Source organism: Dysidea avara, chromosome 5 (assembly GCF_963678975.1).
Source record: "Dysidea avara chromosome 5, odDysAvar1.4, whole genome shotgun sequence".
NCBI lineage: Eukaryota > Metazoa > Porifera > Demospongiae > Dictyoceratida > Dysideidae > Dysidea > Dysidea avara.
In genome coordinates this window covers 38998505-39141283 of record NC_089276.1, presented here as the reverse complement: position 1 = coordinate 39141283, position 142779 = coordinate 38998505, and the positions used below count along the sequence as shown (strand labels likewise).

Genomic DNA, 142779 nt, shown 5'->3' with positions numbered 1-142779 from the left:
TGTGACAAAAGCAAAACAGATAGTAGCAGAGAGTCTAAAATTCCAGAGGAGTCTGAGCTTAATGCCCAGGAGTGCAAAGAAGTTGTCAGCAGCTTGGACTTAATGGAAAAGAAAAAAGTTATTGATGATGGACTGAAACAGAAGATAACTTATTTGTGCCGAAAAGAATCTGATAGGAATGAGGAAAGCACTATTCCAGTGTATAATGTTGTTAATCAAGATAATGTGGTATCTACAGATAAAAAACATAAGCAAGCAAAGAAGGATAACAGGTTTCTTGAAGTTTTTTACAATGGTGAGGTTATTTACATCAGAAAGTCAACATTAGTTTGGATTTTACAAGAAGGTGAACGTGTATCTGGTGATCGCCTCTTCAGGGTGAGAGTTAAGCAGCCTTACAGTTCCACAAAACAGCTTATACCTTCTAAGCTGGCAGAGTCTACAACCCAACAAGTTCAGGAGTGTGTTAACATTGGTGATTTCTGTGTTTTCCTAGACAGTTTAGTTAATAAATGGAACATTGGTCGTGTTGACCAGTTTTCAAAATACAAAGAGAAACTCAAGCAGTTTAAAGACAGCAAGGCACCAATTTTGAATTCATCAAACATTGGAGCACTATGTACTTGGTTTACTTGCTCCACAGATCGCCGTAGCACATTTGTGTACTCAAATACTAAAGCCATAGATTACATACCAATTTCCAAGTCGTATGTTTGCACTCTACCAGCTGGCTGCTTTAGTCAAGTTAGTAGTGAAGGGTCTGCAATTGTAAGACATAGTATGATTGGCTCACAGTTGTCAGCTAAGCTGCACACTGCAAGCACTTTGACAGTTAATGATGATGCTATTTCATTTATAAATAAATGCATAATTTCAGACAAAAAAGAGAATGAAGTAATCAATTTATGTGACAATGATGATGAAACAAAGAAGACAGAGTTAAAGAAGTACCAGTGTGGGTTACAAATACAAGAAGCAAATTAACAATAAAGGAAAAAAACATCTTGGAAAATGGAAAGCAATTAACTGATCTTATAATCAACTATTCCTGTAGTATTTTGAAGAAACAGTTTTCAGAGTTTGGTGGGTTTCAGTCTACACTACTGCAGAATTCACTACTTCATTCTGCACTTCCAAATCAGAATAACATAGTCCAAGTCATACACATGGAGAAAGAGAAACACGGGCTGTTATTTCAACTGACTGCAACAGCAACATCAACTTTTATGATTCTGTGTTCAACAGAGTCTCCATGTCCACAGAACAAGCCATTGTATCACTGTTGAAGCCAAGCAGTACAATCAGGATTTATGTTAAGAACGTGGCCAAACAACGTGGCAGCAGTGACTGCGGAATTTATGCAATAGCTTATTGTACTCTTTTAGTTAACAACATTAATCCTTGTTCTGTTGTACTTCAACAAATTGAAATGAGACACCATCTGAAGATGTGCCTTGAAAGAGGATATTTTACCACATTTCCACTTGTTAACAAGAATCGGCGATTGACTTCACAAGATAGCTTGGTTCATATTATTGAAATACGTCCAGTTTGCCACCTTTCTGATGATGGAAACTTGATGGTTTCATGCGACACATATAAGAGGTGGTTTCACCAGGACTGTCTTCATCTACCAATCTTTAATGAAGATGATGACTGGAAATGTGTTGATTGTGTCGCTGCTTAAATAAATTAGTAAATTTGCTTTTTGGGTCCAACAGATGATAAATAGATGTAGCTATATACTTTGTAAATCCATGTACTGTATAGTATTATTACAAAATAGATAAAGTAGTTGCACAAAACTGGTGAGGTTGATTATAAATAAATATCATACAATAAATACAACATAGCTACATAGTTTAAGTAGGTACCAGATGCACATCAAAATGATATACACTAATACATGTACAATACATATTGCTACGTATCTCCAAATCAGGGTCTGGCCAACAAGCAGATTGCAGACGGACTCCCAGTAGCATGAGTTCATTTAGCCAACTCTCGAGACTGGACACTGCACTCCTATGTGAAGACTCTTGTATACAGCAACACAGCTGATTATATCCAGGAGGGACGGGTAAACCTTCAGAAAGTAAAAGGGTTAATTACAACAAATCAAAGTTAAGAATGTAATTATCTAAAGTTTCTGCTTCAATCTCGGCTTCAATATAATCATAGATTGTAGAGGCGCTTACGCGCCTCTACAATCTATGATATAATATAGTCTAGTTTGGAGGTTATTCCACTGCTTGATGGTTCACGGAAAATAGTTGTAGCTCTGTTGGTAAGCAGTTGTTTTGGCTGGAGGGGTTATACTTACATTCGTCTTGGCCAGCTCAGTTACTGATTGAGTCTATATAAAATGGCCCGCTCCTCGCTGGCTCCATTGCAACATGCCGGCTAACCATCCTCAGCGTAATCGTCCCAACTGTGTGAAAAGCACTTTATTTGATATGAACCAGTAGCCTAGATAAATAATACATGGATGGAACGTAGAGCAATATTGAGGAATCCAATTGAAATATGGAATATGCAAGAATATCGCGAATATTTGAAATATAATCTGAAATATGCAGGAATATGGAATATCATGGAATACAATGCCCATATGGGTCCAACATATGAGGCTGGAGCTTATCATATTCAAATGTTGTGTACAAAGTTGGCAAGGAACAACACTTTTTAAGACAAAGAGATGTGGACCACAAATATAGACAGAATTTTGATGCTGTTTTACACATCATGAAGGCAGCTCATTTGTTGATCCAAATCAGTGGTTCTGCTACTACTAAATACTATGTGGAGATGATTCAGAGCATTACTGATAGTTATCTGGATAAGACACTTGATTCACTAGACAGAGTGGAGAAGATATGGTATGCCAATTTCTTTGTTTGCTATTGGTAACAGTGGGTACTCCTTCACCCTCAGTATACACTTAAATGTAACTTTATAACCCACAATTGCTACATGTGCTTGGAGTTGAATGCTCACGTAATAGTCACTTACATGTATATCATTAGAGATCAGTGGAATGGTGACTACAACTATTTTGTACCTTGGCTTCTAGGATCGCAGACATGCGAGAAGACATTTAGAACTGTAAGAAGCCAAGGACTGTTTTTTCTACTGTGCTGAACTTCAGTATATTAGGATTTCTATGGAGGTTACACAGGATTGATATACAGCTAGAACTGCAAGGCAAGTAGTGAGGTAGTGGTGATAGATGATACTACAGATGAGCAGGAAAAGTTTGTAGAAATTTGTTCAAATTCCTGGAATGGATACGCATTGGAAGTTATAAACTTACTTTGGCTGAGAAGGAAATGCTAACCAACAACCACTGTTTGAATGACCTACACCTAAGTGCATTGCAGCATTTAATTAAAATCTCACATTGGAGGCTTAAGAAACACTCTTGTACTGCAGTCAGCTAATGTAGTTCCTATGCTCACTACAAGTGGTGCATTTAAAAATAACAACCACTGTACTGTGGCTTCAACTTTAGAGAGTGACGGCAAGCTGATATTATTGTGTATGATTCACTTAATTCACGAATAACCACTACAATGCAAGTGATTTTTTTGGTAAATTGTTAAACAGCAAGAATGATTATTTCACAATTGAAGCTAGACAAGTGAACACTCAATCATGAACAACGGACTGTGGCTTATTTTCTGCTGCATATTGTACCAGCTTAGCAAATGGACAAGATCCTTCCACTATTTGTTATGATCAAGTGAAAATGAGGGATCACCTATTAAGATGTTTGGATGCTAAACAAATGACTCTCTTTCCCATACTGAGAAATAAGAGACCAAGTTCAAAGTTTATAACTGTTAACATTTTTTGTACATGTCACTGCCCAGATACAGGTGATAAAATGATCTGTTGTGATCAATGTGAGACTTGGTACCACATGGCTTGCATTGAACAATAGACAAATTTCATAATAACAAAAAAATCAACCATTGCCCCTAGCAACCTAAATTTTACATTATTTTGTAGGTGTCAATGTATTAAGTCACCTCTTCAAGTTTCAAAAGGATAGCATATTTAAGTCATGAGATATGACAATTTGAAGTTGCAATTTTCCATACATTGTCATTGAGAGGGGAAACAGTAGCCCCTTCTCGGTAATCATACAAATCATGGGATTTAAAGAATGTCATATCTTATGACCTATATACGCTATCCATTTATAACTTGGAGAGATTATTGTTGACATTCACACCTACAAATTATGTAAAATTGAGATATATGCACATTTGAATTTTTGGATTTTGCATACGTTGAAATACCTCATTTTTGTGATTGCCCAGAAGGGGCAACTGTAGCCCCCTTACATAGATATGTATGGGAAAATCACAAATTTCAAAATGTCATATCTTATGACATATATGTGACTGGGCCTGCAAAAATAGGGCATGTGGGCACATGATTTTTACCTACTTTTACAAACTTCAATCACTTGTAACTTTTTGTACCATTATGCTATAGCAATGTAATTTTCAACTCTTAGTAAGTATTTAATTGGCATTATGATAAAAGTTACAGAATTCAATTATTCTGTTTCAGTACTGACATATGACCTGTATAATGATGGGGTGTAGTTTGTGTCTACATGCCCTATTTTTGCAGGCCCAGTCACATATATGCTATCCTTTCAAAATTTGGAGAAGTTACTTTAGACATTATCACCTAAAAATAATGGGAAATTCAGGTTGCTAGGGGCAACAGTTATTAATATACACTATAAAGCCTTATTATGGAATTTGTCCATTGCAAGCAAGTTTGGATTCAAGACAGTGGCACTGTGATGTGTGTGTAGCTACATCATGATGTGATGTTTCAAAATTCATGCTTTATGTACATATCAAAACATATGTATGGGATTTGTCATATCAAGCATTTTTAGGTGGTCAACGTTAAAAGTTGTAAAAACACTGGATTAAACCTTTAAAAATTAAGAATTATACATTAAATAAATCTAATATCTGTTTAATATCTTTTTTGAAACCTCAACTTGGTAAAACAGGCTGATCATAAAATCTCATCATTCCTTGTCCTTCGTTGTCCAATGCAAAATACATAAAGACACACAGTAGTGTGTCTTGCAGCCCAAGAAGCCAGCGTGCCACACCGTGAGTATTACTACAGGAAGAAAGAAAACGTGATTTTCACACCTTTGTAGCTCCGTGATCCTTCATCCGATTGGAACTAGTTTTGCTGCAGAGGTGCCCACCAGGTAGGCCACCCCACATACCAAATTTGAAGAAAATTGCTTTAGCCATTTCTGAGATATGAGTGCCCAAAAGTTCATTTTTTTTCTTCTTTTTCTTCGTCTTTTCGCACACTATGAAAAATTGCTATAAAACACAAATGCGTACTCCGATCGCCTTGAAAGTTGGCACACATAAAGGGAGTCCAAAGAAGAATCCTAGTATCAAATTTGGTGCAAATGCGGTGAATGGTTCAGGAGTTATGATCGATTATGCGCATAAAACAAGATCGATTTTTGTCATGCCTACAGGGTAAACCGCTTCATGGAATGAGTTGAAAATCAGTTTGTGGATAGATCAACCATTGTAGGAGCGCCTTGCGGTGATTTGAAAACAATCAAAATTAAGATCATGGAGATATGACATGAAACCGAAGGTGTGTAACAATTGCACAATCAAGATTCGTGAATAAAAATACTAATAATTTTCACGCCTACCAGGCAAACTGCTTAAAGCAGTGAGCTGAAAATTGGTATGTAGCTGGAATAGTCATCGTAGAAAGTCTTTGCAGTAGTACAGAACAGGGGTGGATCCAGACTTATAGAAAGGGGGGGTCAAAAATGAACTGAGGCACTACATTGTCTCTGGTGTGATAAGGTGAGACCAAAAAAAAAAGTCACAGCCAGCTGACAATAGCTGCCCACTTCACCAACCACACATTTATAGCTGATAAAATACATAAAAATCCTTAAATAGTTCATTACACACTGTTCTACTACTGTGACTGCTTTATTAGAGTGACTGCTCTATTAGAGTATCTCGGTCATGGTATACTAAAATTTTTTGGAAGGGGGTTCAAGAGCCCCCTTTGACCCCCCCCTGTATCTGCCCCTGGTACAGAACAATCGGTGTACAAACCACTAAGTTATGATTCCAAAGCCAACTCCGTGTAGCAAATACGAGATCGAGATACTCTAATAGAACAGTCACCTTAATAGAGTATTCACCTAGTTCATGATTTATTCCATTATAAATTTCTACAAGTTATGCTGTAGGGAGTTCAGCAGCAACCAGTTAATATTTTAGACAGTTCAGCTACAAGCAGTCACCTTGCAGAGAGTTCAGCTACAAAGAAACCATCCCGTAGAGAGTTCAGCTACAAACAATTAATAAATCACCCTGTAGAGAGTTCAGCTACAAGCAAATCACCCTGCAGAGAGTTTGGCTGCAGAGAGTTTGGCTACAAAGAAACCATCATGTAGAGAGTTCAGCTGCAAACATATCACCCTGTAGAGAGTTCAGCTACGAAAAAATCACCCTGTAGAGAGTTCAGTGAGATGAAGTCATCTTGTAGAGAGTTCAGCTACAAAGAAACCACCATGTAGAGGGATCAGCTAGAAGACGTTACCTTGTAGAGAGTTCAGGTACAAAGAAACCATCATGTAGAGAGTTCAGCTACAAAGAAACCACCATGTAGAGAGTTCAGCTGCAAACAAATCACCTGTAGAGATATCATGCAGCTAGAAACAAATCACCCTATAGAGAGATCAGCTAGAAGAGGTCACTTTGTACAGAGTTCAGCTACAAAGAAACCATCTTGTAGAGAGTTCAGCTACGAAACGATCACCCTGTAGAGAGTTCAGCTAGAAGAAGTCACCTTGTAGAAAGTTCAGCTACAAAGAAACCATCATGTAGAGAGTTCAGTTGCAAACAAATCACTCTGTAGACAGTTCAGCTAGAAGACGTCACCTTATAGAGAGTTCAGCTACAAAGAAACCGCCATGTAGAAAGTTCAGCCTCAAACAAATCACCCTGTAGAGAATTCAGCTACAAACAAATTGCCCTGTAGAGTAATCAGCTAGAAGAAGCTACCTTGTAGAGAGTTCAGCTACAAAGAAACCATCATGTAGAGAGTTTAGCTGCAAACAAATCACCCTGTAGAGAGTTTAGCAACAAAAAGTTCACCCTGTAGAGAGTTCAGCAATGAAAAGTTCACACTGTAGAGAGTTCAGCTACAAAGAAACCATCATGTAGAGAGTTCAGCTACAAAGAAATCACCCTGTAGAGAGTTCAGCTACAAAAAGTTCACACTGTAGAGAGTTCAGCTAGAAGAAGTCACCTTGTAGAGTGTTCAGCTACAAAGAAACCAACATGTAGAGAGTTCTGTAAATATATACATGTATTATATATATAATTTGTTGTACATTTACTGATATAATCAGAAATATTTAAAGCATTTAACATCTGCTTCATCTTTTCTTTTTCCTGTGGTAAAGAAAAAAAGATAGGTTATACAAATACAAAAAAGAAGTAAAATCTAATCCAAAACAGCCAAGCTGTAAAAAAAGAGTGCGGCCCTCAAAAAGGCTATGGTGAAAAAAGATGTGAAATCCAAGGTGGCAGCCAAGAAATGGCTGTGATGGTAGGTTAATGGTAAAAATTTTAATAACGACAATTCAGGTAAATTTGGTGCCAAGACCAAGCGGCACAAAATTCACCTGAATGTTGTTATTAAAATTTTTACCATTAACCTACCATCACAACCATTTCTTGGCCGCCACCTTGGATTTCACATCTTTTTTCACCATAGCCTTTCTGAGGGCCGCACTCTTTTTTTTTACAGCTTGGCTGTTTTGGATTAGATGTATTTTACACTACACACAAAAACACTAATTTACACCTTTAACTCACAAACTCTCTACAGCACATCATACAATAAAAGAAAGTCCTTGAATTTCTCTATCCAATTCTGACTGTACAAATGGGAAAATGTTGCCATAGTGACAGTTATTTACTGCTGATGATGACATAACACGTGATCCATACATTAAACTATTGGAAAATTTAATTATCTCGGTGGGAAAATCCTAATTTACAAGATGTTATCCTCAACCAAATGCACTAAATTTGGTATCATTCTACACAGCAAAGGATGGTTAATAAGACTGTGACCATACAAATTATTAAACTGGTTAGTTTACAGAAATATGTTTAAAACACATGTTTTTACGGGCATTCTGAACACATAAATTTCGTGGTGCAACGCTCCTTTTTAGCTTCCCCTTCGTTACTACACAAAGAACTTACACATGAATCAAATCACCTTTCAACAAGGAATCTGATAAACCAAACTTCATGTCTGTCAACCAAAGTATGTGAAAGTTATGGTGCCTGGTTTAGAAGACGGTGTTATTTTATATAAAACGGGCATAACCCATTCGGAAATCTGGAATATCTTACACAAGTTTTGATATGAAAATATTTTACTGTATTTATAGATTTGAAATACAATTACAATATGTTAAATATGAAAATACTAGCTAAAATCTAGTAAAATGCCAAATCTTCACTGTGGGATCGGATCTAGGCTATGTGTGGTGGGCCACCCGGCTGAACCCGACCTTAACCCTAATGCTAAAACTACTTTTCTCGTTCCCTAAAGTTGAATGTTTGGGGCAACCTACTAGACACAGACCTACCAAGTCACATGCATTAGGCGTGTGAAACATGCATTTTAGGCAAATCCCAGTTCACACGCATGCTCACCTAAGTCTCCAGCATTTCCAGTTGCCTGATAAGTCAAACTCACAATCGAATCTTGTAGCATATAAATGTACACGTCATAGATTTTGCAAGAGTGTAAACAACCCATACGAGTGCCTATTTGCACAAGGTAAGCCATATAAACAGTGGTATGTTAACCACTTGGCACACCTTTTCCATAAAAGGCATAAAGTTGGTAGGCAGTTGATCACACACTACACAGTTTATTTGAACTATGTCCTCCAGCGGTAGAACGCATGTGATGATAGGTCAAATAGAACAATGTGAATTGTTCCCAAAATTGTTACAGTGGACGTAGAAGATAGTGTACGTGGTAGGCCGATCACCTATATGGAGTGAAGTAACTAGTTACTAAACTAGAGTGTGAATCTCAGCGCAGTTGAAAGCAAAGTTGTTGTGGTCACAAGTAGCCAAGATTATGCCATATGTTATGTAGCCAACTACAGTGAATGAGAAGAGTATTATATTGAAGTGTCTGCATACATTTTGAAGGGTCCCTGATAAGTTAGTTTTCTGACTGGTGAAGTGGATCACAAGACTAAGGCAAATGAATATAATTAGCTAGCTACATCACACTACATAGCTAGCATAGCATAAAACTGCATAAACGGCAGTGTACGTAGAGACTAGCTAACTAGTTTATAGGGGTCCACGCTTGCACTTTAAAATTCAAGTACTGTATGCATAGGCGGCGGAAAGGGGGGGGGCTAGGGGGCTAAAGCCCCCCCTCAGAATGATATCACCGAAATCATCTTTCTTGGAGTGGGGCTGAAAACCGTGATAAAGATCGAGATACTCTAATAGAGCAGTCACTCTAATAAAGTAGTCAGTGTGTAGCGAGCTATGTAAGGATTTTTATGTAGTTTATCAGCTAGAAATGGTAGCTGGTGAGGTGGAAAGCTCTTGTCAGTTGGTTGTGACTTTTTTTTTTTTTTTTTTGGTCTCACCTTACCAAACTATAGAAATAAGTCTGGGTCAGCTCAGCGGAGCCCCCCATCATATCAACTACTTCCTCCGCCGCTGACTGTATGTATGGTGGCCCAAATACATTTCAAGCCCTCATGAATGTGGGCTCACCGCTGTGCGTTTTAGCAGTGAAGTATAGGCTTGATGGCCCAGAAGAGTTGGACCTCTAGCATTTTGATCCTCTCCACTTGGAAGTTCTGTAGACGCGTGCGGTAAAGTCGAATGCTCGGGCCCTAGCTCGCCTAGATACAACTGGTGTGTTTGATTAAATCATGGACTTGTGCCGTTAAAATAGCCGTTCACGTTCATAACCGGTGCCGGTACTAGCTATATCCACTTCGTTTGCCATAACTGTAGCTACATCACCCGGCATACTTTCGTATTTCATACAATATGACCATACTTACCCTCGATTGCTTACTCTTGTTAATCTTTGTAGGGGGAAAACCTGAAAACCTCTGAGTGAAACGTGAAGCCGAGGGGTCCGACACTCTTGAAATCTCGTACGCTTCGTCAGAAATCACATCTGAAATCATGAAATCACACTTTGTGAAAACGAAAATCGTAAAACTCCGTATAGTTCCGTAAAGTACGGACGTATTGAATGACGCGATATTATTAATTGGAACATAACAGAAGTGATTTAAGGCCCGAATCACTTGACTGGTCTGGCACTGGTTCGGCTGAGTTAGGGTCCGCAATCCGAAAAATCAACTTCTACAATCAATCCCCCTATCATTGTGGGATGTTCATTGTAGTTGATCAACCATGAAACCGGAGGCACGATTGTTGTCTTCACAGAAACATTGTTTTCAGTATATCGCAAGATGCAAAATGTATTTTTTAAATTTCATGCTCCACACCAAGGACCGGATGAAACTTGCTACTTAGCCAAATTGTATCCAGAGTTGTTGTAGTTGAAAAGTACGCACAGAGTTTCGAATTCAAACTGTCCTATCACCCAGGGCAAGAGAAGCCAACTCTTACTCATAGTGTTTCGATACGGTTGGGTGCATCATAAGTAGTCTGTCTATGCTGTTAGTTCGAGCTTGTGTTGGTTTGGAAAAGATCTGAGACTTCTCACCATCTGGGTGACGAGCGTCAAAATTTTCTGCAGCATCAAATAATTGTGACTTGCTTTGTGATCAACTGTCTCCACAATTGCGACGTGCCTTTGAAGCTGCATCAGAGCGAGGCGCATCGTGTTGGTTAACAACGCTACCTATTGCTGAGCATGGATTTGCCTTAAGCAAGGGGGAGTTTCATGATGCCCTGTGTTTAAGATTTGGATGGCAACCTGTTAACTTGCCTCAGACATGTGTTTATGGTAAACCCTTTTGTGTGGAGCATGCCTTTAGGCCACTCCAAATAAGACTGTAGTTTCCCGTCCTGAGGTTTTCGTTTTTCGGTGCGGGCGGGAGGCTTATTATCATTATTCATTATTAAAGATTCGACTGCTCTATTAGAGTATCTCGGTCTTGAGAGGATTTTAAGGTCATGAAAATGGCTTTTTTTGCAAGCTAGCAACCATTAGAACCATTCATTTTAGGTTTCATTGTGCTTTTAGCAATGCAAAATAAAACGCTTCATGAGAAGTTTCCAGAAAGCAGCACAGGAAGTGGTTTTGGAAAAATAATGACAATAATGACCATTTAATGCGGGTGCCCAGACGTGATGCGGGCGGAGGACGGGAAACTACACTCTCATTTGGAGTGGCCTTACTTGTCCCTGTGGCGGGTTTCCATCTATCCGCCACAAGATTTAACTGCAAGTCTGTTGAGTGAAGTGTGCTGTGATGTTGGTGTTGAACCTGCTCTCCAGCCTCTTGATGGTGAGCCATTGCAATTTGCTACTGCCAATAGTGAAGATGGTGCCCGTCTTGATGTTGTTGCCAGGGATTTTTGGGGTCGAAATAGGCAGCGTGCGTTTTTCGATGTCATGGTTTTCAACCCTTTTGCGCGCTCATATTTTCGCTCCCAATTGTCCAGATGTTACCAGCTTCATGAATGTGAAAAAATACGGGCATATGATGAGCGTGTTAGAGAGCTTGAGAACTTGCTTTTCACCGTTGGTACCGGTGTTTGCAGCTACTGGTGGCATGGGGCCCACTGCTACAACAGTTTTTAGGAAGTTTGCTTCAATGTTGACTGAGAAGTGCAGCATTAATTACAGCAAATGCTTATTCTGGCTGCGATGTAGGTTTTGCTTTTCATTGTTAAGATCTGCAGTGATGTGTTTGAGGGGTCATTGCTCTTCAGTTGGCCTGTAACGATATATTCGGACCCCCCAAAAAGTGGACCCCCTGATCCACTTTTACTTGAAATATTTGGACCCCTCTGAAATATTTTATCCCCCCTACGAAATTTATCATTAACGCCATTTGCATACATTCAAAGGGGGTCCAGATATTTCAGCTGAAATAATCGATCTCCCATCCCCAAGTCTATATTATCTTTGCCCTTACCTGTTGCATTCAGCCAACCACCCCAGTTTCTGGAAACTGAGTGACAAGTGTAAAGTGTCTAACTAGCTACTGTATGCCTATACTATCATTTTCTCTTACGGGCTTCCTCTGCCGACACTTACTGTCAGTTTTCAACATTGATTTATTTATTTATTTGTTTATTACTGCATGTGTAGGACTCCATGCATCAAGGAGTATAACACACAGATACAAAACAAAATCAAAGTAAATTCAGATGGTTTAACAAAACGTCCTTAAAACAGTTTATAGATGGCTGATTGACCACATCTTCTGGCAAAGTGTTCCATTGATCCCTGCAATGTGATGTAAAGTAGCTACGTATTGTGTAATTCCACCTGCCTTACTACAGCAAATGTTTTAAATGATCGTCCACCATCTCTTAAAGTCACACTTACCATCACAATAAGGTGCTGCATGTTAAGTTTTAGTATTATGCAGACCTACAAAACTATATACTGAGCTAGCCATAGCTATACTGAAGCGCCTTATAAATTAGACTATAAGCAGCAATTCCAATATCCATATATACTAACAACAGTGTTGGGAGTAACGCGTTACATAAGTAACGCGCTACGTAATATTATTACTTTTGTGGTAACAAAGTAATATAACGAAATACGCTATGAAAACAGGTAATATAACTCAAGTTACTTCACTTACAAATGTAACGCGTTACCTAAGTAATATAGTTACTGTAACAAGTCTAATATTACGTAATATTATTACTACAAGTAACGAAGTTATTAATCTCGTTAGTTATCCTCTGAGTAACGCCTAGCCACAACGAAGTAACGAAGCCTACTAAATGAAGCTTATTCACCAGCTTCTTACTTATAACCAAGATTTGCACATTGTCCAACAACGCAATCATGTCACGTGATAAAGTGGTAGTTTCACACGTGACAGCTTAAGGCTGTGGACACAAAGTAATATAATATGCAATATTATTATAGTTACTTTATTTTATGGGTAATATGTAATGTAACTAAATAGTTCAGTTGCAAGTAATATGTAACTAGTTACTTTTACAAAGTAACTTGCCCAACACTGACTAACAACATGCTATCGCCCAGATATTATTTAGTTCACTACTATGAAAATGTGATTTTAGAATTGACTTACCCTAGCTCTGGACTTTGTACATGAACATCATATAAAATCAGCCCTTTCCAGAAACAATCCAAAGTAGAGTACCTTTCAATTGCTGCAGAGATTTAAAAGTAGGTCTAGTTATATTAAGTTACTATGAGACACGTACAATCAAGACTCACGGTAGTGAGTCGCGCGGCCAGCAGAAACGCGCGCCGCAGACTATAAATGACGCGACCACTACGTGAGGATTTTACAAGAACGAACGTTGTCAAATTCGGCCTTCCTGTAATCCACCAGTCACTTATGCTATCCCTCTGAAACTCTGGAGTTGAACTCATCGTGTCACTAGTAACTACCACACAAGCAGTGAAGCAAATCCATGCCGATTGTTTCGTGATCGAGGTTGCCGACATCAAAGGGGAAGTGGCCTTTTACGGAGTGTCTATGTCCACCGGTATACCGGTTATTCTTAGAGCCACGTACATCTTATCTCCACCGGTGCCTCATATAATCATCTGCTGATGGGCCTGCGCCTGTCACGTGATTAAACCATGCTGGTCGCAGACTCACCACGTGTCGATTTTCACGTATCATGGCGCCCAATTTGACACTTTTCAGCGGTGCTCCACACGTGTCATGGTGGTTGGCGCCCAATCGGACACTTTTTAGAGCTGTACTGAGAACTTGTAATGGAAGTTGGCACCCAATTCGACACTTTTGGACAGTTTCATACGGCATTGGACGATTTAAAGCGAAATGGTTACCATCGCACTTTTGCTATGAACTGCAAGACAAAGATAACTGTATCTTATGACAGGTAAGCACTACATTAATTCGCACACAATGCTGTCATTTATGTAATCATTACTGCAGTCTTTATAAAAAGTTGTGCGTACGTCATTGTCACCTTGAGCATACTCATCAAGTGGGTCCTGCAATATTTGCACATTATCCAGTCAATAGAAGGTTGACTGCAGCAGAAGAAGCCACAATTTCTGAGATGCCGACTGTGAAACCCAATACCAAACGAGTGAAATAATTAGTTGAGAAGAAGTTTGGAAAATGTGTGACCCTCAAAGACATCAGTAACCTAAAGACAAAGGTAAAAGCAAACCCGGAAAGGTCTTGAGGAACCACAACTGCTACTCAGTACACTCCAAAATATTACCACTACCCAGGATGCCCAAGCAGGAATTGTGGTAAATGAGAACAGGGGTGGTGGAGAAGGGGGGGGCAAGGGGGGCTGCAGCCCCTGTGAAAAAAATTTGGAGGGGCTCAGCCCCCCTAAAATTATTCAATAGCATTATTCAAGATACTCTAATAGAGCAGTCACAGTATTCTTTGAGGAGCAGTGTAGTAAGCTGCAAATAATGACTTTTTTTGGTCTTCAATATACAACGAGGCAATGGCATCATCATGCTAGACCCCCAGCCCCTCCTAAATATAGGTGTCTCCGCCGCCTCTGAATGAGAATAATATCCTTGAAATTTTCAGACAAATCACATGACTAAACTGTTTGATAGGTTCCCGGAAATCATGTTCATCGATGGCACCTACAATGTAAATGTGACTGAATTTGACAAAACAAGGCTTCGACGCACAAAGCTTTGTTAGGAGATATGGCGATTTTAAGGAATCATTGTGTAATAACTTCCCAGTGCCTACAGCTGTGCTAACAAAATTTGCACCAATTGTTCATCTGTTCACTAGCTATCACTGAGTGGGTGTATACATTTCTGATACCCAAAATTCGCCCTGTTTTGAGCAGCTTTTTTCGAGCGGGTAATAATATCACAGGCGGTAGTAATAGGGTGGGAGGGTGGGGGTGGATGGTGGTCTTAATATACGGGTATAAAATGAAGTAAGAAGACGATTGGAATCCAGAGGCCAAGTTTGGGCTCTCCATGGCCCTCCATGGCCCTCAAATTACTCCGAATTGACTGAGAACACTATTGGCAAGCTCTCTGTGAAGTCCCAGCTCACTACACACCATTATCACCAAGCCATGGCCATTTAATGGTGCCAATCTCACACTCGTGGCTTTGACAGGGTCGGAAGAAAGCTGCTACAGAAACCAGACTTGCCAGTGCTGAAGGAAGTACAGTGTGAAATATGATAGTGTATTAGACCAGCAATCCATTTCTGGTAAAATCGTAAGTTTGATTTTGTGTGTGTGGAAGCCTTGTTATATGAAATCCGGTCACAAATGGTCATGGAATGCCATTGTACTGCCTGGTAATGTTATATAACAGAACTTGATCATTATAAATTGTCCCTTACAGGAATGAACCAAGCTCTTGTCCTGCATTTAGTGGTGACATCACTACACTGGAATGTGTTAGTACAGCTAATGGACCTAGGTATGGTAATGTTAACAGAACTTCATCATTATAAATTGTCCCTTACAGGAATGAACCAAGCTCTCGTCCTGCATTTAGTGGTGACATCACTACACTGGAATGTGTTAGTACAGCTAATGGACCTAGGTATGGTAATGTTAACAGAACTTCATCATTATAAATAGTCCCTTATAGGAATGAACCAAGCTCTCGTCCTGCATTTAGTAGTGACATCACTACACTGGAATGTGTTAGTATAGCTAATGGACCTAGGTATGGTAATGTTAACAGAACTTGATCATTATAAATTGTCCCTTATAGGAATGAACGAAGCTCTCGTCCTGCATTTAGTGGTGACACCACTACACTGGAATGTGTTAGTATACCTAATGTACCTAGGTATTGTAATGTTAACAGAACTTGATCATTATAAATTGTCCCTTATAGGAATGAACCAAGCTCTCGTCCTGCATTTAGTGGTGACATCACTACACTGGAATGTGTTAGTACAGCTAATGTACCTAGGTATTGTAATGTTAACAGAACTTCATCATTATAAATTGTTCCTTACAGGAATGAACCAAGCTCTCGTCCTGCATTTAGTGGTGACACCACTACACTGGAATGTGTTAGTATAGCTAATGGACCTAGGTATTGTAATGTTAACAGAACTTGATCATTATAAATTGACCCTTACAGGAATGAACCAAGCTCTCGTCCTGCATTTAGTGGTGACATCACTACACTGAAATGTGTTAGTACAGCTAATGGACCTAGGTATGGTAATGTTAACAGAACTTGATCATTATAAATTGTCCCTTATAGGAATGAACCAAGCTCTCATCCTGCATTTAGCAGTGACACCACTACACTGGAATGTGTTAGTACAGCTAATGGACCTAGGTATGGTAATGTTAACAGAACTTGATCATTATAAATTGTCCCTCATAGGAATGAACCAAGCTCTCATCCTGCATTTAGTAGTGACACCACTACACTGGAATGTGTTAGTACAGCTAATGGACCTAGGTATGGTAATGTTAACAGAACTTGATCATTATAAATTGACCCTTATAGGAATGAACTAAGCTCTCATCCTACATGCAACAACCATAGCAGTGCTAATACATGCCAAAGTACTAATGTAAGTCAGTTAGTGTAGCACACCCTCAGTTCTCAGTATACATTGAATGCACACCAGAGGAAGTTGGATGCGTTCATGTGAGCTGTACATTTTCATTGGAAAACCTTTGTTTCAAGACAATTTGTATTAAAACTATAGTGCAATAGAAAGTTTATGTATTCCTAAATCTAACAGCATGGTGAACCCCAGTGAACCCCGCTGATTTGGCCGGTAACAAAGCCAAAGTTTGAAGCGCCAATATAAAGAATTGCGCAAAATCTGTTTTTATGAGCAGGGTAATGCAGTGACCTCAGTGTAATGCAGCGAAGGGTCATTGTTTTATTATAGAAAAACGTACGTGACAAGTCTGGTGAAAATTGTATGGATTAAATTGCAATTTATTAATTTCACCCAAAATCTTGAGTGCTTTATGAAAACAAAGTACATAGCCTTGAAGCCTAATTGAAGGATGATCTGATTATCTAATGAACCCCATCGTTTTTCAGTTTAGTATTGTGACTATTGAGGATCACGTGAAATACTAGTGCAAAGAATGCAATTAAGAGCAATATATTTAAGTAGCGCTTAATGCGCGTCCAACTTCCTTTGAATGCACACATGGATTTTTTCCATATGAAAATTGTAGACACCAGTCTGGTCATAAGGTGCGTGTAGTTATCATTTTCAGAGGAGCTTTTTGTATGTTTAATACGTTCTTATGCATTACCTTGCCCAGAGTTTCTGTTAGTAGAGCAGTATTTGCATCCACATTGTTCTGCTAGCTTTTTGAATAGCCGACTTATTCTAATAGTCTGTCTTGATAACTAAAAGGTGATGGCAGTGAGTTAGGTGGTAGACAACGTGTCACGTGTACTTGGATGTTTTTAGTTTGTTTTGCTGCTCCCAAATATCTTAACATTTACTTCATCACATGCACTTAACAAACAGTTGTCTACCACAAGTATATGCATCATGTGTGCTCAATAAGCATATGAACCTAAAAAAACCAGTACCACAATGCTATACTTTAGACACTCCTATTATTTCAATTTCAACATGGACTGTCTTTATCAATGCTGGCAACATCGATGAAGGTAAAGCCATGTATTAAGACGTGCGGGAGACCAAAATGCAGTGGTACAGTTTGGTGTAAGAAGAGGAAAGTTATAAATTCTGAAAATATCCCACCTATAAAAAGGGTGAAATCCAGCACAGAAGACGTAAGTGTTAATTATATTTATTAACAGCATGTGCTCTCAGTTGCTGTAATTATTTTGGGAGTATTTAAGTGTGTACACACCCAACCAAGTTAGCCAAATGTTTTAATAGTAAAAGCAGCAAGAGTAAGTACTCCCTCCATAAACTCTAGAGTAAACTTAGCAGTCAGGTGAAGGGTTGGTATAAACAGTGGACCTGGGGACCGAGTACCTGGGACCAGGGGACCCGCAGGAACCCAACTTTTCATGGAATTTTTATACTTTACAATGTTTATACACTCTATATTTGTACTAGATATCTTTGCATATCTCAACATGTAGTCTTGCACAGCCAATCCACTTTTTCTTCATCACACTGAGTACCTAATGTGACAGAAATTATAAGCACCACTGAAAAAGAGTCTATTACATCAAGTTTAGAAACTGTGAGCAAGCAAAACATCTTCAAGCGATCGCGGCAAGTTACCAGCAGCTCAACAAGCACTGAGATTTCATGTGTCATGTACTGCTTGCATAGACCACTTCTTCACACCCGGGGTATTAATCGAGGGCTTTAAATTCTTACAAGGCTTTGATTTTGTGCATCACATGACACATGAACTCTCAGTGCTTATTGAGTTGCTGGTGACTTACAGTGATCGCTAGATGCTGTTTTGCTTGCTCACAGTTTCTAAACTTGATGTAATAGACTCTTTTTCAGAGGAGCTTATAATTTCTATCGTGTTAGGCACTCGGTGTGACGAAGAAAAGTGGATTGGCAGTGCAATACTACATGCTGAGTCTCAGCAAGTCTCAGCATGTAATGTTCGCGAAAAGTTGGGTCCCTGCGGGTCCCCGGGTCCACTGTTTATACCAACCCAGTATTGCTTGGAAGCATCTGTTTTGTGTCAACAATGGTAAAACTGGTCTGTAGAAATGTAACCAGCTGAGCAAAGAAACCAGACCCGTTTGCACGTTCCTCAAACTCCATGTTATAGAATCCCTGTTATCCATTGTAATTATGAAAGAGTGGAATCCAAATGTTTCTTCGGTCTTGTGTGATGAATAATTTAGGAGTGCACTTATGAAAAAGCTAGAAATTTGATTTTCACAGCAACAATATGGGAAATAATTTACAAGCGCTCACTTAATCATAACTCACAGACAACCACAGCATTTTAGGTGCCTTGAGACTAAATAGACGAGACGCATCTCTAATCGCTATAGACGGCTTGAAGACAAGCTAGACGAGATAATTGCTTGAGACGATCACGTATTAAGTGAGAATCCTTGCAAGCACATTATATTCACTGAAGACTGAAGCGTCTAGAACAATGAAACCCTACGAGGCTATCTACCCTTGCCCATAAATTGTCTGCTATGACCACATGATGCTCCAATAAGGCTTCTAATCCGTTATACGCATGGATACCTTTCGGATAGGCTGATCATGTCCGACTACGCCAGTCCACAATGCATAAACATGCCCGCTGCAGCAACATCAATTTTCACATTCATAACTACTAAAACTACGCATTTTCAGCAATAGCTAATTTAAGACTGAACAAATGTTTATCTTATGAGCATAGCTTCTATACGTACCAGCATTGAAACCGGGTTACTGACCGCTGACCTGGATTAATTAAAATTGATGGCTACGCTTTGAGTGGTCAACTAGTGCGTTACGCGTACGCATGTACGAGAGTAGAAATATAAAAACTAAGCAGATATCCAGAATGGTTCCACGTAAGTTTCCAGATGGCAAAACACGTTTCCTGCAAGTTGTGGCTTTAGCATACCTATAGCACACCTTTATAACGAATTCCTAAAGAGTGGACGTGGCTCACGAAAAAGCTGGCCTGATGCAAAGCTAGACCATGTCTCATACGACGATTAGTAGGCGTGGCTTAGTAGATTCTTCCATACCTATACAGACAAATGGGCGTGATTTAACGTATGGCTGCAGTCATCTGATTAGTGGACGTAGCTCACGAAAGAAGCTGGGTTGCATCTTCGCTTGACTATGACGCGTTTATACACTTCTGCATCGTCCCAACCAATTAATTTGCTTCGCACGTGATCCAATCCAGGTCAGACCCGGGAAAAATGTGAACCGGTTTCAACGCTGATACGTACCCTACGCTCTATTAAGGAGTGTCGACCTATTTTCAAGAAATTAAGCTCATTGTTTAATAATTATACCCACCGATTATGACGGCATAGAACTCTGCTTCAGTGTTATGCCGGCACATTTGAACCCATGCAAGCCTAAGCTTCTGCATACCATGCATAGTGACTGTGGAGTTGCTGGTATGCTTCAGTGCATCTCAGTAGCTCTCAAAATCTCCACTGACATCCCTGAGGCTGAAAGAATGCATGTGAGCAGCCTAAAATCTTTAGAAAAAAGGCGAAATAACACAAGAGGAAAGAAACATCACAGATATGGTTTATCCATCCAAACATCTCCAACCAACTCGATCTGCAAAGAAAGAAAAATGTAGTAACATAATGTACATATTATTGTAGCAATAACAAATCAGTGCATGCTATAAATGTATAAATGCCAAAAATCTTTGCCCGTAAGTTACCATTATCATGATAGCTGTAGCTTATAGAATATTTCTTACTAAGCTTATAGCCATTCACAGGTTCAAAGACAACAATGGTCCAATCCCGTTCTAGCAACTACGCTTAGTAATTAATTTGGAAGTACAGTATTAGAAAGTGTATATGCGACCGAATTTGACAACACAAGGCTTCCACACACATCCAATTTTCTGTTTTAACCAACTGTAACTTGACTACTGACCTAAACTTTCACACAATTCTTCCATAGGATTGTAAAATAACAGGTCAAAATTTGAAACTAATGGCATACTCCTACATTGAGGTATGGTGCTTCAAAGTCATAAAAGTGGATGTGTGTGGAAGCCTTGTTTTGTCAAATTCAGTCACATATAATCGTACAAAAACTTTAAACTGATAAAAACATGGTAGAACATACCTTATTACAAGTGCACCGCATAGAAATATCTAAAACCTACTAAGGATGATCTGTGGAGAAAGAAAGAGTGTAGTAATACTGCATGTGCATGTAGTTATATACCAGATTGATACCACTTGCATAATTATATCTAAAGTCTTTGTATACCACCTGTATTTTACAACAAAATGTGGTGATAAGTTACCATCATTGTGGTAGCTGTAATTTAGAATATTTCTTACTAAGCATATAGCCATTCACAGGTTCAAAGACAGCAATGGTCCAAACCCATTCTAGCAACTACGTTTAGTAAGTAATTTGGAAGTACTGCAGTATTAAAAACTGGTACAAAAACTTTAAACTGATAAAACATGGTAGAACATACCTTATTAAAAGTACGCCCCATAGAAACATCTAAAACTTACTAAGGACGATCTGTGGAGAAAGAAAGAGTGTAGTAATACTGCATGTACATGTAGTTATATACCAGATTGATACTACTTGCATAATTATATTAAAGTCTTTGTATACCACCTGTATTTTACAACAAAATGTGGTGATACGTTACCATCATTGTGGTAGCTGTAATTTAGAATATTTCTTACTAAGCATATAGCCATTCACAGGTTCAAAGACAGCAATGGTCCAAACCCGTTCTAGCAACTACGTTTAGTAAGTAATTTGGAAGTACAGTAGTATAATGGTACAAAGACTTTAAACTGATAAAACATGGTAGAACATACTTTACTAAAAGTACGCCTCATAGAAACATCTAAAACCTACTAAGGATGATCTGTGGAGAAAGAAAGAGTGTAGTAATACTGCATGTGCATGTAGTTATATACCAGTGCATAATTATATCTAAGGTCTTTGTATACCACCTGTATTTTACACCAAAATGGGGTGATATGTAAGTTACCATCATTATGGTAGCTCTAGTTTGAAATATATCTTACTAAGCATATAGCCATTCACACTCAGGTTCAAAGACAGCAACGGTCCAAACCCATTCTAGCAACTACCCTTAGTAAGTAATTTCAGAGTATGCTATAATCAATTGAAGAAAATAAAAGTGGTATAAATACTTTAAACCAATATAAACATGGTTAGAATGTTCGTACCTCAAAGTACATCGATCACTTTGCCTCAATCTTCAATCAACTAGGGATGATCTGTGGAGAAGTAAATGTATTATAAGACACATGTAGTCTCACAAACATTAAGATGCTTAAGTAAACTTTATAGTTTACAGAAGATTTAGCTGACCATAAGACTGATGACTAATGTTGATATGTAATTCACTTGCTTGTCAGCATAATAAATTATTGTTAGTTGTTAATAAACAAGATCATTAAGCACAAATACATGAAGGTTTTCATGTGCTACGGCAATTCTATATATGGCAATAAAAATTTTCATTTTATTAACAGAAGAGAGGTGAATATAGTTTAGGTTAAAAATGATAAAGGAATTACATTCAGTATTAATTCTTCATAGAAGTTGCAGACCTGTGCGTGGATCTCATTAGTAACAGAAAATCCCTCCTATATAAAAGTACTGGTGACATTCCTATGTACGCAATATATTTACTATAGCTATTCAGCTGTGTTTAGGCCTAATACCAGCCAGGCCAACATTACTGGATTAAAGTTCATTCAAGCACCTGACATCGATCATCCCTTACCACTGCAATAACTAGGTCCTTAGATAATTGAAACAACACTAGCCTAAAGCTATGCGCACCTTGCAACAATAGCAATAGCTAGCAACTCTACACATAAAGGGTCTCATTCTGTCCTCAGGCTACATGTGAAAATAAAATTAATGTTGTAACAGAGATATACTTACCACAATGATCTTTAAATTCTGAATTAGAATTGCTCATCAACTATCCATCTATCCTTTCTTGTTCTGGCTGCCATAGTTTACAAACACCTCACAACTATATATTATTCTGTTTAACCATACCATTGTTGCTGGATGCTGTTGAATGTAACCCAGAATACATCCTCTGTCACTTTACTTGAACTAACATTCCCTCTAGACTCAGTAAACTTCCAATCTCATTCTGTCAGATCTAGATAACAAGACAAGACTGAGTATCATCAATATTACTTACAGAATTTTACTACAATCTGTCAATTTCCAACAATTCATGAAATAATTGTAAATAGCGTGCTGATTCAAAACATCAAATTTTTACTTTGTACTAGTGATGCACTGATTAATCGGTAAATAATCGGGAATTGGTTTATTGGCCACATTTCAGCAATATCAGTATCAGTAATTATTAGTAAATTATTTAGCTGATTAATTTTACTGACCCTGATGGTATTGTTTTCATAAAAGTAACACAAAAATGAAGTTTAAAAATGGCAATTTTACAAAATAATATTATGTGTGAAATTTTGGTAAACATAAACATTCGATCAGTTATCGGTATTGGCCATTATATGATTTTCAATATCGGCTAATCAGATAATCAGCAAAATCTCTTATCGGTACATCACTACTTTGTACAACTGTTTATAGCTAGCATTCAGACATACACACAGCTTGTCCGTGTATGACATGCTCGCAAAATATTTTCATGGTTCAGAACTGTAGTGAATGGTCAACAACTTAACTGTGTTCACTTTTTTTTATTCGGCTGTACACGTACACGTACACACAAACACACACCTTTCTGTAGCCTCTTATACTATGATGATCTGACTGTGGTTGCAAGAGACCTAGGTCTCAAAACACAGCAAAAATAGTGCTCCAATACAACCTATATGAACTCTGTCTTTAATCAGCATTAAAACAACTAATTCAAAAAGTCCCTGCATTGAGAGAAAATGGACCTGTGACAAACCTATTTCCAATGCTCAGTATCGAGTCTTGTGCATGGTCTCATTTCAGTTGTCTGTGCATAGGTAAAGACCAAAATATAGACGGCATAAATACAGGCAGTATGAATTACGCATTGTAATATATTACTAGTATTAGTATTTGTCTTACAGGTAAAGAAGGCTCAAGGAGCCTGTAAAGCCTGATCTGTACAAAAAGAATTACGCTGCATGGACTTATCTCATTTATTCTTTCTCTCCTCAATATTGAAACTAGCCTCGAAACTAGCACACCTAGCCTACACGAGATGCCGGAAAGGATGGTGGTGAAATCAGCAAACCTGTGTTAGTATGTATAGGTAATCACCAAGCATAGCAGTAAAGTCAAGTTACCTTCCTCGATTCATTCCCGCCACGTAGCTTGTTCTCCTGGTGGACTAGTGAAGATGTGGTCACCGAATACGCCCGGATTGTATAGTAAACGCACGTGATCACGAGATAGCAGCGGAAGATTTTGAAAGCCGCATGAACATGAGGCTCGACGTAAGCTCTACATGTGTCAATTGCTTTCTAAGGTATCGAAACCATGACACAGTGGAAGAGTTGCTGTGTAGTTGCGTAGTAGTTACGCCAGATATACAAAACGAGATACTCCACGCCGGGCAGTCGCTGGTCAGTGTGATGACAGAACACCGTAACTGTCGTGCATTGGCATGAGCCAGCGTGGATCAGTTGTTGTACGTTACATATTACTTAAGTAAAAATAGACGTAAATTTATGAGTTGAAATATTTCCTAGCAAAGAAGGGTTTACATTGGCATCCAATCATGACGCAGATGAAATAAACAGTTGACTGCAATCTTGAATGTCTTCCTACAGGTAAATGTGTTCTATGATGTTGGTTCCACAAAGGGACGATTTTAGACTGCTGTACTTAAAGTTGTGCCTACACATGCAGCGTTGATCATCTTCAAGGAATTTTGTGTGTAGCTACTGAAAAATCTTGGATTAGGTATGTACAAAAAAAATTTGGAGTGTTATGTGTTGTTTTTCATATAAAGCAGGTGTAAATCAATTTCATTTCCACCTGTAGTGTGCTTATGAGATTATCGTATTGGTCATCCACTTGTCCTCTGTTAACATCAAATGTCGAGCTGGCCTACTCTAAGCATTACCAAAAATTGATGGTCATCGTTAAAAAAATTTTTAACGCGCATTACTATTGAGGAAAAGTACTGATAACGCGAAAAAGCAACCTGCTTTGCAGAAGCTGGTCAGTTTAAAAACTTCGTATAGGTACAATATGTTTTGTTGCACTATTTTGAGCTTTACTAAGTCTAAGTCAAGACGATTAGAAGCTGTTTACACTTGGTTTTCGAAATTAGAAAAAACGCCAATGGTTTATACATAGGCATTAACACGCACAAGCAATATTGTAACTAAAATGTTAGTTATAGGTGTAACTATGGTATAAATATCACAAACAGTATATGTGACCGGATTTGCGAAAAGGTACCTTTTCCACACATTTGACATACCAGCAAACAAAATGATGTAACACTCGACTCCTTGTACTGATTAACTTGCTCTTAGTATCAAATTGTAGCCAGATACTGTAGCTACATACAGTGAAAATTGCAAGCATGTATATGCCATGATCAAAAAGTTATGAAGCTTTAAAGTTCACAAAATGGGTCAAATTTTGTGTGTGAAAAAGGTACCTTTTCGCAAATCCAGTCACATATATTCATACTTTGAGACTTCTGTGTCCTAGTTTTCGGTTGGTTTTTAATCGTTAAAGAACTGAACGCAACTTTTGAACACACGCTAACCGAGAAAAAAAGATAAAATATTCGAAAGTCTGTCAAAAATAAACACGAATATCGGCAATTGCTACATAAATTATTCATGACCACCAGTTCAGTATGGATACAATTGTTTGACAAGGACGAAGAGAAGGAAAGGGAGGTTTGTTATACTTATACATGTAGACTAGTTTACGGTCACACTTGCCATTTTTACTTAGCTTGAAGCACGTCACACTGCGTGTTTGCTTAGTCTCGTGCTTAGACCAGTCACAGTCTTTTCCCCTTGGGAAGGATAAAAACTTTTCCCTATCCAAATAAAAAGGGGGGAAAGCGGTCTGGGCACGAGACTACCATGACTTTTATAGGGACCGATTTTGCACCAACGTTAATCTATAATGCTAGTCACGGCAGTGGGTGTACCTTGGGGTCACAGTGTACATCGCCTTTGTACTCCCTCTTACAGGGTTTAAGTGGCAAAGCTATAGATGGGTTGTCTTTAGGGGTTGTACCTTGTGAAACTCGAGCAAACTAGTAGTTTCCGTTTTACGTATGACTACAATGTTTGTCAAGAAGTTAACAAAAAACCCATTTTAAACAAACATTTTTGATTCTGCAAAGGCACAAGGTGAGTTACAATCATCCAGTCTGTTATTCTTAGTAGCAAAGTCTTACAAAGAATGTTTTCAGCGAGTTTATCGCTTTCCAAAAACTCGAGAGATTGAAGGAAAATTACCTCCTTGTTCGGCCTTAACCTTACACAGTGGACATGTTATATCTCGAACCTTGCTAAAATTAACCGAAATGTTCATTTTCTCCATTAGCCGTAATACATTTTTTTACTTAGCGAGCTCAGAAAGTATGTGGAAAATTTATGGTAAAACGGCCACGCCTTAAAGAGGCAACTCATCTGTAATACAACCTTATATGGTAGGCATTTCAATATCCGAGACATTTAAGTAAAATTTCTCCCTGGCTCTGTCACCAAGCTCTTATAATACTTGGTATTGGGTTTTGTCCACATGCTGGCCAGGTTATTGTGGAATCTTAGTTTCATCGTGTGCATTACTTAAGTAATTTTTCAAAGATTTGTAGTTTATTCAGGATACTATGAACAATGTATTATTGTCAGGCAGAAGGCATTCACCAATGGTTACTTTTAGGTGTGTAGTTTCATTGCTGGGGTTAGCGATTTTAAGCTACACAACAATTGTTTTCTTATGTCTAAGGGTGACAGCAAAATAATAGGCTTTCATATTGTTCTTCGTCTGTAGCTGTGCAATGGGCTGAATATAGTAGAAAATGAAGCATAAAAGTACTTCGCTTATCGTAATAATTGATAGTTGGGGCACACGCCCAGATGTATTGTCTGTCCTTTTCCCTTAATGCAGTATGCATGGGTTCACCACCCATACACGTGAACTGATCTCTCATTAAAGCCTTTCTCCAGACCAAGCAGTCCCATCCTATGATCTTTTGTTCGGCTGATGAGAGTATCAAATATATTAAATCGAATCAGAAATCCTAGTATCGCCCAGCCCTAACTACAACAGGTGCTAAGAGCTAATATGATGTATGGCAGAACTTTCTTGCAAAGTATTGAAACGACGTTGGCTCTAAACCTACTGGAATAGAAGTCAACGCATCTTTTTTTTTGCTAACAGTGCTTTGATCAAGTGTAAAAGTGCTATCTAAAGAGGTTCAAATAGCAGTTACTTTCCATTTACAATGAAATCTTACTAATTCATCGTGTGAGCTACCTGTATCAGTATTAACCCTTTTGGCATTGAGTATCGATACTCACTGTATCGCATTGGTGATATCAATACTTTTGGTATCGTATTGCCAGTAGTCCCCACTTGAAAAGTAGTATTTTCAGTATTCTCGGTATGTCTGTAGATGGGGCCCTATAAATTTAGGTAAAACCATTTTTCTTCTTGGCCCCATGTAGCTCGATTTTATTTATTTTGTCTGTATTTTGCAAATGATTGTATTTCTAAAATTTAATGACATTTTATAAAAGTCATTACGAATGTTCAAAGTATAATGGGTCTTGTATCCGATTGTGCAGGTAATAGCTCCTCACTTGTGATTGATATTGTCATCTTCAACAATGAGTGTAAGCGTTATCTGTAATACATCACAACATCTCTACTGTTCTTTCATTGTACTTAACTTATCTTGGAAGACTATCAATAATCGACCCTCTCTGTTTGCATAGTTCACTGTATCTCATTGTCATCGCTGATAGAAGTGGAAACAAATTTTTGTGGTTATCATGTGCAAAACTTGATACATTTTGCCCAAATTTGGACATTCTATGGCAAAGATAGCGTCGTGAATGGTGACAGAAAAATGGATGACGCCGACTGATAAAGATTTCTTTAAAAGTTAGAACTGTTCATGGTGAGTTTTTATGCTAAGTTTCAGATGCCTAGGAACTTATGTGTTGGAAGTCAGAGCACCATAAGGCCACCCCAAGAAAATTCATTGTTTCCCATTTCCCACCTGCATGCAGATCTCTTCCCTCGTGGTCATTCATTATTGCTGCCAACTAAACATTTTATTCATTATTTATTCTGTGATTGCATAGTAGTAACTAGTTTAGCATTCAGAAAGCCCATTTAGCTAGTAGTTTAAACATTTCTACTGTGTTCTTACCTGTAAGTTAGTTATGAATTTCAAAAATAAGTGGAAATATCTAATGGACAATGGACCACCCGCCTGCATGTATTTCTGAGGTCAATGAGAAACAAGGAACTTTCTTGGAGTGGCCTAAATACACCCACTCTAAACAAAAGCCACCACAAAAATAACTTGTGTAATACGCGTTTATGGCAATGTATTGGCGTTTGAGTAATAAAGGGTAATAATCTCTGGTTGAGTCTCAGTGGTATTGGTTTGCAAATATTTCAGGACCAATGCAATGGCGCAACATGGTCTTGCTATAGTAGTACGTAGTGCATTTGTATTGCACGTTTGATCACATAATGCGTACCTACTGTAAGAGGAATATTTAAAGTGGAGTATCCATTCACCAAATTTTACCAATTTTTCAATGATGGGTTTTCACCTTTTTTAATACCACCAATTTTTTGTTATTATACTATAAGGTATAAGCTTTCCAGTACCATTCATCCTATACCGCAAATCTGGAAAATTTCATGATCAACGTTGTTGGCTGTATCAACAAAAATTAAGACAACGAACTATTTTTAACTTGATAAATTAGCTATTAAACCTAAGCCTATAATTAGGTACCCCATCTTTTTTGTCAATTATGACAGGACGAAAATATTTAGCGTAGAATTTTTAATGACGAACATTTCCTGATTTACGGTAGGATATTTGATATCCCTACACAGTGGTTGTCCACATAATTTTTCGATGCAGTAACTATACAACTGCACACTGTTAAAAGTGGGGAGTAACAGCAACTATGGATAGTAAATTATTTTACTCTGAAAGGGGAGTTCAGATCACTAGGAGAGTAACAGTAGCCCAAATGGTAAAGAGAACTCCCAAGTAAGCAAGGCACTAAATTGAAGAGTTCCCGTTACCAGCTAGCTAGTAAGTTGAACTACTGTGCTGATCTAAAGTAGCTAGCTAGCCACACTGTGCCACACTGTCACACTGTGATTTTGTTATTAGCTATTATCTACCTTACCAGTTGGGAACTGGAGGGTGAACACAGAAGGCAAAGCCTATTCGAGGTGTGCTCTTAACCTCTGTATAGTTACTGAGCTTGTTGCTTTTCATGTTCATACCTTATACCATTTTCACATGGGCACTCAAAAGTGAGTTCAACCCAGGTAACTATAGAGTAATCCATATAGTCTACCCACTACTTTCTGTTCACAAGAGAAATCATCAGGTGATTGCATTCACTAAGTGATAATTGTCTTCTAAACACTTTATGTATTCACCTAAAACCGCAACCTATTTTTGAAGCCATAAACTGAGTTAACCCGAGTTCAACCCTACTACTTTGTAGGGTTGAACTTGGTTATGACTTCAGGGTTCAACCCCAGTCCAACTTGCAGCTGGTTATGGTGGTCATATGAATGCGTTAACCTGGTAGGTTTAAAGTGTGCATATGAAAAGGGTGATGGTAACTTTGTAGCTCTACCAGAGAATGTAGGAGGGATGGTGGCTCTGTTAGGCAACATTTTCACAATTGCATAAGTGTCCATTTGGATATGATGCATGCATGTGTATACATGAATATTGGAAAAGTTTAATAAAATTTGACACAGTAAAACTAACTAATGAAGGTCACTAGTTAGTTTTTATTCTGGCAAACTTTTACTAATGTCTGCCACAATACTCACTATTTTTTCACTTCTATGTAGTGAGGGTCACTACAAAAGAGTAGTGAACATCACTAAGTGGTGAATGTCACTACACAAAAATAGTTAGTGTTGTGGCAGAAATTAGTAGTGGCCTTCACTAGTTTGTTTTACTGTGAATGGTTGTATGGTGGTTGTATGGTGAATGATGAAATACCTAAAATATATTCACCTATTCATAAGATTACCAATAATTTGAGGTGGCATATCTGTCACATTCACACCTAACTTAGGTCACTTTTTATAGCATGATCAACAAAAACCACTTTGTCCGCCACATTAATGAATGCAGAGCACTTGGCTGGCTATACAAGTGAAGTCACAGCCAACAGAAGTCTATCAATATCAAGATGTCACCTGTTACAAATGAATATTTTGCCCTCTATTCTGTTGTACACAGGATTAAGACTTCAACCCTCCACATAGAATAATGATTGCTGTTGTATTGCAACACTGCGTATAGTTCAAAATATCACCTCATACAGATTTTGTCTTCTATGTTAGCCCTCCAGTGTCTAACTGGACAATCATTACAGACATAAAAGAGACATAACTATAGCTAATCAAACATGCAGTCACAGTTAATGAAATCATTGTTTTCAGTCACAGTAGTCTAGCGTTCAAAGTCAATGAAATCATTACCATCATTCTCCTCTTCATTACACCTCCTCAACCAATTGTAACATGTACCAATAATTTTACATAAATTAATAGTTAGTATCAACATAAGTATTCCACAAAGAATGATCAACAGTAGTAGTTCTGCAGTATTCCTATATGAACAAACAAAATAAGAGCAGTTTAACTTGACAACTCACATTTGAGCACAGCTAGCTGATGTTCAATTTATTCAATAAGAGTGTGGGGTGATGTTTGCTCTGCTATACTATATGCTTGCAGGCCCAGCCTTTTACATACACTACAAAGTTATTTCAAGAAGACTGCCTACCACCAGCCTACACTCACCACAATCATTGCAAATGAATTGTTAATTGAATTGTTAAAACAGATGGCTTATTCTTGAATAAACCTAGAGTGAAGTGCATGTATACTTTTTGTCCAGAAGTTTCAATGTGATGTTACTATCTATGTATGTGATTACTGACATTTGTATAGGTTGTGCCTTTTATGTTTCCCTGCTCATATGAGCTTCTGAACTGATGGACAGGCATATACAGTAGCAACATGATCATAACAGATTAGCTTTACTTGTGCAATATGGCTAAAAATTGTAAGAGACAAAAGATGTGATCCATGCAACCTGTGAATTACAGGTGTGGACTAGAATTTCCACTATACCATTACCATAGGAGATCATTTGATGAATACAATTAAATGTTGCATCAACTTATCACTAGCTAATTAATGTTTCTGGTGTACCATGACTTCACACAGCAGACAAGTGACAAGTCTCATGGGTTGATTAGAATGACAGGTTGTTGAAACAGGCACACAAGTCAACTCATAGATCATATCTGGAACTATCTTTGAAGGTTTTATAAGGGTGATCCCACAATATCACAGACTTATGAAATTACTTTATAATTTACTTGTCATATCACTATACGTACGTAGCTATACATAACAGTTATATGTATGCAGACCGCTTATAAGCAAGAACAAGTTAGAGTAAAATAACCGCACTCTTTCACTCCAATAAACCGTACCATGACCAGTAGGTCCATGTGAGGTTATGGCTACCCAAAACAATAACAGTGTGGTGGACCGACAATTAGCAAATAGCTACATGAGTAAAGAAAATCTATACAAACTAATGCCAAATCACTGTCTTTCCGCTGCTATACATGTGACCAGTATTTGCAAACTCAATGTATTGAAGATTGCCTGTACTACCATGTACAGAACTTTTCATTACTCCCTTTTTAAAGATTACAATTTTATAGGTGTTAAGTAATGTTGCATTTAATTATCACCTACCAAAATACTGAAAATGGATCCATATAACTCTGATCTTGATATGAGAAATGCAAGGTAGATTTGGGCTGAATAATAATTATAGTAAACACTATCTATAAAAGCATTTTCTTCTACTTCAACCAACGATCCTGCTGTAGATGCATATAGTACCTGTGTCTAAATGTGACCTGTAATTTGCTCAGTACGGATTTTATAAGGACATCAGGTGTGCAGTTTTACTGTACAGTATGTCTGACTTTGACCGTCGGGTGTGAAGTTTTGTGTCTGACTTTGACCATGTCTTGTGCGGGCCTTACTGTCAGGTGTGCAGTTTTGTGTCTGACTTTGACCATGCCTTGTGCGGGTCTTACTGTCAGGTGTGCAGTTTTGTGTCTGACTTTGACCATGCCTTGTGTGGGTCTTACTGTCAGGTGTGAAGTTTTGTGTCTGACTTTGACCATGCCTTGTGCGGGTCTTACTGTCAGGTGTGAAGTTTTGTGTCTGACTTTTACCATGCCTTGTGCGGGTCTTACTGTCAGGTGTGAAGTTTTGTGTCTGACTTTGACCATGCCTTGTGCGGGTCTTACTGTCAGGTGTGAAGTTTTGTGTCTGACTTTGACCATGCCTTGTGCGGGTCTTACTGTCAGGTGTGAAGTTTTGTGTCTGACTTTGACCATGCCTTGTGCGGGTCTTACTGTCAGGTGTGAAGTTTTGTGTCTGACTTTGACCATGCCTTGTGTGGGTCTTACTGTCAGGTGTACAGTTTTGTGTCTGACTTTGACCATGCCTTGTGTGGGTCTTATACTCTCAGGTGTGAAGTTTTGTTCTGAATTTGACCATGCTTGTGTAGGTCTTACTGTCAGGTGTGCAGTTTTGTGTCTGACTTTGACCATGCCTTGTGCATATCTTATTGTCAAGTGTGCAGTCTTGTGTCTGACTTTCACCATGCCTTGTGCAGATCTCACTGTCAGGAGTGCAGCTGTGTGTCTGACTTTGACCAGCCTTGTTTTATAAGTAATGAGGTGTGTCTGTGTAAGGCAATAGCTATCTAGTATATTATGAATTGTAAATTTCAAAATAAAGTATAGAGATCCAAAAAGTAATGAAATGAAGAAGCATTGCAGCATAGCTCTGTGAGAAAATCTCTACATTGACATTGAAGCGTTTCACAGAGCTATGCTGTAATACCATCATTCATCTGTTGTATATGAACTTTTTATTCTTTGGATCCCTACTTCATTTTTAAATTAACAATTTTAATATACTAATTATTTTGTTGACTTCTTTATTATAGCATTTTGCAACTTTCACAGGTTGTGTGCAAACCACAAATTTTACCACAAAACATACACTTGGATAGCTGAGTAACAAGGAATTTAAAAAAATAAACACTGCGAAAGTTTTCCAGCAAATAAGCCCTGGCATTTATCGCATCCACAAAACGTTTCCACCCTGTGTGATAATTGATATACGGTACACATGTAACTGTTCTATTAGTACTAGGCTGATTGCTTTTTTTCAAATATGTGACCAGATCTTGGAAAACCTACCTTTTGGGCACAAGCAAACTTTTTGGGAAAACTCAAATGAAACTTTCGACACTTTTTTTAAAATTCTTTTTTTTGCACATTTGGATAAAGCAACTATTAAACCTTCTTGCTGTGAAGTTTCACACCCATGGCTTCTTTTTCCTAGGAGATATGGATGATAATATCAGACCATGTAGTAATTTCACATGCGTTGGATAACAAATAACTTACAAATTAGGTGATTTGTCAGCTGCTGGAATGGCAAAAACTTAGTCTTAGACAGTGATACATGGCATTTAATTGCAGAAAAGTACCAAGAATACTTCATTAATCTATCAGAAATGTCTTTTAAAGTATTTTAGATGGTAAGAATGGAATTATTGGTAAACAAAGTGATTTGTCACCATTAGTCATCCGTAATCACTCACAGAACTCAATGCATTACCATAAAAGTTAGTTTGTAATGTACAGGACAGAAAATTGGCTATATCTCAGGAATGCTTAAAGATATTAAGCTGAAATTTTAACACAAGATAGATAAGCACCCAGTACCTCATTTAAGCTATAAAACAGAAAATTGACCAGTGTGCCAAAAAGGTAGGTTTTCCAAGATCAGGTCACATATTATGAGTGGTACAGTCATCATGCCATTCTAATACATAGATTTTTATGAGGTGTGGTGTTTGCACTCGACTGCCCAAAAGGTACATCCCACTGGTGGGTTTGTTGTTGTGGTGTAGAATGGTATAAATGTGCTTCTTTGTTTGGCCTCTAACCTTGTGACTGTTGTCTGGCAGGCAGGCATGCAACCCAAGTTCTTTATCTGGCAGCCTGTAAGAATCTTGTTTTTAATGCTGTATTTGGAGTTAGACAGACTAATATTATTCCATAAAGATGGCTTTCATCACACGCAGTAATGCACTTATCAATATTATCCCCCACCACCCCCTCCCGGGCAATGGTGGGGATAGGTGGGGATTTGACTTTCTCAAATTTCAAATTCCGCACCTGTGGGGCACAACGAGTCATCAAATTCCCAACAGGTTATTCTTACAGGAAGCGCATAGTTAGTAAATTGAACGGTCAAATCCCCCACTAGTGGGGCAAATTTTAAGGTCAAATAAGATCAAATCCCCACTATTCCCCCATGTATGCCCAGGAGGGGGTAGTGGGACTTAATTTTGATAGGTGCATAAGATGTATTTGCAAAGGGAGCATTTTTAGTGGTGCATGCCACTTTTGGGGCGATTCCTACTTAAACAGTACTACCTGCCACACTGTTTGATGTAAAACCATAATAAATACATAGTAACTGTTATCTCTTTAGTCATCCATATTTTTAACCCACAGCACATCAACCCTACCTTAACTCCCAGTGATGTTGAGGAAATTTCAAAGTTGGAGAAGGCTGCATTTAGAGAACGTGCAAGACAAAGAATGCAGCAACACTGGTCAGATTCAGAAACTGATTCAGATATGACAACAGTTACTGCTAATCATGATAGTTTCAGTGTAGCTGTAGCTAGTAGTCATCCACAAACAGTAACGCTTCAACCTGACACTGGTGTGAGTGAGGAGCTAAGTTCCATATTATTACCAATTCTTGGTCCACTATCAAATGATACATCAGTTACCATTAAAGGTTCTGGAATTCAAGATGCATCACAAAAGACGAAAGCTGAAGTGGCTGTAAAACATTATGTTCAAAATGCTGTTGAAGATCGTGAGATGGCTATACTTACAGCACGACGTTTCAGAGAAAAAGCTGAACATCTGGAATTGGAGAATGAAAAACTGAAGTATGAAATGAATGCATCCCTTCATCGTGTAAGAAGCTTTTGACGCAATAAGGTAGCAGAGGGTGGCACACGTACAGGAAAATGCATACAAAAAGCACTGCATTAAGAACCATATATTAATGTATACCACCATATAACAAGTATATCTAATTTAATAATAATTCTTTTACAAATTTATAATATATGCTATTATACAAAACTTGATGGGAATTGGACATGCTACAAAGACAGTTTCATGATTATAAATGATTTTATGATGTACATATTTGGCTAATATAGGAATCTACACAATGCAATCATTTTTAAAGCCCAGTAAATATTTCATTTAAAAAACTTTCTGGATAACATCCATCCATTGCATGAACATGTTCCATAGCATACAGGATCTTCTATGACATTAGAGTGTAGCATTTTTAATTACTACCTTTGTCAATACTGTTATTAATCTCGTTTATGTGGCTTCCTTCAGATGGCCAGAATGCAGCTATAGCGGTAGATGACAATGAATACTTATTTGTTGAGTCAAGGATGTCTCTGCCAATGTAAATAACTCTTCTAGAGAGGATATATAATGGGGACAGATATTCAGTATTACAATTGGAATTGACTGAGATGCTGGTACAAAATTTATATGAAACTTCATGGAATTGACAATTGAGCTCTATAAGTTTATGTACTTGATGTAATTGCATGTAATTTAAGTTGTGAAAACTAAAGTTCCACAGTGGCAGATTCAGAGAGGGATTTCAAGTTCCACTGAACTTCAGCCTAGATGTTTATATAATATGTAATATTTCAAGGAAAGCGAATTGCTAGCCCACTCCCACCTAAACTACTTCTTCTGTCAATGACACACTCAATCTGAAATCACTTTGCATATGTAACATAAAATCCATATGTGCATGTAGTTACAAAAGTTACTAACATTATGGTATAGCTATTGAATCAGTTCAAAGATGCTGTGCGAGGTCTGTGTATAATAATTATTCTTCATATGCAAGTGTCACAAATATGTTACAAACGTTGAATTGGCCACCTCTGGCTCACTACGGACACCAGCTCAATGTGATCACAATGTTTAAGATCATGCACCAATTAATAGATGCACTGACTGATACCATACTCATATACCTGCCCCAATCAACTACTGTTTATGAGGTCACTCAATCAGGCTGCTATACAACCAAACACAAGAACAGACTCGTATCTTAACTCATCTTTCCATCAAGTGTAAAGATCTGGAACAATCTACCCAATGACCTCATCACCTGTTCAAGTTTAAAGCATGCAAAGCTAAATGAAAATCAATTAATCACATAATTTTTTGTTGATTCATATATCTGTGCTTGTACATTCTCTTTGTAAGAGATTTTGCACACATAAACAATAATGATGTAGCACTTGGTGAGGGTGTTTGGTGGGATTTGGGGCTCCGTAGGTCTTATAATAGAGTTATAGTTAACTGCAGTGTGACCATTAAAGACATGTATGCCTATAACTACAGGTATAAGATGTGATTGTGGTTACAGTTATCAATAACTGCCATGACAAACTTTGGGAAGTGTATAGGTTCCCTATAATGTTGCAGCATAAACAGGAAATAGATCATTGCTAATAGTTATGCCATTATAGGTACAACTACATGATCATATTCGTGACTGGCTCTGCGAAAACAGATCTTATAGCCTTTCCTTTCCAATTGTGTCAACTTGGCAATCCATAACTTAATTGCTAGGTATCTATTTGAGATTTGGTCTCATTGTAGCTCATGTTTACAACTATTTCTTGATGTAGTTTCAAGTACATAGATTATTTATGTCTAAGAGGTATATACGAAAAGACCAAACTTGCAAACTTGGGACTTTGAAAAGGCTATAATACCTGTTTTTACAGAGCCGGTCACATTTATAGAATGAAGTCATTTCTAGTCACTTCATTGGATATTTCACAACTGTAAAATTTAATGGTCAAGAATATTTTGTGACATACAGTAAGTTGTCATGTCTATTTACATAGACATGTGGCTTGATAGAATGTACAGTGACACCAGCTTATATAGCCACATAATTAGGTACATCAAGAGCCCAGTCCAATTGTTCCAAGCCTCCTATCAGCCTGGCTGTATACTTTATTCAGCTGTGTTCACTAATAACATAAAGTGTACAGCATGTACACCTATAATGTAGGATACAACACTCGTGGATATTTTTTCATGCATTTTAATACATATACCAAATACCACCTACTTACATGATATAAACAATTAATAATATTTGTTGTTTTAATTTTATATTAAAACAGGGAGTCCACTCAATATACAAAATACTTTATGTACTACAACACAAATTTACACACAATAATGTACCAGCAACAAAACAATACACTTAATCAAAATACAAATACTTAAATGATGATGAAGTGGTAGCCCAGCACAACTTTTAAAGGTAAAATGTTCCAAAAACATCTAACTATGCTAGTATAATGTCAATACTATGGCATTAGCTGCTTATCTGTAATATACTCTAATAGTACTCACGACTGTTCTATTAGAAAGGGACAAATGACCAAAAATACATTACACTTTTTGGTAATGGGTTACCATGAATGTGGCACTCTCAAGTGATTTGTTCAGTAGTTGGTAATTCTAGCCAGTACTGGGGTGGTGGTAAGGGCAGTCCATCAGTCTGAAGAAAAGAAATCATTGCTCTGGCACAGGTAAAATTTGATCCAGGTCATGTCTCAGTTGTAATAAAGTTCAGTTTCACAGGGTCATTCTTCTGTCACATGTTATTGTGCTTCGTTTCTTCTATGTTCTCTGTCAGCAACTGCACACTGGTCCATTTCCTATAAGTATAGTACAATGCAACAATAATGGACAAAACAGTATGCATAAAGTTAATGCACTTGAACTATTTTGTACTATTCGACATATGCTACATAATTACTATTTTAATGCATACAGGTGAAGTTGTACTATGCTATGAACAACAAAAAAATTGTTTGTGTGGTGCTCGATTCAGTCAGGTAATAAAAGATCAATGTGTTACTTATATTAACTGCTCTTAAACCATTGCAGGCAATGAGCAAGGGATATTTACAGTTTATAGCTGAACAAGCCGACACATGTAGCTAGCTACTTTCACTGTCACGGGACAGCAACATGTAGCCACCTTCGCGAGTCCGCGATGATAGAAAGATTGAACCTACTTAACGATTTTAATTGTGCAAAATTAATGGTTGTACCATCAGTTGACCTCTATTCTATAATTAACAATAATCGTTGTACCCTTATATGGCGAACAATGAATAATCTATTAACACTATACGACTGTAGACGTCGCGTGATACGAGGCACGATACGAGCCTCGTCTAAAGGAGTGGTACCATTACGACAGATACGCTTTTAGACGAAGGGTATAGACGTTCGCGTATTCATATCGTCTAGTAAAAAAAGACGACGTTAGATACGTATGTACGCGCCGCGTATCAGGGTGTTAGGCGCAATCTGTGAATTTGCGCAGTTTATAAATTGCGCTGCGCATTTTGTGAATTCATAAAATGCGCAACAATTTATAAATTGTTGCGCAGTTTGTGAACTACCGTAAGAGCTGCGCATTTTATGAATTGGGTACCGCCGTTACGTTCTTGGCCGCTTCAAGTACGTATCACAGGGAGGAATGACAGGCTTCTTTCCCCCCTTTTACTAGCTGAAGGGACATGGATACAGACGCATTCTACCCGACTATCTCTCCCTCCAAGGTTCCTTTGCGTACTCTGCAGCTGGCCTGGATAAGGTGCACTGTCTTTCTCTTTCAGTGTTTCGCTGCGTATACTACAGCATTTGTGGTAGGCTAAGCCATTCGTTTTGATCAGCTGATATGGGCACAGTCCAGTCTGCATGTTTTACTTCTCCTATAGCAGTTGTCCAGCACATGCAAACACTGCACATGCTGCACCAGTAATGAAATGCATATCAGCACATAAGGTTTGGTACATTGTAACTCAGGTCCAACATCATATCTTTAATGTCCAGCCTTAAATGGTACACGTAGTTAGTTTCACTCTCACATTATCCCATGCATCCAGATGTAACACAACACGTGGTTAGCTACATAATATAATGTCACCTCTGTGTGATACAGTTATTAGTGCCAACATATTATAGTGCTTGGAATCAGGTATGCTGTGTTACACATATAACTTAGTATGCTCTAATACATGAGTTACAAATCCATTTGATGAACAGCAAGACCCAGAAAAGTTGTATCCATTTTCATCTTGCCTGGCTATAACCACATGTCTTCCTAAACACCGTTCATGGTACCCCCATGAGCAACTATTGCACCTGACCTATGGAATCCATACATTAATTTGTATGCATAACTAGACCGCCTCACCATGTCAGTTGTATCATCATCCAAACTAATTATTCTACAAGATTGACAATAGTCATCCAATGATTCTAAATAAACAAACATTATAATGCATGTGACACATCATAACTCATCGGTATAATACAACAGACGATGAAAAGAAATCTGCTGGTTCACCAAGAAATCCAACTATTCATCAAGAAGTTATTTAAGCTAATATAGATACATTTTACCACAACATGAACAAACACGTACATGTTTACTTAATGGTACAAATGATACAATGTGATGATGTATATCGAACTGATTGCTGAAGCAAATAATAGGTGCATAATTATAATTTTTGAAGGAAGCCATTACATGCATGGTGCTAGCTACCACAAATCAACACCTTCCACTGTCAGCAAAGATACATAAAGGAAGACTCAAGTAGGTCCATGATGTTCTCATTATATGTACTGCAGTATGCCAAATTAAGGTACCAAGCAACGTTGAACAGTGAAGAAATCAAGCCCGTAGCAGGGGGTCTGTTCCAGGTAGTTGTAAAGCTGAGTACCATGTACAAAATACACACATGGTCTTACTAGGGGATCTGGAGGCATGCCCCTACAGATTCCTTCTGAGATCACTTACTGACTGCTCTATGAGTGATACCCGCAATTACGTATCTTGACGTAGCGTGCATTATCTGTGATGTCACAAAACAAAATGGCCGCTGTAGTGTGGGGACTTTGTACATGGAGGCATTGGGCGAGATGGTGTTTCCCTATGATAGCGGTTATAAATTCGAATAAGGGTGAAGGTGAGGCTTATAGTATATAAGGCAATTCAAATAAGCCTATTTGGGTGCGATTTTAAATTTTTTGGTCTGCTTTCCTTGTTGGAGCTCATTTTGCACTGTCACAGTACATGTACTACTTCTTACCTTTATTATCTCGTGGTTCCATTTGTAAAATATACAGACAACATTCATTTCGAATACTGTGCACCAAAGTTTCTAAAGCCCCCACACTAACACGGCCATTTTGTCAATTATGACATCAAATTTTGTAATCGCAACGTCAAAAAACGTCATTGCAGATATCACTCATTAGAACAAATGACTGTCTATTAGAGTGTCGCAATCTTTTTGCAAACTAATATATCAGAAAATTGATAGGTGGGCTCCATAAATTGATAGGTCGATGGGGACCACAAAGGTTTGGTCTCTTACAAAAATATCAGCTAAAATCCAGCCTGACTTGCCCTTCACAACTTGGCATTATTACAAACTTGGGAACCGGACTACTTGTTCAGTACAGAGTATTGGTATCACACATCTCCACAACATATGACTAGTGGTTATAAATTTTGTGATGCTTGAGAATATGATAGCATACATAATTCACTATACTTCCATATCTCTGCAAGTATTTTCTTGTAGTCTACATGCCCATTTTCAGTTGAATGCACACGCGGCTCTACTATGTCATAAAATTTCTCAACTGTTGCAACTAAATGATGGTCATTCTCATTCTGTAATTACAAAATTTTGTGAAGGGCTGGCACAAAGTTTCATACCCTTCGTTTGTTCCAACTTCAGCTCTGGGTAGTTTAACAAAACAAACTTCTTTGTTGTAGTAATGAAAGGCAGGGCTAATTAGAACATCACTTCTTTCCACTCCATTCAAAACGGTCTGATATCAAACATGATCTTCTGCACCTTCTCCTCCGTTACTGTTTTGTTTTGCTTTTTGGAGGTGTGATTGGACCAAGATATTTTCTTCTACAGAACCTTTCGAATAGCCGGCTCTCAGTGACCCTCTTTTGACGTACCTCACAAACTCATAGTGAAATTCACACCTCGCATACACTGCCATGAGGAAATCTCGTGATCCAACACTTGGAACGACAGTAGGTCGGCAACCGATACAACAGGCTGTACGTGTTGCATCTCGCCTTGCCATATGGCAGCACGATACCTGCGCAATTTATAAATTGTTGCGCATTTTATGAATTCACAAAATGCGCAGCGAAATTTATAAACTGCGCAAATTCACAGATTGCGCCTAACAAGGGTAGCTGAAATGCTGTGAACCAGCTGGACAGACGGGACTTGGATTAAAATTTTCACTACTTTTACCATAGGTGACAGTGGCGTAGCCAGCCCTTTATGCTTACCAGGGCTAACCTGTCAAATCTGAATCTATTAGTAACTTGTGTAGCTCTTTACAGTGTGCGAAGCACACTCAGCGAAATGCGAAGCATGAGCTATCTAGGGAGGTCTGGGGCATGCCCCCCCCCCCCCCCCAGAAAATTTTGAGATTTTAGGTGCTCTCAGATGCAATTTGCATTAAAAATCACTCACTTGGGATAGAATTTTGGAGTGCAGAGTATGTAGATAATTTAGCTAGTATAATTGAGATATTTGTAGTGGCATCAATACTATTCAATAACGTTTACAAAGTATGTGATCTATGTAACAGCTACAAAAATGTCTAAAATGCATTAATTAATTTTGTGACCTATCATGCTAGTCACTATTATAGTATTATTAGTTTATAGTAAATATACAATAGTTTACAATACAGTAAATGAATTCATGCTTACAGCAGCTATAGTGTAGTGTACACTGCATGTATACAGGGGTCGGGTGAATGACTAAGATTCCTCGATGTAGACTATCATAGTAACTATAGCTGAAATAAATCAAAACAAGAAGTGAGTTAAAGTGCACTGACATATACATGTGTGTAGCTAATTTTAGAACTGCCTTCATGAACTTGTGCTAATTTTATAAAAATACAACCAACTATAGCTGAATGTATTATACATGCAGTAGTTATTTTAATACAATCCTTGTGTTTTTGTCTATAGAAGCAAAGCAATCAACAACATCATCAAGAGAGAGTTCACTTGCAAGCTTCTTCTCAATGGCAAGAATACTAAGGTTCTTCAACCTTTCCTCACCCATAGATGCCCTCAAGTATGTTTTAATTCTCTTAAGAGCAGAGAAGGACCTTTCGCAGTGAGCAGTGCTGACCACCATGGTCATGGATATTTGAACAGCCTTAATCAAAGTTGGAAATGCACTCTTCAATGGAAGCAATTCCAGAAAAACATCACGAACATTTTCCAGTTCATAGTTAGCTAAGGTTTTTTTTGCTAAAGTAGCCTCCATAGACAAGCTGTCATAGTCTAAGTTATACCCAATAGCAAGAGGCTTCAGGGTGGATGCATCCAAAAATGTATTTGATTGTGGGTTGCTTGAGGAGATTGCCTTCATGAGTTTGATGTTTTTGTCACTAAACTGATCCCTGAGTTCCAGTAAGAGAGAATCTAAAACAGAAAAATACAGAACAACCTTGTAATTTTGACTAGTTGACAGTGTATCTCTAGTTCCTATTGATTGGTACACAATTCCATCATCAAAATGACGAGGTGTTTTTCTCTGTCTGTGTGGCTGCACTGGATCATTGATATCAATGCTGTTAGCTTCGGCTACTGATTTTGCATAAGTAAACAACTTTTCCCATTCAGTATCTGTGAGGAAATGCTGCAAGGTAGATTCAGTAGCTGCAACTAAATTTGCAGCTTTACTCAAATCAATCTGTGTGCTTTGCATACTATCAGACAGGCTTTTTGTACAAATTAAAACTCGATCAAAAATAATCAAAGATATCAAAAATTTAAAATCTTTAATCTGTAAAAGCAAACCATTGGCTTCAACAGCTTTTGTTCGGTCAGACCCCTCTGTAATTTCTTCGAGTGTTGAAATCAATGAGTCAAACGTGCAACAAATAGCATTTACAGCACCATGTCTACATGCCCAACGTGTATCACTTAGTCTTTGCAACTCACGTGTATATAGGCTTATCTGGATGCAATCTTTTCTGTGTTGCTACAAAGGTTGTATGTGCTTTTGATGCAGACATAAAAACGTACAAAGACTCAAGGAGGCAAAAAAAATCATGAGCTAGCTGAACTTTTTTTGAACAGTCCACAAGCACAAGATTAAGTAAGTGTGCATAACAGTGAATGTATATGGCACTAGGATATCTGTCCTTAATTCGCTTCTGCACACCAGTGCAGTGCCCGCTCATTACAGATGCACCATCATATCCTTGTGACACCATCATAGATGGATCTATCTTATGCTCTTCCAAAGCCTGTATAATATATGTAGATAAGCTCTCAGCATTAATACTTGCAGCCTGAACAAATGTAAGGAATCTTTCATTGATAATTCCCTCTCTATCTACATATCTCACAACTATAGATAGCTGTTCTTGTTTACTGACATCTTTTGTCTCATCAGCCATCAATGAGAAAAAGCCAGACAGACGCACTTCAGCAGAGATTCTATCTCTGATCATTTTGCCCATTATCTTCAATATTGAATTCAGAATGTCTGGGGATAAGTAAGTGGCATTTTTGGTCCTTTATCAATGCACTCTTGGACGATTGGATTGTGTTTGGCAATTATAGAAAATATTTCAAGAAAATTACCTTTGTTAAGTGAGCTTTCAGATTCATCATGCCCCCGAAGGGCAATCTCAAGGCGGCCAGTCAGGAGCAGTGTTTCTGCAACACTTTTTAAGTAATGCCTATTGTTATAAATTTGTCTATTTCTAGTTGAATCAAAGTGATTGCAGATTAATTTCCCAAGCTTTTTATTTTTATTATAATCATTCCATGACTGCATGGCTAAAGTGTGGGTCAGACATTTTGCATGACCTTCTAAAATTCCAGCCTTGCTCTTACCAGGTGCATGTTTCCAATCACTGAAGCCATCTTTTGTGAATACATCTTCATTTTTTCCTCCTTTGGCATTAAAGTGACGACAAGCAAAGCAGAAGGCAGCATCTCTTTCCACTGAATATTCCAACCAGCTGTGAGTGGTAAACCACTTTGGATTGAATGATCGATTTTGCTTTCCCATCTTTTTTGTAGGGTAGCGAAACATTGATGGACTTGGTTGCACAGGACTGTGATCTGGACTTGAACTTATGTCAGATGGTGGACCAGAGATTGGTAGCTTTTGTGACACAGTGATTGGATAAACTGCAAAATAGATAATTCATCAGTTATTTTGATACTCACATGATAATAAAAATTATATTACCCATTCAGCAGTTAGCTTATTCATAAGTTCATAACTAACCAGGTGCCTCAGACTCAGTATCTGAATTGTTCTCATGGGTCTCATTGGGAAAATCAAGCTCGAATTCTTCAGTCACCAAATCAGCGTCCACTTCAGTAGCTTGGCTTCCTGCTGTCTCAATTGCCCGCTCATTGTATAGTGCCAAAGGATACGAGTCAGACTCACGTTGTACAGTGCGACTCTCACGTGGACTGTCAGTTGTTGCATTGCAGCTGTTAGCTGCAGCTGCCACGCAAATACTACTGCTAGTCGTGCCATTTATCAGATCGACACATTCATTACTAGCTTCGTTATTGGTGCTCTTCCTTCTTTTGTTCTTGCAGTCAAAAAGGGTTAGCTGGCCTACAGCTAAAGTTCGGCTTGACGATCCATGTTTTGACATCATCAACTCAAGTGAATATAGTTGTAATATATGATTGTGGGTTTAATTTACGTCCCAGACTCCACTAGTCTGGCGGCGCCCGCCCCTTCGCATAGAGTAAGGGTCTGGTATGCTTAGTATAGTGGAGTTGTACCGGATTACCAAAAACTGGTGCAACCAATCAGAATGCTCCACGTTTAATCAGCGCATTTTTGTTTATGTTACGTCAGAAGAATGAATCAAATGCCCTAACAGTACTGAAAGAAACAAAAGGAGTTAGCTAATAAAGAACAAAGAGAAGAAAAGTGTTATTTCGGGAAGGGCTTTTCGCCTTGTTTGATACGCGAAAAACCCGGGTTACGCTCTGATTTCCTAGGTAGGGAGACATGTCTATTCTATAAAAGTAGACCAATCCACTTTCGCCTGTGTAAAGGCGAAGGAAGTTCAATATCACTGCCACAATTTTGAGTGAGGCACTTCCGTTAAGACTATTTTCGTTACATCATTACATTCAAATTAAATTCCTCCAGAACTACTCGGTGATACTAAGCAAACCAGACCCTTACTCCATGCGAAGGGGCGGGCGCCGCAAGACTAAGACTCCACCTCAACGGTTGAACCCAACCAAATGAGCTGCAATAGAGTATAAGTAACAACTGGGAGTGTAAGTACTGTCAATTATGTTGTAAATAAGACTCAGTTTCAACTTTATCCATAATATATGGTATATACAATCATATAGCTAGATATAGGCCACAGCTTAGTTAAGAAACTTTACTAGGGCTTTGTCCTCAGTTACCCGGGCTTTATGTTCACTTACCAGGGCGTAAGCCCGTGTCAGCCCGGATGTAGCTACGCCTCTGATAGGTGATGAACACCACATGGCATACATGTAGTAACTGGTTGCTTAACGATACTTACTAGGTCACTGTTGCCAAAATAAATGTACTTTTGGGCTATAGCAATGGTTGCTAAGTGTGGTTGTCTTTTGAAATGATTGTTTTTAAATGTTTTTGCTTAGCAACCATCTAGGACGGTGTTTGTCCAGAACCCATGTTAGCAAAAAAGCAGCCTGTGTAAGAGATATGAAGGCTGTATAAGACCTGTAATTACTTTCTGGGTAAGTAAGATTTGCTTCTAGGTGGGTTGTTCGTGCCAGCTTAAAATATGGGTGAAGCAAGTTTTTGAATGCGTTGTGAAAGCCTTTCACAATGAGCTGTACAGGAGTAAAACAACCGGAAAAGGAATATCTAGCCTAGTAGACTACAAGGAATAACAAATTTATTTGTGATGAAAGGGGGCGTGTCCTGTACTTATGCAAACGGAAATGAAGGGCAGACTTGTGGCTTTCTCAGTTTCTCTAAAGAATTTGTATCGGGAAACACAATAGGCAGATTATAAAACACTCCTGTGCATAATTTGTAGTTTGAATATAGTGTGAGATGCACTAGGACTATTCCAAAAGAGTGATTTTCGTCACGTATGGTATTTCTATGCTGGTTTTTCATGGCCTTGTTTTTTCAGGTATGCACCATTTTAAGAGCAAGACTTACTTGAACAGTACTACTGTACTATTTCATACAGTGGTTGTAGCAAACCCACATTTGTTTCTTAGCTGTTTGAAACTTGCTTAGGGTATATCCTAAGTGTATATGGCATCCACGGCATGGCATCCACCCAACCTTAGAATATTTTCCGCAATGAAAATAACCTCTATGGAATAATCCTAGTGTATCTAGCATCAAATCGACCAGAAGATACTTACAAAAGGAATTTAAAAGAAATCTCCCTGACCAAAATTTAAATAAGTTTACAAACTTTCAACAAAGATAAGGGACATTAGTGTGCTCCATAAATTTTAGTATAGGTATTGGTCAGTTGTGGTTACTATCTTCACCTGGTAATTTTCATCATTTAAGCACCATGTCAGCAAGGTATGTGTAAAATTAGTCTTATTGAATTTTTTTTTACAGAACGCCCTGGGAAGACACCCCCCAATAGAAAATAAGACAACATGTAAGGAAGTACATTCTGTATGAAATACTTGACACTGACAGCGAATCGAAAATGAACTCGCTGTGGCAAGTGCAGTGGTTGCAAGAACCCAAACTGTGGAACGTGCCCTGAATGTTTGGTTATGAAGCAGTTTGGGGGACAAGAGCGAAAAAAGAAGGCTTGTAGCATGAGAAAATGCTCAGCCCAGTCAGTTGAAACCATGACCTCTGCAGTTCATGGCACAGGTACATACATATGTATGTTTATGTTTTTACTCAGAAAGGATGGGCATGTGCATGAGAGCACAAACATTTGTATTGAAATCATTCCCAAAGTCCTTGTACAGCATCCCATAGTTCAGCCTAACAATGATTGAAGAAAGTGGTACATATATAATGCTACAGTTTGTGGTTAAAAGAAGTGGACACCGCCAACACATCTTCACAGAAATGAGAAGCCTTTTCACTTGTTTTTATTTGGATTCTATAGTTTTTCACAACTAAATGTAATATCATGGCTATTGCCAAGACTTCTTATTATGTCATCTTTATGTTCCCGTTAGTAATATGGAATTAACTCTAAAAAATCGCTGTGCTTATAATAGTGTCCATCCTCTCTGACTTTTACTTTACCCCACCCAATTCAGTTTATTCCAATTAACAGACATCTCTCAAAAAGACAATAAGAAATTATTAGAAGTAAGTGTGTAGATAAAATAATATTAATAACAAATGTGACTGAATTTTTTACAAAACCGTCAATGTACGCACTACATTACTTATGTAATAAACAGCATTTTAAAAAAATTGGTAAAAAAACTGAAGTTCTACAAAAACAACTTACACAAGTATTTATCGCCTCACTAGTTAGTGAATTAACACTCTACTCCACTAATCCTGGGTACCATTGGGTTTGCCTGTCCACTGGGAGTTTGGGAAGCTTTGTTTCATCTCCGTACACAGATTAGTTTCCAAGTTACATCTGTTTGTTTACGTTGCTGTGACAAAAGAATTTACTGACGATCTTTGCTCAGTGAATACACCTTCCTTATCGAGGACAGACGTATATATTGAACACTAACTATACCTCAGTAGATTGACAAATTCATGGTGAACGTTTCAACTTCATACATCATTGCATCAGTAAGTTATGATTGTACACAGCTCAACTTATGAGGCTAAAACTTGGCAAGCCCATTCATCTGTTCCTATAGATAACATAAAACCAATAAAATAAAATTTTAATAGTGTGCGTACATTGACGGTTTTGTAAAATTGGGTCACAAATGTATTCAATGATGTTTAGAAACCTGTAGGCACAACAAAGTTGTCACTTGCACCAGAATCCAGTAATCTAGCTAGTTTGGTCTCCGAGTCTAAGCCACCATCATCAATGCTAACAAACATTACAGATTTCTTGAAAGATCAAAATCATAAAGTCCACACTGTGGCTGCTGATGACAACTGCATGTACCGTGCTTTGTCTCATCAATTGTGTGGCAGTGAGGAAAATCATTTTTTATCTACGTAGTTTGTTACTGCAAGTGGTCAAGGGTAACAGTGATATTTACAGCAAGTACTGGATTGATGATATGTCTTGGGAGTTGTTTTATTTGACCAACATGTAGAAGACATTGGAAAACCTGGAATTTGGGGGACTCAAGTAGAACTTCAAGCGTGTAGTGATTTTATTAATCTGGATGTATATGTTTGTTCACACAACGCTTATGGTATTGTCCGATGGGAAAAGAAGGCTACTCCCAAAAATTGGATGAATCAGATTCCCCACAATCTATGTACAACTACAAGATGTAGACACATTGAACTGTCTTTTAGCAACAGCCACTACAACAGCGTTGTTTCCACTCAGGATGAGGTGCCACCACCTACTATCTTAGAGCAACACTGTGATGCTGTTGTGATTGATTAAGTTATACGTATAATAGAGCAGCAATGCAGAGAAACTAAGTAACTTCCTTGTATTTCCTTTGCTTATTGAAATGTTATGTTTGGTCATCAAAATATTTACTTTGAACGATTTATTAGTACAGTGGAGCCTGTGTTACTGGTCACCTGAATTAAGTGGTCGTCCTCATATAGCAGTCAAGGGACGAAAGTCCCGAATATCTTCCCATACAAATGCATGCGTTGTGGTCTGTATTGATCGGTCAACTGTCTAATGTGTATACCAGCCAGTCACAAATTCTCTGAATCTCTGTATACACTATACATACATGTAACTTCGACTCCATGTTTAGCAGTCACTGCCTTATAATGATCAGCTAGTGGTAGTTTGTTCGGTAAACACTTAATGTACCATTGGTATACTGTTTTAATTTACACGCAATTGTTATACTTTAATGAACACTTCATACCTGTCAGGCTTAACATATTTATTAGCCATTGGAAACCAGCTGACCTCTTTTGTAACCGTACCACTGACGCTAAGTACTGTTCTATGGAATGTTGTGGTTAGCGGATGTCTCTTAATATTCTTATGATGGTCGTAATCACTAAAATGCTGCTGACCGTTCTGTGCAGGTTTCTCTAGCCACCTATACATATAAATGCCATTGATATCTGGTCCCAAGGTTACTGTAACAAACAGGTTCCACTGTAGTGTTGTTGTGATATAGGAAGTTGGTCACATATCATTTGACGAATGGAAGTGTTGTGGTACATGGAAACTTGCAAACTACACAAGACAAACATGGTATTTTTGTAAGCCAGAAGAAGTTTAGTTGCACTGGGGTGACTGTTTGCATTTTGATATAAAATTAAAAAATATGCATATTTCAGCTACTTTTAATTAATATCAACAATTACAGTGAATTGATGGTTGTAGGTTCACTCAAGCCCACCAGAGAGAGTCAAGACAACCTTAGAACAGGCTAGACTGATTTTAGACATGTTTTAAGATGCAGAGTTTAAAAACTGATACCCACAGGGACATCAAATATGTTAGAAGTAAACTAAATACCTACTGTAATTAATGTCCACTTTGGGATCAAAAAAATTCATGCAATATAGATAAGGCAGCATAGCTAATACACCTATCAATATTATTGAGCCAGCCACACTCCCTTCTTTTCAGGTAAATGTGGGGTAATAGCAGGTGCTTTGATCCGGTTTGAACCTAAAATTTCTCTCACTGGTAGGGCATTTGACTACCACAAATTTATTTTGGTGCTGGACACTGTAAAGCTGAATAATAATAATATTAACTGGTTGCCTTCTGTAAGGAAACCTGTTTTCAAAAGTATTTTGAAATTATTGAGAATTAAAGTCAAATCCTAGGGACCCGCCGATTATGCTGACATAATTTTGAGCATAATAGGTACCTAAAAGCATTGAGCATAATGCCAGCGTAATAGGTTAAATATTTGTACGATAGTGTAAACTCTTGCTGGAAAAATGACAATTGCAAAATAAGATCGATATACTCTAATAGAGCAGTCAGTAACTCTAATAGAACAATCATCAAACTGACTGTTCTATTAGAGTATATCGATCTTGTCTCTTACATGCAGGCATGCAGCAAGAATTTATTATTTGTGTTCCAGCCACTAATTTTTTTCTTTCTATATAGTGTTAAACTAGTAGCAAAGCATATGAACTAAGGCATGAACATTGAGCATAATCGAGCATAATAGGTAAGTATTGAGCATTAATTTAAGCATAATAGGTGAATTTTTGAGCAGTGCAGCATAGCATAATAGGTAAAATTATGAGCATAATCGGCGGGTCCCTATCAAATCCCTACTGCCCGTAAGTGGCAGTATTGACAGGTATATTAGCAGAGTCTAAGCCCTGGTAATTTGGAGGGGGGTAGGACAAGGCCACATCCACGCATAATAAAATCGTGTAAGTAGTGAAAATATTCATGTGAGCTGAATGGTCTCTGTTGAAAAAGTAGGGCAAGGGGCTCAACAGGGCTCGATACATAGTTCAGTTCTACTTACAGTAGCTTATTGTTTGCAATGGTGTGATTCAGTCAGAAAAAAACAGCTGTTACAAAGTAATTAGACACACAGTGATGGTGATTAGTGGTGGTCACGACTTTCATGACAGCAGAAGCAGTACCATGATCATCAATGATCATAATACAATAGTTGTTGCATGATTTGTTACTTTCAACAGTTGGTATTATTATGTAAAAACTAAATTAAAATATTTTTGTTAGCCTTTCGTTTAGCACTTCGTAGTGCACATGGTCCTGTCCTACCCCCCCTGCTGGTAACTGGAGCACAATTGATCTGCATTCATGTTTAACCGTACATTTATGCACCTGTCATTCATAACCCCCAGTACGGGATATGTAGGGGAGATCTTTGCCCACAAAATATCCTCTAGTCTTGTGCCCAGACAAGGGTCTAGTTGACACGCAATAGAAACACTTGACTGGGTTACACAAAGCCACATAACATTACTATGACATCACATGTTACATAATCAAGGCCCATGACCTACTCCATTGGGGATAGGCGGTTTCTGCTTAAGCTGCAAGTGGTAATGTAAATACCATCAAAAACTATTGTCCACAGGAAATGATAAAAACATGAGTTTTAGTCACATGAAATATATAGAATACATTAAACGCATTCTTGATTCTGATGGTGACTAATTTGGTCAGTTATAATCAAATTTTTTCTATTGTGTGTCACCAGACCAACATGGTCTGGGGAGGAGAATAAGTATCCCCAGGTGTAAAACGTTTTCCACTGAAAAGTTTTTCATTTTGAACCTAATGTTTCATTTCAGTTTACAGATGATAGTAGAATTCCAACAGGGGGTCTAATATAGTGGGTTCAAGGAATTGTCAAATTCCCACCCTGGGAGTATGGGGTTAAAATTGATAGGTGCATTATAAACCCCAGGTTCATAGATTTAAATCTATCAGTGGTTTGACATAGGGAGCCACATTTCTGTTACAGTGATGTAAAAATTATGCTTCAACTCACTTAAATAGTCCACCTACAACAACAGAACCAAGTCCTGCAATACCAGTAATCAACACGACCAGAGTTCTGATAATAAATTCAAACCCACAATCATAAGGTTAGCTCTAACGCACCTGTACACCGGTGGCGCGTACTAATCAGGTACCTCGTTGGGATGGTGATCGTCATCAAAACGTATCTATCTCAATTGCACAATCGAAGTTAATATCCTTTACTATAAAAAGGTACGGATGGTTCAATTGTACTAACGTGCAAGCGGCGTAATTTTTCCATACCGCGCTATTATTGTTCGGAGGCTTCGCGCAACTTAGCGCTAATGACTACGAGCAACGCTTGCAGGGCTACAATGCCACCAGCGATTGGCTATCGCTTTGGTGACAGTAGCCCGACTGTCACCGTCCACCGGTAGCAATAGCCTTTCGTGGCTCTAAGCGCCACCGGTATACAGGTGGCTATAGAGCTGGCCATAAAAAAATGAAACTTCCCCTTTGATGTCGGCAACTTCGATCACGAAACAATCGTCATGGATTTGCTTCACTGCTTGTGTGGTAGTTACTAGTGACACGATGAGTTCAACTCCAGAGTTTCAGAGGGATAGCGTAAGTGACGGGTGAAGGCCGAATTTGACAACGTTCGTTCTTGTAAAATCCTCACGTAGTGGTCGCGTCATATATTTCTGCGGCGCGCGTTTCTGCTTTACTGGCCGCGCGACTCACTACCGTGAGTCTTGATATGGTTGGTGATGGGTAGTTATTGTCATTGCCAGCAGGTTGTGACTTTTTTTTTTTTTTTTTTTTTTTGGTCTTCACCTTACAACTTGGGTCAAGGGCCCCACTTTAACTCTTTGCCCTGAGCCCCTTAATTTCTCCGGGCGGCCCTGTATACAAGCACACTCATTGGCAAGGTAAACTGAAATACGTGCGAAACTGTACAAGAAGTTACAAGTACTGGGAATTTTCTAAAAGATAATAGATGTACGATTTGGATCGGTATTCCAAAATCTTATGCAGAGTAGATCAAATATGCAAGCACACTCATTGGCAAGGTAATTAATATGTGTACAGGAAGGTCAATGTCATTTTGTAAACCAGCTACTGAATACTTAACATACACCACATTATATTGTTTCTGATTTATGACCACAATATTTCATGAAAAATTGGTCCGTCTTGAATTACAAAATCAATTGTAGCTCACCACTGTGTTAATATTTTAAAATAAAACCATTCAAAGCATCATAACTTGGACATTTTAAACAATGAATTGCACCACTTTAAAACTCAAAGAATAAACTTTCATTTGGTATAATTATTTAACAGCTTAATTTGACAAAGTTGAATTAGCCATATATGCATGTCTCTTAATCTTTGATCTACCAAAAGGTGCTGATTAGAATTTTCTGTGGATACTTACATTCACTTGCAAATTTTCAGCTTGGGGTCTCTATGGGATCACGAGACAGGTGCTCTTATGTAGTGGTGCGTGTGGTATTATAGCAGATATCCCATGCAGTATTGCACACCTTGAAGCCCATTCTGCTAACTCGGGTTTGCAGACACACAAGACTCTTTGATTCAATTACAAGTTAAATGTACGCATAAACAAATTGTGATAAAGACATGTAATACAAGTTTATTACTGTGGTGTTACAGTTTGGTAGCAAAGTCACTTCTTTTTTGTCAAAGAGTACACACAATCTAAATAAACTAGTGTCCATTTGGTTCTACATGGGGTACTTAGAGATAATGAGTTACTCTCTAGAATTCCTATGGATATAATTACATGAAAATAACAAGGAGAAAACATCCTGACCACCTGGTAGACTCCTGTAAGCATTTGAGCGTAAATCGGATGGCTGCAGGTTCGAGGCTACCTAGGTCCAGTCATGGATTTTTTCTCCTTTCTCTAACTTTTCAAACACACCTTAAGTAGCTAAAGTCTTTGAGCAGGCTGTAGGACCAGGTATCCTACAGACCCTCAGCACTTGTGCTGTAAAGCATTAATAAATAAATCACTTCTTGCCTTGGGTCTACAAGAGTTAGAATATCATCCATTGGTAAGCAATGCATGTCTTAGTAATTTGGACAATGGCCTGTGTGACCAGAATTTTGTTAGGGAGCTACAAAGTATACAATTTGTTTACATGTATTGTGTATGGGTAATGTTCGAAAATTTCAAAAACTGTCAGTTAGTTTTAAACTAAAACATTTTGAAGCTTAGCTTTAAACCTGATAAGTAATAGCAACAGTCCACCACTAATAAAAATGCTATGCTGCAATAAAATCAGGGGGTGGTGGTGCACCAGACAAATGTTTCTTGAAAATGTTGGCAAGTTTACCCATCATAAAACACCCAATAATATGGTACATAATTTAAATAGTGTGGAGTGGGCCTATGTTGTGGAAATTGACTTAACGCATTTTATAAGTCCACCTACTCAAGAAGTTGCTATATAAACTATACATTAAACCTGACTAAATAATTTGCAGTACACCATGTTGATCACACAATGGCACATTTGTGAGTGTCATTGAGTATTCAACATTAATGACATTTAAAGATGGAACAGTGTACACAAGCTGACCAGTCAGTGATGCCATGGGGTATTTTCCCATGTGTATTACAGTAGATGAGTTCAACTGGAGTGGTCGAACTCTATTAAGAATACTTGAGGCATGTGCTTAGCTTATTGATATGAAATCTGACACCAATACCAACCAATCCCTTTCCAATGTGCTGTTATCAGTTACTGCTGCATTAGTGATGTCATTACCAATGTGTCATGCCATCTACTGTTAGTAGGTTTTCAAGTTAAATCTGCATATGCGGTATATTACTGCTGTTGTGTTTTCTGTGCCATAGGGCTATGTCAGCCATTGTGTTCTCCACACCATACAAAGATGGGAAAGGGTGTCAGCTTATGTACACAAGTTGTGTCGTGTGTCTGTGGTGCTTTGTTGCACCCCTACAGAATGCTGTATTTGCAGCATGCCCATTCCTCATAGCAGGAACAGCATGGATTGCTTGCGGTTTCATCTAAGAGGTTGCTAGTACACTCTATATAGGAGTGGCATGCTTGGAATAGTTTGGAAGTTCAAGACTCCAAATTCTTCCTAGCTTACCCAAGTATCAAAATCATCCTGCACTACATATTTGGCATACTTAACAAAAAAAACAAATCTTCAGCACTGCATTATGTTGCACCCAAGGCAGCTGAGACCTCAAGCACTTACCAAACCATCCTATAATTATACCATCAGTCGATAGTCAGAAGTCTGCCACACTCAGCAGGAGGAACACCAGGAAAGGAGAATGCAAAGGTGAGTGTCATTGAGTGTTCGACTTCATATATTTGTCACAGTATATAACACATCTATAGGTAGAGTAGGCAACTTGCATGCATATTTGTTTGTGTATTGTGATAGAGTGCATATTATAGTAGTTAAGCTTTTAAATTGTGCTAAGTTCTCTACTACATTAAACCTAGACCTTTATAATATTTGGTTTGCATCAATTACATTGCCATCACAAGTTAATCACTTGTATAGTAAAGAAACTCAAATTGTATTATTTACGATAATAATGTTACATGATGCTGGTGCTAGAAAGTAACATGAAGAGGTGAGATCAACAGTTAACTGATACTGATGCAAAATTTGGTTATTTAGTTATATTAAGCTAAGAGTACTTCTAAATGACAGATAAGTTTGTTACAACAAGTCTATGCATTAAGTGAATAATTGCCTTTATCTGATGTCTCACTTTCTGGTGGATTTTCCTGTGAATCATTTTAAAGTTGACCAGTGTCAAAATCAAAGCTCACATTCTTTATCACTACAAACAGAATTTACCATAATGAACTAGGATAACAGATACTTACATGTAACATTTTGTGTTCCACTGTGCTTTTGATTTGTGAAAGTACACCCTTATTTTCAATGACATTTGTATTTATATCAGGGTCGCCAAGAGGATTGGGGGGGGGGGGGGGGGGGGGGGGGGGCAAATATAGAATGTGGGGCCCTCTAACCCATAATTTTCAATAAAGAAAAACAGACAAAAGGACATTATAAGAACACGCTTAGCTACTAGACTACATCTAAAATCAAACTAGCTACTAACTGATAAGCCTATTAACAGTTTTAGCATGCAAACCAAGCTAGGTGGCATGCCCCCCAAGAAATTTTTGAAAATTAGACTCTGAGGTTGAATATGAGAGTGAGTTTACAAACTGACTACATGTAAAAGCAAACCGGTAGCTACAAACTGACAAACTTATTGACAGTTTTGGCAGGTGAAGCATGCCAAACCAGGGGATCTGGGGGAATGCCTCCAAGGAAAATTTTTGAAAATTAGACTCACTGAGATTGAATGAGAGTGATTTTAACACAGTATATTATACTATTTATTGGATTGTTGTATTAGGGTGATTGCTGCATTTGGGCATCTCAAGTTTGAAATTTACAGCAAGTTTTCTGCCAAATACATACCACCTAGGAAATTTTGTACCCTACGCCAGACTGATTTTAAACAGTTACTATGACTGAATATTTGCATGCCTAACTGCTGTAATAGGGTGACTGTTCTATTAGAGTATCTCAATCATGTATAGAAGTCACACTGTCTATATAGGCACCTTATAAGATATATTACGAGTAATGGTTTGCTGCCAATTTAGCACTGGATTACTATGGATCTTATTGAACTTGGATGGTATCTCTTATGCTGAGGCTTCTTATGTATCTTAGAGTCTACAGGGAAAATTTATTCTGTTGTAAGTTTTTTTTTTAATGTGTGGCTATGGGACAGCTACTACTGTATGAGGTCCCCTTACAAAATTCCCCTGGTGGTGGCGGCCCTGATTAATATATGGTGCAATCTCTGTGCCAGCAGCAGCTAACAATGGTAAATGAGTGTGTTATTTACATTTGCAACACTTCTTAACAACACGCTGTGTACTAACAGTATGTTAGGGTTACATGGTACAGTAGGCATCAGTATAAGCAAAGGGACACTGGTTGTCACAAGGTCAATTCTGTCAAGGATACTTTGTTGGACAAAATCACATAAAACTCAATTATTAATCTTTGTTCTGTTTTGTATGGTCTACTAAGGCATTGCTACCACATTATACATTGCACCTAAAGGCTGACAGGAGCCCAGCAAAACAGATTTGATGTTTAGAGCTTCTCAATCAAAAGTGCAGGGTTTAAGCATCCTCTAAAATCAAGTGGAGGAGCTCCTTAGCCTCCCACCATTTGTCACACTGCACACACGTAATGGGAATTTTTGAGATAGGTATCTCCACTTTTGAATCTCATGGTTGTTTTACTAGTCACTATCCCACTAGGGCTGAAAGTCTGTGTAGTAGCATGGCACTAAAACCAAAAAAATAATTCCAGACCAGATGATAAAGGTTATATGATAGCCTCAAGGTGTCCAACACCAACTGGAATCCAACACAAATCACTTGGAATCCCAAAATGGAATCTGGAATTTGGGCAAGAATCTCTGATAAAATGGAATCTTAACAAATGTTCTATGAGTTCGGTTATTTCCGTATATTTCTTGTAAATTCTACCATATATTATCTCGTGTGCTATGCTGCAAATCAGTTTAGTCTTGTAAGCATGGTGTACATGTCTCGACATGCATTCCAATTAGCCTGGAAGCCAGCTGAATGCACAAAAAGTGTTAACATGTGTAGCTAACTATGCAAATTTCCAAATTTGGAAACTGGAATCTTAGCTTGGAAGCCAGAATCTTTGTAAAAAAAATGGTGAGATTCCGAATCTTACATGCGACTTTTGGGTGGTGTCAGACACCTCAAATAGCCTGTAGCATGCCAAGTTTTGTAAAATTACCTTCTTTTGATTTGCACTTATTTAACTTTGAAGATGCAACAGATTATTAAATTGTATCAGCCAACAACCTCCACTATGGCTCTTGTAGTTTCTCACCTAGTAGAGCAATTCTATAATTATATGTATTACTGTTTAGCAATAACTAAGTTGCTCACTGGCTTCTTTAACAACTGCTAAAGAGTGAATCTTTAAAAGTCAATGCATAGTCCTCTACCAAATTTTGAGTGTGTATGGTGCATAAATTTGAAGTTATACTAAGTAAATTGTGAGATGCATAGTCCTCTTATATATACCAAATGCGGAGTACATATATTTGAAGTGACCAAGTGAATTGTGAGACAATGTGGCTGGTTAAGGTGGAAGAATAGTCACATGATAAGACTGCTTTATGAATGTACTGACATAGTGAATGTTAATAGTGGCCTAACAATTTGATAGTTTCATTCTTTGAAGAGTTTCACTATACTTTTCTGTGTTGTTTTTGCTGACCTATTAGCATTGAAGGTTTCACTTAATCACTTCAACACCACCTTAAGAATTGCAGTAACTTACCACTATCTGATATAGATGGCATTGTAGTGATTTTGGTAGACATTGTCAGTAATTGGTTACTTCTTTCCAGAGTGTTATTCTTGTTCTAGTGCCAGAATAATAGATAGGGAATTGGTACATGTAATGTACATACAATTTTTACTTACAGTGGTCACAGAATAGAAATATCTTTTCCCATGAGATTTAACAAACTACAAGTAATACAGGAAATGTACAGCATTAAGAATAATAGTTGTGTTAACTGTTACACATGGTGTATGATGCATGCAGTTATTTACGTAATGGTGAAAAACACCCTACAAATTTAACTTTGTGAAGTCAGCTTTATCATCATAAGAATTGTAAAATAGATGACAATTTTATTGACAATGCTATTAACAATGTTACTTCTATTTTGACATGTACGCAATAAATTATTGGCTGATATCATCCATTAACTGCAACACACTAACTGTTCTACACTGTGTTGTAATCATAAGAGTACAATTGGGCACTTGCTCAACAGCAATCATTCTATAGTATTAAACATTGACCACATACAGTCAACCCATTGCAGCATGATGACACAAAAAACTATAGGCTTAGTTCACTGCAATAGTCTTTGTCACAAACTATACAGCTGTCAGTGTAACTTTCTATGCCTTTATTCACAACTTTCTCATTGCTGGTATTTTTACCTCATCCAGGACATTTCACCATCAGAGTTAAAAAGGGAATCACCCAGCACATCTTGATTAATCACATCATTGTTGAATGCTCCTCCTACTACAGAATGCTGTATTAATGAGATAAATTGCTTATAATACACATTTTAATAAATGATGCGTACCAATAAACAATCCAACATCATATTTTCAAGTAGATGTCATTGACTCACTCCAAACTAGTTTACAACCATCCATAAAAATAGTCACCTAATACTACTACAATCACCTACTGTGTTTATTACATAAGCTGTCAATGGTCACAATAAATCCAACACAACAAATTCTTCTTGTCCATTGTTGCATACTAGATTATTTTGATGACAATAGTTACTGTATATACTTACCATGCTGTGTATCTACGTATTCTCCCTAATATTCAATTAACTTACAGTAATTTTCTTCTTTTCTGCATGGGTACTGGTAGTATTAATCAGCACACCAGCTACTACTGCTGCACATATTACTTAACGTTGGTTCTAGCATACTTATGTATATGAGTGTATCATTATTTCTTGTAGCAAAATCATCATTAAAAACAATTATGTGCAATTGTGCACTGCAAAACTATTTACCTTTGCAACTTGTAGTGTCATGAAGTTCTTCCATATTTTGTGTCACATAATCTACCAAAGAGCTTATGTTATTTTGTACAAGTAATCTAACCATTTCAGTGAAATAGCATTGCAGAAATGGGATGAGGTTTCGACCTACAAACTGCTATAAATTACATACAAGTATCACTAACCCCACTTAATAATCAGTCAAGATCACAATTGCTTTTCCGTGTATATTGGCTATACCTGAAAACAAAATATTACTACATGCAGCTACCTTAGCTTGATCAGTGTATACTCTGCAATTGGACACAATACCTGCATGCATATGATATAGTGTAATATATAATAATAATATGCCCCTTTCTTTTGCTCACTTTATCATTTGCTAGCCACACAGAACTCATCGAGATCATTTAAACTGCTTAGGATAAATTAGGGACAATTATTACAAAGAATAAGCTAAAACACTTTTCACCTCAATTTATCATCACTTGAAAGGTTCCATGGTGTGATGTTTGGTCCAGTGTAACAACTGAGTGCTAAGCACACATAAATAATTATTACACTGTAAACAAACAATCATTAAAATAGTTTCTTCAATGGTCGCCTACATCTAAAGATATACTAGTGGACATTTAATCCCAAAACTTCAATCTATAATCATGACTGATTTAGGAATTAAATGTCCACTAGATGTCTTCAGGTGAGATGACTTCCTCTTTGTTTATTACATGTAAAGGATACTTATTAGACTATTATGCAATTCTTTAATAAAGCATACTTTTGAGTCAATGAGGTATACCGTAAATTGGGCTATTTTCGTGTATGAAAATATTCATGAGTTAAATTTTCGTGTAAATAAATTTTCATGGGTGCCTGTACTCACAAAAATATTTTTACATGAAATTTTTGTCATGCTGAAATTATAACAATTGTGTATTGCTGATTGATAGACTGTTCACTACTTTACTTACAGGCACAGCAAGGAACAACACTTACAGCAACGAGCAAGCCCACGCAATACTAACAAGTTGATCATGTGATGTTGTGTACGTGGATATCATTTATATTATCAATTGTGTACTGTGTGAAAATCTTACCTGCATACTAGAACCTACAAATGAGAGTAATAGCTAAGTATGCAGTAGCTAGCCATTATAAAAGACAGAAGTATTGGACATGTTCCTTGGAAAATGTCTCATGTTTGTTCGCCATTTCTTCGAAGAGGAAGTAATATTACTTGTTAAATAACACGAGTGGACTTACCACAGAGTGGGATGGTTACTAATGTGCTGGTTAAAAATAAAGCATGTGTGAAAAAAATTGATGTTTGTTTATATTCACGTGTTAAATTTCCGTGGATGTAGCTAACCTTGAAACTTTATAACCGTCACAAATAACCCAATTTACGGTAGTCATTTTGCTTATTGGAGAGTTACTTTCCACCACTTATCACAGTAGGATGGTATGATAAGGAGTAGGTGATAGGTGAATAGGTGATATTCTGCATATTTTTTTCCCATGAAATAAACCCCCATAAGCATTTCATTTATTGCACCATAGATAATGTATGCGTTCCTAATGGATAGGAAACGCCTGTTAAATTATTTTCCTATCCTAGTTACGGTGCGCCAGTACATTAGGAAATGTACTGAGTGGCTTTTGGCTTTCTCTGGCTTGTTTGAAGGCCAGTTTAATGGCATGGATATTCCTTTTACATTGTTTATTGTTTTGTATTGTGTACTAAACAAGAACACAGTGTGTCTGTGGACATTGGGAGAAATATTGTTAGCGACAGGTGACAATGGCAGGTACGCACCAGCTAATATTTCAGCAGCAGTACTATTAGCCAACTTCTTGTCACCGCATTTACACAACCAAAGAAATGTGTGATACATTGAAATAGATTTTATGCTACAGTACTGCTCAGCTTGAGCTAAACAATTGCACAAAATAGTACCTATTTCTTGACGTTTTGTCAGCAAAGCAGTGAATATCTAGCTAACCTAGTATGCTCTACCTGCTACAAGTGGTATAAACAGCAGCAAAGAAACAACACTGCAGTTTCTGTTTTTTCAGGAAATTTGCACATCTATTTTGAAACACCATATTCTACCTCTGAACCTGAATTTTCTTATATTGTTGTTTACTGCTCTCCAGCATCCCTACCCAGTCCAGCCTCCAATTAGTGTAGGTGGTAACTAACCCAGCTGTAAACAACAAACACTAATTTGCTGGTTACAAGAACAATGAAATCTTCCACCTGTTGAGGCCATAAAGTTTACGCGCAGTGAAACAAGGATGGCCCATGATGTCACTATGTAAATAATATGGGCGTTTCCAATCCATATGACATACATTATCTATGATTGCACCTACAATAATAATCACTTAGTCAGTGATTAAGTACAGTATGTGATAACACTATTGTTGTTCGCATGTTCAAAGACCCCTCAACATTTTCTGTGGGTTATTTACAATTGATTATCAGTTGATGTACTCATGGCCTGACTGAATTAACGGTGTCATTTGAATGGTTTGAGCAAATCCCCTTTTCAGTGAACGAAATTTATAAAATTAAAAATCACACCAAACTGCAAGTGCTGGAGCTATTCAGTAGCTATAATACATGTACGCTGGTGTAGCATTGTATGAATCATTTATAAGAGTTATGTTTAATAGGCAGCATCAACATTGTAATCATTTTCTATTACCTCTCACAGAATAGATAATTTGCATGTGTACATTATGCAGTCAGAATTAATGTCACCGCAAGTCCTACTTTTCAAACATACTTAGTGCAGTTAATATAAACATCTTAGGCCTTTATAAGGCCTTCTGATATACAGACACTGCCTTTACCAAGTACTTTAACCAATCATAATAAGTAATTTACCTTCCTGTCTAACTATGTACCCTCTGAACTCCACTATCTTCTAGTTTCTGTAAAATATAAATTAATTAGGTTAACACAATAATAGGCTTGTTGTCCTGGTTACCTGTGAAAACTTCACTTATTCATTACAATAATTATATTTAGCTGTAAGTCAGAGAAAGTTACTATTATTCAGTGTCCATTTCATTGTGCTAATGTTCAGATAATCTTATTGATTGATGACTCAGTCACAACCTTTGATATAAACACAGAAAGGTACATTGCATATTGGGGAATTGAGCCTCAACAACATCTGTAACTAACCAATGGATCCATTCATTGTTTCAAAAATCTACTTCATTTATGAAGTCCATTATATTCATAATCATCTGTCTTCATCCACTTAAGAGCATACGAAGAGCCTGATTTTCTTTATCTTTATCTTGGTTACTTTCTCACATTACGTATTTCAAATTAATAGCTGAAGTCCTCTATATACGCTACTACACTTTATTTAAATTGCTAAAAATACTGTACATGCATACTATGCAGTTGACACGTGCCTTTGAAGTAGGGAGATCTTGTATTGTCAAGTTGAGGGTTTATGCATGTACATAACCAGGGGCGGATCCGGGGGGGGGGCTTTGGGGGCTGAAGCCCCCCCTTCATATTTAGGCTTTACTTGATCAATATGCTGAGTATTATAATGAAATTTTGTTTTAGCATAATCACATGATCACTAATAATACAAATACTCATAAAACCACCTTATAAACATCTTTCCAAGGTATTATCAGTGGATTTATGCTAAAGTTTATGCAACAAGGACCCGGATCAGCATTGGAGGTGTACAAGATCGAGATACTCTAATAGAGCAGTCAGCTAACTACTGTAATAGAACATTCACTGGAAACATGTAGTTGGTTCTGTTATGGAATTTTTCAAATCTGCCTGCACCTATACATACAATGAAGTGTATTGGTCTGTTTAAAGGGCTTCATTCATCTACTTGTGTAGTTAATATGTATGGCAATACTTAATTCAGGTACACAATTTCCATTGAAAATGCTCTCAGATTCAATCTTGTGTTGTTCAAATTTCAAAATTTTCCACTTTCAACATTCTTATTCTAACATGCACCTATTCAGTGTTGTGCAATTGTGAGAGGGGTGCATCATGTACTTAGTTGTCTGTACCTACCCAAACTTTTATATTAGCAAAATGCTTCAGAGAGCCATACTTATAATCTAAAGGCAGTATATAAAGTATCTACAGGTATGAATTTTATGTGGAAATGTCTCCAAATTGCAGTATTTTAGCATCTATTTTTCAAATTTTTCCTGGGAGGGCATGCCCCCTGACCCCCCTAGTTCCAGCATGCTTCACACACCTTTACCCAAGAGATTAGTACCTTGAGTTAGCCCCCCCCCCCTTTTATAAATCCTAGATCCGCCCCTGATAACATACACTTTACATAGTGACTGTTATACCATCATCATGCACTATGTAGCATTGATATGATGCTACAAATGTAGCATGCACTATGTACCATAATTATAAAAAACAGACGGCACAGTCATGGTAAGAGCAAACACTTCTCCAATCAGGTTATTTTGGCATACCAGACACTTAGCACATCTTGTCAATACAATAATTTAACTACAGAGTTTTGCTTCAGTATATAGTTTACAGCAGCTACTTCTATCGAAAACTAAAAATCTGGGAGTAAAATCCCACTATTTTGGGGGCTGCACTCTTTTTTTTACAGCTTGGCAGTTTTGGTTTAGATACAATGTATCATCCATTACATATAACACACTGTATTAGATAGGACTTGGTGATTCTACCTTACACTTTCACATCAGTTTGGTCATTTACTCAGTTTATTAATATGTGCTGCAACTCTTTAAAGTTTCTAGATAACTAGCTTAAATGTTTAATAATAAGGATAAGGATAATGACACCAAATTTACACTAAAGGATTAGTTGGGATAAGACACTTGATTATTATGCACAATGACATAATCCTCACCATTAACATTCAGTACTCCAGAACTAGTGTCACTAGATACTACATTAGTGACATTACATGTGTAGGTACCCACATCAGATGACTGTACATTACTGATTCTTAATAAACTCAGACCAGAAAACGGAGACAACACATCATATTTCACTGTATTAGTCACATCCACTGGAACATCATTAAAGTACCAACTGATGGTAGGAACTGGTTCACCAGTAGCTAAACAAGTGAAAGAAGCTGTGTCTGTCTCATTTTGTATTTGATCCATCACTTCAGGACTGATAGATGGAGGGACTACAGTACACATAATAATACACTGAAGATTGAGTGTACAAAAACTAAACTATATAATAATCACAAATACATTCACATCCCTAGTACTCACTGACACGAACTGTCTAACTATATGCTAAGCACCATCAAGACAAACAATAGTACGCATGCAATGCCGTGCAACCAAGTACTGTCAGTACAGGTGTGTGACAGGCAAGTGTGTGTTTTACAGGAAGAAAGAAAATGCTGTTTTCATGCATCCCTGGCTCAATTGTGCCTGAATGAAAATTAACCATTTTGTTGTGGAAACTCCTTTTGGGTAGGACACCTTAGGTGTTAAAATTTGAGCCGAATCTGCTCAGCCATCATTGAGATGTGCATCTTCAAACTTCATCTTAGTTTCTTTATATTATTCTTCATCTTTGCAGAAAAAGCAGAAAAATTGCTATAATTCGCATGTGCTTTACTTCAAATTTGGACAGCAGTAAGAGCACAATGAAACACAATTGCAGTCTCATTTCGTACACATCGGATAAAGAACAATGGAGTTAAGTGCAATTTTTGAAAAAATAGTAAAGCAACTATTTGCCATGACCACCACAGGATAAACAGTTTGAAAGAATTACTTGAAAATTGGTCTGTACATGGAGTAACCATTGTACTGCAACCTCCTGTGGTTTGAAAGAAATCGCAATAACAGCAATAAAAAATGCCAACCATTCAGGGCATATTATGTGACTTGATTTGTGAAAAGGTACCCTTTTCACACACAAAATTTGACTCATTTTTAAAATTTTGAAGTTTCACAACTTTTTTATCATGGCATATTGAGTGTAGCTACAGTACAGGTATATATATCTGGCTGCATTTTGATGCTAAGAGCAAGTTAATCTGTATAAGGAATCAAGTATTAAATCATTTTGTTTGCTGGTATATAAAATGTGTAGAAAAGGTATCTTTTTGCAGATCCGGTCACATATAACAAACGTGCAATTGAGTTTCACTGATAAGAAAACCATTACTTGCCATATCTACAAGACAAAGTAGTTAATGTAATGAGTTGAAAAAAGTACGTACGTACTACATAAGTAGATTAAAATCACTGAGTTATACTGCCAAATCATACTAGGCTCGGTAATAATTTTGTCAATCACTACATTGATGATACACTGTACATTTTCTGTACATGTTGCTGTATTAAACTTGTTATATCCAACCTTTGTGGTAAGTTTAGCCACTATACTGTTGGCAGTGATAATGCATCACAGCAGCATCACAGTAACTCATTTATGATTCCCTTTGCAGGTTACGCAGATGCTTCTCTGGTCTAAGGAAGCCTGGCAAAAATACTTAGATGGCCTTGGTATCACTCTGGTTACATGTACTGTAACTTGTTCGTACTAGACAATTGTAAAATATGTTTTAATTCTTTGTGTGGGTTATTGCCGCCACCTTAAGAGATCAGCTACAAACAAGTCACCCTGTATAACAATCCACCACTCATCATGTTTACCTTTTCATAAGGAATTGTTAGCGATATATGAGGCAGCTGCACTGGTATAAATATTGCCACTGTTAAATGGTAACGCATTGGCCTTTTCATTGATGGCAATGAAAAATTCTGTGGCTAGACTGTGATGACATAATAATTAGTCTACAATGTAGCTTTCAGAGTATCTATGACCAATATTGCTGAGAAGCAAAGTGGCCATTTTGCTTCATTTTCAGCAATGTTCCACCCAATATACATGTCACAAGCAAAGAACAATATGAGAAGTGCATCTGCAATCAATCTAGTCACTATCAGGATTACAAATGATCCTTGTGATATTGTAACTAGCACTGAAGCCAAACATGTTATCTACGTGGTTGTTGAGAAAGTAATGGGACATAAAAGAAGGACAGAGGTAAGTGTATGATGGATACTGCAGTTGGTAAACAGGCTTGTCTTTGGGTTGAAGCGGTCAGAGATGATGAGTATTAATCATGTCGATGTGCACAGAGATTGACAGCTAAGCTGCATGATGGACAGCATCACCTTAACTTAGAATGCATAAAAAGGCCACTTTCAAAGCATGTTAAATTTGACTGATTTGTTGTTTTTTTGAAGATGTCAATATTCCAGTGTAGTACAATGCACATGCATGGTTCCACACAGCACAACTCTAGTGCTTCTTATGATTATGATTTACTGACCCAGACGAACACTTTGTTTTGAATTTGATAAATGGGTTCTTTGTGCATGATACCATTGATGGTTTTAATGGCACACAGTGAAGTAGTAAGGACTGAGCAAATGTTTTATTATGTAAAGTTTGGTGTTTTATAAAACAGTACATTTTTTGTTTAGCTATTCTACTAATTTCTATGGGATTAAGTTGGTGGTCAAGTAGCTATCAAATGGCCACCCACTATTGTTATTAAGACTTTTGAAACTTTCCATACGGAATTCAGGGGAAGACTACCAGAGCTAAGAACAAGGAGGAGGCAAGGACCTATATATCTGATCTTTAATGCTATATTATAAGATGATTTCTTGAAGCAAGTTTATAAGCAAACATGAAGCAATAATTCCCCCGACCTTTAGATAACCAGTGATTCTTAACAGTGCGCATGTATTATCATCAACATGGACACTACAGAATACACAAAACACACACTAAGTTTGGGAAAAAGCAGTTCTACTGTTAAATGCCTAACCGCACAGCATGATGGTTGTACAAGGGAATATTTTTTAGTCTGTCTATGACTAGTACTCAAAATTTTAGCCTGTTACGATGAGCCATTATAGAAAAAAACCTGCTCAGCAGGTGTGGTGGTAAAATTCATGCTCAATTATTGCACAAGCTACATAATCAATGCAGATTTCACAGTAGCATGTTTGTCACAGCCTTCTTTGAGGTTTTCTATTCTACAAGAGCCTGAGGAGTTGTTACAATGTATTCTCTACATGTGAAAACACTCCAACAAGAATTAACAGCACTATTGTGGCTATTCTAGTACAAGGCGTGCCCACATTGCTAATCTAACCATGCATATTAATTTTGTGGGTCATTATTACACAACAGCGGTTTCATACATTATAAGGTTTCTAAAAACCAGGGTGCCCCTTTATCATACAGTATGGTAGCATAGTAGTAGGGATTCCCCAAAATGACATGCACGCCCCCACCTCTAAAACCATCCTAGAAATATCTTTAGACTGTACCTTAATGAACTAGTCTTTTGGTGTACCTATCATCAATTATAGCATTAAACCTAATAAACGTGCCAATAATGAACATTTAAAAAGTACCAAAATTTGAACTTTAGTCTGCTTGCTTTACTGCATGTATTGTATGACCACCATTTTTTGTCACAATAGTATACTCTCACCAGTGGCATGTACCTTTCTGGGGTTCCAACAAGTACTTACCTATGTTCTTTATGTTTCCTTTTATCTTTAATTAAGCTAGTCACCTTCTTCATGGTACGAAATCATTATGAGGCATTAATTTTCGATATCATCACTTTTATTACTTAGATACTACAGAGTTATTTAAAGCACTTACAGTCTCATTGAGAGATATTACTGGTTGACAGTTGGTAGGCACTGTACCAGACTTTCCATTACAACTCTGACCGGATCAGTAACAATTAAGTGACGCGCCCTTTTATGATCTAGCTGGACCAATAATGATCAAGAAACATGCCCATTAATGATCTTATAGCAAATGATTATAAAATACAAGCCTCTTATTGGAAGCATAGTGAAAAACATGGAAAGACCAAGCCCAAGAAACATTTCCAGTTGGCTATAGCACACTTGAGATACTCTAATAATGCAGTAACCCTAATGCAACAGCCACATTTGATATTCTAATAGAACAGTCACATGTGTATATTATAACTTTTATTAGCTATAACAAAAAGCTGAGTAAATCAGTGCAAAAAGGGATCCAAGCGATAAAAGTTAGTGAAACAAGTAATGTATTATAACATAATTTTGTGGGAAAATCCCTACTTTGGCATTGGATAAAATAATCGTTGTGACATGCCAATGTGGGGATTTTCCCACAGAACACTGCTATAATACCATCATCCAAATAATTATCCTGTTTCACTAATTTTATTGTATTGATTCCTACTTCATTTTAAAATTCATAACTTTTAAATGCACTTAAGACACAAATACATGCCAAATAGTGGCTTCTTGGCTGTATTAAACTTTTTAATGTGCTCCTTACATCAAATTCTTTAGCTAGTATTTGTGGCTAAACATTTGTATGGATATTAGCACTAGGCACATCCATCATTTTGGCCAAAGCATTTTTGTTGTTCCTGTTACCACACAAGACCAATATCAAGCATTTTTGGTTTTAAAACACAGGAAAGCCTCCCCTAATCAGTTCATGTGACATGCCATCAAGTAAACTATACAAAGTGACTTGCATGACACTATTCTATACAAAATACAGTTCATATACACAGTGTCCCCCACTATATTTAGTGATACTGCTTTACACTTTGCCTAAATGCAATTGATGATAAGACTTCAGTTAATAAACGGCATAGAACCTAAAATGTAAGGCAATGGCACAAGGTCAGGTGTAGACACAAGATTATATAATGAAGTGAGACTTACCATTAACAGTCAGTACTCCAGAACTAGTGTCACTAGACACTACATTAGTAGCATTACATGTGTAGGTACCCACATCAGATGACTGTACATTATTGATTCTTAAGGTACTCAGTGTACTGGTAAAGGACATTGAAACCAACACCTCATATTTCATGGTATAAGTCACATCCACTGGATCATCATTAAAGTACCAGCTGATGGTAGGAACTGGTTCACCAGTAGCTTGACAGGTAAAGGAAGTTGTGTCTCTCTCATATTTTGTTTGGTCCATAACTTCAGGACTGATAGCTGGAGGAACTGTAGTGGATATGAGTAAAGGAAATTTAAAGACTAAAAATATATAAGTGAAACTCAATGACATGAAAATCACTAGAACACAATACTGCTTTATATCTATTGATGGATTTACATACCAGATATATAGGCTAGGGCATAGTGTATGCATATAATAAATATTTTAAATTCAACTACATAATTTAAGTTTGATATTTCATTTACAGCTATACTGTGTACCATAATCTTAACAAAAGGAACACAACGTTCATGTAGTGACAGCCAATTCTAGCAATGCTTAAATTATAAGTATAATATATTTCAAGAAATAGCTATAGTATGCACACATTGAGTTGGATCCTCAAAAACATTTGATAACTCAAGGATGCAATTACACAAAAATCTTGAAATTTTGCTCATTTGTAGCTCTGCTTTTCCAGCTAAAAACTATTTCAAAATCAAATGCCTGACACAATATTTACGGTCAATCAAAATTTACATCATACATTTAAGGAGAAGCCATAAAGTGTAGCATCACCCTTTCCTGAACTTGTGATGGAGCTGAACCACATGTGTCTGTTGTTGACACTGTTACTGTCATCTGGTTGGCTGAAATGTTAAATTTCTTGAGAAAAATCCACTTTTCATTTTTAGCTGTTTTTCAAGATCCAGAGATGTCAAATAAAGTAAATATCTTGCAAGTATTGGTGTAAGCTAAACTGGTGTAACTAACAGTATATTGCAAATATAAATCACCAGTTTTGTAATGTACTTGGAAAGAGTACGGATAAATGTGGTACTATGCTGCAGAAGTGAAAATACCTCTTATAAAAACTGCCTGTACATTTAAATACCAACAGCTTATTAACTTACACTGTACAGTGATGGTAATATTCCTAGTAGTACTATTGACAATATTACTAGCTGAACATGTGTACATTCCAGTGTCTACTCTCATAGCTCCTGTCACCATCAGTTCTACACTTACACTAGTCACATTACCAATACCAGTAGATGACATCACCTCACTACCAGATACTAGTCTCATATCACTTAGACTACTCCCATCACTGTTCTGCCATACAACTGTTGGTGGAGGATAACCTGTAGCTGTACATGTGATTGATCCATTACTTCCTTCAGTAATAGTAAACTCTAGTCCTTCCACTGGTGTAGTAATGTTTGGTGATACTATAAAATACCAAATGATCACGTTTTAAACAATAGAATAATCCTCACCATTAACAGTTAGTATTCCAGAACTAGTGTCACTAGATACTACATTAGTAGCATTACATGTGTAGGTACCCACATCAGATGACTGTACACTCATTATTGTTAGTGTACTACTGTTAGTAGTGACATTTAATGATGACACTGATACAGTATATTTTGTAGTATTAGCCAGATCCACTAGAACATCATTAAAGTACCAACTGATGGTAGCAACTGGTTCACCAGTAGCTTGACAAGTAAAAGAAGTTGTGTCTGTCTCATTTTGTGTTTGGTCCATCACTTCTGAACTGATAGCTGGAGGAACTACAGGGGTTTGATATAGTAATACATCACATGTCCTAGTAATACCAATCACTTTTAATGATTATTGTCATCACAAAAATAGTGGCATAAACATCATTGTAGTGTCATTTCTTAGCCACCACCTTTGATTTCACAACGCTTTTGTCCTGTTTTATTATTTTTGGGAGGGGGCCTGATTTTCACAGCTTAAATGTATTACTTTCACTGCAATGTTTTATGTAATGCAATTCATAGGTAATGTGTACCCAACACCAACACATTCTACAGTAGACTGTGGTTATTATAATTTTTGAACAGTTGGTTGTGAAATTTACTATACTTGTTAAGCGCATGCACTTAGAAATGATCACTACGAGTTTCTGCTAGGAGATTGTTATTCATGCTTGTCATATCTTCAGATATCACTAATCAATAAAATGTTTTGTTCAATCAAGGAAATGGCGAGTCATGCCTAGCTCTTGTTATTACAAGCAGCAGCATTTGTTAGACAGATACCTGGTGAGACATCAAGTATGCTCTGACACTTCTGTTTTGCTTTGCTAATCTTCAGTTTCTATTCTATGTAGCATGCAGTGATTTTAATTATTTGCACTAAATAAACAAGTGTCTAGTATAAGTATACTGTGTGCACTTAACAGTTAATACACATATTAACCATGTGCCCTTAATAATCAGAGTGTATGGTATTCTGGAATTAGCTGGTCTATTCAACACACCTACTTAGTTGGCAGATTTATCCTACTACCAAGATTTTTTGTTAGCATGTTTCAAGAGTTATAAGCACACAATATCTTCATGTCGAAGGCATGCATAACATGTGAGTTATGGAGGCACAATTTTATTTTTGAGCAGTGAAAAGATATAAATATGTGGAAGACAATGGAAGACATTGTTATTCTCTCAGCTATTGTTGATGACAATGAAGAGGAATAATGTCACAGTAAAGATACAGAAATTCATTGTAGCACTGAACCATCACAAAAGGTAGGAGAACTAAGAGGGGAAATTTACACAAGAAGCTTAAACTAATGACAAACACTACTTACCATCCTAACAAGGTGAAGAACACAGTGATGAAGAAGACTTGTTGCAACACAATGTGCATGAGCCATCCAGAGGGTGTGTTTATGCAAAAGGACTTTGAAATGAGCAGATTATCACCACTGTAAAATGCTCATCTGTTTGAATATCAATTTATTCCACTTCCGCTGACTTGAAGATGCCACTACTAGGTTCTGGCTGGCTTGGCTGTCTTCCTTTATCTGGTTCATCTGGCTTGCATACTCCTACAGTATTGTGTAGTTATCTCCTGCAAGTTGTGTATGCATAATTATAGTGTGACACCCGTCACTGTGCCATTGCTACACCACTGATGAACCTTATTTAGCTCTAGTTGATGTTGATACTTTACTGTATATTCGCTAATAATTTTTATCTGTTGATGTTGCCTATAATGTATTGCTGCATACAATACTGCAATAATGTATAATTCTCTCCTGTACGTTTTGTATACATCATTACATATACTATGTACAAATCACTGTGCCATTACCACAACAATGATGTACTGACACTTAGCTACTGGTGGCCTTTAGTTATGATGCCACTATTGTGTTGTATCTGTCACTACTGTGACATATTGAGTTGATTTGGGGATCGTGCCTTCACCACCTAATAGCCTCACCAGGGGCTGTCATGTTGGTGTATGTACTTGGTTGTATGTGACGCGGTCCTAGTAATAATTATACAACCAAGTACTAAAGATAATACGAAATGCGGTTAAAATTACATCATGAATAAATAAATAAATAATTAATAAATAAAAATAATGTTCTCGAAAACTACGAGGTCTAGAGACATGAACTAACCGGGGATAGATTCACCTGTGAATGAAGGCACAAACGTATAATCGTCGCTCCTGTTCATGCTGATGACTTGACCATACCTGCTTCATGTATCAAGACACACGGTAGTGTGTCGTGCGGCCCAAGAAGCCGGCGCGCCACACCCGTGAGTATGTTGACAGGAAGAACGAAAACGTCATTTTCACACCTTTGTATCTCGGTGATCACTTATCTGATTGGAACCAAATTTGCTACACAGTTGCCCGCCAGCCAAGGGAGTCTACATTCCACATTTGAAGGAAATCGCTCAAGCCATTTCCGAGATACGAGCTGCCAAAGTTTCGTTGTTTTTTTTCTTCGTTTTTTTTTTCTTCTTCGTCTTTTCGCACACTTGCAAAAATTGCTATAACAAGCAAACGCGTGCTCCGATCGCCTTGAAATTTGGCACACAGAAAGGGAGTCCAAAGGCGATTCCTAGCATCAAATTTGGTACAAATCCGATGAATGGTTCAGGAGTTATTACCGATTATTCGCGTAAAACAAGATCGATTTGTTGTCACGCCTACAGGGTAAACCGCTTCATGAAATGAGTTGAAAATTGCTATGTAGATGGAGTAACCATCGTAGGAGTGCCTTTTGGTGGTTTGAAAGGAATCGAGGTAAAGACCACGGAGATATGACACAAAACCCAACCTGTGTCACAATTACGCGATCGATTTTTATGAATAAAAAAGTATTAGTTTTCACGCCTACTAGGCAAACCGCTGAGAGCAATGAGCTGAAAATCGGTATATAGCTGGAATAATCTTCATAGAAAGTCCTTGCAGTAGTACAGTAGAATCGGATTACAAACCACTGAGTTATGATTCGAAAGCCAACTCCGTGTAGCAAATGCGAGATCGAGATACTCTAATAGAACAGTCACCCTAATAGAGCATTCGGCTAATTTATTTACTCCATTATAGAATTTTATTACATCACAAGTTATTCTGTAGGGAGTTCAGCTGCAAACAGTTAATCTTATAGACAGTTCAGCAAGAAGACAGTCACCATGTGGAGAGTTAAGCAAATATACCACTATAGAGATTCAGAACATTACAAGTCACACTGAAGAAAGTTCAGCTATAAACAAGTCATGCACTGTGTAGAGAATTCAGCTACAATTAAGTCACTCTCTAGAGAATTCAGTTACACAGAATTCAGCTACACACAAGTCACTGTGGAGAGAGTTCAGCTACAAACAAATTAACCTTTAGAGTGATCAGTTACAAACAAAACACTTTGCAGGGTGTTCAACTGCAACAAATCAATTACCTTTAGAGCGATCAGCAATGAACAAATCAACACAAATCTACCTGTAGAGAGATCAGCTAGAAACAAATCACCCTGAAGAGAGTTCAGCTACAAAAAATCACCCTGTAGAGACATCAGCTAGAAACCAGACACAATGTAAGGAGTTCAGCTACAAGCAATCACCCTGTAGAGAGTTCAGCTAAAACAAATCAACCTGCAGAGAGATCAGCTACAAACAAATCACCTTATAGAGAGTTCAGCTACAAACAGATTACCTGTAGAGAGATCGGCTACAAACAAATCAACCTGCAGAGAGATCAGCTATATACACACAAATCAACTTTTACAGAGATCAACTACAAACAAATCACCCTGTAGAGAGATCAGCTACAAACTACACACAATGTAAGGAGTTCAGCTACAAACAAATCACCCTGTAGAGAGATCAGCTACAAACTAGACACAAAGTAAGGAGTTCAGCTACAAGCAAATTACCCTGTAGAGAGTTCATCTACAAACAAATCAACCTGTAGAGCAATCAGCTAGAAACAAATCACCCTGAAGAGAGGTAAGCTACAAAAAATCACCCTGTAGAGAGATCAGCTAGAAACAGATCACCCTGAAGAGAGGTCAGCTACAAAAAAATCACCCTGTAGAGAGATCAGCTACAAACAAATTGCCCTGTAGAGAGATCGGCTACAAACAAATCAACCTGCAGAGAGATCAGCTACACACAAATCAACTTGTAGAGAGTTCAGCTACAAACAAATTACCCTGTAGAGAGATCGGCTACAAACAAATCAGCCTGTAGAGAGTTCAGCTAAAACAAATCAACCTGCAGAGAGATCAACTACAAACAAATCACCTTATAGAGAGTTCAGCTACAAACAAATTACCCTATAGAGAGATCGGCTACAAACAAATCAACCTGCAGAGAGATCAACTACACACAAATCAACTTGTAGAGAGATCATTTACAAACAAATCACCCTGTAGAGAGATCAGCTAGAAACTACACACAATGTAAGGAGTTCAGCTACAAATAAATCACCTTATAGAGAGTTCAGCTACAAACAAATCACTCTGTAGAGAGATCAGCTAGAAACTGGACACAATGTAAGGAGTTCAGCTACAAGCAAATCACCCTTTAGTGAGTTCAGCTACAAACAAATCAACCTGCAGTGAGATCACCTACAAAAAAGCACCTTGTACAGAGTTCAGCTACAAAAAAATTACCCTGTAGAGAGATCGGCTACAAACAAATCAACCAGTAGAAAGATCAGCTACACACAAATCAACTTGTAGAGAGATCAGCTACAAACAAATCACCCTGTAGAGAGATCAGCTAGAAACTAGTCACAATGTAAGGAGTTCAGCTACAAGTAAATCACCCTGTAGAGAGTTCAGCTAAAACAAATCAACCTGCAGAGAGATCAGCTACAAATAAATCACTTTATAGACAGTTCAGCTACAAACAAATTACCTTGTAGAGAGATCGGCTGCAAATTAATCAACCTGCAGAGAGATCAGCTACACACAAATCAACTTGTAGAGAGATCAGCTACAAACAAATCACCCTGTAGAGAGATCAGCTAGAAACTAGATACAATGCAAGGAGTTCAGCTACAAGCAGAATCACCCTTTAGTGAGTTCAGCTACAAACAAATCAACCTGCAGTGAGATCACCCACAAAAACGCACTTGTACAGAGTTCAGTTACAAACAAATCACCCTGTAGAGAGATCAGGTAGAAGAATTCACCTTGTAGAGAGTTCAGCAACAAAGAAACCACCATGTAGAGAGTTCAGCTGCAAACAAATCACCCAGTAGAAAGATCAGCTAGAAGAAGTTACCATGTACAGAGTTCAGTTACAAAGAAACCATCATATAGAGAGTTCACCTACAAAGAAATTACCCCGTAGAGAGTTCAGCTAGAAGAAGTCACCTTGTAAAGAGTTTAGCTACAAAGAAACCATCATGTACAGAGTTCAGCTACAAAGAAACCACCTGTACAGAATTCAACTTCAAACAAATCACCCTGTATAGAGATCAGCTAGAAGAAGTTACCTTGTAGATAGTTCAGCTACAACAATTCACCCTGTAGAAAGATCAGCTAGAAGAAGTCACCTTGTAGAGTGTTCAGTTACAAAGAAACCATCATGTAGAGAGTTCAGCTGCAAATAAATCACTCTGTAGAGAGTTCAGCTACAAAGAAACCGCCATGTGGAGAGTTCAGCCTCATACAAACCATGTTGTAGAGAATTCAACTACAACAAATCACCCTGTAGAGAATAAGTTACCTTGTAGAGAGTTCGGCTACAAAGAAACCACCATGTAGAGAGTTTAGCTGCAAACAATTCACCTGTAGAGAGTTCAGCTAGAAACAAATCACCCCGTAGAGAGATCAGCTGGACGAAGTCACCTTGTAGAGAGTTCAGCTACAAAGAAACCATCATGTAGAGAGTTCAGCTGCAAACAAATCACCCTGCAGAGAGTTCAGCTACAAAAAAATCACCCTATAGAGAGTTCAGCTAGACGAAGTCACCTTATAGAGAGTTCAGCTATAAAGAAACCATCATGTAGAGAGTTCGGCTATAAAGACACCACCATGTAGAGAGTTTAGCTGCAAACAAATCACCTGTAGAGAGTTCAGCTAGAAACAAAATATCCTGTAGAGAGACCAGCTAGAAGAGGTTACCTTGTAGAGAGTTCAGCTACAAAGAAACTATCCTGTATATAGTTCAGCTACATTTCAAGTCACCCAGTAGAGAGATCAGCTGCAAAAAAATATCCTGTGGGGAATAATGAGCATGTAATAAATATATGTATATAATTTGTATAATTACTAATAAAATCAAAAATAATTGAAGTACTAAAATTCTTCTTTAAGTTCTTTTCTTCTTCCTGTAGTAAAGAAAAAAACACATGGGTTAAAAAAGCCCCAAAGCCAGCCATAGGCCGGCTTTGCAGTATACTAATACAAAAAGAAGTGATATCTAATCAAAAACAGCCAAGCTGTAAAAAAAGGTGCGGCCCCCATAAAGGCCATGGTGAAAAAAGATGTGAAATCCAAGGTGGCGGCCAAGAAATGGCTGTGATGGTAGGTTAACGGTTACATTTTAATAACGGCAATTCAGGTGAATTTTGTGCCGCTTGGTCTTGGCACCAAATTCACCTGAATTGTTGTTATTAAAATGTAACCATTAACCTACCATCACAGCCATTTCTTGGCCGCCACCTTGGATTTCACATCTTTTTTCACCATGGCCTTTATGGGGGCCGCACCTTTTTTTACAGCTTGGCTGTTTTTGATTAGATGTATATAGCCTGCAATACATATGATTACCATCTGTACAGTTAAAAGTGTTGATACACCACCACATGTACGTGTATACAACCTTTATCATGCTTATGTGTTGAATGCTTATAATTACTGTGTGACCAGCTAAGCAAAACCCGGTTGTTTTGCACATTCCTTGAATTCCATTTTATTGCTTCTCTGTTATCTATAGTAACAAAGGAGTGGACAGCCAAAGTTTCAGCCTTCTGTGGTGAATAATCATGAGTTATAATGCTAGACAATTGGAACAAGAATAAATTTGATTTGTATAGCAACAATACAGCAAATAAATTGCAGGTGCTTATTTAATCTCAAAACTCATGAGTGAAGCAATCTATGAAGATGGGATTTAGCTTAAGTCTGTTCACCATCGATAGTTTTCTCTGTATATCTTTGTGTACGCTGCTTTGTTTGGCCTCTAGCCTTGTGACTGTGGTCAGTCAGGCAGGCAGGCATGCAGTCAGGTAGGCAGGCAGGCAGGCAGGCAGGCAGGCAGGCAGGCAGGCAGGCAGGCAGGCAGGCAGGCAGGCAGGCAGGCAGGCAGGCAGGCAGGCAGGCAGGCAGGCAGGCAGGCAGGCAGGCAGGCAGGCAGGCAGGCAGGCAGGAAGGCAGGCAGGCAGGCAGGCAGGCAGGCAGGTAGATGAAATTTTGAGTTATGGCAATTTAAAAAAAAAATCTAGATAACTGTAAGTATTTTCTTGCTTTTAATACTGTAAATGCTGAATGTAGCATGACTATTTCATAAAGGTATTTTCACTGCGCATGCAAATTTCATAATTGTTTTTAGATGCAGTTTTTTAGTGGTGCACATCATTGTAGGAGGGAACCCTACGACTGTACCATACTGTTTGATATATGACAACGCTGTACCTATACTGATAGATGTTGCATTTGTTGTTTGTATTTTTTTGTGTCCACGTATTTGTTTTGTGTCCATGTGTTAAGTTCTTTGTACTTGTTAGGCCATACCTATTTGAAAAGTTGTTGCTCGGACCCAACCGACCCAATTTTGCACAGATTTTAATTAAGAAGAGAAAAAAAATTGATCGCGTGACACCTCAAAAATTGCTGCAAAAGATCGAGATACTCTAATAGAGCAGTCAGTTGGTACAATTTTGGTTTCAAATAATTATAATGCTAGCTATCTGTAAACGTAAAATCAGCGTGTTCTCACCCCTGGCGAAAAAAATTTATGACAGCATTAGTACAATGCTCATTGAAATACCGTAGGCGGGGAAAGTTACATGTGGGAAAAGTTTCGCGAATTGCACTCTACTTTGTATACCGGCGTAAAGGTTTCGCGATGCTGATTTTGCATACTAATTTATTACTGTACAAATACGAGCATGTAGAAGCTAACCGGCATAAAAGTTTCGCGATAGCTACTGCAATCGCGAAATTTGCGAAACTTTTCCCACGCGTAACTTTCCCCACCTACGGTAGCAATATCTGTTTTTCATTAGAAGGGATTTGATAGGTCTGTATACAGCTTTAATGTGACTTGCTGATCTATTATATGGCTTGTAACCAGAAATCATAAGCATAAAAATAAGAATATTCTAGTTAGCTAGCTGTTTTTGTTTTTTTGCCTACCGACTGACCCATTCTGTTGCAAAATAAATCCAAGCAACAACTTTTCAAATAGGTATGGCCTTAGCTACGTATGTGTATTTGTCTGTATTGTATGCTACTCTGGCAAGGAAGAATGATAGTTGCCGGTTGTCAGAGGATACTATATAAATCAATCAATCAATCAATATACATACATGCATACACAATCAACAGTGGTCAGGTTAATGAGAAGAAACAAAAGTAAGCGGGTTACTTTACGGGCTTATTTTTCACAGCCTATAGCGAAGTTCGATACTCTCCTACCACATTATTATACTCTTGGTACTATTATTAGAACCAAAATTTCAAGAAATTCTCCTTTAGCTCTAGTTTTTGAACCAAAAATACTGATTTATTTTTAGTTTTTGAGCCAAAAATACTCAAGTTTTTGATTTAGTTTTAGTTTTTGAACCAAAAGTTCCATTGGTTTTAGTTTAGTCTTGGTTTACCATTGAGGTTGGAACCTTCACAAAATATTCAACTTTCTTTACAACAAAGGAGTAAGACATCAAGTATAGTGTAGACAACCTCCCTTGTTTCATTGCTTTTCATTTCTATGATCTGTATATGTGACCAGATTTTACAGAACCGAACCAAATCGCACATCAGGCAAAATCAAACTAACACCACCAGTGGATAGCTACACTATCGTACTGCAAGTTTTGACCCTCAGCACTACTCAAACTACACGAGGCTGGTTTTAGTAGACGTCTTTTCTGAGTGGTGTGGAGTGCCCAAATGGCGGTTTCAGGCCTTGTGAAGGACCTGGCTTGGCAAGAATCAGTGGTTTACTGGTGGACAGCCTTATAATGTTGGCCAGACGTGTTCTCTGTAGATTTTGCTACATATCAGCCACTAAGGAGACAGCACAGCCCTGTAATCTCGTGTCTGGACTCCAATCGTGGTCTGCCTCCATTTTGAGGCCTATCTTTTGCCCTCCCCGCCACCCCCCAGCCTCCACCCCTTTGTGAGCACTTGTGATACTACTTCGCTCATCCAACTGCTCAGATTTTCTATCTTATTTGGTGGGAAACTGTACAAGCAGCTACAAGTACTGGAAGTGGCTTGAAAGGTAACAGATTGATGCATCTTTTGTGTAAATTTCATACGCGTGCTTGCTATCCTTGGAGAGTTATGCTGGCTTCAATTCTTTAAAACCGTTTATCTCGAAACTTCTAATGTGCGATTTGGATCGTTTTTCCAAAATCCAGTCACATATATACTCAGAAATCAATTTCCTAATTTCCTTACACTTGTATTGTATATCACACCGATCAACTTACATTGTATGGTGATAGTCACTGTAACATCTGTATCATTGCTGACAATATTACTAGCTGAACATGTGTACATTCCAGTGTTTACTCTCATAGCTCCTGTCACCATCAGTTCTACACTTACACTAGTCACATTACCAACACCAGTAGAATACATCACTTCACTACCAGATACTAGTCTCATATTACTTAGACTACTCCCATCACTGTTCTGCCATACAACTGTTGGTGGAGGATAACCTGTAGCTGTACATGTGATTGATCTATCACTTCCTTCAGTGATAGTAAACTCTTGTCCTTCCAATGGTATGGTAACATTTGGTGACACTGAGTAAAACATCAAAGAATAGTAGTGACATAAACCCTGGAGTAGTTGTAGCTGCAAACTATTACCACTACAACATTTAAGTCATAGAAGTATCCCTTGTTACTACCATGTACCAAAACATGTGGTACATAGGTTCAACAGTTAACCTATTCACCCACTGGCTCTGAGAAAACCAGTCTTATCATCAATGACAGCAGATTTAATTACACATAAATAAACTATAAAATTATATTGTTAGACTTGCTTTTACTGGCTGATTTTCCCAAGCACAGTGGTAATGTATAGAAGTAGTCTGGGGCCCTGGCTTGCCTGGGGATGGCTGTATGTGGCTGTAAAGTGTCGTGGTGTTGAATAAAGACCCATGTTCTATTGTAGTGAGTGTGCTATGTATTCAAGTACGTTGATAGATTGTGGCTGTTGCCTGTAGACTTTATTGCACTAGATAGACTTTTCAGTGTACTCACAAGCTCATCAGTTGTTCATGTATATTTATGTAGACAGTTCTAAGGCTCATTTCTGAAAATTATCCATTTGAATTCTACACACATGAAAATAATTATATCGATGCATATGCTAGATTATAAAAGTACGTACAAAACTAATGATAGAATAACTACAAATAAACTTAAGGTGTAAACTCACCATTAACAGTAAGTACTCCAGAACTAGTGTCACTAGATACTACATTAGTAGCATTACATGTGTAGGTACCCACATCAGATGACTGTACATTATTGATTCTTAAGATACTGAGTGCACCCATAGGATGGTCTGGAAAGAGCACATCATATTTCACTGTATTAGTCACATCCACTGGAACATCATTAAAGTACCAACTGATGGTAGGAACTGGTTCACCAGTAGCTTGACATGTGAAGGAAGCTATTTCTCCTTCATTTTCTGTTTGGTCCATCACTTGTTGAACAATTGTTGGATCTGTTACAGCAATACATAAAAGAAGAGTGAACAAGAAACTACAATAAGTCCTGAGTGCATGATTATGATTACTTTGTTATTTCATAACAATAATGATCCAGTGTCCTAGATTGTAGTAAAGGATTTTCAGTGATTTGAGGTACATTGTGGATAAACATGTTTAGTTGATATTGCACAAGACATGCCACAAAGTAATTCTACTTTACACCATATCACTTACACATCACAGTGAGGGTAGTATCACTCTGTACACTATTCACCACATTAGTAACATTACAATAGTACACTCCAGTGTCTCCTCGTACAACACTCATAATAGTAAGGTCACTAGTAACCTGGAACACTTCATTACTACCATCAGTTACCATCACAGGTGAGCTGGTGTCACTGATAGTATATTTACTATCATTCATAATACTACCATCTGATCCAGTCCAACTAACTGTTGGTACTGGTACACCAGTTGCTGTACAAGTGATAGTTGCACTAGTGTCTCCTTCCGTAGCACTGGCCATGTTTGTGGTATTAGTAGTAGGTTGAACTATACAAAAGAATAAGAACTTCAACATTAATTGCAACATTTAACACACAGTAGTATATTTCAAATAATTCAATCTATGAAGCATCTCTATGAACTGACAAATTTATCACTCCTTTAGTTTTGCCTTATATATCAAGACACACGATAGTGTGTCATGCAGCCCAAGAAGCCGGCGCGCCACACCGTGGATATATTTACAGGAAGAAAGAAAACATCATTTTCACACCTTTGTATCTCAGTGATCCCTTATCCGATTGGATCTAAATTTGCTACAAAGTTTCCCGCCAGCTAGGGGAGTCTACATTCCAAATTTAAAGTAACTCACTCCAGCCATTTCTGAGATACGAGCTGCCAACATTTTGGTTTTTTTTCTTTGTTTTTCTTCTTTTTTTTTTCTTCATCTTTTTGCACACTTGAAAAAATTGCTATAAAACGCAAATGCGTACTCCAATCACCTTGAAATGTGGCACACAAAAAGGGAGTCCAAAGGCGAATCCTAGTGTCAAATCTGGTGCAAATCCAATGAATGGTTCAGGCTTTACGACCAATTATTCGTGTAAAACAAAATCGATTTGTTGTCACATCTACAGTGTAAACCGCTTCATGAAATGAGTTGAAAATTGCTATGTAGATGGAGTAACCATCGTAGGAGTGCCTTGTGGTGGTTTGAAAGGAATCACAATAAAGACTATGGAGATATGACACAAAACCCAACCTGTGTCACAATTATGCAATCGATTTTTATGAATAAAAAAGTATTAGTTTGTACGCCTACTAGGCAAACCGCTTAGAGCAATTAGCTGAAAATCGGTGTATAGCTGGAATAATCTTCATAGAAAGTCCTTGCAGTAGTACAGAAGAATCGGATTACAAACTACTGAGTTATGATTCGAAAGCCAACTCTGTGTAGCAAATGCGAGATCGAGATACTCTAATAGAACAGTCACCCTAATAGAGCATTCAGCTAGTTTATTTACTCCATTATAGAATTCTACAAGTTATTCTGTAGGGTGTTCAGCTGCAAACAGTTAATTTGATAGTTCACTAAGAAGCAAGTCACCCTATAGAGTGTTCAGCTACAAATATATCGCTGTGATGATTCAGAAGAATCAGAACATTACAAATCACACTGAAGAGAGTTCAGCTATAAACAAGTCAGGCACCCTGTAGAGAGTTCAGCTACACTCTCTAGAGAGTTCAGCTACAACAAGTCACTGTGGAGAGAGTTCAGTTACAAAGAAACTACCCTGTAGAGAGTTCATCTATACTAACAAGTTACCCTATAGAGATCAACTGCAAACAAGTAACCCTGTAGAGAGTTCAATTACAGACAAGTCACTTTATAGTTTATACAATGTTTAGCTACAAGTAAGTCACTCTGTAGAGAATTCAGCTACAAACAAGTCACTCTGTAGAGAATTTTGCTACAAACAAGTCACTGTGTAGAGAGTTCAGCAACCAAAAAACCACCCTGTAAAGAGTTCAGCTATACAAACAAGTTACTCTGAATAGAGATCAACTAGAAACAAGAGAGAGCTCAGCTAGAAGAAGTCACCTTGTAGAGATCTCAGCTGCAAAGAAACCCTGTAGAGAGATCAACTACAAACAAATCACCCTGCAGAGAGTTCAGCTATAAACAAATCACCCTGTAGAAAGTTCAGGTACAAACAAATCACCCTATATAGAGTTCAGCTACAAAAAAAATCACTCTGTAGCTACAAAAAGACCATCCTGTAGAGAGTTCAGCTACAAACAAATCACAATGTAGAGAGTTCAGCTATGAACAGATCACCCTGTAGAGAGTTCAGCTATACAAGTCACCCTGTAGAGAGATCAGCTAGAAGAAGTCACCGTCTAGATAGATCAGCTAGAAGCAAGTCACCTTGTAGAAAGTTCAGCTACAAAGAAACCATCCTGTAGAGAGTTCAGCTGCAAATAAATCACCCTGTAGAGAGTTCAGCTACAAACAAATCACCCTGTAGAGAGTTCAGCTAAATAAAAATCACCCTAAAGAGAGGTCAGGTCACCCTATAGAAAGATCAGCAAGAAGAAGTCACCTTGTAGAGAGTTCAGCTACAAAGAACCCAATCTGTAGAGAGTTCAGCTAGAAACAAGTTACCCTATAGAGAGATCAGCTAGAAACAAGTCACCTTGTAGAGATTTCAGCTACAAACAGATCATCCTGCAGATGGTTCAGCTGCAAAAAAATCACCCTGTAGAGAGATCAGCTAGAAACTAGACACAATATAGGGAATTCAGTTACAAACAAATCACCCTGTAGAGAGATCAGCTAGAAACAAATTACCTTGTAGAGAGATCAGCTAGAAACAAATTACCCTGTAGAAAGATCAGCTAGAAACAAGTCACCCTGTAGAGAGATCAGCTAGAAGAAGTTACCTTGTAGAGAGTTCAGCTACAAAGAAACCACCATGTAAAGAGTTCAGCTACAAACAAATCACCCTGTAGGGAGATCAGCTAGAAGAAATCACCTTGTAGAGAGTTCAGCTACAAAGAATCCACCATAAACAAATCACCTGTAGAGAGTTCAGCTAGAAACGAGTCACCCTGTAGAGAGATCAGCTAGAAACAAGTCACCCTGTAGAGAGATCAGCTAGAAACAAATCACCTGTAAAGAGTTCATCTACAAGCAAATCAGAGTTCAGTTACATTTCAAGTCACTTAGTAGAGAGATCAGCTGCAAACAAGTTATCCGTAGGAAATAATTGACATGTAATAAATATATATATATAAATATATATAATTTGTACACATTTACTGATAAAATCAGAATTAGTTAAAATATTTAAAATGTTTTTCTTCTTCCTGTGGTAAAGAAAAGAAGAAGAAAAAGGGTTAAAAAATCCCTAAAGTCGGCCTATACAAATACAAAAAGATGTGAAATTTGATCCAAAACAGCCAAGCTGTAAAAAAGAGTGTGGCCCTTAAAAAGACTATGGTGAAAAAGATGTGAAATCCAAGGTAGCGGCCAAGAAATGGCTGTGATGGTAGGTTAATGGTAAAAATTTTAATAACGACAATTCAGGTGAATTTGTGCCAAGACCAAGCGGCACCAAATTCACCTGAATTGTCGTTATTAAAATTTTTTGCCATTAACCTACCATCACAGCCATTTCTTGGCCACCACCTTGGATTTCACATCTTTTTTCACCATAGTCTTTTTAAGGTCCGCACTCTTTTTTACAGCTTGGCTGTTTTGGATTAGATTTAGTAACTGCTGCAAAAGCTTCCTGAGGTTGGGATAAAACAAAGGCAGCAAATGTCCGAACATGATTACTCCATTGCTGAGCCTCCTGAAGCACAAAGTCATCTTTCATAAGAGGGTCTCCAATATATCCACCCAAAAACCGGTGCCCAGTCACAATCTTTACTCCCAGAATACCAAAGATGTCCTCAGCCTGACATTGAAAAGGAGCTGCAACTACAACAAAGCATTTAGAAGGTTGTGGAGTGTAGCCAAATACTGGCCCCTGAGAGCAGAGGAGAGTAAATCAATCATACAAATTAGTCAACAAACCATCAGCAGAGACATCATCTGCATACCACATCTGTTTACATCTACTCCTATCATTAACGGAGTGAATCAAAGGAAGAATTGCAATAGCATAAACGAGCATGGACAATGGATCTCCTTGGGTAACATCCTCCTTGGGTAACATCCTCCTTGCTATACAGGAGCTCTGAATGACCACGCAACACTAATGCAGGACAACCATGATAAGTATTAAAAACAAATTGAGAAAAGCAAGGCCACAACTTACGAATAGTTAACAACATTTCTAATCTATTTAAAGAGTTAAAAGAATTTGATGCATCAATCAATAATACACCCCAACCAGATGGTAAAGACTGGTGGACCTCAAACAGTTCGGTCATGGTATGAATTGCACCCTCAATACCAGCTTGTAAGCCTGCACACATCTGGTCATTTCCACAAACTAAAGAAGCATCAGTACGAGTCACTAAACATATTTTTTTACCCACAATATGCCGTAACAGTTCACCCACTCCAATTGGGCATACACCTAGACATTTATCCAATGCAATCAATCTACTGGCCAACACTGCTCCCAAGAGACAATAAAATTACACACAACCTACAAAGAGCTGCCACTGCCTCATGCAATCTTCTACTTGATGACCCATGATGGAGTAGAGCATCTCTCCAATCTGCAGACTGACAACTACCAGGACCAGCTCCATCTTGTATGCGACTAGCAATAATCTGGACATGAGCTGCAGTATTCTCTGAGTCTTCAAAATAAGGCAAATCATCACAGTTGGGAAGAACAGTTTCAGAAGGAATTTGGGAATCAGGGTGATTTGACATTAGAGTTGTCACAACCGATTCATTTGGGTCCAGCAAACCTCCACCAGCTCCCTCTGTTATCCATTGTACTGCGGCCCTGACATTTTCTTGTAACATATGGATAAGTTCCATTGCAAAGGTATTTCAACTCCTCAGACAACTGATCTACATAGTGTTGTCCAACAGCACCACCAGGAAAGGAATAGTTCAAACCTCTGTGCCGAACAATGGTAACCCGTCTCTTACACCATGGAGAAAGTCTGTCACCACCATTGAATGAATTAGAGGAGCTCCATAAACTTTTATAAACAGATCATTAATGTATGAAGGAAGTGAAGAGGTAGCAATGTTATTGTCATTATCAGTATTACAACTATCCAACCTCGGAGAATCACTGGCATGCTGCTGCAACAACACTGGCTGTGAAAATGCTTGTACTGTGTATCCGGAGGTTGTATCGCTCTCCATCACTGAGACACCAGTCACGTGAGAAGGCTCGGCAGAGTTAGGACTCTTATTAAGGCGTATCACGCCAGAATCCGCTCCAGAAGCACTCTGAGTCACTAAAACATTGCTGCATCATTTCATCTTTAGTGGTAAACACAAAATACAGGGTCTTCCAGCATGAACACAGGCACATCTATTACATATAGCATTTCTACCATCACAGGAACAGCAAGGAGCCATGGCATGTTTTAAATCAATGAAGAACATAAACAAGAATCACAAGAAATCACCTTCGTTGATACCTTCAACACTATGTAGCATAGAATTCACGCCATGGCAGAAGCACCTACATTATAATTGTCATTATGCTACCACTGTTGGAGTAAATAGAAATCAACTTTCTGTTGAAGTTTTCATTAGTTGATTAAACTTGAACAAAAATTTACACGTGAGCTACACCCGGATTAGTAATCACTTTAATGTCTCCAGTAGCTGAACTTTGACACAATTGTATGTAGACTATGTATGCAGACTAGCTAACTGTATCCACACAAAAATAGCCAAGGTATGAAAAAATGGTGCAGCCTAAAAGGCCTGGGTGAAAAAGTTGTGAAATCAAAGGTGGCAGCCAAAAAATGGCTGCAATGATGTTAATGCTAATAAGTTTACACAGCCATTATTAAAATCTTTTAGTGTTAACATCATTGCAGCCATTTCTTGGCCACCACCATTGATTTCACAATCTTTGTCACCCAGACTTTTAGGTTTTCACTCACACAACAATGGTCCATTTGGCTTGTTTGCTGCCAGTTCCTCTGTCTGCATAGGTAGTGCTAGCACACATCAATATCCAAGTGGGCCAACTACTCAATCCCCTGTAAGAAGTGAATTGACCGGTACTACAGTAAATGTACCTGTCTTCAGCACTCCTACGAGTATAAAAGCTGCACTATTTTTTCACAGCTTGGCTGTTTTTGTGTGGATTTTACTTCCTTTTGTACTTTATAAGGTCCCAAAACCACTCTAATAGAGTGCACATTTTTGAGGACTTCTAACAGAACATGCATAGAATGTTCCAGAACAATTTAGTTTAAACTAGAAATTTCATTTATAAAGCAGAAATTAAGTGAGGTGATCAGCCAAGATAGTAGTAGTTCAGTGGTTAAGGATGCAGGTGTTAGGTATGGAGGTCCCTGGTTTGAACTGTGGTAAGATTTTTTTTCAACTTTTTTTGTACACCTTTTATATCCCAGTGGCATACCTACCATTGAGGCAACCGAGGCAGCTGCCTTGGTAAAAATGCTTAAAAACAGCCTGAGTTTTGGCACCATGGATTTTTTACTCAAACTCAAACATGACAGCACTGATTACTGTATTACACATTATAGAATCTATGGCTGTAGTACTAAGCAGTGGTAGAGCCCATGGTGACACGGTGCTGGACCACTTTTCAGCTACTTGTAAAAATATCGAGATACTCTAATAGAGCAGCCATCGTAATATACTCTAATAGAGCATTTAGTACAGATTATAGCCACTGTTTGATTATACTTGTTAATTGTCTTTACATTACTTTTCAAAAGTTCCAATGAGTCAACTGCATGGCATTGCATTGAACTAATTGATCATGCATCAGCAGTCACAATAAAAAATAGCCTCTACATGCCATTTCAAAGCATATATTTTCAAAATTTTCCTTGAGGGAGCATGCTCCCAGTCTCCCTAGCTCGACATGCTTAGCACATGCAGTTGAGCATTACATGAAATAGATAATCTCTGACTTAAACATCACAACAGATCAACAAATAAGTATAGTGTGCATGATCATGATCTTCGTTGCAGTCCATGGGATGGCCTGACTACTCTAAATATATCCAGAATAAGTCAGTATTTTGTGTTGAGTATAGTCTAATAATTGAAGCAGGGTCTGTAGCATTAACTAAGCTGGAGCATTACTTATGACATGTAGTACAACACTCAGAGTCTTCTGAAATAGTTTCTTTCATCTAACCAAGCAGACCTTCAGTGCTGGTCACTGTAAAGTGTTAACAAGTAGTCAACCTGCAAATTTTGTACCACCCATACTTGAAAGTATTTGCAAATCAGCCGGTTGAGTCAGAAGCAAACCCTCTCAATTAGCTATATAGGTCAATGTATAAACTTAGCCTTGGTAAAAAATTTTTCCTGGCTACACCACTGTACCCCGTGGTGACTGCTCTATTAGAGTATCTCGATCCTGCGATGTTATACTTGTTTGGTTTTTGCTTCATAACTTTGTCGCTGTAACTCTATTGCTATTCAAACTATCAAAAGGCACTGCTATAATGATCAGTCTATCTACACACCAATTTTCAACTATACTCGGTTTACCTGTAGCTGTGACAGAAGTTTGATCTTTTTTATGTGAACAAACGCTCATAGCTCCTTGAATATTCCTCAGATTTAGAGCAAACGTGGTTCATGAATCCACCGTTACACGCTCTTCATTTGTGCCGAAGATCGAGACAATCAAGTTACACGTTTGCATTTTATAGCATTTTTTTGCAAAGTGTGCAAAAATAATTTGAAGCCTCAGTAGCCCCCGTGCAGCATAAGAAGAAAAAAGCTAAGAAATTAAAATGAGTGGCATATACTAGTTTCCAATCCAGGGGGTATATTATCTATGCTTGGCCGCATGACACACTACTGTGTGTCTTGCTCAAAACAAGTTGCATACATTATTGCATGAAAAAAGAAATAATTGTGTAATATAAATGTAAAATGCCTTTTATTATAATCACAAAGAGCCCTTTTAAAGCTTTAAGATGTTGAGTTGATCGTACAGTAGACTAGTTCCAGAGTTGCAACACTGTATTGAAATGCAATTAGCCAATATAGCTATGTAGGTAAGTATACATGGCTATGCAGTTATAAAATTACAGCAAATATCATGGGCTAAACAATTATGCCATGGAGCACTTATTTGTGGCATGAAATGGCATGGCATGTGGTAATTACTACACATGGCCATGGTAATTATTTTCCATGCATGGCCATTGCATTCTCCACACAGAAAAACGTGTGGAAACACAAGCAAAACGCCACACATATGTGAAGTTATAAGTGGACTGTACTGTATTAGAGTAGCACGCTCGAAGTGGTATAATCACTTATACCATGACTGCTGTAATACACCCTAAAGCCCTCAGGCCTGCGGTCCTCTGGCTTCAGCAGCAAATCCTTAGCAGGCATGGCGTAACTATTACATAAGGAGTTCAATGAAGAAAGTTAGCGATTCCTACCATGGAAATAACTATATTCTTGAGAATACAGTAATGATATAACATAAAATTCCTTGAGGAAACATATTTAGTAATATTCATGTTAAATTATTATTGTACATTGTTACACTGAGCACTGAATCAATGAAATAGTTAGAAAAGTTTTTGTAGCAAGCATTTTTGCTTATTTTAAAAATGAGTTTAAATTGGAAAACATAATACAATTTTGTTTTGCTGGTCAAATACCACCATATTTTCTAAAGAGCAGAGTGCTCACTCGGGTCAAACACATCCATACAAATAGATCAAGTGACCTAAACTAATACAACCATACACTACTCCACTCACCATGGATCACAACACTAACAGTTGTCATATCATTTCCAGCAATATTTGACACATTCACAATATAGTTTCCATCATCACCAGTATTGGTACTATGTACAGTCAGTGATGAATTACCAGTGGTATTATCACTGGATAATATAGTGGTAATGGTATAGTCACTATTAGTAGTTAATGGTTGATTGTTATAGGACCACTGGACAGTTATTGGAAGGTTGGATGATCCAATGGTGACTGAGATGGTAACATCTTCAGGTGATGTTATTATTCTTGTAACATCTCTAATAAGAGTGATCACTGGTGGAGCTGTATGTGATAAGTGGTGTGGTACGTATGTAACCAAATTCATACAGTAGACATAAAGAGCTGTATGACATAAAATGAAATGAGTAAGTGTTTTTACTATAAAGTACTTCTTTAGGGGATCATAACTATGCTATGTGAACAATTGAAATGTCCCACTCAAAACCCAGGTGTGTGTGTGTGTGTGTGTGTGTGTAGACTACTCGAGGATTAAAGGAAACTTGTATCCAGACAACAATTTTGAAGAAATTAGTACAAATAATCCATTCATTTGTTGTATGGAGTTCATAAATAAAGGACAAGTGGTATGGCTAACTTAGCTCCTATGTAACCTTTTGCACAGAGCCACTTGGTATAAATGTATTTTACACTAAACTTCTATTATTTTACAATATACAGTGTCTGTGGTTACATATATAGATCCATACAATGCATCAGTAGTACCTTTTATGCATAACTTTAGCAGTACATATCATAAAAGATGTTACATAGTTGACAGCACACAAAAATTTTTCTACATACGTATAAGTACTAAAGCTTGCATGTAAAGATCAACCCATCCAAAAACAGCTTGTAGCTGTAAAAAAAGTGTGCGTCCAAGTAAAGCAGAGTTAACTGCGACAAAAAGTAATGATATCATAATGCGGCCATGTGCGAGGTGTGCAAGTTGTAAAATTAATATTTGCTAATCAGATAATACAATATTATTGTTAAAGTGTTAATGAGAACTATGTGATGCTGCTAGTTATTAAGTGTGTGAGCATCTTCATAAATGCCACACAAATTTGATTCTCAATGTGTATAGATTCTCTGATAGTAATAAATAGTTTGAGTTTGGCCGCCTTCCTTTGTTCATAGCATTGCCGTACACAGGAAAGGCGGCCAAACTCAAACTATTTATTGCTATCAGAGAATCTATACACATTGCTTTATTGAGAATCAAATTTGTGTGGCATTTATGAAGATGCTCACACACTTAATAACTAGCAGCATCACATAGTTTTCATTAACACTTTAACAATAATATTGTATTATCTGATTAGCTAATATTAATTTTACAACTTGCACACCTCGCACATGGCCGCATTATGATATCATTACTTTTTGTCGCAGTTAACTCTGCTTTACTTGGACGTGCACTTTTTTTACAGCTACAAGCTGTTTTTGGATGGGATTTCAATACTGTTTGTTAGAATAAGCATACATGTTGAAAACAATAGGTGAGTTTCCATGGTTTTGACAGAAACCCCAGATTACAGTGATAGAATATTAAAATACAACTGCAGTCAACTAACACCCATTTTAACTAGTAAACCCTTAGCAACACTTTGCCTTTCTTGTACTGCATCAAGATACTCTAATAGAGCAGTCACAAAACAGCTGTAACACAGCAATCAATATTACAGCATATTTACAACATGGATTGTATAGTTTAAATTACTAGCTACTTACAGACTTTACAATATAAAATACAGCACTTGTAGAAACGTGACTGTTCTATTAGAGTGATTGATTGCTCTATTAGAGTATCTCGATCTACTTCAAGCATCGACTACTTCAAGCGGAGAAACCACACCCTTACCCATATCAATAGGAACTCTTGTGAAATAAGAATAGTAGAGAAATGGCAAGTATGTAGAGACAATAGAGGGGCGCATAATTATGCCCTGTCGTAAATAAACGCCGTTAAAATTTATAAATAAGCGCACCAGAATAGCCGGCTGTGATCTTTGAGAGGCTGTTGTCTCATTGCTTTTCTTTTTGTGTAGAAGGGATTTAGTGCCACTGAGACACAATTAGTGAGTCTAACATACATATATTTGTGTTGTAAAACTTAATTGTAAAAAGGCGATTAGCGCACACCATGATAAAACATGGCTACAAAACTTCCTCATCAGTAGGCATCAACAAGTAATTCTTGACGGTTCAACCAGTGAGTCACATGCAGTTAACTCGGGTGTCCCCCAAGGAACAATCTTAGCCCCTCTATTATTTTTATGTTCCCCTACCAATCAGTAATCCCATAATCAATCACATTGTAAAACATTTTGTATGCATGTTTCATATGTGCGTTAATCCTCAAACTGAGGCTGCACATTTCTTGGAAAATAAAATAAAAAATAAATAAACATGTGTTTGTACCTCGGTTTGCACAGTAGAGTCTCTCACAATTATTAGAGATAGAGTGGTAACACCTGCCTACGCATGCCATTGAGGCACGAGTTTACTTTGCCTGAGGTTTGTTGAGACTGTCTTTCTAAATGAAACCATATTGTCAGGAACAAGGAAGAGAGTAGTATAATAGATATTTAAGTAGTGCAGGTTAGTTTGATCCATGCTGGGCGAGTTATGGCTGATAATTGCGTGGGCACACACAAGGATTTTGACACTTCTGAAAAGTGCGATAGAAGATTCCCACAACGTTTATATGACATATAATGGTTCATTATTGTTCATTCTTTCTTACTGAAGTGTTGTTTAGTGACAATGGCTTTCTTGAGTTGAGTCCAAACTAACAGCCATTTTATCATAACCTGGGTAAAACCAACCTGACAATTCCTTCATCACAAGATTGGGCAGAGTTTGCCTCTGTGCCCACTGTTTGAGCATTTATTATTGATTAATATTACTATCAAAGCTACTAGCGATCTATGTCCTGAGTAAGTTTCATGCCGAATGGAGCACCAGAAGCCAAGTTGCAGCCTCTTGAAGGTGCTCCGCCATTGAATTTTCCCCCATTTTGCCCTGCAGAAGTTGCGGTTACACATTTTAACGTAATTTTGTGACGTAAAAGTTATCGCTCTATTGGACCAGGGTAAAAAATTTACTGCTATATTTAGAGGTTGTAGCGTTTGTATATCTTAGTATCATAATAAATAATCCTGCACGATCACTAATCACTAATAGTACAATGAAAACTGGTCATTATTCAGGTACGGACAAAATTTTTTTGACCTAGCTTATTAAGGAGGTGGCTGCATTTTGCGGCCTTAAAATGGTAAGAAGCATGCTGTTCTAACTGGCTATAGATTTGGATTTAGTGTGAACAGCATATGAGACAGTGAGTACCGGCAGCAAGGTGGCAGCCAATCTGTTATAGCACCAAAGGCACTGCTTCAGACATAGGCAGTTGGCTGTCAGCCCAACGTGTAAAAATTTTCACTTTTGGTCCTTATAAGCGAAAGTGATGTCATTATCCATAGGATATTATATTATATTTTTCAGAGTATCCCTTCAGTTCTACTATATAGTAGCCAAGCATAAGATGAACATAACACAGCATTCCAGTGGTTTAGTGGTGACCATAACACTGCCTGAGTTAAAACTGTGGTGAGATTTGAGACTACCAGAAGCCCTGGAATGCCTTCAACACATGAAATATCAAATATGTAATGCCTGGCTTTCATCCACAGTGGATCTGTCTTGGTGGCCACTTGTACAGAAGAGAAACAGCTGCCACACAGTCTTGCGAGCGAAACACTTGCCATACCCCTTAATCATCAGTTTTTAAAATTTTGAGCAAAATTGTGCGTGCAAGCAAGTGAGATGTTGTGCTTTGGCAGTGCCGTATATATGGTAGCCATATCAGATACTGCCTAGTAGTGACACATCATGAGTATTTAAGTCATAATGCGCTACTTTATCATCCATCTAAATACAATCCCTGAATGTGTCATTTGTGTACAGAGCAATCTACCACAAGAAGTGACCTGAGTAAGGTTTCAGCGTATTATTGTTAACCATTAATATTGTTCACCATTGTTAACCGTATGTATAGTGAAACCTCACTTAGTGGCCACCTCTTTAATAAGACCACCTCATTATATTGGCCGCCTATAGAAGGTTCCAAATGTAGATAAACAGTACTTTATGACCTCATTAATAAGGCCACCTTGTTATTCAGGCCAAATTTTTTTTTGGTCCCAGAGCTGGCCCTATAAATGAGGTTTATGTGCATTTTATTTTTTGTAACTTTTCTTCTTCAGGTTTATTGATTGGCACTATGAAGCATTGTTGATTGGTCCGTGCATAATGTGGTGACTTGAAGTGCTAAAACGGTACGTAGCATGTCTTGTATGCACGTGTTGTAATGTGTCCACACATCTTAGAAATAATTATAACTGTATTTTCTATAAATACTCAGTTCCATTGTGCCACTGGGTCATACGTGGATTGATTATGGATCATCCAGGACAATTTGGGTCACATTTTGTCCTGGCCAAGTCCACTGACAGAATATACAAGATCAGATCACTTACAGTGGAACTTGTTTATTGCCACCTTCACTCAATAAACAGGTAGCAGTGTATAAATTCTCAATTTGGAATTGGCTTTTCAAGAGAGGTTGTCTTTCTATACTGGTGGCCATTAAGACAGGTTGTACTGATGGGAGTGTACATACTAGAGATGTAACAATATCCTCCACTTAGTGTCGTTTCATAGTGACACAATGGAGACTATGTATTGTTGTATTTAAATACTATGCTACTATATTGCAACTCTAGCACATATTTATAACAGGAATGTTTATTAACTGTTTAGACATACTGGAGCCACACCCACTCATCTGGATTCTACAAATGGAGTCATACCAACTTGTGACTGTACTTATCCGTTACTCCCATTGTGTTTGGATGAATGTACATGCCGACGTGTGAGACTTGCTACCATGGCGGGCCAATAGAGAAGATTTTCATAGCAGTTATATGACAGTCATTGTTGTACAATTCTTACATTATTGTTGTGAAAACTATTTGGTATTCATGTGTCCTCTGTATGTTGTAATTACATGTGTAATTTTGTTTTGGGGGTGCTATAAAATGCCTGGTGACAATTGTAAATTTTTCAGGTGGTTGTGCAAACTTCCTTTTAGGCTAGCTACACGTGCTAATTACTCACAGCTTGTGTCAACATCTGGTAACTGCAGTTTTTCTCTGTGTCATTCTTTAAGCTGCACCCTTAGAGAGCAAATTACATGGGGACGACTAAATTTAAGTCGAACGAAGGTAGCTATGCAGCACCATAGATTATCATACTTCTTTGTGGCTACATACACTGATTAACTACACACAGCGCCAGTTCATCAATAACCAGTGACCGCAGTTGTGCTTTGCGTCATTCTTTACATTCCAAGTTAAATTCTTACAGAGAGCAAATTACGTGTGGGTGACTAAATTCAAATTTCAAACTAGCCATTCTCGAAACATATGATTCAATCTCAACGAAAATTTTAGAACAGTTTAAAGACACATTGCCCTACATGCCAAGCGAGTATTGCAGAAAACAACAATATAGGGTTTGCATTTGGCCTCTAGGTCGACTGAGGACAACTGAAACTTCGTTTGGTGCTGAAATTACGACTGTAGGGTAATGATGTATGGTGAAATCGATGATGTGAATCTTTAGGCGATCGAGATAGTACTGAAGCGATAGCAGGGCAATCAATGTTCGGAATGCACAAAAAAACGTAAGGCATGCACCTGAGGTTACGTCTAACCGCATGCGAAAAAAAAACAAAAAACGAAACTTCCCCTTTCATGTCGGCAATCTCGATCACGAAACAATCGGCATGGATTTGCTTCACTGCTTGTGTGGTAGTTACTAGTGACACTATGAGTTTAACTCTAGAGTTTCAGAGCGATAGCGTAAATGATGGGTGAGTTATAGACAAGCCAAATTTGACAACGTTCGTTCCTGTAAAATCCTCACGTAGTGGTCGCATCATTTATTGTCTGTGGCACGCATTTCTGCTTTACTGGCCGTGTGACTCACTACTGTGAGTCTTGATGCAACCTTGATCATGTAACACAAGAGAATTCAATGTCCTCTTAGTTAGTTGAATAGAAGATACTCTTCTGCAGTCTTGACACTATGCTGCATCAATCACACGTGCAAGTGAAATGCATTTAATTTTTACTATGCATGTATGTTTCAATGTAGCAAATTGCTTAACTTGTATGAACATTACACAGTGTTACAGTATAAAAACTCACTTGCTTGTACAACAGTGATAGTTTCAGTATCACTTCCTAAACTATTAGATACTCCACACACATAACTCCCATAACCACTACTATCAGATATTGTAAAGGTATACACTTGATCAGTAGGTAACACAACAGATGAATTATCTTGTTTGGTCCAGTTATAAGTTAGTGGAGCTATACCAGTAGCACTACATGATAGTGTAGCATTAAATCCAATTGGTACTGGATCAATACTGGCTATTGTAGCATTTGGTAGTGCTGTAGAATAGTTGAAGTGAACTAACATAACTGTGCTATTGACCCTCACCTGTTGAATCATATATTGTAAGGTTCCTAGTCTGTATAGTCCCATCAACATCTGGTATAGTACAAGTGTACACTCCAGTATTAACTGATAATGTACTGGCCGCACTAGAACTGATGACTAGTTCACCAGTACCAACATCACCACTAACAGGATTAGCTTGTATTGCTCCATTTGTAGGGACTGGACTACCATCAGGAAATGACCACTGACCATTACTAGTAGTATTACCAGAACGACATACTATTCTTATCTCCATATCTTGATATAGTAGAACAGAACTACTATTGTATGTGATAGTGAAGTCTGTACTGTGAAGGGTAACACCTGAACAATACATATGTATAACAGTAGAACACTGTTGTATGTAGTAGTAATGTGGGGGAGTTTGCATACTTCATAACAAATAAAACTGTATCCATAGAATACACAAGAAATTATGCTGTGGTACAATTAGAGATACCTGCCACAATTCAGAAACGTAATGTGGCACTAAAGTGGTGCTTCATGAACCACAAACTCAGAATAGCTCATAATGTAAAGAGAATCCAACAAAAATACAAGCTATATAAAAGGAGTGCAGCTTGCAAAAGCCTGGGTGAAAAAGTTGGACCATCAAAAACGGCTACAATGATTTTAATAAAAATACAGTATATTTTGTGGTATTTCTATTATCAGCATTGTAGCCATTTCATGGCTGCCACCTTTGATTTCACAACATTATATTAAAGGTCACACAATTTTTATATAGCTTGGCTATTTTTGCATGGATATCACTTCTTTTTGTATTTTAAACATCCCAAAGCCAACCATAAACTGACTTTGAGGCTTGTTTTCACACAAATCATTGTTCTTCTTGTCTACAGATACAATGATGATGAAAGAAGACAAACTAGTGCTCTACCAATACAGAAAAATACCTAACAATCTGATACCAAAAGCTTAAGGATATAGCTATGCAATAATCAAACAACTAAACTTATAATTGCTGTATAACTTTGTGTTCGCTTGTTCACGACTATGGCTATATAAAGTTCCTCTGTATTTATTCACAATAGTGTTATATAATCCTTCCAAGTTAGATACACATGATTGTACTATTTGTCTATATTAGAATTTATTTTTATTTTGTAGTGACTGTTCCATTAGAGTATCTCAATTTTCCTGCAAAATGTGACAAATTGTATTTGCCCAACTTCTAACAAATGCACCTTTTATGCTGGAATATGTTAAATTTATAGCCTGTTGTCACAGGTTTTGTTAGCATAGCATTTATTATGATGATTATGATGATGACGATTGGTACCAGTAGGCCTAATCATAGTGTAATACCCCCACCGATCTGTACCTCAATGGCTATAATATCAACTTTGATTCAATGGAATACTAGAGAAGCTACAATAGTGCAGAGTTTGTAGGAAATAGGTTATGCAATATGATGTAAGATGTATCACGTGTGATTTATTAGTGTGATTGTGGCTGACTCGTGTTATGATCATACATGGCGCTGTGAGCAGTAGAATGCCTCATCTCACCGTTTTAATTGTCAACTTCGTCCTTCTAACCCTCGTCATTGATCCTTGGTGCCGGGTTGAGGCACCCCATCAGATATCACCCATGTCACGGTCGTCGTATGTTTTTCACCAAGGAGATCTCCCTAAGTTGGATCTACAAATTGACCACGGCTCTGACTTTTCAGCCTGGCAAACGCAGTGGGAATCGTACATGAGCCTGTCCAGACTTGGTGAAGAAACTGCTGTGAAACAAGTACAAGCCTTGACATTATGTTTTTCACGCAAAACTCTTACCATAGTCAACAACCTTGGCCTCACCACCAAGGACCATGGAAGTGTAGCCTCCATTATTAGTGCCATCAAGAAGTACGTCGCTGGACACATTAATGAATCAGTGGAGTGACGGAATTTCCGTTGTAGAACACAGCAGCCCGGGGAGTCCTTCGATGATTTCCTTGTTTCTTTGAGATAACTAGTGAAAACTTGCAACTTCTGCAGTGATGCTTGCACAAAGAAGAGCTTACATGACCAAATAATCAAAGGCCTCCTTGATGGTGAAACTGTCGAACACCTTTTACAAGAAAAAGACCTCTCTCTAGATAAAACAGTCCGCATGTGCCAAGCCCAAGAGACAGCCAAGAAACAACGAGCTTCCATACAGCAAAGACCTGGTCATCTCCACAAATCTGTGGCAGCTCTCAAGACACATCCACAGAAGAAGATATTTGCACCACAACCTCTCTGTCCTAGTTGGGGCCCAGCCACATCCAGCAGGTAGCACACAATACCCTGCATATCGTGTGTCATGTCACAATTGCAAGAAACTGGGTCATTTCTCCAGAGTCTGCCGTTCCAAACCCATACAACCTCATCCACCGTGGCCCTATACATCTACCCTTCAATCTACTCAGTCCGATAGCTCCTGGTCCGAACAAGTAGGTCTGTCTAACATCCACCATGTCACATCTACTGACCCTGCACCCAAGATAAAGATTGACATTACCATTCTTAATGGTGCCACCACCACAGCTGTTCTTCCAGACTCAGGTGCAGATATTTCAGCAGCCAGTACTAGTATTCTCTCTCAGCTTAATGAACACATTGACAACCTTTTACCTTCCTCTGTCATTCCCAAAGCTGCAAATGGAGCAGAGATGCATCCTGTTGGCAGGCTGCTGGTATGTTTCAAGATAGGCAACAAGGAACACCTTGATGACTTGCACATTTACCCTAATGTTACAGGCACACTGATGTCCTGGAAGACATGTAAGGAACTTGGAATCCTACCAAATTGCTATCCCAACCCAACCATTTCCAGCACTACTGTCAATTCTGTAGCTGCCATCCCTCCAGTTGCTAGTTTATCCCTTGACAAGCACTGTACAGTTCAGGAGTTTCCCACCGTATTTGATGGTAACATTAACAGCATGGAAGGTGAAGAATTCCATATCTACCTTACTGATGATGCGAGACCATTTTGTGTTAACACACCCAGGTCTATTCCGTATGTTTACCATGACAAGCTGAAAGCTGAACTTGACCTCTTACAATCGCAGAACATCATCGCCCTTGTTGTTGAAGCCACTGACTGGTGTGCACCTATTGTCGTAGCACCCAAGAAGAATACTGATCGGATACATATGTGTGTTGACCTCTCACACTTAAATAGATATGTAAAGAGAGAAAGGTACCAATCACCCACCCCAGCCGAGGCCATTGCTGACATATATGCTTGCCAAGCTAAGTTTTTCACTGTTTTGGATGCTATGAAGGGCTATCACCAATGTCCTCTTGATCAAGAAAGTCAGCTTCTCACCACATTCATAACACCATTTGGCAGATTTAAGTATATGCGTGCACCATACGGAATTTCTTCTATATCTGAACATTACGATAGACGTATGCATGAAGCTTTTGAGGTCTCTCGAGTTTCTGCCGCATAGTGGATGACATTGTTATCTATGACAGTGATGTCACACAACATGCTTCACATCTCCGAGAATTTCTACAAAGATGTGCTGAGAAAAAGATCACCGTGAACCTAGACAAGTGCAAGTTTTGTGAGTCCTCAGTTACCTTCGCAGGATTCCAGCTCTCTGCTACAGGTTACCAAGTAGACCACACTATTATAGATGCCATCTCGAAACTTCCAACTCCAGCCAACCGTACAGATTTCCGATCCTTCTTTGGTTTAGTTAATCAAGTATCAGCTAGCACAAACACCATCTCCACACTACTCACACCACTGCGCCCCTTGCTCAATACAAAGAATGATATCCAGTGGTCAGCCACCCACGACCAAGCATTTCAAACTGCCAAAGAATCCCTTACTTATGCACCTGTGTTGTCATTTTTTAACATGAGTAAACCCACTATACTATGCACAGATGCTAGCCGCCAAGGCCGTGGATTCATACTCCAACAGCAAGACAACTCTGGCACTTGGAGTTTGATTCAGGCAGAGTCCTGATTTCTCACTGATGCTGAATCTTGCTACGTCATCATAGAGCTGGAAATGTTGGCCATTGCTTGGGCTACCTTGAAGTGCCACTTGTTTCTAGCTGGACTACAACACTTTCAAGTTATCACAGATCATAATCCTCTCATCCCTATCCTTAATCATCATCGACTTGATGAAATAGAGAATCCACGTCTTCAGAGATTAAAGATTAAACTGATGGCATACAATTTTATGACAGAATGGGTGAAAGGCACAAAGAATGATGCCCCAGATGCCCTGTCAAGGAACCCAGTGACAGACCCATCACCTGAAGATAGTCTTGCTGAGTTAGATACTCTTAGCCAACCAGCCCTATCCATTACTGAGATACGAACTCTCACACAAACTAAACCACTACCATACTGCTTAGATGACCTCAGGAAAAATGCCCAAGAAGACACAGAATATCAACAGCTCCAACATCTCATCTTACAGGGATTTCCACCCCATCATAATCAACTACCAGACACTTGCAAACAATACTGGAATACTAAAGACAGCCTCACCATTGATGATGGTCTTATTGTTTATGGCTGCAGACTTCTTATTCCCACAAAACTGCGATCTGTAATTTTGTCTCAACTCCATGAATCTCACCAGGGCACTGTAAGGACAAAACAACGTGCTCGTCTTTCTGTGTACTGGCCAGGAATAGACAATGACATCAACAACACCATCCTGTCTTGTAAGCATTGCCAAGACCATCTCCCCAGCCATGCCAGAGAACCAATTGTTCAAAAGCCAAGAGCAGACCGCCCATTCCAGGAGATTGCAATAGACCTTTGCTCACACGCAGGCCACACCTACCTGATCATAGTTGATTGCCACACTGATTGGCCAGCTGATATCCCTTTACGCCCTAACACTACTATCTATACAGTCATCTCAGCTCTCCGGCAGTCCTTCTGCTGTACAGCTATACTTAACACTGTATGGTCTGACGGTGGACCACAGTTCACATCCAAGGCATTTTCTGACTTCTCAAAGTGCTGGGGTTTTCTACACAAACTTTCCTCACCAAGATACCCTCAGAGTAATGGCAAAGTTGAAGCTACCGTCAAGTCCATGAAGAAACTACTTCAAAACTCGTGGAATGGCAGAGTCCTAGATGATGAGAAACTTTGTCGATCATTGCTACAATACTGCAATACACCCAGTAGAAAGGATGGCTTGTCACCAGCTCAGAAACTGTTCAGCCACCCTGTGCAAAATATACTACCAGCTCACAGGCGGTCCTTCCTTCCACAGTGGCAGCGACCAGCTCAAGAGGCTACACAGCAGGCTGGAGACACTTCCAAATCATCTGCACTGGAGCTTCTCATACTCAACACAGATCTACCCGGGACAAACGCCCCACCAGAAGGCTGATTGAGGATCCAAACTGGACTTAAGTGACCCGACCAACTGCAATTATAATTATTATATAAGCTTAGATTAGCGATTGATTTTTTTTTTTTTTGGCTGTGATTAGGACTGTTTCTGATTTGTGCAGCATTTGTTTTGTAATTTTAATCCCCTACAAATGCTTGAAAAGGGGAGATGCAGGAAACAGGTTATGCAATATGATGTAAGATGTATCACGTGTGATTATTAGTCTGATTGTGGCTTCCTCGTGTTATGATCATACAGAGTTTACTTGATTACTTTTGTAATACTCTAGTAGAGTGCACATTGTTTGAGGATTTCTAATAGGACACACATAGAATATTCTAGATTTTCCATTGGTATAACTATGAAATAATAAATTTTTGTACATTTTAACCCTTAAAACCCACATAATCCAGAAAATTGGATTTGATAAAACACAAACGAAAAACGCACAATACTTTTGCCATTTTACATACGTGGATTTAAACAGGCATATCTCGTGAAGCATTTATCCAATCTCTTAGAAATAGAGATTTTCTTACTTGGGAAGGGCTTCCTTTATAAACTTTTAACAAACAACAAGGAAATCACCTGCTACGAAGCATTGAAGTATTTTGTTTCCTTTCACATCTGTATCATTAGTATTCTTGTCAGCCATTTTGTCAGTCACGTGATATCTGCATATCAACTGAATCACCATCATGTGACGACCAAGATGATGCCCAAAGAAAGACGATACAAGGGGGTGTCACATCAGCACACGCTGTAGGTAGATCTGCGACCGCGGTCAAAGTCTTGACCGGGGGAAATCTTACCTTGACCCTAGACTTGCAGCGTTTATCGTCTTTGACCTGTGACTTGAGCAGTTCTTTCTGAACTTTTGACCACCGCTTATTGCTCTATTTTCCAATACGCACCTGCGCTTGTAACCTAGTATAATATTTTCTTGGTGTGTACCATCATAGATAATGTATGCGTTCCTAATGGATTAGAAACGCCCATTAAATTATTTTCCTATCCTAGTTACGGTGCGCCAATACATTGGGAAATTTGTTGAGTGGCTGTTTGGCTTTCTCTTGCTTGTTTGAAGGCTCGTTCGAAGGCGTGGATATTCCTTTTACATTGTTTATTGTGTTGTGTTGTGTACTGAACAAGAACACAGCGTGTCTGTGGGCACTGGGAGAAATATTGTTTGCGACAGGTGACAATGGCAGGTACGCACCAGCTAATAATTCAGCAGCAGTGCTATTAGCCAACTTCTCGTCACCACATTTACACAACCAAAGAAATGTGTGATACATTGAAATAAATTTTATGCTACAGTACTGCTCAGCTTGAGCTAAACAATAGTACAAAGTAGTGCCTGTTTTCTCAAGTTTTATTGAAGCAGTGGAAATATACAGTGAAGCAGTGAATATCTAACTAGCCTACTACACTCTACCTGCTACAAGTGGTGTAAACAGCAGCAAAGAAACAATGCTACACTTTCTGTTTCTTCAGGAAATTTGCACAACCGTTTTGAAACACCATATTTCACCTTTGAACCTGAATTTTCTTACGCTGTTGCTTACTACTCTCCAGCGTCCCTACCCAGTCTGGCCTCCAATTAGTGTGGGTGGTAACTAACCCAGCTGTAAACAACAAACACTAATTTGCTGGTTACAAGAACAGCGAAATCTTCCACCTGTCGAGGCCATAAAGTTTATGCACAGCGAAATGAGGATAGCCCATGACGTCACTATGTAAATAATATGGGCGTTTCCAATCCATGTGACATACATTATCTATGGTGCTACCAACAGCTGTCAGAGAAAAATCATTATAATTACGGTGAAATGCCTGTTGGAGCTTTGCAACACTTTCTTGGAGATCCTTACTTCTTGTGAGTTACGTATAATTCCGTCAACTTGATAATAGCTACATACAGTTTTCGATTGTGGGTTTCGAACCTTCCGTATTGTCTTGACCCTTGACCCACTGTAAAAGCTATTTTGTGGCCTTGACTATTGACTTAGAGTTTGACCATGGTCGCAGATCAACCTACAGCAAGAGCCTGAGTGATACCCCCTTGCGATACAGCAAGCTATGGCCGAGTTATGGCTTTTTCTGTATCGATATGTGAAGAAGACAAAGAGATAGTTCTTTTGTACTTGAAAGGCACAGAGTAAAGTTCTGGGATGGAAGTTTGCAACGAAGGATAGCACCACTTAAACCAAAATTCAACGGTGAGTAACATGGTGTTTGCAGTATTTAGACAGCTTTGACGGTTCTTGCACAGTACTTTAGGAGTTTGTTTAAAAGGTTTGCATATACATATAATCCAGTTTTCTGGATTATACATTTTCAGTGCTTGCATTGTTAAAAACAGCTGCGAGTTTAAGGGTTAACTATTGTAGAATTTTCATTTATAAAGCAGAAATCTAGTGAAGTGAACAACCATGATAGCAGTGGCTCAGTGGTTAAGAAATTGGGTGTTCAGTATGGAGGCCCCTGGTTCAAGTGCTGGTAAGCTTTTCAACATTTTCATGGACTTTTTAACCTTGCAATGACTGTTCTGTCAGAGTATCTCAACCCTGAGATATGGTATTTGCCTTGTAACTCTATAGCTATAAAATTTTCTTTTAAACCACAAAAGGCTTGAGCTATTATGTTTAACCTATACGCATACCAATTTTGTGTGGTTTATAACTTTATATAGCTTCTTATCCTTGCTTAAAAATTAAAAATGAAGTCAAAAACTCAGACATACACACCAATTCATCTAACAAACCTTGTTACTGATCACTTGGTGCAATAACAATACCATGAACAAAATGGAAAATTCAGGTTTTTAAAAAATACGCTCGCCACCTCCTTTTACCTGTACTTCTCCCTTAACATCAAAGGTTTTTTTTTAATTAAAGATTTCGTGGTTTTATTTGTGTGCATTCTATTTAGATTTTTGAAAAAGACATGAATGATTCCTATTTGAACTACTCTATCATGGTTTATAATGAAACAGTCAAACTAAACATTTCACCCATCACAATCTATATTGCACTTATATGTAGTATACATGCACACACAGATTAAATATTTAATTACCTTCCACTCTACTAATAGTAGCAGTAGACATCATTGTATTACCATCAGTTACTGTACAAGTGTAACTACCAGTATCACGAGCTCTCACATTAGCTACTAATAATACACTCTGATCAGTACCAGTCAAATCACCATCACAATCAGGAGAGCAACTACTACTCCAACTATAACTCTCTGAACCATTTGGACTACCAGATATCATACAAGTTAAAGTGACTGACTGAGCTACAGGGAAACTGGTCCCTCCTCCTGGACTACGAGTGATAAACAATGGACCTGTAATGTACACACAATGGGCAGTACATCCCTAGTCAGTTTGAAAAGATTTTGGCGTCCCTGAACTTCTATGTGGTTGGGGAAGAGTGACATGAAAACTTGTTGCACATGTATATCAAACCAGACCACTTTAAAAGCTTACTACTGTGGAAGCACACTAAGGAAATTAAAGTTTTAATTAAAAAGCATTATACATGCACAGACTCAAGCTTAGCATCATTATGTAAAATAATCCCCAAAATTGGGAACATGCAACAATGCAAATACCAAATTTACCCCAGATACCTTTTCTCCACCATAAACTTAAAACAAAATGAGTCTAGTTTTGCAGTGATGATTCAGCTTATGGGGGTATATCAAAATAAAGTATTCATACCAACACAACTTACGTGTAAAGAGTTATTTATATACATATGTACTATACCGAGAAGAGTATATTATTTTGTATACTGGGCCGGAAGAAGGAAAATTGAGTTGGTCAGACCATTGTATGAGGTTGAAATTGTGGCTGCTAATATGCATGGTGTTGCCTGAGCAAGGAGCTGCTGCACAGTGTGTGAAGCACACTCTGCAAAGTGCAAAGTATGAGTTTTTAGCATGCTCTCAGGAAAATTTTGAAACATTGGTTACTCAGATATGAAATTTTAGTGACATTTCAATGCTAGCTAGTTATATAAAGATGCCAAAAATAACCTAGCCTATACCTTGTTGTTCTTCAGACGTTCTGTACAACATAAGTAGGTTATCATACAGGGGGCATAGCATGAATCTTGCTACACTATATAGCTGTAGTATAGAAGTTCAAGAGGATCTGTATGAGGGTGAGCTGCAGGATGTTTGCAATTATAATGCTTGAAAATGGATGCTAAAAGCAAGTAAAACTAGGAGCCCAAAAAAACTAGGAGGTACAAAGTTCACAGGAGTCCATGTAGCATGGCCCTCTTATAGAATAGCCAATGATTAATTTATTATTTACGATTAACTTCACTACACAGCTACAATAAAAGCCTGCAATACAGAATACTATACTGGTTTGTCTGAAAGAGTATAGTCTGCGATGAAGTGAGAGGATCATCATGTTAATTACTGGGCAATAATGAGATTAACCACTATTTGAAAATGGCGCATTGTGGGGTGAGAGAATTACTCAGTATCTCGACCAGTAGTTGAAGAGGAGTGATTTTACTCAATATCCATGTCATGTATGGGTGTGCAGCTTCCTGTGGCAGAATGAGGTGCCTAGGTTGTCAATGTCAGCCTTTCGCTCAGTAAAATAAAGCCAAGAGTTACAAGCCAATGCTGATGATTATTTTATGAAGACTGAACTGTTTAAGTGTGCTGGTTTATAATCAAAGAAGGCACCTTCTGTACACGTGATAATTCCCACAATGCAACTGTCAGCACACATGATATGCAGAGCTCACATTTATTACTCACTGTGCAAAACAATATGAACGCTACGTTGTAAAGTAATTGTAAGTACTGTATGTGCAGTTGTGTACTTTAGTTTGGCTGAGAAACTATAGGTAACTAACTACTTATGCCATGACAACATCCGTAAATCACATGTAGATATGATTGCTCATAGATAGCAAATAATTATTATGCAGAAGTAATATAGTTTGAGCTGGTCCAGCTTCATAATTATTATTGCTCCAGCCCAGGCCTGACCAACCAGACTACCTCCTCCAGCCCTGATAAACCCCTGCACTGTAGAAGGACATACTGTAAACTTTCCAAGTTCACAAGTTTCTCTTTGTATAATTAATTAAACATCATGTCATTAGAAAAATTGATTATACACGTGTCTGGCAACAAAACTAATTTGACCTCTCAGTATTCTCACTAGACTACAAGAGTGGCTTCACAAATGATTCCTCACTAGACCATCAGGCTGTTCTGAGCAAGGTTATGAGTTTTGTATCTGTGATACAGCACTAACACATTTTTATTTTCATTTTAATGAGTTCTCACGTCACCACTACAAAACCTTGTCATTACACTATACTTTTATGATACATCCTTCTACAGGTTTAAATGGAAGTAGGATACCCCTCTCAGTATTCACAATTATTATGAACTCTTGCTAATACTAATTCATCATCTCACATAGGTCACAGGTAATCCTCTGTACACTGATCACATTAGGTTGAGTACAACATGTACCAACAGTAGCAGAAAAAATTGTTGAAAAACCCAGACTGTTAGTCACATTATCACTACATCCAATCACCTGATAACATCTTGTCTGCAAAGCTATAAAAGAATGTATGTATTATACAAATCACAAAATTGTGATCAAATATGCGAAAACCCGACACAATCGTGCATTTTTCAAATTCCTGTTTATTAAATATTTATAATCTACTTAGCCAAGTGTACCCTCTGGCAAGTTTCAGCCTCATATGCCAATAACTTTAGGAGTTACAGCCCTACAAACTAGCAACAACAGAAAAATCAATTTGTACAACAAGTATAAGGAAAATAAACTACAGGTGCCACAAAAACGGTTGTAACTTACCAATGAATCAAAGTACTGAGCTACAATTTTCATCATCGTGTTCGCCATGAACAGAGAAATCAATTGCTGGGTAGGTTTTCCTTTACTCACCCTTCTTCATTGCAAACAAAGGCAGAATTCATGAAGAAAAATCGATCGCATACAATTGCTTTGACGTGACATAGACAAACGCTCATAACTTCTGTATTCTTGGGTCTACTGTAACAAAACAACGATTTTCCAACTTCTCTTGAGCAGGCAAATAAGATGACATCCAGAGTTTTATTGTTAGTTCCTTCCTTCACTAAGAAAGAGGGTTCAAAAATTTTTCAAAAAATTTTCAATAATACATAAGTATTTCACCCATTGTATTCAATGCTTTATACTGTAAAGTTAGGCTTGTGCAATTGTGTCGGGTTTTCGCAGATCCGGTCACAGTTGTTCTCAGACTGATTTCTGCTAACTGCTCAATTAGTACAGTGGAGAGTCAATTATCTAAACTAATGTTGGAGGAATGGTGCTCATATAATAGAAAAGTGCACAAAATCCATTTGTTTATTTACAGAGCATTGTACAATTATTGATAAACTACTCTAATAGAACAGCCATTTTCACATTCAAATGAAGTTCAGATAATTGACTAATTGCTGTACAAGACATACAATCTAAGAAATGTAAATCAATACTGCATATGCACCTATCATTTGCAATCCCAAAAGTTCTAAAAAGGATATAAGTCAAGACACAGTAGTAGAGTGACTAAGTAATAAAACCATTCACTTTTTTATAAAGCACTAAACTTGGTAAAATATTTGTACACCATTTCATATCAGACTAGATGAATAAAAAATTGAATTTTTCAATGCAGAATAGGGATTGCTGAAGAAAGCTATGAAACAAGAAGGGATCAATGGGATAGTAATGTAAATCACAAATCCCTATTTTGATTCTCTGTTCATAGATCAATTTTTAGTTTCATACTCCATCATTTTGAGATTAGTCAAATTAGGGATTTGTGGTTTACATTACCACCCCAGCAATCCCTTCTTGTTTTATGGCTTTATTCAGCGATCCCTATTATCCTCTCTTAAAAATTTCAATTTTTTTATTCACCAGTTTACATATTTTCTATAATCCAGCAATGGATTCGTTCTATTGATAATGGCAATTGTTGTAGATAGAGCAATCAAGACGCACGGTAGTGTGTCATGCAGCCCAAGAAGCCAGCGCGCAACACCCGTGAGTATATTGACAGGAAGAAAGAAAAAGCAATTTTCGCACCTCCGTAGCTCTGTGCTGCCTTGATGAAACAAGACGATTTTTGCTGTGGACACGCCCTCCAACTTCAGTACTCCACATTCCACATTTGAGCGAAATCACTTCAGGCGTTCTCGAGATATGCGACTTCAAAAATTGGCTTAGTTTCTTTGTTTGGTTTTTTCTTCTTATTTTTTCTTCCTCTTTTCGCACACTTACTAAAACTGCTATAAAACGCGAACGCCTTATCCGATTGCCTTGAAATTTGGCACACAGAAGGGAGGTATAAAGGCGCATCTCGGTACCAACTTTGGCTGGAATATGATAAACAGGCAAAGAGTTATGAGCAATTATTTACAAAAAATAACACCAATATGTTGTCACGCCTACAGGGTAAACCGCGTATGGGAAGAAGCTGAAAATCGGTGGGTGAGTAGGTCAACTATTCAACCTCAAACCTTTTGTGGTTTGAAAGAAATCAAGCTAAAAACCAGGAAGATACAACGAAAAAACCAACACTGTGTAACAATTATGCAATCGAGATTAGCTAATAAAAAACGACTACTTGCCACACCTACCAGATAAACCGCTTGGGGTAATGCTTTTAAATTCGCTGTACAGATGGAGTAATCATCTTAGAAAGGCTCTTCAATGGTGTAGAAGAATCAGACTTAAAGCCACGGAGTTATAACACGAAATCCAACTTGGTGTAGCAAGTGCGAGATCGAGATACTCTAATAGAGCAGTCACCCTGAACAGAATTCAAGAGATCAGTTAGAAACAAGTAACCTGTATAGAGATCAGCTACAAACAAATCACCCTGTAGAGAGTTCAGCTGCAAACAATTCACCCTGAAGAGAGATCAGCTAGAAGAAGTTACCTTGTAGGGAGTTCAACTACGGAAAGAGATAGTTCAGCTAGAAGAAATCACCTTGCAGAATTCAGCTACAAAGAAACCATCATGTAGAGAGTTCAGCTACAAACAAATCGTCCTGTAGAGAGATCAGCTAGAAGAAGTTTCCTTGTAGAGAGTTCAGCTACAAACAAATCACCCTGTACAAAGATCAGCTAGAAGAAATCACATTGTAGAGAGTTCAGCTACAAAGAAACAATCATGTGAGAGTTCAACTACAAACAAATTGCCCTGTAGAGAGATCAGCTAGAAGAAGTTATCTTGTAGAGAGTTCAGATACAAAGAAACCATCATGTAGAGAGTTCAGCTACAAACAAATCACCCTGTAGAAAGATCAGCTATAGAAGAAATCACCTTGTAGAGAGTTCAGCTACAAAGAAACCATCATGTAGAGAGTTCAGCTACAAACAAATCATCCTGTAGAGAGATCAGATAGAAGAAGTTACCTTGTAGAGAGTTCAGATACAAAGAAACCATCATGTAGAGAGTTCAGCTACAAACAAATCTCCCTATAGAGAGATCAGCTAGAAGAAGTCACCTTGTAGGGAGTTCAGTTACAAAGAAACCATGTAGAGAGTTCAGCTACAAACTAGTGACCTTGTAGAGACATCTGCTGGAAGAAGTTACCTTGTAGAGAGTTCAGCTACAAACAATTCACCCTGTTCAGAGATCAGTTAGAAGAAGTTTTCTTGTAGAGAGTTCAGTTACAAACAAATCACCCTGTAGAAAGATCAGCTAGAAGAAGTCACCTTGTAGATAGTTCAGTTACAAAGAAACCACCATTTAGAGAATTCAGCTACAAACTAGTGACCCTGTAGATACATCAGCTAGAAGAAGTTACCTTGTAGAGAGTTCAGCTACAAAGAAACCATTCTGTAAAGAGCTCAGCTGCAAACAAATCACCTATACAGAATTCAGCCTCAAACAAATCACCCTGTAGAGAGTTCAGCTAGAAGAAGTTACCTTGTAGATAGTTCAGCTACAAACAATTCACCCTGTACAGAGCTCAGTTAGAAGAGGTTTCCTTGTAGAGAGTTCAGCTACAAACAAATCACCCTTTAGAGAGATCAGCTAGAAGAAGTTACCTTGTAGATCGTTCAGCTACAAACAATTCACCCTGTAGAGAGATCAGCTAGAAGAAGTTACCTTGTAGAGTGTTCAGTTCAGTTACAAAGAAATCACCATGGAGAGTTCTGTAATAAATACATGTATTACATATATGAAATGTACATTTACTGATAAAATCAGAAATATCTAAAGTATTCAACATTTGTTCATCTTTTTCTTCTTCCTGTGGTAAAGAAAAAAAGATAGGTTAAAAAAACCTCAAAACCGGCCATAGGCCGGCTTTGGGGTATACAAATACAAAAAGAAGTGAAATCTAATCCAAAACAGCTAAGCTGTAAAAAAAGAGTGCGGTCCCCAAAAAGGCTATGGTGAAAAAAGATGTGAAATCCAAGGTGGCGGCCAAGAAATGGCTGTGATGGTAGGTTAATGGTAAAAATTTTAATAACGACAATTCAGGTGAATTTTGTGCCAAGACCAAGTGGCACAAAATTCACCTGAATTGTCGTTATTAAAATTTTTACCATTAACCTACCATCACAGCCATTTCTTGGCCGTCACCTTGGATTTCACATCTTTTTTCACCATAGCCTTTTTGGGGGCCGCACTCTTTTTTACAGCTTGGCTGTTTTGGATTAGATATTATTTACATTAGTGTCTTTTATAACTGTCAAGTTCAGTGCAAGCTTTGTTGTTGTCAGATACACTTAACTGCATTCTTAGAGTATTTGTGTGACTGTTCTTGGCTGTGCACAAGACAGTATATTATATTGCACATTCCTAATATTGAACAGCTATTGTCAAAATACATGTGTAATTAGTTATAGTCTCAGGACTCTTAGTCACGAAAACACAGAAGATGCTACTGAGCTAACTACTTGTTACCAGACATGATACTCTGATATGCAATCAAGACACACAGTAGTGTGCCGTGCGGCCCAAGAAGCCGGCGCGCAACACCCGTGAGTATATCGACAGGAAGAAAGAAAACGCAATATTTGTACCTCCGTAGCTCTGTGCTGCCTTGATGAAACAAGACGATTTTTGCTGTGGACACTGCCTCCACCTTCAGTACTCCACATTCCAAATTTGAGCGAAATCACTTCAGGCGTTCCCGAGATATGCGACTTCAAAAATTGGCTTAGTTTCTTCGTTTTTGTTTTCTTCTTATTTTTTTTTCCTCTTTTCGCACACTTACAAAAACTGCTATAAACGCGAACGCCTTATCCGATTGCCTTGAAATTTGGCACACAGAAGGGGGGCATAAAGGCGCATCTCGGTACCACCTTTGGCTGGAATACGATAAACAGGCAAAGAGTTATGAGCGATTATTCACGAAAAATAACACCAATATGTTGTCACGCCTACAGGGTAAACAGCGCATAGGAAGAAGCTGAAAATCGGTGGGTGAATAGGTTAACTATTGAACCTCAAACCTTTTGTGGTTTGAAAAAAATCAAGCTAAAAACCAGGAAGATACAATGAAAAAACCAACAGTGTGTAATAATTATGCAATCAAGATTAGCTAATAAAAAAACGACTACTTGCCACGCCTACCAGATAAACCACTTGGGGTAACGCTTTGAAATTCGCTGTACAGATGGAGTAATCATCTTAGAAAGGCTCTTCAATGGTGTAGAAGAATCAGACTTAAAGCCACGGAGTTATAACACGAAATCCAACTTGGTGTAGCAAGTGCGAGATCGAGATACTCTAATAGAGCAGTCACCCTGAACAGAATTCAAGAGATCAGTTAGAAACAAGTAACCTGTATAGAGATCAGCTACAAACAAATCACCCTGTAGAGAGTTCAGCTACAAACAATTCACCCTGTAGAGAGATCAGCTAGAAGAAGTTACCTTGTAGGGAGTTCAACTATGGAAAGAGATAGTTCAGCTAGAAGAAATCACCTTGTCGAGTTCAGCTACAAAGAAACCGCCATGTAGAGAGTTCAGCTACAAACAAATCACCCTGTAGAGAGTTCAGCTACAAAGAAACCATCATGTAGAGAATTCAGCCGCAAACAAATCGCCTGTAGAGAGTTCAGCTACAAACAAATCACCCTGTAGAAAGATCAACTAGAAGAAATCACCTTGTAGAGAGTTCAGCTTCAAAGAAACAATCATGTGAGAGTTCAGCTACAAACAAATTGCCCTGTAGAGAGATCAGCTAGAAGAAGTTACCTTGTAGAGAGTTCAGCTACAAAGAAACCACCATGTAAGAGAGTTCAGCTGCAAACAAATTACCTGTAAAGAGTTCAGCTAGAAAGAAGTCACCCTGTAGAGAGATCAGCTAGAAACAAGTCACCCTGTAGAGAGTTCAGCTAGAAGAAGTCACATTGTAGAGAGTTCAGCTACAATGAAACTCCCATGTAGAGAGTTCAGTTGCAAACAAATTACCCTGTAGAGAGTTCAGCTAGAAGAAGTTACATTGTAGAGAGTTCAGCTACAAAGAAACTACCATGTAGAGAGTTCAGCAGCAAACAAATTGCCCTGTAGAGAATTCAGCTACAGACAAATCACCTTGTAGAAAGATCAGCTAGAAGAAGTTACCTTGTAGAGAGTTCAGTTACAAACAAATCACCCTGTAGAGAGTTCAGCTAGAAACAAGTCACCCTGTAGAGAGATCAGCTAGAAACAAGTCACCCTGTAGAGAGTTCAGCTAGAAGAAGTTACATTGTAGAGAGTTCAGCTACAAAGAAACTACCATGTAGAGAGTTCAGATGCAAACAAATTGCCCTGTAGAGAATTTAGCTGCAAATAAATCACCCTGTAGAAAGATCAGCTAGAAGAAGTTACCTTGTAGAGAGTTCAGCTACAAACAAATCACCCTGTAGAAGGTTCAGATACAAACAAGTCACCCTGTAGAGAGTTCAGCTAGAAGAAGTTACATTGTAGAGAGTTCAGCTACAAAGAAACTACCATGTAGAGGAGTTCAGCTGCAAACAAATCCCCCTGTAGAGAATTCAGCTGCAAACAAATCACCCTGTAGAAAGATCAGCTAGAAGAAGTTACCTTGTAGATAGTTCAGCTATAAACAAGTCATCCGGTAGAGAGATCAGCTAGAAGGATCACCTTTTAGAGAGTTCAGCTACAAAGAAATCACCCTGCTTCATCTTTTCTTCTTCCAGTGCTAAACAAAAAATGATAGGTTAAAAAGCCCTAAAGCTGGCCATAGGCCGGCTTTGGGGTATACAAATACAAAAAGAAGTGAAATCTAATCCAAAACAGCTAAGCTGTAAAAAAAGAGTGCGGCCCTCAGAAATGCTATGGTGAAAAAAGATGTGAAATCCAAGGTGGCGGCCAAGAAATGGCTGTGATGATAGGTTAATGGTAAAAATTTTAATAACGACAATTCAGGTGAATTTTGTGCCAAGACCAAGTGGCACCAAATTCACCTGAATTGTTGCTATTAAAATTTTTACCATTAACCTACCATCACAGCCATTTCCTGGCCGCCACCTTGGATTTCACATCTTTTTCACCATAGCCTTTCTGAGGGCCACACTCTTTTTTTACAGCTTGGCTGTTTTGGATTAGATTATAAGCTACACACCAAGTAATTGTGCTTTTAGAGGTTTTTGCAATTGCATTTGTCACCTTTGCAATTGACTTTGTCCTGTTTGAAGCTTGTCACTTTTGCATTAGAATTTGTCACATTTGCGCAAGAAATTGTGATAATTACATTGACTGCAATAAACCAGCCGCTCATCACAAGGTGAATCAATTTTGCCATGGAAAGTACTACTTGAGACCCTACAGGGTAACTGAAACTGGTTGTATGCAAAACCATTTAGTTTGATCGCAAGTGACTACACCCATTGTCAATGCATGGTGGAATTGAAGAAACTGTAGCAGAAGAATTATTGGCTAATACAAAAAGAATAGTTAACATCTCAGGCAAGCCAGAGAACACTGTCACTTTAGCTTACAGACCAATTTTGGGGGAAATTTGAGCAAGCCCAGGACTTTGCTGGGGCATGCAAAATCTCTAAACCAAAGAGTTTAGGCTGTCGCTGTGATCTCTGCCTTTGATCAGTTGCACTTGAGAGATGGCTATGCCTGTCAGCATTACAGTTATTCTTCAAGCAGTATTACTGCATCAAATTTTTCCCAAATCAAGATTTCTTATAGCTGGTGGGCAAATACACACAATGCCTATATGAAGTAATCATGTATAGAGTGAAGCAGTATCAAGACAAAGGCTGAAACGAATGGTGGTTTACTGTATTTGAATATTTGCTTAGCTCTAATGAAATTAGTCGAATAATTGGTGTAAGGTTCCATTGTAATTAAGGTGACCACTACCAAGAAGCCTACAAATAATCACAAACAGCTTTGTGGCTTCATATGAAAAACTTTACTAAGAAAGAGATGCCATAATTCCCTTTCTGAAAGGATTATCACAGCGATACTGTGATAGAAAGTGACTGTAACAAGTAGAAGTACCTGGAGTAAGCCACAAATTCATAGGAAGTCTTGTGCTTATGGTGATTCACCATGGAATTAGTACATCTTCACCAATTAGTGGCTGCCTAATTCTATTACTACTCTTCCCTTTATCTCCATAGTCTTTTCCTTTTTGCTACTTTCATTAGCATCACCTTCCACTTCATTAATTACTGACAGCTAATCACATGTCACCATATAAATTATCACATGCGAATAATCGTTTGTTAATTTTATTATTTGGCTACAAAGCAAACTAATATTAATTCAAATATTCGGCTAATTGTTTGAGCCTTAACAAGATGGTTCAATGCTGACCTTAATTGCAGTAATGATAATATGGCAGCAATAACGATATGGAAGCAATAACAATATGTTGTGATCTTTGTGTGGGTGAGATCAATGGAAAAGTGTACTTTAAATCTCATAAAGTATACTTTAGGGCAAGCAGTGCTTTATTGCCCAAAGAGTGCTTTATTACACAACTAAAGCACTCTTTACGGTGCAATAAAGCATCCTTTGTGGGAAATAAAGTACAATTGTCCACATGCTCTAGTGCAGGCTAATAGCCCACAACGTTCACGCCAGTATGATCAATCACACAAGCTGGTGAAGACTGATAGCCTGTGCCGCGCCGAGTGGTCAATCGATCACCCCAGCCAGCACGAGTGCTACAACTGGATTGTTTTTATAGACATACCTAAATGCTTTGATGACAGGTGGGAGAAGCTAACATTCCTGTTAAGTTTGTTAACATAAATGGACAAGTCTTGGAGCTATCACAGAAATGCTTCACCATGTGTCACAGTAGAATTTATTGTGGTTTGTAACCAAAACCTGCCAAAATATGTGATGAACATCTACCATGCCAAGCTATGGTGAACGTATGTGTGAGTTACTTTGTTAAACCAGTTTGTGTGCATTCAGGCTGTTAATAATGTGTGCAACATGTTTAATTATGAGTCTTACTGTATGGCGACTAGAAAGTTCCATAAATCATTTAAACTATTGCTTTTCTCATGCTGTATGAGAAAATAAAGCACTTGGCCTCAATTCTAATAAAGCACTTGACTTTACCTCGTGTTTTATTAGCATCTCAGCCATGCACCTTGTGCTTTATTTTTCATATAGCACACTCGGCAATGCTTTAACAAATATGCAGCAATAATGATATGGCGGCAATAACAATATGGTAGTAATAACAATATAATTAGAACATAACAGCAAAAGCAACATGACCGCAGTGACAACATAGCAACGCATACATCATATATGTTGACCTTGTACTCCCCACAAATTGGTTGTGTGTGATCAGTGATCGGGGATCAGGAGGTTTATGAGATGGTTTGCTCTCACGAAAAGGCACAATTTTTGTTCATCTGCAATCTGGACAAGGCCAATGATGTTGCTCATTGCTACTGGTAATATGAGCACTCATCCAGAAGTCCTGATCCCAGTAGAGGAAATAGTTGGACAGCACAGAATTTTGCATCATATTGAAGCCAGCGTTAAGTGACAACAACTTGTTTGCAGTGCAGATACACTGGTAAGATAAGATTTCCAGCACTCGGCTTGGGTTATGTTTAGCTATTACAGAGAGGTACAGGTTTCAGGCCTCCATCTACCTTGCAAAGGAAGATATTTGCTTGATGGGCCATTGTAAGGGTGGGGAGGGACTGGTGGCATGGTAATATTGAGTGATTCATGGGCTGGTAGAGTAGGAGTTGCATACGTTGTTGGGAAGGAAGCGCCAGCAATCGTCATCGGCTGCAGTGGGGCACGGGCAATAGTTGTTGGTAGCTGTTGAGTGGCATGAACAATCATCAACTAACTGGATATGGGCAATTTCCATCAGTAGTTGCAAGGGGGGTGTGGATGATCATTGTTGGCTGTAGCTGGGTATAAATGATCGTCGTTGGCTGTAGCTTGGTATAGACCATCGTCATTGTTAGCTGCAGAGGAGTGTGAACCATTGTCGTTGGCTGTAGCTAGGCATGGGCAATCATTGCTGGCAGCTCCTGAGGAGCGCAGGCCATTGTCGTTGGTGGCAGTAAAGGGGGATGAACTATGGTCGTCGGCAGGTGGTGAGGACCATTAATGATCAAGGCTGGTGAATGATTGTCAGTCAATGTACTGGTAACTGGAGCACTAGTAATTGGTGTGGTATTCTGCAAGAACTGGGCCATAAATGATGATAGCTGGGCTTGCATAGCAGGCTTAACGGAGGCAGGCTTAACGGTGAAATGTTTGCTGAGGTGGCTGGCTAAGGGTGCATGAGTGACGATGAAGTAGCTTGCAATGTCGATGTACGGGTGGCACTTGTAGACGATGGCGATGTCTGGACAAATAAAGTTTAAGTTATTAAACACAGTTAATGTTGTGAAGCGCAGGCTGCGCAAGTACCCAAAATATTAGCATGCAACAGTGGGCTCCAATAAGAACAACGCATGCGCAACAAAGTGAGCAGAACACGTTGGCAGTAATTCATACCTGTTGTAACAAATCTTGCCAGTAACAGTGGCTTTTAATCTTCAAGATGAATACTCGTAGTTATCGCCGACTGAGGAAAGGGAAGCTCGTCGTCCTTGGGAAGGTCGACTGCTGGATTGAGCAAGCGAAGAGCTTTGTCACGCCGGAGGAAGGGCCGCCTAATGGAACAAGTATTCCGGACAGGACGACGACGCGACAAGATGCGATACTACAATGCTAGTAGCCACCTTCAGGGTCGTTTCCACAAGTTGCTTACCTTGGCCCACGCACGGTGTCACGGTCGCCTGGGACAGCTCCGACGCCACTGGACTCAATACCAACAGTAACTACAGCTCCACCTCATACCATAACCAATTCGTCGGACGCCACCTAATCAACAAAAATGCAGGGAAATCACGTGGTGGGCATCAATTAGAATCTTCGAGGACAAACACCACGACTATCGCGAAACGGCCTCAAACAAGATGCTGCATCGGGTAAGCAACAGTACAACACCAATTGGTGTACTAGTATAATCTTGCACACTGTCCCCACACACACTGTATATATTTGTATACAATCAGTGGGGATGTACCGGTACATCGTATCAGTGGCCAATATGGCGATTTTGTCTTTTGCCAATATCGGTTGGTCTCAATATAGCTGCCAAAATCAATATAATATACCGAAATAGTCTTTGCCATCATTATACCCTCTGTTATATAGCAAACAAAGCTGGGGAAACAGTAGTTTTATCCTTGAAAAGAAGTGCTACGCTACGAGAAGCCATAGAAATACGCGCATAGCAGACATTCTTTGTTATAACCATACAAAAATGATCATAGTGGAGAGCTATAAAAAATAAATAAAAAATAAATAAAATAAAAGTAACCTTGGGATGAATAAACTAGAAACACAGCTTGAAACAACCAGCCATCTCTACAAGCAGAAGCTTGTGGGTGCGGGGGAGCGTGACACTCAGGATATAGCTGTGTTCTATCTTTTGTTAATGAAACATGTCCTTATAAAGAGAGCAGTAATTTCCTGGGCTGTGCTTGGTTATGTTAACAGGTGCTAGCAGTTAATATGCAGCCATAGAGTGTCAGTAATACTGGTAGGGTAATTAAAAGAATTATTTCAACACAACTCCGTTTCTGGTCCTCAGTACAGCACAGAGAGCTTACAAAACATATGGCTACTTAGTTCATTGTTAAGAGTTGTTCAGTCCCTGTTAGTTTACAAATAGCACACAAGTACTTAGACTCATCATGGCTTCCTTTGAAAATTAACAGCTTAAAAGTGATGATGCAATAAACCACTGAGTAGCAGCGAATATAGGATGAATGCCCTACATGGACTGAGGTTTAAGTAATTAGTCAAATGTTGGAACCACTAGTGTCGCGCTCCTTCGCGCCTTTGGCGCTTGTAAGCTCCTGCTACAAGCCATTAAAAATACGGAGTGATTTGGACTTATCTTGGTGGGAGCACGTACTAAATAATAATAATAAAAAAAATAAACTTGTGGGTGCCTCACGGCCTCGGCTGTTAATTGGGGCTGTCAATTGAGGCCACACCACCACAGGCAATCAACCATTGGCAGTGATTGTTAGCACTTGGAACTACTTACTAAGTGTATCTTATGGCAAGTTAAAGTTTCTCAGTTTCCTCTAATCTAAATGTATAGCTGCACTTTATTATATTGGGTCGGTATCGGTGTTCTGACTCAGTATATCGCTTTATATTGGATCAGTTCAGAAATTTCTCTATTGGTACACCCCCAGTAAAATGTGAAATAATAAGAGTTGCTTTGTAAAAACAACAACACAAACACATGGTTATCATAAATTGTATGTTGAAAAGCAGCCAAGTACATATTAGAACTTTGCTTAGTAGTTTCATGGCGTTGTGCCAGCTTCTTGCACACCATACCCCTTGAGTCTTATAATAGTCCCAAAGAAAAGTCCACTTTATTGTCATTAAAGGAAACTTCAACCTATATATCTTCAACAGGAATTGTTTCAAAACACAGTGCTTGCTCTAATGTGTACACGACACAGTGTCTTCGTCATATATCTGTAGTTCTATGGTTAGGATGTGTTCCACAACTTTGCCAGGCAATTGGTACGGGGCACACCATTGGGTTGTTAGTTGCATGTTAGTTTGCGTGTACGTTATGTCTTCCTAATGTTTACGTTGTCACGCTTGATATGTATGTCGTCACCATTGCTTGTCCGTATACCAACGTATGTCACTGCCACTGCTTGTTTTGTATGTCACCGTTGCTCAGCCTGCACATCATCATCATCTGTATGCTGCAAGCATAGCTTGCATATTACTAGATGTTGCCACCATCATCATTTCTGCACATTGCATGGTCTAAATAAATAACCTTGATGCTTGGGGGGGTAGATCACGATATACATAATACATATCATGACCTACCTATGGCCTCTATTGTAAAGAGTTTAGGACAGAGACGCTTCTCTGCTCTAAACTCTTTCATTACCCAAGCATCAATAAACCAAAAGTACTTCCTACTTTGGCCCCGCTGGAATTACATAACCTTGCCTAGGCCATATACCATGGCAGATGAGTCCCCCTGGCACTTACCAAACCCCCTCCTCAATCAATGGATTGCTGGAGGTGAAGAATGAAGATCCGAGGAACAGAGCACGTAAATAGGTGAGTGGTAGCGTAACTAAACATTAAATAAAGTTTAAGTTATTAAACACAGTTAATGTTGTGAAGCGCAGGCTGCGCAAGTACCCAAAATATTAGCATGCAACAGTGGGCTCCAATAAGAACAACGCATGCGCAACAAAGTGAGCAGAACACGTTGGCAGTAATTCATACCTGTTGTAACAAATCTTCCCACCCTGTCCCTACCCACTGAACAGTTCACAAACTTCACTACACACAGGTACTCTATGTTAATTGGCATAGTATGTTGGCAGTTAAAAATTCTAGTCAGTATCCCATTGTCAATAGTGGTACTTACATACATATGTAGTGTAAGCAGTAGGGCTGACCGATACTGCCATTTTGGTATCACGATCGATTCTAAAGCCACTATTCACGATACTGAATAGTTCACGCCACTTACCAATAAGTCAATCATAGCTGGTGCTACATAGCTTATTGCTCAGCATTCCTGCAGGAAGTCCATTATAGGTGATAACAAACTAGCCACTATCATCCTTGTTTACAGTAACAGTTATTGTAACACATGCTTTGAGGTTGGTATGGTGTTCACACCTCTCTGCAGGGGAAACCAGATGGGTGGACTTTATCATTTACAAGAATTCTTAGCCTACTACTGCATAACAAATGGATTTTTAATGACAGTAATGTACAGGTATGGTATCGCGATAGTTAATAACAAAATATCGCGATATCGATACTTTCAAAACATCGCGATATATCGCTAAAACAGTAGTATCGCTCAGCCCTGGTACAAGCTAAGTAGACACATAATGTTGTTGTTGTTGTTGTACTCTAAACATTTACATGAAAGACTGTACTATCATATGCATTTTGTTGCGAGTTCTTCAGCTGTAGGTCTGACTGGATTCCTTCACTGTGCCAGCCTGGATTCCTTCACCCTGCCAGCTGCTACCACAAGTAGAGATTGCTATTGAGGGACGCTCGCAGTTCAAATCTTTGTCAGGAGAGATGCTCTTTTTATCCTGCCTGCAGTCACAGACAAGCCCCCTCCAGTTCAGAGTGCCATCAGGAAATTGGGTTGCTAACAGCTGCTTGCCTCTCCCATCCAGATCAGTATCAGGAGACGCTCTCCCAACCAGATTACTACCTGAAGATGCTCTCCCATCCAGATCATTATTAGGAGACGCTCTCCCATTCAAACTGCCAACTAGAGATGCTCTCCCAACCAGATTGCTAGCCGGAGACGCTCTCCCATCCAGATCACTACCAGGAGACGCTCTCCCAACCAGATCACTAGCTGAAGATGCTCTCCCATCCAGATCATTATTAGGAGACGCTCTCCCATTCAAACTGCCAAGTAGAGATGCTCTCCCAACCAGATTGCTAGCCGGAGACGCTCTCCCATCCAGATCACTACCAGGAGACGCTCTCCCAACCAGATCACTAGCACAATCTGGCACCTGCGCACAGGTATTGATGCTGTCACAATCTGGCTAAAGCCACGTGACACAAATTAGTGGTGACCCGCAGGTCAACACATCACCTACTACTGCTATAAGCAGTTCGTCCATTCTCCTTAGAGGAGTCTGAGACAGCCAGGGGGCCTCACTTAGGATATCTGCCTTATCCACTAGGTTCTCCCATTTGGCCTCTATTGTAAAGAGTTTAGGACAGAGATGCTTCTCTGCTCTAAACTCTTTCATTACCCAAGCATCAATAAACCAAAAGTACTTCCTACTTTGGCCCCGCTGGAATTACATAACCTTGCCTAGGCCATATACCATGGCAGATGAGTCCCCCTGGCACTTACCAAACCCCCTCCTCAATCAATGGATTGCTGGAGGTGAAGAATGAAGATCCGAGGAACAGAGCACGTAAATAGGTGAGTGGTAGCGTAACTAAACATTAACCGAGTCAAGGGGAGACTCAAAGCAGCTGTTCACTCCCCCTTCATTATCACCTGGATTGCAACAAAGACAACCCTGACATGCGTATACTTAAAACTGACATGTGTAATGCATTCGATGAAGTCACCAGATTAAATGTCATTTTCCTGGAATTTACTCTTGAGTGAAATTTACAGCTAGGTCCTCTGGCTTTTCAATGCAGCAAGGGTGTTCAACAAGGAGGTGTCCTGAAGACATAAAGACATAACAGTTACATTGTATTGTGGTTTTTAATTTACTGTAGTATTGCTCACGTGTGTGTAAGGTGCCTCAATAAGAATAGTAACACATGTAGTGGTGTTGTAGCGTGCAGTTAATCCTTGACTTCTATAGTGTTTTGATGCTGTAACCAGAATCTATCCTACAGGTATTACTGCTGTACTCATCACGAGATCCCTTAGAACCTTTAGTTTTTCTTTAGTTATGATGGACTTGATGGAGTCCATTACTCTTCCTTCAAACATATTTCTTCAGTTATGGTACCGTGATGATGGTACCTTCATGGGATCTAGGTCTGCTGTTACAGAATTATTGGATCTTTTGTTGACACATGGTTCTTCATTTGGACTCAACCTCAACCTGATATGAAGATTTTTGGCCAAGTAGTGACTCATCATTTCCTACCTTTCCTTTCTTTGCTTTTTAACAACTTGAAGTCCAATGTTTGCAAGTTTTGTTACTGGACTTAGAAGATCCTCATGTGGAACTCCTGCTTTTGCATCAGTGCTTAAGTTGTTGTACAATTGTTCATATTCTTCATACTGTACCTCCACATTTGCTGAGCAACTTTTCAGATTATGATAATCTACTTTGCTTGAGCCTTTCTCATGCTGTCCACCATTTTCTGTCTGATCTCACTTGGCAACAAGCTACCCTTCCTTTGTGTCTGGGTGGTTTGGGCATTCGTAGAGCCTCTGATATGGTTTACGTAGCTTACATTGGCAGCTGTTTAGATATCAAACCTAAATTTGCTGCTTACTGTCCATCCAGTGGGACAGAGACTTTATGTTGATGGGAGAAACCTCAGCACTGCAAAGCCTAATTGATTTACTACCAACTTCTTTCAGCTTCTCCCCTGCTTCACAGTCAGTGTTGCAATCATACCTTGATGACCACTTTTATTCAGAAGTTTGCTTCAACAGAGTATCCACGATTGGGCTTGTTTGCTGGCTTGATCAGATTCTTCTGGTTTTGCTTGTGCTTGGCTCCAAGTGATACCTTGCTCACAACTTGGTCTTGCAATTCCACCTGCTGAGTTTGTTGTAGCCCTCCGGTTTTGGACTGGGCATCCCAGTATTTTCTAATGCAGATTCTCCATTGTGCACTTGTGTAAAGTATGTTGATTATTTTAGAGGTCACATGATTGGCTGTGGTCATGGTCTGCTGCACATACAATGACATGATGCTCTGTGTGATATTATCTACTTGTTCTTTTGGAAGAATCCTCGGATGTGCAAAGAGAACAGAGGGTGTCAGAGAATCAGCTACTCGTCCTGGAGATGCATTTCACCCTGACTTTTGCAATGGACGTCCTACTTATTTTGATGTATCAGTAAGAAGTGCACTCCATCCTGGTGTTCTAATACATTCCACCTCTACTTCTGGGTTTGCAGCCCTTCAGGGTGAAATAAAGGAGGATGCTAAACACAACAACCTAGTGGAGGAGTGTGGACACCATCGAGCATAGACATATTACAATCTATTGCTTGTTCTTCCACTGTTCGACTTTCGGTGGGAAAAGCTTTTCGCTGCTTTATTGAAAGACTTTTTTAGTGTTCAACTATAAAGCTATAATTCAAAAATGATTTTACGATTTTGGTCTCTTAGAGGATGATTGGTTGGAGGGTTGCTCAAGTCAAAGAGGACAATTCCTTTGATGATCATAGCAATGAGAGTTCCAGCAGCCAGGTTTGTGTTACTGATGGTGAGCAAGTCTTGCAGGATGTCTGTAGTGAACTGGTAGTAAAAAGTTAAAGAAGCCTCTCATTCCAAGTTAGAAGATAGTGATTGTGACAGTAGTAATTCTCTTTCTGCTGATTGTAGTGTTTGTTTTCATGTTCCTGTCACAAGCAGGTTTTCTTCACTTGTTACGGAGGAGGTTCCTCAGAATCCTCAATACTTAGAGCCTCCAGACCCAGTTCATTTGGTGCCTTCTCCACAGCTTCACAGAAGTATTGTGAAGAAAAATGGTAGACAAACTGCTTCATCAGCATTATCTAATATGGCCATTTACCCTGCTTCTGAGGTATAATATGAGTGGGCTGCTCCTCAATCCTTGGCTACAGGATTTACAGTGGAACCAGATCTTCAATAACACCTTCACTTCCCAAACCATGTTCACCAAGAGCCCCTCACCATTACCAGCACTGGTCCAATCAACTAGCTCATTGGAGACCACATCCTAACTTTTCTCCATCTATTTCTTCCATTTTTCAGCCCTTTCCTTGCCATCTTCCTAACTAGCAAGCAGTCAATTTGGATGCATCTTTTCGCTCATTCTAGCAATGCATTGATGTGTCAAAATTCAAGTACTATCCTCACCACACCCCTCCCTGCCGCACCCTTCCCTTTCCCTACTGCTTCTGGTGGACTGTGTTAATGTACTGTACTATTGTTTGCATATTACGTGTATATACATTTTCCATAATACTGCTGTCGTGGCCATGCTTACTGGCGTCATGTCGCTCAACGGTGATGGATGAATAACGTCATCATAAAGACAATAGTTAGTCCTGGTGACAACAAGATTGTGTGAAGATAAATGAAGACAGAGGACTTCAGTGGGTAGGCAAGTAAGCTGTTGAATCGTGCATCATGTTACATCAGTTATTCCGTCATTGGATGGTGTACAAGTAGTCTTGGGCATGATACCTGGTTAGTCTAAGGCTTGACACATTGGAACAGTTACACAGTGGTTATCCAGATGCGTGGAGTTTACTTGCTGATACAAGCCTTGCTGATACACAGGACTTGCTGATGGCTACACTGGGCAATCACAGGATGACTTGCTGAACACTCAAATCGAACACTAGGTGCCAACACAGGTTGCAGAATGGCAGGTACTACAACTTGTTGTGTGAAATTGCTATTCCCTGACATGCTGAGAGGTGGTATAATGCTTCATTAGCACACTGCAGATGGGCCCACTTGCACAAGTCTGTCCTATGCCTTCCCATAGTGCCTGTCTGTTAACTTAAGGTAAATTGGCATTTTAAAACAGTTGTACTTCAAGATTATGCAGCAGCTGCTACATCTTGTTTTCATGTTTAGTGCAGCTGCTAATCTTGATACGGACAAATTCTTGTGCAAACACAACTAATTCTAATGCAAAAGAATTTAATTTACTGTAAACTCACAAAAGCACACACACACACACACACACACACACACACACACACAGAACAAACAAGTCAAACATCTTCCTCCACAACTGGGTGGAGGGCCCAGTAGCAAAGGACAGTCTTAGCATTATATCTCCAAAGACATGTGGAGAGTTGCTGGATCGGATTCCTGAAAGCCCTCTTGGCCGGCAGTCCATTGCAACAATATTCTTTAAAGCAAATGGAGTAAAAGTCTCCACAATCAAAGGATAGAGCACTCCTTCAGCAGCTACAACATTGTTCTCATGATGTTTATCTTTGAGAGTCTCTCTAGCTGCAGCAGCAGAAAATGACGCATGAGAGATGACGGATGGAGAGAGAGAGTACTGCGAACAGAAACATCAAAGAAAGCTGGACAGCCTTGACAGAATCAGGATGGTATAGATCACCAGGTCAGGACTGATGATCGCCAGAAACCCTCAGCTCATGCAACACACCAGAATATGTAACAGCAAGGAGTGATACAAAATGGAAATTAAGGCATCATGCTTACAGATATGCAAAAGACCATAAGAGCAGCCAAGAAGATGGTCACCATAAGAATCAATTGAGGATGAACAGACACACAACTGGGTAGTGGAAATAGAGGAAACTCAGCCAAATGTGCACAGCAACCACAAACGAATCCAATTGCAAAACCAATGAATTCAATTCCCAAGCTATTAAAAGGATGCAGCCTCCAAAAAAGCCAGGGTGAAAAGAGTTGTAAAAATCCAAGGTGGTGGCCAAGAAATGGCTGTGACGGTAGGTCAATGACAAAAAATTTAATGACAGTTCGAGTGAATTTTTGTTGCCTTCTCCAAGGATTTGGCACCAAATTCACTTGAATTGTTATTATTAATTTTTTTTGCCATTAACATACCATCACAGCCATTTCACCTTGGATTTCACTCTTTTTTTGCTTACCTTGGTGGTTTTGGAGGCCTCACCCTTTTTGACAGCTTGGCGGTTATTCATTAGACATCACTTCTTTTCATAACTTCATGCCCAAAGCTAGCCTATGGACGGCTTTGGGTATTTCTTTTGCTCTCTACTACAGGAATGAGGATTATGAGGGAGAAGATATTTGTTTAGCTATATATGCATGTACATTTAACAATGTTATTTAGTACTTATTACAATCGTGTTTATTAATTACAATTATTAATGAAATTAACTCACCATAGCTATACAGGCTGAATTTTTTGCAGCTGAATACTCTAGGAAATGTGTATGTAGCTGAAATTTTGTAACATACGTATAGCTGTACTCTTAGACTACACGATAAATGGTTTGTAGTTTAACTCTTCACAGAATGACTTGTAATCTAACTAAACAATTGCAACATAGTTGAGTTGATTGTTTTCTTGGAGCTGAACTCTCTACAGGGTGAATTGTTTCTAGCTGATCTCTCTACAGAGTGTGTTTCTAGATGATCTCTCTACAGGCTGACTTGTTTCTACCTGATCTCTCTACAGAATGACTTGTTTCTAGTTGAACTCCCTATAGAGGATGATTTGAAATGTAGTTGAAGGAGTCGCTTGTTTCTAGTTGATCTATCTGCATGATGACTTGTTTCTAGTTGAACTCTCTAAAGGGTGATGTATTTCTAGCTTATTTAAATTTCTGTAGTGACTGGACTGATCACAGATTTTTATTATATAACAGGTGGATTAAAGCGGAAAACAATAAGAAATGGCAACAATGTTTTCCAGTAAGTCATAGTCAGAGTGCACGTATGTCAGGCTGGTGCCATACTTTCTTTTGATGTGGTATACATTAGTTAACAGGGATGAATACTTGATCCCTCAAAATATTTTTAGTATACCAAGATAGAGATACTCTAATAGAGCAGTCACAGTATTAGAGCAGTGTGTAGCAAGCTATGTAAGGATTTTTGTGTACCTTGTCAGCGATACATTCATAGTTGGTGAGGTGGGGAGCTATTGTCAGCTGGCTGTGAGCTTTTTTCTTGGTCTCACCTTACCAAACCAGACAATGTAGTGCCTCAGTTCATTTTGATCCCCCTTTCCATAACTCTGGATCCGCCCCTGTTAGTTAACCAGTTATTGTTACAAAAAAAATTATATTGAATTATAAAAATAAAAAGCAGGGAGGTCATCTACACTTAAAGCAATACTAGTGGACATTAAAACTCCTACACTAATTATTTTCAAAACATAATATTATAGCCGTACACTAGTGTAGCTGTATATGTGACCTGCTGAGCAAAAACTGACCATTTTTACAAAATTATATTTTGCCATAAAACTGTATTGAATACAAAAGGGTAAAAATGTATGCTATATGAAAAATTTATGTACATTTTAATCGCATTCATATGCACTGAAATTAAGCTCAAATTAATAAAAACTATGCACCACAAGATTTGCCTGTTTATGAGAAAAAGATAATCTTTGTTTAGTGTTTGTACAGCAAAGGATACGTGAGTTATGGGCATTTTATTTACAATGTGGTAAAAACAACGTTCATTGTTGTATTTTCTTAGTTGGAATGGCTTTCTTCTTTGTCAACACGAAGGAGTACAGGGAAAGCGTTATACTTTGATTAATTTGCCAGTTCATGGTGCACAGATTGAGCCACGTCCCATCTTCATAGCTTGTTTCAATCATAAGTTATGATCAATTATCTAAACGCCTGTAATTTATTTCCCATATTGTTGCTGTACAAATTGAGTTTATCACTGTTCCAACTGTCAAGCTCTATAACTCCAAGACCATTCATCATGAAAGGCTGACACTTTGACTGTCCACTCTTTTGTTACTATAGATTACAGAGATGCAATAAAATGGAATTTAAGGAATGTGCGAAAACAGCCAGTTTTCACTCAGCAGTTCACATATAGCCTCCCTTGTGTTTCCTTGCTTTTTTTATTTTTATGAACCCTACTCAAATATAAATAATTAATTTGCATCTTTCCTTTAACAGCTTTATTTAAATAATGTACACAAACACACTTCTTTGCAAGACTGAGTACCAGTACCTTACCATAAACTATAACATTAAGACTATCACTTCCAATAGGATTAGTCACAGTACATGTGTATGTTCCACTATCACTTGTTGTAACATTATTAATAGTGTAGTCACTACGGAACTCTGCAGTAGTACTGTCATGAGTGAATGTAGTCAAATTAGGGGTCAGTGGTGCTGGAGTATCATCCTTCATCCAGGTGAATGTGTCTGGGGGAGAACCTTGTGAGGTACAGGACAATGTCAGAGGAGAACCAATTATACTATTGACAGTAGATAATGTAGTGGTGATGACTGGAACAGCTGTGTGTATGAAGTTAGTTAACAACAATTGATCACACTATAAAGTGACTCACTTCTCACAGGTAAGTACACACCCACCCTCACAGTCTGGTCCACCATACTACTGTTCCTTATGGTACAAGTGTAAACACCTTCTTCATTAACAGTAAATGTAGTAGAACACAATTCTACATTAATAACTCCAATTAAATTAGCAATATTAGCTCCACGTGGTTGTACCACAGGTCCATCACATAAACCATGAGATATTTGATTACCATTAAAGGAAACTTGACCCAACTCTTCATTACTGTTACCACTAGGTCCTAATCCAGTCACACAACGAAACAGTATACCAGCTGATGTATCAGTCACATTAATAGCAGAATAGTCATCAACAATGCTACCAGAGACAACATTATTTGATCCAGTAGTCCGCATCCCTCCAACAAGCCCAACTCCTAATAGTCATTGTAAAATAGTGAGACCAGTATTGGATGACATATAAATTATGTATAATATCACCACGATGAATAATTGAAACATGTAGCTATAACACATTGCAAGTTACCTTATTAAGCAAGTGGCTACATTAGGCAGTTAACTTTGCACACATGAATATTTAGCAATTTTTTAAGTTGTCTGGTTTAGACCAGTACATGACCTCGTTAAAATGACTCACACATTCAATATTCACACATGATCACCTGATATACGAAGTGTTAATGGATCACTAGTATAGTCCACACCATTAAGAGTTACAGTACAAGTGATGATACCAGCATCATCTGCCAGTAGATTATTATCAGTTACACTTTGTGTTGTCTGACCAGTAGGAAAACATGTTGGATTACCACTATTATGAGCAGTGTTAGTATAACATCCTGTAGTGTCCCACTGATATGGTCCAGTATATGTTTCTCCATTAGACAATGTCACCATACATGTCAGAGTGACACTACTTAATATGGGATAGTCAAATGTGTTAGTAGATCCACTAACTGGTGTACCAGCTGGAGTATTGACTATGGTGACACCTGAAATAATTGTGTGCATTATCATTTGGAAATGTATGTGCAAACACACAAGACAGGCATGCACAAAAACAACAGAGACAGTCAAATATACACCAGTGTAATCCGTACTATCAAGGATATCCAGACACAAGTCTTGGAAAAAAACTAAATTGTTCAGAGCATTGAATGAGGGGAACATTATTCAGTGGTAATGGGTTAAGATGCCGCCTTTTGTTTGTGGCATTTGAGGTAGCCAGTCATCTGGAGGGCAAACAGTAAAATAAGATGATGTCTCCCTTACAGTGTCTGAGGGAAGCCTGCAGCTGGACTTTGATTAAATGATTTTGCTATTGGTGTCATTGTTAATCATCATAAAATTAAAATTTTAAAAGGTAGATACCTGTAGCTGCACTTATCATGAACCATGGTTGTGGCTCATAATAGAAACAGCCTCCTATATGTTTTTGGCCAAAATTATGATGGAACACTCACCTAAACAACACATTAGGAAGTTCCCCAACCACAAAAAATTCTTAGAAGTTAATTTGGAAGAGGTATAGGTCCACTAGTAAATGTGACTTGATTTTGGAAAAGTTACAACTTGGACACATAAAATAACACCAGCACAAGATGGTTACACTGTCAGTTTTCATGCACACTAACTTTGCCTCAGGTCTACTTCTGGAGATAGAGTGTCAAAGCCCATGCATCACTTTAAAGGCCCTGACTGAGGTGACTTGAGACCATGTTGTTAGCTTGGATTGTCTGGAAAAGTTATAAAGTCATGAAATATGCCAATGTGGTCCTTCTAGAGCTCTCAGGGGTATGTAATTTGGTGTAAAACTTGCCATTATAATACTCGTCCATTTTGTACCACAGGTATGGTCCACCCCACTATCCCACTCCTTTGTGAGGACTCATAATCCAGCAACATTCATAAAAACTCCAAAACAGGAAATTGTAGAGGTTGCTTGTGTGGAAAGGGGTAAACAGTGGCAACATTTTTATTGTAGCAGATTAATTTTTCACTAATTCATACCAGATGCAAAATAAATTCCTTGCAACAAAAAACTAGCTATACGGTAACTGTTTATTCACTAGTTTGCTTTTACTGTGTTTAGCACTCGGACTACTGGCATTTGACAATCTGCAAAATTGAATTTTCTGGGAGCTTTCACCCCCAGACCCTACATCCTGGATCTACTTTCCAGAGGAAACCCCCTTTGATGAACCTTTACAGAAATAAGATTGATCTACTCTAATACAATAGTCACTTATACAAGTCAGAAAAAATATGTGTTGATACACTCTAATAACATGGACAGCTTTTGAGCATAATCTTTGCTTTGAAAGAATAATATTGCACATAGTACTCTTAATTTTGAGCACTCCTCAAAAATACAATAGGTAAAAATTTTAGCATAATAGGCCTGGGGACCTAGAGATCTCTAAAGTTGTACATGTCCACTGTCTTAATGTGGATGTCCTTTGCCTTAGCTTGTATGCTACTTTCACATTTCAAGAGCAACAAATAAAAGTTTTATTATTTGAATGGTTTCTGATTGATTACATAATTCCTAAAATTATGTGACAGCACTAGTAGGATATACAGTGGAACCTCAGTTATCCGGATTCCACTTATCCGGATTCTTGGATATTTAACTGAACTACGGAAATGACTGTTCTATTAGGGTAGTTGAAATACTGATTTATTTTTTCTTTATGCTATTCGAAGGTTATTTATACAGTTTCAGAGATATGTACTTTTCAGACCATCCCTGGTCCCAAGGGGTTCGGATAACTGAGGTTCCACAGAATGTATGTAACACTAATTTTGGTGTTACATGTGTGTATTATACAGGTGATTACACAGGTAATTTTAAAAGACTCCCAGACATGCATACCTAATTAAACAGCACCTACATATGTTAAGTCATACAGTATAACATACACAAAAATATTCATATACTCATCACAAATTGCATGTTACTAGCTGTTCAACTACCAGCATTACAGACAATGACTTGTTTAGGAGCTACATTACATACAGAGTATAGTAAGAGACCATTACAAATACCACATTTAGATCTATAGTATGCTAAAATGTGATCAGTGCATCCAGAAATTATGGGTGGTATAAGTACCAACATCACCTACCAGTAATAAAAACAACAGTGATGGTCTCACTATCACTTCCAATAGGATTAGTCACAGTACATGTGTATGTTCCATTATCACTTGTAGTAACGCTACTAATGGTATAGTCACTACGGAACTCTGCAGTAGTACTGTTATGAGTGACTGTAGTCAAAGTAGGGGTCAGTGGTGCTGGAGTACCATCCTTCATCCAGATGAATGTGTCTGGGGGAGAACCTTGTGAGGTACAGGACAATGTCAGGGAGTCACCAAAGGCAACTGTTACAGTAGCTGATGATGGAGGATCTATCATTGGAGCAGCTGTGTAGAGAGATGAAAGATGGTTAACAATGAGGTGATGGGGTACATATCAAGTGACTCACTTCTTCCATTAAGGTACAAACCCACCCTTGTGGTCTGTACCATCATTGAACTGTTCATCATCATACATGAGTAAACACCTTCTTCATCAGGTGATGATGATCCACATGGATATAAGTTGAGTACTCCTGGAAAGTTATTAGGATTTCCTGAACGTGCTTGAAATACTGATCCACAAGGTTGGGTAACAGGTATTTGATTTCCACCAAAATACCAATCACCCAGTACAGCATTATTATAGCCACCAGTAGGTCCCAGTCCACTAACACAACGTAACAAGACATTAAACATGTCAAGGGTAAATGGTTCAGTTAGAAATGAGTAGTCAGGAAGTTGATTACTGCTAATCAAATCAGTTGCTGGAGTACTACCAGCGATAGTAATCCTAGTTGTTGTGATACCTAACAAGTACAACCAAATAAGTACATCATGAGCTAATGTATGTATGATTACTACATTGTTATTATTCTTGTCTTTGGCGAACTTGGATAATTCATATACTAAAATTTAATAATAAACAATTATTATTTATTATTGTTTGAAGTACATCACCATAATGTTTAGAGCAGATGATGCTGTCATAAGTGACCATTGATCACAAGACACATGATCAACTGTAGTCTGACTACAGTTTAAAATTAATATCAAACAGTACAGTAGTACTGCCTGTCTGCCCTGCCTTGCTTGCCTGCCTAGAGGCCAAACAAAGCAGCATATGGCTACCATTTTACGTTGTGATAACAAACTCACCCGGGGGATGTGCCTTTTGGGGTTCCGATGAGTTTGTACCCTCTGCTCCTTGTCTTTCCTTTTGTCTTCAATCAGGCTGATTGTCTTCTTTTTTATTACAATGAATCCATATCAAGATGTTAATTTTGCCAATCAACACTTTCCTTGAGCAGCATATTTAGACACTGCAAACTTAGGCCAGGCAAACTTGATTAATTGTTTCTCATCCCCACCTTTTTACCCTACCGCCCCTAATTGTGACCCAGTCTGGGAAAACCGGTCTTATCACCTATTTAAAAGTATCGAGAAATGACAGTTTTAAGTATTTAGTGTGTTGTAGCTCGCCAATGGTTGAAGCTATGTGTACTAAATTTTCACATGTTTTACACCAATTCCTTACTGTCCAGAGCATACACTGTACAAGTAGCCAACAGCTAAGTTTAAGATAATTTTTAAACTGAGGTTGGCTGTATCAGGCGAGCTCCAAATGGGGTGGGTGGCTGGGGCCTGGAAGGAGGGAAGAAAATTGTTAAAAATTGAAGGGGACGATGTAGGGATGAATTAGGCCAAGTTATGGGCCATTCAGGTATCAAAACTGGTTTAAATGAAAGGAAATCTACAGCAGAGGTCTTTATTCAATACCACGGAGCTTTACGGCCACATACAGTCATCTCAAGGCTATCCATTAAGGCCCCACACCACACGTACAGATTGCCACTGGGTTTGAGAAAAGCAGCCAGCAAAAGCAGACCACTCAAGTCTAGCTGATTTTGATTGTGAAATTAGATAGTTTATTCATGTATCTTTGTGAAATCGAATCTGCTGACATGGGTGATAAGACCGATCTAGTCACAATTTTATTATTGCTGTTATCAATCACATGCACAAGTATTTTGATACTAAGAAGGCTGGCTACTTGGTTGGCTATCATTTTATAGCACAGCAAATGTCACTTGCACCTCAGAAACAGCGGTAAAACAAAAGCACTAGTTGGTTTTAGTTATCCTTTATAGTAGCACAAAGCTTGATTTTCTAATAATGAAAAATGACCTCCCACCTGCATGGAAATCCAAATTTTGTGGATGAGAAACAAATAATCAAGTTTGCCTGGTTTCATTTAAGTGCTTATGTTTGGTAGATACCTGTAACTTCACAATAGGTTCAAATTCCTATAACACAATCTTGGTTGATTAATAACAATCAAGCACTGAGACCACCACGCCTCTTAACAGTCTATCACAATGATACACCCTGTTACTATTGGTGTATTCATAATGCTAGCACAATGAAAATATGAAATAGTGACACACACCCTGGTAGTCCTCGAGACATGATTATCGCTGTTGCAAGGATTCAAAAGATAATAAGATACTGTACATTTGCTGCCTTCACAAAAAAGAACACGTAGGTGAAAAGTGACTCGAGATACTCTAATACAGCAGTCACCAATAGAACAGTCACATGGTATAGCTGTATGCTAGAACAAAAAAACCAAACAAACTAGTACATTTAAAATTATTAATTTAAAAATGAAGTAAGAATCCAAGCGATAAAGAATAGTGAAACAAGAGATGAATGATGGCGTTACAACATATCTCAGTGGAAAAATCCCTACATTAGTATTAAACCAAATGATGTTATAACAGGGATTTTCCCACTAAGCTATGCTGTAACACCATCATTCATCTCTTGTTTCACTACTTTTTATCACTTGGACTACTTCATTTTAAATTTATTATTCTTAAGTAATAGAAAAACAGAATGCATAAATGTAGTTGGTATTATCACAACCAAGTTATCAGTTGAACTATTAAATACTAGTGGGGCAAAAAAATTATTAATTTTCAACAAGTAGAATAGGGATCAAAGATTTGATTTTGAAAAAAACTGCGTAAACAAGAAGTAATAGGGATGATAATCCACAAAAATTCTATGCATCATCAGTTCAAAGCAAGTTATTTGAATAGTGTACACTCAATTTGCGATTCCTATTTCAACATTTTAACAAAATTTAACCACAAGTTGAAATAGGAATCGCAAATTGAGTGTACACTATTCAAATAACTTGCTTTGAACTGATGATGCATAGAATTTTTGTGGATTATCATCCCTATTACTTCTTGTTTACGCAGTTTTTTTCAAAATCAAATCTTTGATCCCTATTCTACTTGTTGAAAATTAATAATTTTTTTGCCCCACTAGTTTCATGATTTTTTTCATGTCCATGCACATGGACTACTTCTTAAATATACGTTCAATAGTACATGATTGTTTAATAAAGAAACCCATTGTAATATGTCAGGATTATCAGCATACGCTAATTTTGAAGCTATTTTAGAAGCCTCTTTCTTTTTGTCAGGACTATCAGCATATGCTAATTTTGAAGCTATTTTAGAAGCCTCTTTCTTTTGCTCAGGATTGCTAGAATATGCCATTTTAGCAGCACTTTTACACATATCAGCATTAGCCATGTAGTAATGTTTACGGTCAGTGCAAATTTCCTCCCTAGCATTGGCATATCGCTGTTTGTCACGTAATCTTTGCGTTTTTGCTGATCTCGACGGCATGGTAGCACAGAGAATTAACAGTATGAGTAGTAGTACTTTAACAACAGAATAAGTATCCGTTGTTTATAATGGATACAAATTCAATACTATTATGAAATGATGGCACCAATAATATGAATTTATTGCTGACACAATAAACCCAAACAGTTAACAATACAGTTAACAATACAGTAAACAATACCACTTTCCTTTGACGAGTAGATAAATCCACTAGTGTGACCGTTTACTGCAACGAAGCGGTGCGAAATCTCAACACGAGTAAAACACACGCTTGACAAAACGTGGTCTACTCCAATTAAAGTGCTGAGTATACGGAGTATCCCGCTTTTTATTTTTCAATCGCGTACGGAAGGGACACACCCCTTTTCAATTCGAAATTTACCAGTGTGTTCCAATAGCTTACAAGCCTTATTATGTCGACTCTTAGCTGGTAAACAGCTGAAGAATATAATAGAAAGTATACACGAAAGGCGTACAGTAATAGTTTAAGTGACGAGGTGCGGGCCACACCCCCTTCACTGTCTCGTAATGAAGGAAGTCTAAAACCCGAGTTTCAGTGAACAATAGTTATGTTTAATGTTTAGTGTGATACAACTTGATGCATTTTAGTCCTGTGAGCTAAAGCAATGGAATTTTAAACAATTCTATATTATCATCTGTATGGCTTCTCGATCGAATGGCGTCTCGAAGAGTGATTCTTGCTCTATATCTCGCAATCGCATTAGAGAGGGAAGATTTTAATACCACACAGACCTGGGTACGAATGTTTTTTAAATACGCCATACGTTTTTAGGGCTGATATCTACTTCCTACGAGCTGTAGGCGCGCGAAACAAGAAAGAAAGAAGAAAGAAGAAAGAAAGAAGAAGATGGAGAATCTAACCATTTTCAAAATTTTAAAAAACACCTAAAACCATTTCCCTTACTTTTAATACTTGTTGGCTAGTGTTGTAAACACAAAAGAAAGGTCTAGAATGTTTTAGAAATAAAATCTAAAGCCCGGAAGGCTGCTTTTGGCGTGCGTTCTATTAGAGTGTTTTGAAAAATTTCTGCCTGATCCCTATTATGTACCACTACCGTGGTACATGACACTACCGTGGTACATGATAATACACAATCGTCAGTTAGCAAAAATCCATTTTGCTGTACAAATTTGCAAAATGATGTAATTATTTTGGGATGCAGCAAAACAAATCTCAAATCAATGAAGCCTTTAATTTTCCTGTGTATTGAGAGTAAGAAAATATTTGTTAGTGCAGTAATGTAAATGTAAGTTATGGGTGTTTATTTAACATGCAGCAGAATTAAATTTACTATCATTATTTCTTTGTTGGAATGACTTCTTCCTTGTGCTAGAAAACAATAATACAACTTGATGGATTTGCTTGACAGAATGAGCCAAGTCCATTCTGTAAGTTTCAGTAAAATTGCCCTACATTTCTACATAAGTGGTGCAAATTTAAATAGACATCTTGTCCACAGAAAGTTATAAAATTTCAAACCTTGAAATTATGGTCAACATTTCATGGGCTTATAAGCCCCATTTTGTCAGACTGGGTCACATTTAATGATCGATTTATATCATCTCAAAACTGTAATATTGTTATTTTGCAGCTAATGAATCATTTATGAAAGGATTACTAATGTTATGGTATAGATACATATTTTGGATGGCAACATACAATGTTTAAGATAAATGAGATATCACAACAACTACACAAATGCAGTTCTACAATGGGAACAAGAAAATTTTTATGTGTAGACTGACATCCATACAACAACTATAACAACACAAACCTGATATACGTAGAGTGAATGAATTACTAGTGATCAGAGGACCATTATCAATGGATACTGAACAAGTGATGGTACCAACATCATGTGCAAGTAGACTATTTTCAGTTACAGTTTGTGTGCTCTGACCATTAGGGAAGCAATTCCTTTGACCATTGTTGTTAACATAACATCCTGTAGTGTCCCATGTGTAGATGACAGAACCTGATGGTGGAGGGTCCACCATACATCTCAGATTAAGACTACTCAATATGGGATAGTCAAATGTGTTAGTAGATCCACTAACTGGTGTACCAGCTGGAGTACTGACTATGGTGACTGTTTGACCATTAATACCTGTTATATATAAGAAATAATGATCACCATGCATTGTTAACACAAATACATGATATTCATAGTACTAAGCCAAAGTGACAACACACATAAACAAATAATAGCAACAGTTGCAAGCTAAATAGGACCTCCATTATCCAAACATCTGTGTGCCAGTTCAATAATAAAAGTGTCAGGTAAGTGAATTTGTTCAGATATTCATAAATGAAACCCATTCATTTATATATAGCTTATAGAGCTGTGTTCAACTACTCTAATAGAACATACACTTACTCTAATAGAATGTTCACCTAATGGCGAAATATTCTAATTGCTCCAGAAAACCGAGGGTTTGGATAATCGAGATTCGGATAATCGAGGTCCTACTGTATTACCGACATCATGTACACCTTAATTAATGACCACACCTATGAATGATATTGACTAACAAAACCCAACCATACTGGTATACTATGGTAGATTAGTTGTAGTGAACATTTTGAGTGATCAATTGACTAACTCGATCAGTTGACCAGTTAATATTAAAACACAATGGCAACTGTCTGGCTATTGCAATCATGGCATCATCCGATTTGTCAATAACTTATGAACTCTTCCATAGTACCACTGGGTAGCCCTTGAGGCTGTACCAAGTAGTATGAATGATATCACTAATCATACTGCAACGTTATGAGGGGTGATGTGAAAAGTGCACGACTTATTGTCCCTTACAGATGCGTAACACAGTATTCACAAAAGGTTAACTGCAAGCGTGACAGACTGAAATGGAATTATTGAAAATGCTGCCAAGAGTTTCTGATGCCCAGGCAAAGTACTGATACCCAGGTAAATGCCCAGGGGTATTACACCCCTGCTTTACTATACAACAAGTACTAAGAATACAGTAGTGATTACATAATAAATTAATAATCTATTCATTATATGTGAATCTTGTAGCATACAAAAGAACTGCATTTGACAACATAGAAACAGTTCAGTCTCTCTTCAGCTGTTTTCTTAGTTACTTTTTCAGCAAAACTTCTTGTAAAATCCCAACAGTGCTGATTTGGGGCAGAGTGAACTACTTGTCCTATTTATATCATCATGATTGGTAACTTGCAATAGGTAGCTTTGCAATTAAGGTGAAACAAACAAATCACTGTTTATACGAGTGATTGATCAAGCATTTGGATCGTTTCTAGGATTTCTGGGAAGTATATAACCACTTTTGGTAACTTTTGATATGTCTATGATAAGTTACCATTTTTGGCAAATTATGGAATCTAGTGATTATCATAATTGCCAAAATTGGTGACAATCATTAGAAGTTGCTGAATTGCCAAGTTTGACAACCCAAGGATTTCCACTGGTTACTTCAATTGTTGCTAACTTCAGCAACTCTTTCATTAGTAGCCAAATGTGGCATCCTTTATATCTACCGCAAACCCTATCCCTAACATAACCAACCCTACTAGTGAATTTTCTAGCACTACCAGTAATTTCCTAATAAGTCCTAATAGTGAATCTCATAATCTATCTATCTCACCCCTGTACGTAATATGTAGTTAGAAGTGGTTTGATAGAGTTACACTTCCTTAGCAGTGGATAGCAATGTGATTACAAAACAGTGAATTTTGAAATGTGTTCAATTACAATAACTACATAGAAAATTTGCAGATAGTAATATTACATAATTAGTTAATCACAAGGTATTTGTAAAATGCCAAATAGTTGATTAATTCCTTATAGTACCATACTGTAATTTAGGGATCATGGAGGCTTGGCCAAAAATATCACTGAAAAACCAGCAGCTTCACAATAAGGAAATAGAAATAGGAAAAGGAAAAGCAATGAGTTGCAGTGGCTCAAAATTCAAGACCAAAGCATATAAACATTATACTTGAAACAATAAATTATTATGTAGTTATACAATGGCCATGAGTGCTCTGCCTGTTATAAACGCACGAGCCTGAGGGCCGTCAAGTTATAATGCACTCGCTGCGGTCTGCAGCAGTGCAATATACAAATTATGGCACTGGCGGTGCCTTTGAACTGCCCACGCAGAGTGGTACATAAGCATATAAATGCTTGTATTTTAGCTACTAATTGCCAAATACTCTATGATAGGGTCTGCAACGTGAAAAATGAAGTTGCAAGAAACAAATCCCCGACTATCATAGTATGTTACCCTTAGTTCCCCATCACTAATACCACCCTTGGTTTGGAACTGAGTTCTCTTGTTGGAGCAACACGCGGATTTTAATATCTCATGTGATTGATCTTTATTTCATGCCCTCCAAAGAAGACATCCAGAGCTCCCAGATTCTAAGTGAGATATCAAGTGTTGTTGGCCTACCAAACCATGTATAGAAGTGAGTACAACTTTGACAGTGTTTTCCACGGAGGCAGATTTTTTGCGGATGGGTAGTGAAATTTTTTCGTTCGAGGTGCTCTACCAGCCAAGAGAAGAGAAGCCAATCCTATCACATAAGATGGTAATGAAGTTGGATGTTTAAGTATTTTACACACCAAGTTTGAAAGAGCTGCGACCTTTCTAACCATCTGGCTGGCAGAGATGAAATTTCAATGCAATGATCTTCAATGATTTTGGTAGGTTACCTCCTTCCTACTGTTACAAACTGTCTTCCTAGGAGCTTTAAATCAGAGGAAGATCCAGAAGAACATCTGAGGTTTCTAAGTAGTCAAATCCTTGATTTTTAAAGTTGGAAGCTACTACTCTAATAGAACATTCGGTATTCTATTAGAACAACCATATAGTCACTACATTTACCATCTACTTTTGGTTGTGTCAATGCTACTGTGTATAATTATGGCCTATGAGTTTGTAAAATTATTGATTCATGACTAAGATAAAGGTAACGCTTCACAGTTGTATCTGTCAGTGTGGTCGTTCTATTAGAATAGTTTATAGGTGTGGTAGACCAATTGATTACACACTTTTTTACAGTGTCCTTTTATCATGTTTTGCACAGTAGTGAAAATAGGACAGGGAACCACAAGGCCATGGTCCCCCAAGTTTTGGTGGTCAATTCTTCTGGCAAAAGATCAATGTGCTCTTAACCATTCTAATAGAACTGTTAGTAGCTGCTTAATTTTTAAAGTGAAAACGGCCACCCAAAGTACTGTCTCAGAGCCCTGGGGCATGCATCCAGATGGAATCTGTGTCTGTATGGGTTAATTAAAGTGGAACTTTTTACATTCAATTGCAAGTAGGCCTGAGTCAAATATGCTCAAAATTTTGCCTAAAATGCTTTCAGGAATTTCTCTAAATTTTCACCTATTATGCTCACCAGATGTTCCCATTATGCCTTTTAGATTAGCAACAATTCTGGCAATTATCTTTGAACATTTTAATCAGTGAATGCTCTATTAGAGTATTTCACTGAAAAAGTGACTGTCCTAGTAGAGAGTATTGATCTACAATGCATTTGAGTACTCAGTTTGCAGCATCCATGCACTGACTGCTCAATTAGAGAGTATCAATCTATTTTCAGCTCCACAGCTTGAAGTATCCACCTAATATGCTAGCATTCCAGCCTAATATGCTTTTTATTATGCTGGCATATTTGACACATGCAGGCCTATTTGCAAGTACTTCAAAATTTATACAAGAAGTGAGTGGTTGAATAATTCCTTGAACACATTAGTGCATTGTATTGTCCAAAGAATACATTTATAAACCTGTTGTATTGATTTCTGCTTGTCACAGGTCTATATG

General features: G+C 38.2%; 2 protein-coding genes, 2 long non-coding RNA genes and 1 pseudogene across 5 annotated transcripts; 1 reads left to right on the top strand and 4 right to left on the bottom strand.

Moving 5' to 3' along the window:
* Nucleotides 1–25670: 25670 nt before the first annotated feature.
* On the top strand, nt 25671–35709 carry LOC136256746 (uncharacterized). Of its 2 annotated transcripts, XM_066049764.1 has the most exons (5): nt 25671–25772; nt 27681–27728; nt 27831–28015; nt 34755–35231; nt 35673–35709. In XM_066049764.1, exons 3-5 carry the CDS (start codon nt 28013–28015, stop codon nt 35691–35693), a joined length of 501 nt encoding a protein of 166 aa, XP_065905836.1. In that variant the 5' UTR covers nt 25671–25772; nt 27681–27728; nt 27831–28012; the 3' UTR covers nt 35694–35709. The 2 variants fall into 2 exon arrangements, with proteins under 2 accessions (XP_065905836.1, XP_065905837.1); XM_066049765.1 differs by lacking the exon at nt 27681–27728.
* A 3671-nt stretch (nt 35710–39380) lies between these two features.
* Nucleotides 39381–41527, bottom strand: LOC136256334 (uncharacterized). Its single transcript, XR_010701454.1, has 3 exons — nt 41137–41527; nt 39601–39665; nt 39381–39553 (listed from the first exon to the last, which is right to left on the bottom strand). It is a non-coding gene; the product is annotated as an uncharacterized lncRNA (long non-coding RNA).
* A 755-nt stretch (nt 41528–42282) lies between these two features.
* LOC136256498 (zinc finger MYM-type protein 1-like) lies at nt 42283–43948 on the bottom strand (annotated as a pseudogene).
* A 14302-nt stretch (nt 43949–58250) lies between these two features.
* Nucleotides 58251–63219, bottom strand: LOC136256333 (uncharacterized). The gene is made up of 10 exons (XR_010701453.1): nt 62915–63219; nt 62715–62845; nt 62612–62658; nt 60191–60254; nt 60090–60133; nt 59281–60030; nt 59129–59226; nt 58598–58642; nt 58452–58536; nt 58251–58388 (listed from the first exon to the last, which is right to left on the bottom strand). It is a non-coding gene; the product is annotated as an uncharacterized lncRNA (long non-coding RNA).
* An 85-nt stretch (nt 63220–63304) lies between these two features.
* Nucleotides 63305–142364, bottom strand: LOC136255267 (hemicentin-1-like). Its single transcript, XM_066047993.1, has 20 exons — nt 142352–142364; nt 138732–139064; nt 133642–134040; nt 133280–133579; nt 130814–131143; nt 130181–130567; nt 129840–130127; nt 108319–108465; nt 105934–106209; nt 97471–97794; nt 97170–97421; nt 90877–91179; nt 82174–82494; nt 81660–81953; nt 80696–81016; nt 71026–71325; nt 70660–70977; nt 69514–69810; nt 64623–64910; nt 63305–64564 (listed from the first exon to the last, which is right to left on the bottom strand). The coding sequence occupies exons 1-20, from the start codon at nt 142362–142364 to the stop codon at nt 64560–64562; spliced, it is 5496 nt and encodes a 1831-aa protein (XP_065904065.1). The 3' UTR covers nt 63305–64559.
* Between the last annotated feature and the right edge of the window lie 415 nt (nt 142365–142779).

What these genes read in the sequence shown, in the direction of transcription:
- LOC136256746 (XM_066049765.1), top strand. An exon ending in TGAATGCATCCCTTCATCGT is followed by an intron (nt 35,232 to 35,672) that starts GTAAGAAGCTTT and finishes GGCTTCCTTCAG; the next exon opens with ATGGCCAGAATGCAGCTATA.
- LOC136255267 (XM_066047993.1), bottom strand. An exon ending in ATTCACTCTACGTATATCAG is followed by an intron (nt 134,041 to 138,731) that starts GTTTGTGTTGTT and finishes TGTACTTGTTAG; the next exon opens with GTATCACAACAACTAGGATT. An exon ending in TGGAGTACTGACTGTTAATG is followed by an intron (nt 64,911 to 69,513) that starts GTAAGTCTCACT and finishes TGTGTACTGTAG; the next exon opens with TCCCTCCATCTATCAGTCCT.